Source organism: Pleurodeles waltl, chromosome 12 (assembly GCF_031143425.1).
Source record: "Pleurodeles waltl isolate 20211129_DDA chromosome 12, aPleWal1.hap1.20221129, whole genome shotgun sequence".
Classification (NCBI taxonomy): Eukaryota; Metazoa; Chordata; class Amphibia; order Caudata; family Salamandridae; genus Pleurodeles; species Pleurodeles waltl.
In genome coordinates, this window is record NC_090451.1 from 137907776 (window position 1) to 138051954 (window position 144179).

Sequence of the window (144179 nt, forward strand, 5' to 3'; positions counted from 1 at the left end):
ACAGCAAAAGTCCTCACTATACCTGGAGGGAGAAGCTTTGGTTGTTTTTTCCAACAAGAATGGAAAGTAGATGTCACCAATCAATGAGTTTGGAATAATACTCACTGAGGCTATGTGATCGAATGTGACTCCAAGAATTTACTCGAGAGTCATCCCTATGCCTTTGCCAGAAGCAAACACAAACAGGAGTTTATGAAACAGAGTACAACTGGTGCCAGTTTCCTCGGGAGAGAGGGTCATGGGTTTTATTCAATCCTTTTCTTGGTGGAAAGGAGGTCTGGGGCATTCAGACTAGTTCTGGGTCTAAAAGAATTCAACACTTGTGTCAGAACAATCCATTTCAAGATGGACGGCCTCCAAAGGATAATTATGATGGTTCTTCCAGTAGAGTACATGGTGGCAGTGGATTTACAAGATGGTTATCTACACAGTCCAGTTTTTCCTCATCATCAAAGATAGTTAGGATTTGCAGTAGAAGACCAGCGTTTCCAATTTGCAGTCCTTCATTTGGTCTAAAATGTGCTCCCTGAGTGTTCACAAATGTACTGGGTCATCCGTAGGGCTTCACATGGAGGGCATTATGGTGCATCTATATTTAGACAAATGGCTGACCAAAGCAAAATCATAAAAACAACTTATGATCAAAAGAGACGGTCTTAACAATCCTTCAAATGCATGTTTTTTGATAACTTGGGAGATATCACATATTCTCCTTTCCCAACACTTCGAGTTCATAGGAGAAAGTTGAACACTTATCGCAGTTGTGCATCTCTATCGAGCAGGAGAAAATGGTCAAGGATCTGCTCCATTTAATGAATCAGAAAAGACCAACAGCCAGAGTGGTTAAAAGGTCAGGGGACATGGCTGATGTGGTCTTCTTGGTCCGATGGGCAAGACTTCAATTAAATCTCTTTGTTACACAATTCCTAAAGAACTGGTCTCCAGCCAAAGATCTGGAGAAGAGAATTCATCCTTCTGTACAGATCACATCATCTATGAAATGGTGGATCCAGTCCATCTTTCTAAAGGCGTTCACCTGGAATCACTGAACTGGGTGATAATAACAACAAATGCCAGCAAGACTGGATTAGGAGCGTGAATAGACAATCGAGCAGTCCAGGAGAAATGGTCAGCTCTGGAGATGAGGTAATCATGAACTGGAGAGAAATGGAGGCAGTTTCTGGAGCTCGTCTCCACTTTGCTCCAATGATACAGAACAGCTCGCATCAGAAAAGACAATGTGTCCACAAGAGCCTACTTAAACAGAAAAGGGGGCACAAAATCATGATATCTGATGGAGAAGGAGACCGCCCTTTTCCATAGGGCAGAGTAACATCTACAGAGGCTTTCAGCTGTTCATATTCAGGCGGTTCAGAATCAGAGGGCAGACCATTTCAGCGAGATACCTCTAACACCCTAGGACTTTCATTTGAATCCTCAGGTCTTTGCAAGAAATGGGATACTCTAGTCAGTCCAATTTCCTTCTGGGTTTTTGTTCATGGGCCAAAGGGAAGGGATGTTGGAATGTAGATGCCTTTTGACCATTCCCCTTGACAGTGAAATGTTTGATAAGGGTAAAAACAGATAAAGCATCAATAATTTTGATTGCTCCAGCTTGCAGAAGTTCATCCTGTTTTCCTCTCATAGTGAGTATGAACAAGGATCAGGAGTGGGTTCTCTTTCCTCAGCTAATAGTATGAAAATCAAACAGTTAGGTTTGAGGAAGTTAGAAAGGTTAGGTGAGAAAATTCAAGTGCCAGGAAGAGGATGACTCTTAAATCTTAAAATATTATTGGTCATCATTCAGAAAGTGGTGTGAGTCTAAACAGCTGGATGCTTTGTCTTCTCCAAATATTTCCATCTTACATATTCTGAAAGACTGTTTTGACCTGTGTCTCAAAGTGTGCTACTGTAAGGTTGCAGTGGGCAGCCATTACGGCATTGAGAAGAAATTGGAAATTGGATGGGTGTTTCTGTATGTGAGGTGTTGGTGGATAGACTCTTTCAAGATGTTTGAATATTAGACCTAATATAAGTTATCCTTTACATTCATGGGATTTACTCTTCATGTTGGATGTTCTGAAAGGCACTCCTTTTGAACCTCTGAAATCTGTGGATCTAAAATTTCTGACTTGGAAAGTGTGTTTTCTTTTTGTGGTTGACACAGCAAGAACAATAGGGGAGGTGGGTTATTTTTCAGCAAAGCACCTTTATCATAGGGATTCCCCAGATAGTATTGTGCTGCCGTTAGGCCCAGCTTTTTCCCCAAAGGTTCCATGCTAAACAAATATACAACATGAGGTCATTCTTCCTGATTTATTTCCTAATCCATTTCTCAGGAGGACTTGAAATGTAATAAAACACATGTTCAGAGGGCCATGCATTTTTATTTGCAGAATGGGTTTTCTCAATTTTGATCTTTTGGAGGCTCTTTTTGTCATTTTTATGGGCGAGCACAAAGTGCTCCGTCCATTTTATAATCTCTCTTTGGGCTTGAAACCACGCCCATGCCACGCCAGTCACTTACATTGGTTCGTGGGCTTGCCTTTTAAAATCCGCTTGCTTTCATTTGTGAAAGGCATGATGCTTTTCTGGTGTTTAGCCCACCTACACAGCACCTGTAAAGTACCAAAAACATACGAGGCAAGATGTTTTCAGCCTGGAGTCCGGACTACTTTATCTGGTTATTTTCCACGCAGCGTGATCGCGCTGCATTTTACATAGCGCGATCGCGCTGCGTTTGTTTTTGCTTTACAACTTTAATAGCTCTAATTCGAACAAATGGGAGACCCGTTGCATTGAAAATGCTTGCTTGGTGCGGCAAACAGAGGTGGGCATCCATCCAGACAAACGTTAAGTAAGATCTATAATTTAATTAGCCTACTTGATGAGAGGGTTTCTTCTGCCAGAAAGGATTGAAGGCAGGTCCACAAGGAGTATGGCAGTTACACAGGCAGACTTTCAAGAAGCTTCTTTAAAAAAGCCTCTGCTTTAGTGAAACATGACCAGATGGATAATGTTTCTGCTCAACAGGATGTGTTTGGTGTAAAGATGATGTCTGCTGTGAAGTAATAGTGAGAATTACACAATAAACCAAGCGAATAAACTTTCTGTTAACAAATCTTGTGTTTGTCATAATAAAAAGCGAAGCAGGGAAGGGGAAGAAGAGGTAATGCATAGATTACTTACTGGCAATGTCATTACTCTGAGTCCAGAGTAACCTGTTCCGATCATTACATTCCTCCCTCCCTCCCTCCTCACTTTTATTGATTCACATGATTATGTGCTTATCTACATTAACTTGGTATATTATAGATTGTTCCTAGGTAAGCCAAAGCTGTGTGTAACACAGGAAGGAGAGGAATGTGATACGTTTATTTTTACAGGAATTTGGGCTTGGAGAAGTGTCTATGGAGGCATAAATGCCTCACCTCGTAATGGTCAGAACAGGGAATTCTGGACTCAGAGTAATGACATTAATGGTATGTCTTCTATGCACTTTTTTCAAAACACTAATATTTGTGCCACCCACATTTCCTTACAGGACCACATTTTATCCATGCGCATATTGAATGGCAACTCACTGTATGTTTGCACAAACACCAAAATCAAGGTCTGGACGTGTGCGCAATCATGTACCTCACCTTCAATATCCTCTGCTTTGTGTCTTGAATTTTGCAACAGTAACATAGGGAGAAGGGGCATTGGTATTCATCACTCTCGGGGGCTCTTGATTAGGCCAGTCTACAGCCATTTTACACACTGTCCACAAATCCTTCAGAACAACCACTTTAAACATCATGCCTAGATCCTCCTAGAAAACATTTGAGATAGTCACAGTTCTATCCACTTCGGTGTACCACTTCTCTCTCAATTTTGGAAGGCTGTTTGTGAAATGTAAGAGGTCTGCTTAAGTTCACAGGACATGCATGCATGTGCCTCATTGTATTTCCCTCAAAGGATACTCCCTTGCTCGTTCCCCATCAGTGTTATTGCCCTTCTTGCCATCTGATTCTGCTCTTTTCTGTCTTTCAACACTTTTTTTCCAACTCTCCCCATTCTCTGATACAGTATACCAATTACTAGACATCTGTTCTCAATCCTCACAACTTCATTACCTCAAAGACTCGTACTCGCCAAAGTTTGGAGAGTGATTGGGATTGCTGGTGTCAGGGCAACACTTTGGATTGCTGCGTTCTTGGTGGTACTAGTGATTGCTTACTTCAGGAGTGCTCTTTCCTCTGCAGAGGGACCGGTCCCTGTTACTACTTCTGGACAGCTCTCTTGGGATTGACCTATGGGTGGAATTAGATTGTAAAAAGGTGGTCTCAACCTTAACAAATCCCCAAAGAAATCATCACCACCACCATTCTCTGCCCTTGTGTCACTCTTCTGTTTTTCTTGGTAGGAGATTTCTTCTGTTCTTAGGTTTCACTTGTTGGAACAAGGTAAACTTGTAACACAATTAATCATATTTCCTCCCTTCTCATTATATTGAGCCTCTATCCGATTGCAAACTTTATTTTGTGTCTGAATCTTAAATCTCTCATTCTCTTTCACAATTGCTATCTGTTCCCAAATGCTCAAAGCCGTGAACTGTATGGATTTAGATTGGGGTTCAATTTCATACACTCTCTTTCTCAGAATCTCAAGTTCCTCTATATGGAAGGTGCCATGTAACGGAAACTGTAAATCACAGTCTGTTGGGTCCTAACCTAATGAACTTAACCGGGCAACTATTGTCTGCTTCAACTAAATTGAAAAGAAATCATACTTCATAGACACAGAGGGCGTCATTTTGATCTCAGCGGTCTTTTTTAAAGACCGCCGAGGGACCACTGTGCGGAAGACGCCAGTGGTGGCGGTTTTCCGCTCGGCCTATTATGACCGTTGGCAGCTCTCCGTCCTTTTACGGACGGAGAGCCGCCAACAGCCATACTGGCGGGAGGCGGGGAAGTGGAGGTTGTTCTGTTGGCGGTGTGGTGTTGGCGGAGCTGCCCCCATGGCTCCCGTCCCCTCCCGGAGGATCGTCGGACCAGGTAAGTCGATCGTCCGTGGGGGGGTGTTGTGTGGGTGCATGGGGGTGTGTGTGTATGTAGAGGGGGTGTGTGAGTGCGTGTATGCTAGAGGGGGTGTGTGAGTGCGTGTATGCTTGCGGGGGTGTTGTGTGTATGGGAATGAGTGCGTGTATGTCTGTGGGTATGTCTGTATGGATGTGTGCGTGTATGTTTGAATATGGGTGTGCGTGTCTGACTGTGTGTGTGGATGTAGGCATGTATGTCGGCGTGTGTGCGTGTAAGTATGTAGGTGGTGCCTGCGTGCGTGTCGTGTGGGTGAAGTGATGTTGGGGGTCGGGGTGTGGAGGGTGGCCCTGCCACCTTTGGGGTGTGGCAGGGGTGGTGGGGGGTAGGGGAGGGAGTCAGGGTGGGGGAGACCCCTATCAGTGCCAGGGAAGGAATTCCCTGGCACTGATAGTGCTTAGCACCATGGATTTCATGGCGGTTCAAACCGCTGGAAATCCACGGCGGTAAGCCGGGTCAAAATACCGCCGGCGGTATAGTGACGGCCGCCGGGCTGGAGACCCAGGTCTCCAGCCCGGCGGGCGGAACGGAGAACCGGTGGATGACCATGGCGGTAACCGCCATGGTCATAATTCCACAAAGTAAGACCGCCAGCCTGTTGAACATTAACAAGTCCACAAACTTAGATCACAGCTTTATATCACAACTGCATTAAGTACAGCAAGCATAAGCAAAATCACACAGCGCAAGCCCTCTGTCATATCTCAGATAGCGCTCTCAGACTTCAAAGAGAAACATCAACATGTCAATTCCCATGATCCCTAAAAGCCCACAAATTGAAACCACATAATACACAAATCTAAATTCATGCCACCAAACTCTCAAACTACAAGCTCCTACAGGCACAATATAGTTTACATTCTGTCACTCCCCTCACACACGTGTTCAATGCTTTTCCTGAGTGATCTTGGAAAACCACGGCAACAGCAAGAGCGAAGCTCCAGTGAGACCTGCTCATGCCACCACAGCGACCGCCAGCGATAACCAGCAATGCTAGTCCATGGTGACCCCAAATGTGAAGCTCCAGCAACAATGGTTCATGATGCCTGACCGGATCTTCAAGTGTTGACCATTCCACAACACCAGGCCTGCTGTTCGCGCCAAAGCAATGACCATCCTCAATACTCTCCCTGCAGCCTCTTCCACGGTGGGCAGCACTCTTCATGCTGGACTCAGAAAGGAACTGTTCAGTGGGACTAACCTGGACCTGTTTGCCTGCCCCGGCTCCATCATGGTCAGTCTGAACTTTCCCCTGGCCTAGAGTGCCCAGATGACCACAAGTGTCACTTTGTACTTTTAGGTACCATTGTTAACTAAAACATAATGGCATCTCTGGTTCTGGTTCTACGGATTAGAGTCATTTTTGTATCATATTATTTATTAAAATGTACCCTATTTTTCTAAATTGGTTTGGGACTCTTCTTGTGTTGTGTTTTTACTTTAATAATCTTTGTATGCTGCATACATATTTTTCACATTGCCTCTAAGCTTGACAGCTGTTGTGCCAAGCTACCAGTGGGTTCAGCACAGGTCAATTTAGCGACCTTTGTGGTTCACTCTGACAAGGATTGTGGTAGTGCCTGAGCAGGGCTTTCAAGCTCTCAACCAAAACCCCAATTTCATACAGTTTATTTTCTGAATTTATTTATACAGAAATCAATTGGAGTAATTAAAGTTAATTATTAAATCAGAGTGCAGTACTCAGGTAAGGTACAGAAATAACTAAAATAATTCAGTGAAGTTCAGGTCAGCAAAATACAAACTAAAATATGAAAGAAATTCAGCATGGATTCACCTCGAAGGGTCAATGGAGAAAGCCTCCACTACACATTCAAAAGAACAAGCATTATAATTCAAAACAACAGCTTTATCAACACTAAGAGGTGTCTGTTGGAGCATAGGTTGCAAGTGGGTTACATAACAGATTAGATTTTGGGAGAGACATTTATGTGTTTGACTTTAATACTTTTGACTAATAGAATAAGAAATTTCAAAAGAGAAATGTTTTAGCAAACAGCCATCCAAGCTAGACAGCAACAGGACAAGATAGTGGTACAATTGGGGAGTTTGCACACAATTATTTTGGAAACCCAGTGTCCCACAACCTGCCACTTTCCCTCCACTCAAGAGGAAGGCAAGGAAACAAATACAAAAGTGTGATGTCTCAGTCTGCCCTGTTCTGCCTAACCAGTGGCAGGGACCCTCCACACAGCCCACAATATTGGCACCTGACCCCCTTTCCCAGCGATTGCCCCAGTCCCTGACAGCAGCCACCCCCCTCAGTCTCCTCGCCACCCCGATTCCTAAATCTCCCACCCCCTGCATGTGACAACAAGTCTAGAGAGATCTATAGAGTCCTGGGTGAGATTAAGCAATCCTTAGGGGCTCTTTCTTACGGTACCCACTCAACTGCCAGCAGTCCTATCCCAGGCCATTACATCTGCTGTCTGGAAATCTGCTTAGCGTGCCAGGAAAGTTTCAGTCAAAATTGGCCAACATCTCAGGCCCTACCACAACATCTCAGCTACTGTCCCAGTTGGCCCCCCTCTAGCCCCGTGCTTATGGCCATAGCCGCAGAAAGGAAGACAGGGGCGACCAGTTACTAAAATAAGAATGTTGAGTCCGTGGAGGCTGTGGTGAGGAAAGAGGTGCCCAAGCCAGTGGACATAGCTAAAAAAGGTGATGGGGAAGACAAAAGGAGATTATTAGAAACAAAGTAGTTTAAATAAGACCGGAATTACAGGTGGGCCAAATAAACGTTTGGTTGGAGTCAGTCAACAATAAGACTCACTTGAGGCAGCCCTTTTGCCAGAGCCAAGAAAGGATCTTGTTGGGCTTTCAAAATGAAAGAGTGCACACACCCAGCCAGAACGGGCAAGTTCAAATATGTCTGTTCTTTCTGTGAAATTGCTTCACACCCAGAATTTAAATGCCTAAAGAATTCCAAATAGAATGGTAAGGATACCCAAGTCTTCCAGTTAGTCTCCCCTTACCTACACCAGTTTGGGTTGACATACTGTTTACCCTGGCTAAACCCCTACGCAGGATATTCTCTGGATTTAATCTTCACAATCAGCAAAGAATTGCACACAACACCGCTCACATGGACCAACCACCCGATAATACACTTCCAAATCACCACAAAAAAGACAAGACATCGTTCCTACCAGCATTAAGCTACCCAGCCAGAACCAGACTAAAGTAACAGAGAATGATAAAACACCCTCAAAACAAACCAACCCAGCACCACCAACAACCCAGATGAGGAAATCACGATCTCCAACCACTGGATGAAAAACTGTGCTGGTCAAAAATAACAGACAAAGAAGGACCAACAAGCTAGCTGGTATACAGACGACCTTTCAGAATCCAAACTTCACTGTAAACAGCTAGAAAGAAAATGGAAATCTAACCACGATGCCGATGCCATAACCATCTACTAGGCTTCACTCTGGCACTATCACCAACTACTCAAAAACACCAAAATAAGAGCACTAACCAAATGTTTAGAGGCAAACTCCAACAGCTGCAAGGACATCTGTTCTTTCATCAAAGAGTTTACCAACTCTGAAGCCAAGACCATCACAGGGACTCAGACAATATATCCAATGTCTTCCACAGCAAAATTGAAAAAATATGCAGCAACTTCAAACAGCAATCCAACCCCATTGATCTCATAGCCTACCTGAAAAACCACCAAGAGAAACATGTGACCATATTGAAAACATTCACCGAAGAAGACACCACATTAATCATGAAAACAGTCCACTCAGAAATCCCAGTGGACCCAAGCTCCACCACATCTACACGTGGGAGGACTGCCTATCAGCAATATTCTCAATCACATCATCAACATCTCCATCAAATCAGCCACCTTCCTGGAAGACTGGAAACATGCAGCAGTTAATGCCCTCCTCAAAAAACCTTTAGCTGACTCAAGAAAGCTGAGCAATTTTGGCCCATATCTCTGCTCTTGTACCCAGTGAAAGTGAACTCTATGACCTTCTTGACCACACACAATCAGGTTCTCTGAGCTACCACAGCACATAAACAGCACTTTTTGCGGCCACTGATATTAGCCGCACAATAGTGGATTGTGGAGAAACTGCTGCTCTCATCCTGCTCAACCTCTCTGCAGCCTTTGATACTGTTTCCCAACACACCCTCTTCAAAAGATTGCAGGACAAAGGCATCCAAGGACTGCACCCCAAATGGATATGCTCGTTTCTCACAAAAACAACACAGCAAGTCAGACTACTACCATACATGTTGGAACCCATGAATCTGATCTGTGGAGTCCCCCAGAGTTTATCACTCAGCCCAACCCTGTTAAACATTTACATGACACTGTCAGCCAACATCTTCAGATCTCATTCCATCTCCATCATATCCTACGTTGATGACACTCATCTCATCCCATCCCATCCCATCCGATCTCATCTCTGAGCGACAAGTTCACCAACACCAGAACCATCTTTTCCGACTGCATGCTGTCGGTAACAGACGGGATGAAAGCCAAATGCCTGAAACTCAACTCTGACAAGCCAGAGGGGGTGATCTTTGAAAAAAGAACTCTCCCTAGGATTCTTCCTGGTGGCCGTCAGAGCTCGGACCCACACCCTCACAAACTACCCACACAGGAAACCTAAAATCATTCTAGATGACAATTGCAGCATGACAGCACAGATCAACACAATCAGCTCCTCCTGCTTCCATATACTCTGCAAGATCTTGACTGGGCTACCTCATAACACCAGACATACAATCATGCAAGCTCTCATCACAAACAGATTAGACTACAGCAACGCTCAATAGTGGAATCTCTACCCATCTCCTCCACCAACTCTAGACCATCCAGATTACCGCAGCTACTCACCCTGGACATTCCATGGTCCACCCATATTGCACCACACCACACCACAGCGAGCTCCACTGGCTCCCCATATATAAATGATGCCAATTCAAACTCCTCATGCATGCATACAAGGCACTGCACATCATCAGACTGACATGCATTAACAACCACCTTATCTTCCACCAACTCACCAGACACTTGTGCTTAGCCTCACTGTCACACCATCCCCGCATCTTTATAAGCAGATTAGGAGGTCTAGATTTCTCCTACACCAAAGACATGGAACAACCTCTTGCTACATGTTAGAGCCTCCTCTTCACTTCTTGAATTCCACAAGATGAAGACCTCGCTCTTTGACTAATCCTTCATGGCAGACTATCAACTCCCTCAGTGCTATGCATACATGTCTGCTCCAATGCCTGGATACACTATCAGGTGATTAGTGGCGCTATACAAATTAACCTAACACAACAGTGGAGCAGATTTCACATCTTAGTTATTCCTTTAGTTTCTGGATCTCAGCTTCAGTGGTTGACTGCAATCCTACCTACAGGAATCAGATTTCTGTTCAGGCTCACAAAGATGTGGTAGCCAGGAAAATCCACAAGGAAACATCATTAGGTAGGATAGCAGGTCCATATGTGCACCCTCCATGGCATGACTGTGTTCCCCATTGGGCATGATACCTAAAAAAGAGCCTGGCCTGTTAAGGCTGATCCCTTATTTTGTCTGCCCTAAAAAGGGCGGTTGTCAGTGATACTATCGACCCTCGGCGTGTTCAGTCAAATAAGCTTTTGTTGACCAACCTACTAGCCAAGAACTTTATAAAACCTACATTCCATCTCCTCCCCGGAATGCATTATCATCTACCCGGATTTCAGTTTAAGTGGAAATTCTACTATGACATGTGCGTGCCAATGGGTTGTTTGATATCTTGCGCCTATTTTTAGCAGTTCAGCTCCCTTCTAGAGTGGACATCCAGTGAGCAAACTGGGTGTCAGGATTATGTTCATTACCTCGATGACTTCCAAATCATTAGGTTCTTTGTTGGGAACATTCATTGTACTTCTTCAGGATATGCTGGTCCCCTTTGATTCTGACAAAACAGTGGTGCCATCCACCTGCATTATCATCTTGAGCACTGAGACAGACTATGTGGTGGGTGAGTGTTGCCTTCCAGAGGAAAAGGTCAGGGCATTTGGCGAGTCAATTGACGCATTACTGTCTCACAAAAAGGTAACGCTGTACCAGCTTCAAATACTGGAAGGCCAGCTCAACTTTGCCCTTAGAACTAATTCCATGGCTCTTCCCTTCTCTAGATCCATAGCTAGATCAATTAATGGCTTAACTAAGAAACACCATCACACGCGGCTGTCTGCCAACTTTAAGAAGAACTTAAAGATCTGGCACAGTTTCCTAGATAAATTGTCTGGCAAGACACACCCATTTCCAATCAACCCCTGGGCTTTTACACATATGCAGCAGGGAGCATAGGCTTTGGGCTTATTCTAGGTGCCAAATCGTGACCGAACGCTAAGCCTCCTGTGTTGAAATCAGGACGGCGTAGTAAAAAACTTAGCTTTCCTGGAGTTATTTCAGGCTCCACCAATGAAGTTGCACTTCAGGGAGCAATTTCTCACCAATTATTTATTCACCATACAGAAAGTCTCCACAACAACGCATCTTGACTCTAAGGAGTCTTGATCATGGCATGGGAGTCCTCTCTCGCTTTCACCTTATGTACTCAGTAGCGTATTAGCCCATAATGAGGCACTGTGGGAGATTAGGTAGGTAAGTTTAACCCATATATGCAATGCTTTTTATTACAAAAAATTACAAATATTAAAGTGCTAGTTTTCATATTATTATTTATCCTACATTGTTCCATTGGTGTCTTTTATTAAGTTCAAACATTTGTTCTTCCTTTCATGGCACCTAGTGGCCTGTACGATCTTTTCACTTCTGCATCATATCTTATTTCCCCTCACTGTTTCATTCACGTATCTCAGTGGCCTACTACAGCAGTTATTTTCTTGTCATTTCTTATGTAGTGCTACCAGTGTTCCTAGTGGGATGGATCATTTTTAACCAGTTAGTGTTCCTTTGTCTTTCTCCTTTCATCATTTGTTTCCATCAGTTTTCCTCCTGCAAAGATTATAAAAGCACATGAAGTTCATCACCTGTGTTAAGCCCAAATGGTTCTCTTGTTCGAAGTATTATGATGTATTGTGATTCTAATCTCCGGAGCTAATGTTCTGTTTCCCCCTCTCTCATGTTTATTCACACGTGCCATGCCATAGTATTGCATGCTTGTCTAATTTTCATCTGGATGTTGTATGCAATGTTTTGCTACAGCATAGCATGCATCTTTGTTTTGTATTGCCCTTATATGTTCCAGTATTCATTTCTTTTGATTGCATATTGTACTTCCCACACACTTTTTTCCACATGTGCATTCTATGACGTACAACATATTTAGTTTCACATGTGATTCTCTGGTTTATTTTTGTTTGCCTGCCTATGTATTCTTCAAAGTGTGTTTTGTTTATTCCAGTGTTGCAAGCTTTACCTTTCTTACACTTGAAGAAACCTTCATTCTTGTGCAACCACATCTGTTTTGTAGGCATGGAGAGGTAACTTTTCACAAGCATACCTTTCAATGAGGGCACTTTTGTGTATGTTATGGAGGGGTTCGGACTAACTTTCTCCATAATGTCTTGATCCTTATATAACAGGTTCCAATATTTAGTGTGGATTTTGTGAATTGCAAATTTCTCCTTGCTATATTCCAATATTGCTCTTATTTGGGATTCTACCTCTTTCTTTGTCCTTCTTTTTTGTATTAAGAGCAAGTCTAATCTTACTGTTTAGCTCTTTTCATTCCTTGATTTATTTCCCTGTGTTTGTATCCTATTTGTAGGAACCTCTGTTTCATTTTGCATTATTGATGTAGCTTTCTTCATCATTTGAACAATTTCTCCATCATCTAAGAAACTCACCAAATGGTATATTTTTTATTAGATGTTTAGGATGGAAACTTTTTCCATGCAATATACGATCTGTTCCAGTTGCTTTCCGTAAGAGGGTAGTCTCCATTTTACCTCAAAGATTTGCTTGAATTAATTCTCAGTATCTGTCCATATTAAAAATAAATCATCAATAGATCTTAGCCATAGGACTACGTTCTCCATTTATACCTGGTTCCCCTCTCTCCAAGATATCTCTTTCCCACCATCCCATGATGAGATTCACTAGCTTGGAGAAAAGGAAATTCCCATGGCTATCCCATGTTTTTGTCTGTACATCTGATGGTTGAATTGAAATACATTATTCAACAACGACTTCTCAATCATTTGTAATAGCATCTCTGAATGCTCCAGTTCTTTGATATTATTTTGAACTAAAAAATATTTTAATCGCCTGTAGTCCTGTTGCATGCATTAAGGATGTATATAAAGAGACCATATCTACAGTTATCATCAAGTATCCATCTTGCCAATTCATGTCTGCTAATATTCTCACAAAGTCCCCTGCATCCTTTATAAATGAAGTCAAGGTGGGGACTGTGGGGGAGGGTCAGATAGTGATCCAAATACAGGGAGTGCAGAATTATTAGGCAAATGAGTATTTTGACCACATCATCCTCTTTATGCATGTTGTCTTACTCCAAGCTGTATAGGCTCGAAAGCCTACTACCAATTAAGCTTATTAGGTGATGTGCATCTCTGTAATGAGAAGGGGTGTGGTCTAATGACATCAACACCCTATATCAGGTGTGCATAATTATTAGGCAACTTCCTTTCCTTTGGCAAAATGGGTCAAAAGAAGGACTTGACAGGCTCAGAAAAGTCAAAAAGAGTGAGATATCTTGCAGAGGGATGCAGCACTCTTAAAATTGCAAAGCTTCTGAAGCGTGATCATCGAACAATCAAGCGTTTCATTCAAAATAGTCAACAGAGTCGCAAGAAGCGTGTGGAAAAACCAAGGCGCAAAATAACTGCCCATGAACTGAGAAAAGTCAAGCGTGCAGCTGCCACGATGCCACTTGCCACCAGTTTGGCCAGATTTCAGAGCTGCAACATCACTGGAGTGCCCAAAAGCACAAGGTGTGCAATACTCAGAGACATGGCCAAGGTAAGAAAGGCTGAAAGACGACCACCACTGAACAAGACACACAAGCTGAAACGTCAAGACTGGGCCAAGAAATATCTCAAGACTGATTTTTCTAAGGTTTTATGGACTGATGAAATGAGAGTGAGTCTTGATGGGCCAGATGGATGGGCCCGTGGCTGGATTGGTAAAGGGCAGAGAGCTCCAGTCCGACTCAGACGCCAGCAAGGTGGAGGTGGAGTACTGGTTTGGGCTGGTATCATCAAAGATGAGCTTGTGGGGCCTTTTCGGTTTGAGGATGGAGTCAAGCTCAACTCCCAGTCCTACTGCCAGTTCCTGGAAGACACCTTCTTCAAGCAGTGGTACAGGAAGAAGTCTGCATCCTTCAAGAAAAACATGATTTTCATGCAGGACAATGCTCCATCACACGCGTCCAAGTACTCCACAGCGTGGCTGGCAAGAAAGGGTATAAAAGAAGGAAATCTAATGACATGGCCTCCTTGTTCACCTGATCTGAACCCCATTGAGAACCTGTGGTCCATCATCAAATGTGAGATTTACAAGGAAGGAAAACAGTACACCTCTCTGAACAGTGTCTGGGAGGCTGTGGTTGCTGCTGCACGCAATGTTGATGGTGAACAGATCAAAACACTGACAGAATCCATGGATGGCAGGCTTTTGAGTGTCCTTGCAAAGAAAGGTGGCTATATTGGTCACTGATTTTTTGTTTGTTTTGTTTTTGAATGTCAGAAATGTATATTTGTGAATGTTGAGATGTTATATTGGTTTCACTGGTAATAATAAATAATTGAAATGGGTATATATTTTTTTTGAGTTGCCTAATAATTATGCACAGTAATAGTCACCTGCACACACAGATATCCCCCTAACATAGCTAAAACTAAAAACAAACTAAAAACTACTTCCAAAAATATTCAGCTTTGATATTATTGAGTTTTTTGGGTTCATTGAGAACATGGTTGTTGTTCAATAATAAAATTAATCCTCAAAAATACAACTTGCCTAATAATTCTGCACTCCCTGTATATAGATAAATTCTCATATAATAACTCACAACTAGATATTATGGGTCTCCCTCGTGGTTTCTTGAGACTTTTGTGTATCTTTGGTATATTGTTCGAATTGTAGGTGTTTCATTTTTCTGAAATTGAAATTCATCATCATCAAATAAACCTTCCATGAACCAGGTGTTCAATTTTTCATTCAGTTCCATAGTGAACTCATTTATATGATTCTCTTGTAATTTTTCATAGTTCATTATATCATTTAATTGTCAATATGCTTTGTCCATATAGCCCTTTTTATTTAAGCTCACTATGTTTCCCCCTTTGTCAGCTGGTTTTATTTCCACTTGATTGTTGTGCATCAATCCCCTTAGGGCTTTTCTTTCTTTAGCTGTCATATTTTCCTTCTGGTCTTAAGTTTTCGTTTTTTTCCAACGTTTCCTGATCTCGCATTACTAAATCATAGAATCTATCAATTTTATTTCCTAGGGCGAGGATTGGGCAGAATCTGGATTTGGGTTTTAAATTACTGCTTTTATGCATGTCCGTTCTTATATCTAGCTCTTTTAGAAATTGTGTTTCACTCATGCATTCATCTTCTAGATTGAGCATCACATCGTACATTGTTTTAAGATCGTTTTTTTGAGCTATTATTATGTCTGTGTGCTAGCTCTGTGTCTTTGAATTTCCCCTTTATTTTTTATTTCCTTCCTCACAAAGTATTTGCTTAAATTCACTTTGTGCACAAATTTATGTATGTCGATATTTGTTTGTGCAAGGTCAAAGTGTTTTTCTGGGCAGAAGCTCAATCCATTGTTTTGAATTTCCTTCTCTTCCTTACTTAGATTATATACTGATAGATTAACAACTAGAATTGTATTCATAGAATCTTCTTTTTTATTGTCATTATATTTTACTTGTTATTCCTAGGTGATATCTTTTTCTTCCTACTTCTTGCCTTTTGGTTTCCTGTTTTCTGCTTCTTGATTGTTCTGTTCTTGAGCCTCGTGCCCCTGCCCTCTCCCCTGTGGTGTTTTCTGCTCTATAAACATGATATGCCTTTGTTCTAAAAAAGTTGGTTTTATTGTACCGTGTGTTACACACTCTCCCCTTCACTAGTTTCAGTGTCTGATTCACTAAATGTGCCATTTGGGGATATTGCAAATTTCTTTTGTCCCTTATAATATTGTCTTTTTATGTCATCAAATCTTTTTGCAAAAGTTGGAATCCTTCTATTTGTATAAGCAAGTTCATCTCTGTGGAACTTTCTTTGTTTCTGTGACTCAATTTCTGTCGCATATTTATCAAAATTTTTCTCCATAATGTTCTGCAATCTTTTCTTTGAGTTATTCTCCATTGTTGTAGCAGTTTTTTCATTTGGCAAAAGGATTTCAGGAATACTAGAGCTATATTTTGGTCAGATAATAGGTCGGTGGTGGAATCTGTGAACATGCAAAGGGCAATTTGCAGGCTACTACTGAGGAACTTGGTTCTCCCCTGCTTGAAACTCAATGAGTTATAGCGAGACATGTCACCAGCGATCATTAACAATGCAGCTGATTCTTTGTCTCACTTCAAGTTGCAGGAATTTTTGAATTTTCTCCTGCATATAGCAGATAAGATGACAGAGTATATGGAGATCTGTGAAGGATTGGTTACCTGTCTTGTCTAATTTAGTGGAGGCTTCCTTGGTGTGGCGTACAAGGGTGGCCTCTAAGTGAGCTTTTCTTTCCTACAGAGTCTTAAGCAATCATCATATTGGTCCCTTGTTCTCAGTTACTTCCCTCTGGCTCTTCTTGGAGGAGTTGCATAGACAGAGTAGGCGAGTATCATATAAATGATATCTCTATGTTACAACCCAGATCAAATTTTGTGAACTTACCCAACCTGGAACGGAATGCTCTTAGAACACTAGCATCCAATACCACCATTGTGATCAAACCAGCGGATAAGGGTGGTGCAATAGTTATAATGAATACGGTAGACTATAGGCAAGAATGCCTGCGTCTTCTCGGGGACTCTTCCTATTACACTCGAATCACACGAGACCCGACGGAGAGACTACAGATTGAGATACGAGGGATGATAGAGGAGGCTTGCAGCAATTCTTGGATTACTAAAAAAAAAAGCAGAGTTCCTTGATACCAAAGATCCTCGTGTCCCTTATTTCTATTGCCTTCCTACGATCCACAAAGGGAGGACCTGTGTATCCACATTTACCCCTTTGTCCAATACTATAAAAAAGGTGGTTAATAGAAGGTGGAACATCTTGTGTAGTGGAGGAATAGAGATTTCTAGACCCCTCTTTGCTTTTAAAAGAACAACCAACATCAGAGATATGCTGGTCCACACCTGACCATGCCCTGGCGCCACTTCTGCCAGACAAAGGGCTCTATGGGACATTCCACCAGTTGCAGGCCATTTTCCATGTGGCAATTGCAATGTTTGTACACTTACGAAAAGCATTGACACTCTCGAACTTGACCCTATAGGCACTTGGCGTCTACTAAAACATACCAATTGCAACACACGCAATTGTGTCTATTTGATTACGTGCTCGTGTAATTGAGAATTAATGAACTTCGAAGTAATATTAGATGTGGCCGGACTACAACCAAACTCAGTATACATTACATTGAGGTAAACCACAGCCCAGACAACATGTGGTGGGTTATTTTGCAGACTTGCCCGATGTAAGGAAATGCCTCCTTGGCATGGTTACCCCCTGACTTTTTGCCTTTGCTGATCCTAAGTTTTGATTTGAAAGTGTGCTGAGGCCTGCTAACCAGGCCCCAGCACCAGTGTTCTTTCCCTAACCTGTACTTTTGTTTCCACAATTGGCACACCCTGGCATCCAGGTAAGTCCTTTGTAACTGGTACCCCTGGTACCAAGGGCCCTGATGCCAGGGAAGGTCTGTAAGGGCTGCAGCATGTCTTATGCCACCCTGGGGACCCCTCACTCAGCACAAACACACTGCTTGCCAGCTTGTGTGTGCTGGTGAGGACAAAACGACTAAGTCGACATGGCACTCCCCTCAGGGTGCCATGTCAACCTCACACTGCCTATGCAGTATAGATAGGTCAGCCCTCTAGCAGGCCTTACAGCCCTAAGGCAAGGTGCACTATACCATAGGTGAGGGCACCAGTGCATGAGCACTGTGCTCCTACAGTGTCTAAGCAAAACCTTAGACATTGTAAGTGCGGGGTAGCCATAAGAGTATATGGTCTGTGAGTCTGTCATGCACGAACTCCACAGCACCATAATGGCTACACTGAAAACTGGGAAGTTTGGTATCAAACTTCTCAGCACAATAAATGCACACTGATGCCAGTGTACATTTTATTTTAACATACACCCCAGAGGGCACCTTAGAGGTGCCCCCTGAAACCTTAACCGACTATCCATGTAGGCTGACTAGTTCTAGCAGCATGCCACACACCAGACATGTTGCTGGCCACATGGGGAGAGTGCCTTTGTCACTCTGTGGCTAGTAACAAAGCCTGTACTGGGTGGAGGTGCTTCACACCTCCCCCTGCAGGAACTGTAACACCTGGCAGTGAGCCTCAAAGGCTCACCCCCTTTGTTACAGCACCACAGGGCCCTCCAGCTAGTGGAGTTGCCCGCCCCCTCCGGCCACGGCCCCACTTTTGGCGGCAAGGCCGGAGGAGATAATGAGAAAAACAAGGAGGAGTCACTGGCCAGTCAGGACAGCCCCTAAGGTGTCCTGAGCTGAGGTGACTAACTTTTAGAAATCCTCCATGTTGCAGATGGAGGATTCTCCCAATAGGATTAGGGATGTGCCCCCCTCCCCTCAGGGAGGAGGCACAAAGAGGGTGTACCCACCCTCAGGGCTAGTAACCATTGGCTACCTACCCCACAGACTTAAACACGCCCTGAAATTTAGTATTTAGGGGTTCCCCAGAACCTAGGAACTCAGATTCCTGCAACCTAAGAAGAAGAGGACTGCTAAGCTGAAAAACCCTGCAGAGAAGACAGAGACACCAACTGCTTTGGCCCCAGCTCTACCGGCCTGTCTCCCCCCTTCTAAAGACACTGCTCCAGCGACGCTCTCCCCAGGGACCAGGGACCAGCGACCTCTGAATCCTCAGAGGACTGCCCTGCATCTAGAAGGACCAAGAACTCCCGAGGACAGCGGCCCTGTTCACTAAAGAAGCAACTTTGAAACAAAGAAGCAACTTTGAAACAACTTGCGTTTCCCGCCGGAAGCATGAGACTTGACACTCTGCACCAGACGCCCCCGGCTCGACTTGTGGAGAACAATCACTTCAGGGAGGACTCCCCGGCAACTGCGAGACCGTGAGTAGCCAGAGTTGCCCACCCTGAGCCCCCACAGCGACGCCTGCAGAGGGAATCCCGAGGCTCCCCCTGACCACGACACTTACTCTTACTCCCCTCAGGATCTGTTGAAAATTGCACTGTGTCTAGTTTTAAAATAGCTATATGTGATTTATGTGAAAACTGTATATGCTATTTTGCTAATTCAAAGTTCCTAAAGTACCTACCTGCAATACCTTTCCTTTGAAGTATTACATGTAAATCTTGAACCTGTGGTTCTTAAAATAAACTAAGAAAATATATTTTTCTATACAAAAACATATTGGCCTGGAATTGTCTTTGAGTGTGTGTTCCTCATTTATTGCTTGTGTATGTACAACAAATGCTTAACACTACTCCTTTGATGAGCCTACTGCTCGACCACACTACCACAAAATAGAACATTAGTATTATCTCTTTTTGGCACTATCATACCTCTAAGGGGAACCCTTGGACTCTGTGCATACTATTCCTTACTTTGAAATAGTGCATACAGAGCCAACTTCCTACATTGGTGGATCAGCGGTGGGGTACAAGATTTTGTATTTGCTGGACTACTCAGCCAATACCTGATCACACGACAAATTCCAAAAATTGTCATTAGAAACTGATTTTTGCAATTTGAATTTTTAAAAGTCCTGCTAGGGCCTTGTGTTAGTCCCTGTTAGCATTTCTTTTAGAGTTTAAAAGTTTTGTGAAAGTTTGAATTGAATTAAGTTCTAGAGATAGTTTTAGATTCTTAAAAAGTATTCCAACTTTTAGAAACATTGGTGGTCATTCTGACCTCGGCGGTAAAAGGCGCCTACCGCCGGTCAGAAATCCTCCATAATTCCGCCACGGTCGCGGTAACCCGCCACGGTCATTCTGACCCGCAGCAGCCAAACCTCTGAAAATCCGACAGCCACAACAGACCGCCAGACCAGCGGTCGGCGGAAAAGTGGAGGTGACAAAACCTCCACCGTCACGCCAACAGAAATACGCCCATGCCATTACGACCCACGAATCCACGCGGCGGTCTTTCAAACGCGGTTTTCCATTGGCGGTACACACCGCCGCGGTCAGAATACACACAAACGAACAAAACTTAGCCACATTGGCCGATTTGAATTCCACACACCTGATACACATACACACACCACTCCCACACACACAATACAATATAAAACACACACCCACATCACCCACAAACCCCTTCGACCAAAATCCAAAAAGAAGCACTGAGAGACACAGCAGCGATCACAGAACACCATCACACAGAGGCACACTACACCATCACCCACACAATATCCACACACAAAACAACACACACCACCACACTCAACACACTTAACTACACATACTCCACCCCACACATCATACACACCACTCCATGGCACCCCAAAGACACCCCCGCTTCTCAGACGAAGAACTCAGGGTCATGGTGGAGGAAATCGTTCGGGTAGAGCCCCAGCTCTTCGGCACACAGATCCAATACACCAGCATTGCCCGGAGGACGGAGCTATGGCAGAGGATTGTCGACAGGGTCAACGCTGTGGGACAGCACCCCAGAAATCGGGAAGACATCAGGAAGCGATGGAACGACCTACGGGGGAAGGTGCGTTCCATGGTATCCAGGCACAACATCGCCGTGCAGAAGACTGGCGGAGGACCCCCACCTCAACCCCCACAATTTACAACATGGGAGGAGGAAGTCTTGAACATCCTGCATCCTGACGGCCTCGCAGGAGTCGGCGGAGGAATGGATTCTGGTAAGTTGAAGCTTCAATACTGCTTCCCCCCCCACCTGCATGCCAAATCATACCCCAACCCTCACCCCCATCCTCGAACCCCACCCTCACCCCCACCCCCATCCTAAACCCCCACCCTCACCCCCACCACCATCCTCACCCCCACCACCATCCTCACCCCCACCCCCAGCACACCTATTCCCTGCCAATGTCTCACCATCACAACCCACACATCCCAAAACCTAGGCCTGCATGCGTCCACTAAGCATGGACACCCATCACCAAAGCATGCCCGATGCATATACACATCCCCCCCACAAGCCACCCTCACCAAAGCCCCCACACACGAATGCCAGCACTTGGGGACACGGAAACCCACAGATACACCCATATGGCACACATTGAAACTATAACCATACCTCTATACCCCTGCAGGACCCGACCGCCAACACACCGCCACGGAGGGCCCAGAATTCTCCACACCCCCTACCCAAGAGGCCGTCCGCGATGACAGCAGCTCTGTCGACCTGGACACTGATGACCAGCCCGGACCATCGGGGACCTCTGGACAGTCGGTTCCCCTCACACAGGCACAGGCCACTACAGACCCAAACCCCTCTGGGAACACCAGCACAGCTCCCACCCAGCGGGCCCATGCCTCTGTCTCCAGGGCGCGTCAATCTGCAGTGTGTCTACCACTACAGGGCACCCAGGATAACCCACCACCCCAACAACAACAGGGACCTGGGGGCAGTGGTAGTGGGCACACCGGCCAGGGGGCAGAGGCCCAGGGAAACAGGGCAACTCGGAGGGCAGCTGTGCAACAGGGGGGGGACGGGCCCAGGGAACCCACTCTCCACGAGGCCCTCACCACCATCATGGGAGCATACAACCGCTCCCAGGAGACGATGGCGACGGTACTGGCCCGGTTCCAGGAGATCCAGGTACTGCAGGAGGAACACTATCGGGGGTACAGGGAGGACATCAGAGCCCTCACCTCCACCCTGGTTACCATGGTAGGGCTGCTGCAGGAACTCATCAACACCAGGACGGACACTCAACAACAACAAAGGGCCCCTGCCACTAGCCTGGACCAAGAACAGCCAACCACCTCCGCCGGCGCTAGTGGACAGGAGGCCCCCGCACAACAGCAGCCCACCAGACCCCCACCTCCTGCAGGAGAAGAACCACCCCGCAAGAGGGCCCTGAGATCTCGCAAGAAGACAGAGTAGGATGTCAAGACCCCCGCCAGCAAAGGATACCACCTGATGTCATCCCACTGTCCCACATTGTCACCCTGTCCATCCTTGAACTGCCCATGCTCCATCTCTCCACAGGCCTATGGACAATGCACCTGTGTGACTGTTACTCTGGACTCTGCCACGGACATTCCTTCACCATAGCCCCCACCCACTTGAAACCACCCATCCCATTTTGAGCACTGAAATAAACACCTATTTTGCACAAAACTATCTGGAGTCTGGCTGTGAATTAAAAATATTGTAATTGACATGACAGTGCAAATATGTCCTTGTACATAGTGAAGTCAACAAACAGCTGCCACAAAGCTGTAGTCCATGGGGAAACGAAGCACAGGACTCGTAGTGGGGACCCCAGATCTGAAATAGGGAGGGAAAAGCCACAACTCAGTCATCATACACTGGGGCAAATAGACAGGCAGCAGAGATGCAGGAGAGTAGTTTACATTAACAAAATTATGTTTGAATTGTTACCTGTGTCCTATTGGAAGTACTGTGCAATGATTCTGTCCCTGTTGTCTGTTTCATCCCCGTCGTCTTCCTCCTCTTCACTCTCCACAGGTTCCACAGCTGCCACAACACCACCATCTGGACCATCCACCTGCAGGAAAGGCACCTGGCGGCGCAAAGCCAGGTTGTGAAGCATGCAGCAGGCCACGATGATGTGACACACCTTCTTAGGTGAGTACATTAGGGATCCACCTGTCATATGCAGGCACCGAAACCTGGCCTTTAGGAGGCCGAAGGTGCGTTCGATCACCCTCCTAGTACGCCCATGGGCCTCATTGTACCGTTCCTCTGCCCTGGTCCGGGGATTCCTTACTGGGGTCAGTAGCCACGACAGGTTGGGGTACCCAGAGTCCCCCAATAGCCATACACGGTGTCTCTCTAGCTGTTCCATCACGTAAGGGATGCTGCTATTCCTTAGGATGTAGGCGTCATGCACTGACCCAGGGAATTTGGCATTTACATGCGAGATGTACTGGTCAGCCAAACACACCACCTGGATGTTCATGGAATGGTAACTTTTTCTGTTCCTGTACACCTGCTCCCTGTCTCTTGGGGGAACCAAAGCCACATGGGTCCCATCAATGGCACCAATGACGTTGGGAATATGTCCAAGGGCATAGAAATCACCCTTCACTGCAGCCAATTCGCCCACCTCAGGGAAAAGGATGTAGCTCCTCATGTATTTCATCAGGGCCGACAACACTCTGGATAACACCTTCGAAAACATGGGCTGAGACATCCCAGAAGCAATTCCCACTGTTGTCTGAAATGACCCACTTGCAAAGAAGTGGAGTACTGACAGGACCTGCACCAGAGGGGGAATCCCTGTGGGTTGGCAGATGGGGGACATCAGGTCGGGCTCCAGCTGGGCACACAGTTCATGTATAGTGGCACGGTCAAGCCGGTAGGTCAGGATTATGTGGCGTGCTTCCATTGTCGACAGGTCCACCAGCGGCCTGTACACGGGAGGATTCATCCGTCTCCTCGCCAAACCCAGCCGACGGTGCCTAGGAAGGACAACATGGAGCACACAGTCAAGCAACCCACAGGTACGTACTCACAGCTTGCACAGTAAACGATTCTCTATGCAGTGAATGGCGTGACTGAGTGGCTATGCAAGGCCTAGGCCTGTGTGACGCAGTTGAAATTGAGCCATGTGGACCCTCGAAATGGCGGCTGCCTGACCTGTGAAGTGTGACAATGGGATGTGAGGTCAATGCGCTGGCGTGGCACACCGTGGCGGTAGGCGGTCGAAGACCGCGGCGCGAAGCCGCATTGGTTAACATTGAAGCCTATGGGTTTCAGGAGCCAATGGCGAAGGGCGCCGGCGGTACGCACCGCCGCGGTACGCACCGCCGCGGATGTGACCGCCATTTTCTATCTACTTATTCACTTGCGACTTGAACTTTCACAGGAGAGGACCTATACTGCAAGTGTTGCTGTGACCTCGGTCTGGAAGGGACAATGGCTGCTGCGCCTGGGGAAAGGGCCCCTGCCTTCACTGGAGAAGAGTTGGAGAAACTTGTGGATGGGGTCCTCCCCCAGTATGCGCTACTCTACGGTCCTCCAGACCAACAAGTGAGTTTAATTCAATATGGATTTGGGGCCTGGCGGGGATGGGGGGCATGTAGGGCCTGGCGGGGGGCCTGGCGGGGATGGGGGGCATGTTGGGCCTGGCGGGGGGCCTGGCGGGGATGGGGGGCATGTTGGGCCTGGCGGGGGGCCTGGCGGGGATGGGGGGCATGTTGGGCCTGGCGGGGGGCCTGGCGGGGGGCCTGGCGGGCATGTTGGGCCTGGCGGGGGGCCTGGCGGGCATGTTGGGCCTGGCGGGGGGCCTGGCGGGGATGGGGGGCATGTTGGGCCTGGCGGGGGGCATGGCGGGGGGCCTGGCGGGGGGCCTGGCGGGGATGGGGGGCGTTGGGCCACTGGCAACGATAATGCAGACAAACTTGAACGTGGTATTTCTCCCTCCCTGTACGTGTCACATAGGTCCGCGCCCATGAGAAGATCGGGATTTGGCGTGCCATCGCCAAGGAAGTCCGGACCCTGGGGGTCCACCATCGACGGGGCACCCACTGCCGCAAGAGGTGGGAGGACATCCGCCGCGGGACCAAGAAGACCGCCGAGTCTCTGCTGGGGATGGCCTCCCAACGTAGGCGGGTGCCTGCCGTCAACTGACCCCCCCCCTGATGTTCCGGATCCTGGCAGTGGCCTACCCTGATTTGGATGGGCGCGTGAGGGCAGCACAGCAGACACAAGGGGGTGAGTACAAGCATAATCTACTCTGTTGTCGCGCAGTGGCGGTGTCTGGGTGGGGGAGGAGGGCTGTGGGTCCCCCTAGGCCAGGGCGATATCTGTAGGCTGGGCACCCCCGTAAGCCCCTGTGTCCCCAGCCACCACCCTCAGTAGTGTGCCAGTACAGCCATCCCTGGGCCGTGTCATCCATGGGTGCAGTTGTCAACTCTAGGCGTGTAGGGCATGTTCCACGGAATGCGTAGGGGACCCCAAGTGCGCAACTTAGTGCAGGGGGCATCTGTGTCTGTCATGTCCGCTAACTGTACCGGTGATCCATGTACTCAAAATCTCTTTATTTCTCTCTCCCCCCCCCTTTTTTGTTTGTCTTTCTGTGCTTGTGTGCATCAGCATCATCAGGCGGAGGAGAAGTGGCATCGGGGCAGGAGGGAGCTGCATCTCACATGGCCCAGGAGGGCCATGCCACAGAGTCTGACTGGACCAGTGAGACGGAGGGCGAGGGGAGCTCCACAACGGGGACGACTGGACCCTGCAGCGACACGGACACGTCCTCGGAAGGGAGCTCCCTTGCGGGGGTGGCACCATCCGTGCCCCCCGCCATTACAGGTACAGCCGCCACCCAGCGCACCATCTCCGCCCTCCCAGCAGCCCCTCAGCGTTCGCCCCGTGCCCGCTCTGCCAGGAAGCCGGGCATCTCCTTCGCCCCAGGCACCTCAGGCCCTGCCCCTGTTACCCCCGCTGCCCTCAGTGAGGAGGTCATTGACCTCCTCCGAACGCTCATTGTTGGGCAGACTACCCTTTTGAACGCCATCCAGGGGGTGGAGAGGGAGGTTCATCGCAGCAATGCGTACCTGGAGGGCATTCATTCGGGTCAGGCTGCCCATCAGCGATCGTTCCAGGCTCTGGCCTCAGCACTGACGGCAGCCATTGTCCCTGTCTCCTGCCTCCCTCTACTAACTCCCTCCTCCCAGTCTCCTGTTCCTCTGCCTGTCCCACCCACACCATCAGACCAGCCTGCACACACCTCAACACCCAAGAGCAGCTCATCCAAACATAAGCACCACAGATCACGCAGACATTCACACAAGCAACATTCCGATGCAGACATGCCAACAGTCACTACCACCTCTGTGACCCCCACCTCCTCGTCTCCCTCCTCCCTCCCTGTGACGTCTACACTCACACCTTCATTCACCTCACCATCAGCCAGTGTTACCATCACCAGCACACCCTCCAGTACAGTCCGCACACGTGCAGTCACCACCCCCACTGCCATTTACACGTCCCCTGTGTCCTCTCCCACTGTGTCTGTCACCCCCTCTTCCACACCACACAAACGCAGCCACCCACCCACCCAACAGCCATCCACCTCACTACAGCCTCCCGCTCCTGCACCTGCACCCAAAGACAGCAAACTTGTCTCGCCTACAACCACATCCTCTCCCTCCACTCCCATACCCACTGTACCTACCACTATCCATTGTCCCAGGAAAATCTCTCTCTCTACTGCTACCTTCTTTCCTGACCCTGAGCCCCCCCCTCCTTCTCGTCGGGGTAAGAAGAGCACCTCAGCCACCACCAGCCCTGCAGCCCCCTTGACAAGGGTGCAGGGGTATTGGAGCCCACCAGCCCGCAGGTCTGGATCTTCGCCCAGCAGCAAGGGGACAGCCAGCCCACCCCCTGGGAAGAGGAGCAGAAGGCGGAAGGGGCGCCGCAGGAGCCCGGGTTCTATATCCCCCCAGGACACTATCCAGCCACCGTCAACAGCCACAGCTCCAAAGGGAGGAAAGGGCCACAGACTCCCGACTAAGGAGGGCAAGGGCAGCAAGGCGGAGAAGTCAGGCAGCAGGCCTGCTGCCCATGGAGGACCCGTCACAGCTGCCCAGGAGGAGCCCGCAACCCCCATAGCCGCTGCCCAGGGAGGAACCGGCACAGCTGCCCCGGGAGAGCCCACCACCCCCATAGCCGCTGCCCAGGGAGGACCCAGCCCAGCTGGCCAGGAGGGCCCCACCACCCACATCCCAGGTGGGCATTGAAGGAGCACCATCCCCGCTGCCCAGGAGGGCACCACCAGGCAATGAGCAGTTGGCCATAGAATGGCCGCCGTCTCCAGCACCGCTCCGCTGGGGACCGCCGTCTCAAGAACCGCTGAACTGGGCCCCGCCGTCTCCAGCACCGCTCCGCTGGGGACCGCCGTCTCAAGAACCGCTGAACTGGGCCCTTCCAGGCAAGAACCGCTGAACTGGGCCCTTCCAGGCAAGAACCACTGAACTGGGCCCTTCCAGGCAAGAACCGCTGAACTGGGCCCTTCCAGGCAAGAACCGCTGAACTGGGCCCTTCCAGGCAAGAACCGCTGAACTGGGCCCTTCCAGGCAAGAACCGCTGAACTGGGCCCCTCCGTCTCAAGAACCGCTGAACTGGGCCCCGCCGTCTCCAGCACCGCTCCGCTGGGGACCGCCGTCTCAAGAACCGCTGAACTGGGCCCTTCCAGGCAAGAACCGCTGAACTGGGCCCTTCCAGGCAAGAACCGCTGAACTGGGCCCTTCCAGGCAAGAACCGCTGAACTGGGCCCTTCCAGGCAAGAACCGCTGAACTGGGCCCTTCCAGGCAAGAACCGCTGAACTGGGCCCTTCCAGGCAAGAACCGCTGAACTGGGCCCTTCCAGGCAAGAACCGCTGAACTGGGCCCCTCCGTCTCCAGCACCGCTCCGCTGGGGACCGCCGTCTCAAGAACCGCTGAACTGGGCCCTTCCAGGCAAGAACCGCTGAACTGGGCCCTTCCAGGCAAGAACCGCTGAACTGGGCCCTTCCAGGCAAGAACCGCTGAACTGGGCCCTTCCAGGCAAGAACCGCTGAACTGGGCCCTTCCAGGCAAGAACCGCTGAACTGGGCCCTTCCAGGCAAGAACCGCTGAACTGGGCCCTTCCAGGCAAGAACCGCTGAACTGGGCCCTTCCAGGCAAGAACCGCTGGCCCTTTGGCAGACGTGGCAGGGCAGGATCTGTCTCGGGCAGGGCTGCAGGATGTCCTCTGGCCAACATGCCTCCTCCAGTGGCAGTGGAGTCTGTTATGGACTGTTTGGACTGTGGCTTTGCACTCCACAGGATGGCCCAGTGGGCAGGCCAACCACTGTATGGACTGTATGGACTGTGGCTTTGCACTCCCCAGGATGGCCCAGTGGGCAGGCCACCCACTGTATGGACTGTATGGACTGTGGCTTTGCTCTCCCCAGGATGGTGCAGTGGGCAGGCCACCCACTGTATGGACTGTATGGACTGTGGCTTTGCTCTCCCCAGGATGGCCCAGTGGGCAGGCCAACCACTGTATGGACTGTGGCTTTGCTCTCCCCAGGATGGCCCAGTGGGCAGGCCACCCACTGTATGGACTGTGGCTTTGCTCTCCCCAGGATGGCCCAGTGGGCAGGCCAACCACTGTATGGACTGTATGGACTGTGGCTTTGCTCTCCCCAGGATGGCCCAGTGGGCAGGCCACCCACTGTATGGACTGTGGCTTTGCTCTCCCCAGGATGGCCCAGTGGGCAGGCCACCCACTGTATGGACTGTATGGGCTGTGGCTTTGCTCTCCCCAGGATGGGCCAGTGTTCATGGAGTCCCCTCGTGGATCTGGCGTCGTGTACTCAAGTGGCTGAGGTGCCCCCCCTTCCCTTCCCCCTGAGGTGCCTGTCCTTTTTTCTTTCTGATGCCCCTGCAGTGTTCTCTCCGTGGAGTTCTTGTCGTGGGACTGGGCCTTGCCCCTTTGCTCAGGACCCCTGTGGTCCACGGACAGTGGTTGGACTACATATAGTAGATGTATATATTTTGTACATAGTTTATTTATTTATTTGGATTACTGCTGTCCATTTTTCAATATATCTGCCCGTATAAGATCTCTTCTTTTGGTCTTTGCATTATTTCGGAGGGGGGGGTTTGTGGGTTGTGACAGTGATCTGTGGGAATGCATTGATGTGTGTGTTGTAGTGGGTGTGGGTGGGTGTGTGCCGGTAATCTTTTCCCTCCCCTGTGTCGTAGGTGCAGTACTCACCGATGTCTTCCGCGCCGCCGGGCGTGCTCCTGGTACAGGAGCAGGTATAGGAGTGCGGGGATGACCTGTAACTCGGGTTCCATACTGCCGGAATCTCGCGTGGAGTATGTGGAGGTGAGCGTTTTCCCGTTCGTAGTCTGTTTCCGCCATGTTTTTATCGGCGGTGCTCCCGCCCCGGAAAAGGTGGCGGATTGGTGGGTCGTGATAGGGTGGGCGGTACATTGTCTGGCGCCTGGCTGTTGGCGGGGACCGCCGCGCTGTTTGTTTGTTCCGCCGTGGCGGGCGGAGTGTTAATGCGGCGGGCTGTGTTGGCGGTTCCCGCCAGGGTCAGAATTGCATATTTTGGACCGCCGGCCTGTTGGCGGGTTGGCCGCCGCTTTATCACCGACCGCCAGGGTCAGAATGAGGGCCATAATGTCTAATGCAGCAGAGACAGTGATGGAACTCGACCTCACACATTGCCTCCATCTTAGAATGAGGGAGTTAATGTCTCTCTGCAATTTAAAAAATATAAAAGCTGGTTTAAACCCTTCCAAAATACAGCTCCAGGGGCTGTTGGCAGAGTTTGCCAAAGCCAACCCCTCTGAGGATGACCTCCTAGAGGAAGACACTAGTTATGTGGAGGAAATCCCACCTCCAGTCCTAGTTAGGGAGAACAGAGCCCCTCAAGCCCTGTCTCCAACTGTGTTAGTCAGAGATGCTGTTTCCCTCACAGGAAGGTCCAGCACCTCAGTAATCACTGAGGATAGCCTCAGTGAAGATGACCTCCTGCTAGCAAGGATGGCCAAAAGATTGGCTTTAGAGAGACCGCTCCTAGCCATAGAAAGGGAAAGACAAGAGATGGGTTTTGGTCCCATCCATGGTGGCAGCAACATAAATAGGGTCAGAGATTCTCCTGACATGTTGAAAATCCCAAAAGGGATTGTAACTAAATATGAAGATGGTGATGACATCACCAAATGGTTCACAGCTTTTGAGAGGGCTTGTGCAACCAGAAAAGTAAACAGATCTCACTGGGGTGCTCTCCTTTGGGAAATGTTCACTGGAAAGTGTAGGGATAGACTCCTCACACTCTCTGGAAAAGATGCAGAATCCTATGACCTCATGAAGGCTACCCTGATTGAGGACTTTGGATTCTCCACTGAGGAGTATAGAATTAGGTTCAGGGGGGCTCAAAAATCCTCGAGACAGACCTGGGTTGATTTTGTTGACTACTCAGTGAAAACACTGGATGGTTGGATTCAAGGCAGTGGTGTAAATGATTATGATGAGCTGTACAATTTATTTGTGAAAGAACACCTATTAAGTAATTGTTCAAATGATAAACTGCATCAGCATCTGGTAGACCTAGGACCAATTTCTCCCCAAGAATTGGGAAAGAAGGCGGACCATTGGGTCAAGACTAGGGTGACCAAGACTTCCACAGGGGGTGACCAAAAGAAAGGGGGCACAAAGCCTCCCCAGGGGAAGAGTGTTGAGACATCCAAAGGGAAAAATAGTAAAGTCTTCTACAGCCCCCCAAAAACCTGCACAGGAGGGTGGGCCCAGAGCCTCTTCACAATCCAATTTTGGGTACAAGGGTAAAAACTTTGATCACAAAAAGGCCTGGTGTCGTAGCTGTTATCAGCCTGGACACCAAACTGGAGACAAGGCCTGTCCCAAGAAAAATTCCACTTCTAACTCTACTCCAGCTAACACTGGAATGGCTAGTCTCCAAGTGGGATCAGCAGTGTGCCCCGCGCAAATCACACTGAAGCTACATTAGTCTCTGAGGGTGGGGTGGATTTAGCCACACTGGCTGCCTGGCCCCCTAACATGCAACAATACAGGCAGCTGCTCTTAATTAATGGGACAAGTGTAGAAGGCCTGAGAGTTACAGGTGCCAGTGTCACCATGGTGACAGAGAAACTGGTTTCCCCTGGTCAATACCTGGCTGGACAAACTTATCCAGTCACCAACGCTGACAATCAGACTAAAGTACATCCCATGGCTATGGTAACTTTAGAGTGGGGAGGGGTCAATGGCCTGAAACAGGTGGTGGTCTCCTCAAATATCCATGTAGACTGTTTGCTTGGAAATGACCTGGAGTCCTCAGCATGGGCTGAGGTAGAACTGAAAACCCATGCAGCCATGCTGGGTATCCCTGAACTGGTGTGTGTCAAGACAAGGGCACAGTGCAAAGCTCAGGGTGAAAAAGTGGTGTTGGAGCCTGGAAAAAGGGCCCAACCCACCAAGAGAAAAGGAAAGACAACTGGGGAACCAGTTGCAACACAACAAGAAAAGGAGAACCTCTCTTCTCAGGAAGAAGTTCTGCCCTCTGAGGGAACTGAGCCTATGGAGTCAGGACCTTATCAGGTTGAGCTCCTAGGCCCAGGGGGACCCTCAAGGGAGCAGTTGTGTAAGGGGCAAGAAACCTGTCCCTCTCTTGAAGGCCTTAGGCAGCAAGCTGCTGAAGAGTCCAATGGAAAGAAAACAGGAACACATAGGGTCTATTGGGAAGATGGGCTCCTTTACACTGAGGCAAGAGATCCCAAACCTGGTGCCACTAGGAGAGTGGTAGTGCCTCAGGAGTTTAGGGAGTTCATACTGACCTTAGCCCATGATATTCCTCTTGCTGGGCATTTGGGACAGACTAAGACGTAAGAGAGACTAGTCAACCACTTCTATAGGCCCAACATGTCCCAGAAGGTCAAGGAGTTTTGTGTCTCCTGTGCCACCTGTCAAGCCAGTGGTAAGACAGGTGGGCACCCAAAGGCCCCCCTCATTCCACTTCCAGTGGTGGGTGTCCCCTTTGAAAGAGTGGGTGTGGACATAGTGGGTCCACTTGAACCTCCCACAGCCTCAGGGAACCTATACATACTAGTAGTAGTGGATCATGCTACTAGATACCCTGAAGCAATTCCCCTTAGGTCGACTACTGCCCCTGCAGTAGCCAAAGCACTCATTGGTATTTTTACCAGAGTGGGTTTTCCCAAGGAGGTGGTGTCTGACAGAGATACCAACTTTATGTCAGCATACCTGAAACACATGTGGAATGAGTGTGGGGTGACTTACAAATTCACCACACCATACCATCCACAAACCAATGGTCTTGTTGAGAGATTCAACAAAACATTGAAAGGCATGATCATGGGGCTCCCTGAAAAACTCAAAAGGAGATGGGATGTCCTCTTGCCATGTCTGCTTTTCGCTTACAGAGAGGTGCCTCAGAAGGGAGTAGGGTTTTCACCCTTTGAACTTCTCTTTGGCCACCCTGTAAGGGGACCACTAGCTCTTGTGAAAGAAGGCTGGGAGAGACCTCTTCATGAGCCTAAACAAGATATAGTGGACTATGTACTTGGCCTACGTTCAAGGATGGCAGAGTACATGGAAAAGGCAAGCAAAAACCTTGAGGCCAGCCAACAGCTCCAGAAGTTTTGGTATGACCAAAAGGCTGCAATGGTTGAATTTCAACCAGGGCAGAAAGTCTGGGTTTTGGAACCTGTGGCTCCCAGGGCACTTCAGGACAGATGGAGTGGCCCTTACCCAGTACTAGAAAAGAAGAGAGTCAGGTCACCTACCTGGTGGACCTAGGCACTAGCAGGACCCCCAAGAGGGTGATCCATGTGAACCACCTTAAGCTCTTCCATGACAGGGCTGATGAATCTGTTGATGGTAACAGATGAGGACCAGGAAGCTGAAAGTGAACCTCTCCCTGATCTCCTCTCCACAGACCCTAAAGATGGCTCAGTAGATGGAGTGATCTATTCAGACACCCTCTCTGGCCAACAGCAAGCTGACTGTAGGAAGGTCCTGCAACAGTTTGCTGAGCTCTTTTCCCTAACCCAGTGGTTCCCAAACTTTTTCGACCCGCGGCTCCCTTCACCTATATTTGCCATTGCCCGCGGCTCCCCATTATGTTACGTTTTTTTTTCTTTTTTTTTTTTTTTCGGGTGGGCGATGTAAGCCCAGCCTCGGGAGTACTTTAATTATATCAACGAGCATAACATGGATGTTTTGTATGTTTCCTCCTCCCTGCTAGACCACATCTCCTCCAATTCAACCTCTCATTCTTAAACGTCTAAAAAATGTAGCCACATCTCCCCCCTGTGTCACACTTGCTGTTCTCCATGCACGTATTTTCTTCTCTGTTTACAACGTCATTACATTGCCTTGACCACACACACATCTCACCCTCACCTTTGGTGCACACATTCTGCCTTCAATTTGGACACTTTCTCCTCTAAAACTACTTAACAGTACTTGATCATTCACCAGTGCTTAATTTGTGCTTGTTGTTTCCGGTGCTAAGCAAGGAAGAGAAAAACGAAATAGTGTCACAATGGGAGAAAACAGAAAGCTGCAAGAGTGAGCTGAAGGGGCAGGGAGTGGCTTTAAAATCATTGAAGAGGCCTGAGATGGCTTCAGTATTACACTGCCTCAGTATTCCATTTTCGCACATTTAATTGCAGCAGCCACATGTTTAAAAGGAGGACTTTGGGCACTGGCACGTTTTTATTTACAAATTAAGCACTGCCGTTCACACTCCCACTCTGCAGTTTCTTGAGAATTTAGGAGGCACTGCTGCCTTAAATTATTTCAAAGGCTTCAGCTTTTGATAACTGTGCTTTCCAAGTTCCACTTGGTCTGTACCTCCCATAGCCGTTTTTCTGGCATCCCAATGAAAATTGCCTTCCCCTGGCAGTAAGACTCAGTAAGTAATCTGATTTGGGCATGCAAGTGAGGGAGGACTATGGTCCTATAATTTATTTTTAACAATTTACTAGCATTTAGTAAAAACAAATGGGGAAAAAAGGAAAGGTGTGCTTAATAATAAGAAAAGGGTGGAAGGTTAATCTTTCACAAAGCAGAAATGCTGCAATTTTCCCCTGGACTTGTCATCAACAAGGAACTAATAATTCTAATAATGTCTTCTAACCTAAATAAACAAACTCAACTTCTGTGTGTGTGCTGAATCAAGCTGTTAGCAGTTTTCTCCTGTCTGGAAACTACACAGGGGCCTCGTGCTCACCCCTGGGAAGTATCCATCTGTTTTAAAAACAGAACATTAGTTATTAATAATACTATAATTACTATATCGGTGCTGCTTAGGAGAATTTCCTGCACATTCCTGTGATCTCCGGTCCTGCTGTGCCCTCTCTCTCACCCTAGATTAGAAATCCTAATAATAATAACTATAATTACCCGATTATTGTAAATTCAACAAGGAACACGTCCGATGTGCGCACTTCAAGAGGATCCCACGGGAGCAATAACATTCCAGTGCTCTCTTCTGAATTTCCGACCAATGACGAAGGCTTTTATTTAAGAACTAATCACATTTGGTGAAACCATGCTGCAGAGGGCAAGACCTTGACAGGTGGGGCTTATGTAACTCGCCCACATAAAATGCTAAAGAGTTACTCGGCCGCAAAATACTTTTAACTCGTCATAAACAGGTCATTTATAAACTGCACGCATAAATCTTTTTTAAAATGTTCATATCATGTTTCCAAAATGTGCGTGGAGCCCCTGGCAACTTTTAACGGCGCACCAGGGTGCCGCGGCGCACAGTTTGGGAACCACTGCCCTAACCCCTGGTCAGACACACCTGTGTACCCATGATGTGGACACAGGAGACAGCATGCCTGTCAAAAACAAAATATTCAGACAGTCTGATCAAGTTAAGGAAAGCATCAAGGTGGAAGTCCACAAGATGCTGGAATTGGGAGTCATTGAGCACTCTGACAGCCCCTGGGCTAGCCCAGTGGTCTTAGTCCCCAAACCTCACACCAAAGATGGAAAGAGAGATGAGGTTGTGTGTGGACTACAGAGGACTTAATTCTGTCACCAAGACAGATGCCCATCCCATTCCAAGGGCTGATGAACTGATTGACAAACTAGGTGCTGCCAGATTCTTAAGTAGCTTTGACTTAACAGCAGGGTACTAGCAAATCAAAATGGCACCAGGAGCAAAAGAAAAGACAGCATTCTCCACACCTGATGGGCATTATCAGTTTACTGTTATGCCCTTTGGTTTAAAGAATGCCCCTGCCACCTTCCAAAGGTTGGTGAATCAAGTCCTTGCTGGCTTGGAGTCCTTTAGTGCAGCTTATCTTGACGAGATTGTTGTCTTTAGCTCCAGCTGGCAGGATCACCTGGTCCACCTGAAGAAGGTTTTGAAGGCTCTGCAATCAGCAGGCCTCTCTATCAAGGCATCCAAATACCAGATAGGGCAGGGAACTGTGGTTTACTTGGGTCACCTTGTAGGTGGAGGCCAAGTTCAGCCACTCCAGCCTAAGATCCAGACTATTCTGGACTGGGCAGCTCCAAAAACCCAGACTCAAGTCAGGGCATTCCTTGGCTTGACTGGGTACTACAGGAGGTCTGTGAAGGGATATGGATCCATAGTGACAGCCCTCACAGAACTTACCTCCAAGAAAATGCCCAAGAAGGTAAACTGGACTGTAGAATGCCAACAGGCCTTTGACACCCTGAAACAAGCAATGTGCACAGCACCAATTCTAAAAGCTCCAGATTACTCCAAGCAGTTCATTGTGCAGACGGATGCCTCTGAACATGGGATATGGGCAGTTTTGTCCCAAACAAATGATGATGGCCTTGACCAGCCTGTTGCTTTCATTAGCAGGAGGTTACTCCCCAGGGAGCAGCGTTGGAGTTCCATTGAGAGGGAGGCCTTTGCTGTGGTTTGGTCCCTGAAGAAGCTGAGACCATACCTCTTTGGTACTCACTTTGTAGTTCAGACTGACCACAGACCTCTCAGATGGCTGATGCAAATTAAAGGTGAAAATCCAAAACTGTTGAGGTGGTCCATCTCCCTACAGGGAATGGACTTTATAGTGGAACACAGACCTGGGACTGCCCACGCCAATGCAGATGGCCTTTCCAGGTTCTTCCACTTAGAAAATGAAGACGCTCTTGGGAAAGGTTAGTCTCATCCTCTTTCGTTTGGGGGGGGGGGGGGGGTTGTGTAAGGAAATGCCTCCTTGGCATGGTTACCCCCTGACTTTTTGCCTTTGCCGATGCTAAGTTTTGATTTGAAAGTGTGCTGAGGCCTGCTAACCAGGCCCCAGCACCAGTGTTCTTTCCCTAACCTGTACTTTTGTTTCCACAATTGGCACACCCTGGCATCCAGGTAAGTCCCTTGTAACTGGTACCCCTGGTACCAAGGGCCCTGATGCCAGGGAAGGTCTCTTAGGGCTGCAGCATGTCTGATGCCACCCTGGGGACCCCTCACTCAGCACAGACACACTGCTTGCCAGCTTGTGTGTGCTGGTGAGGACAAAACGACTAAGTCGACATGGCACTCCCCTCAGGGTGCCATGTCAACCTCACACTGCCTATGCAGTATAGATAAGTCACCCCTCTAGCAGGCCTTACAGCCCTAAGGCAGGGTGAACTATACCATAAGTGAGGGCACAAGTGCATGAGCACTGTGCCCCTACAGTGTCTAAGCAAAACCTTAGACATTGTAAGTGCAGGGTAGCCATAAGAGTATATGGTCTGGGAGTCTGTCATGCACAAACTCCACAGCACCATAATGGCTACACTGAAAACTGTGAAGTTTGGTATCAAACTTCTCAGCACAATAAATGCACACTGATGCCAATGTACATTTTATTGTAACATACACCCCAGAGGGCACCTTAGAGGTGCCCCCTGAAACCTTAACCGACTATCCGTGTAGGCTGACTAGTTCTAGCAGCCTGCCACACACCAGACATGTTGCTGGCCACATGGGGAGAGTGCCTTTGTCACTCTGTGGCTAGTAACAAAGCCTGTACTGGGTGGAGGTGCTTCACACCTCCCCCTGCAGGAACTGTAACACCTGGCGGTGAGCCTCAAAGGCTCACCCCCTTTGTTACAGCACCACAGGGCCAGCTAGTGGAGTTGCCCGCCCCCTCCGGCCACGGCCCCACTTTTGGCGGCAAGACCGGAGGAGATAATGAGAAAAACAAGGAGTCGGCACTGGCCAGTCAGGACAACCCCTAAGGTGTCCTGAGCTGAGGTGACTAACTTTTAGAAATCCTCCATCTTGCAGATGGAGGATTCCCCCAATAGGATTAGGGATGTGCCCCCCTCCCCTCAGGGAGGAGGCACAAAGAGGGTGTACCCACCCTCAGGGCTATTAGCCATTGGCTACCAACCCCCCAGACCTAAACACGCCCTTAAATTTAGTATTTAGGGGCTCCCCAGAACCTAGGAACTCAGATTCCCGCAACCTAAGAAGAAGAGGACTGCTAAGCTGAAAAACCCTGCAGAGAAGACAGAGACACCAACTGCTTTGGCCCCAGCTCTACCGGCCTGTCTCCCACCTTCTAAAGACACTGCTCCAGCGACGCTCTCCCCAGGGACAAGCGACCTCTGAATCCTCAGAGGACTGCCCTGCATCTAGAAGGACCAAGAACTCCAGAGGACAGCGGCCCTGTTCACTAACTTTGAAACAAAGAAGCAAATTTGAAACAACTTTTGTTTCCCGCCGGAAGCGTGAGACTTGACACTCTGCACCAGACGCCCCCGGCTCGACTTGTGGAGAACAATCACTTCAGGGAGGACTCCCCGACGACTGCGAGACTGTGAGTAGCCAGAGTTGACCCCCCCCCTGAGCCCCCACAGCGACGCCTGCAGAGGGAATCCCGAGGCCCCCCTGACCGTGACTGCCTGCTTCCAAGATCCGACGCTGGGTAAAGACTCTGCACCCGCAGCCCCCCAGGGCCTGAAGGATCCGACCTCCAGTGCAGGAGCGACCCCCAGGTGGCCCTCTCCCTTGCCCAGGTGGTGGCTACCCTGAGGAGCCCCCCCCCCCTTGCCTGCATCGCTGAAGAGACCCCCTTGGTCTCCCATTGATTTCAATTACAAACCCGATGCTTGTTTGCACACTGCACCCGGCCACCCCCGGCTGCTGAGGGAGTACCTTCTGTGTGGACTTGTGTCCCCCCGGTGCCCTACAAAACCCCCCTGGTCTGCCCTCCAAAGACGCAGGTACTTACCTGCCGGCAGACTGGAACCGGGGCACCCCCTTCTCCATTGAAGCCTATGCGTTTTGGGCACCAATTTGACCTCTGCACCTGACCGGCCCTGAGCTGCTGGTGTGGTAACTTTGGGGTTGCTCTGAACCCCCAACGGTGGGCTAGCTTGGACTCAAACTTGAACCCGTAGGTGGTTTACTTACCTGCAAAAACTAACAAACTCTTACTCCCCCCAGGAACTGTTGAAAATTGCACTGTGTCTAGTTTTAAAATAGCTATATGTGATTTATGTGAAAACTGTATATGCTATGTTGCTAATTCAACGTTCCTATAGTACCTACCTGCAATACCTTTCCTTTGAAGTATCACATGTAAATCTTGAACCTGTGGTTCTTAAAATAAACTAAGAAAATATATTTTTCTATACAAAAAGCTATTGGCCTGGAATTGTCTTTGAGTGTGTGTTCCTCATTTATTGCCTGTGTATGTACAACAAATGCTTAACACTACTACTTTGATAAGCCTACTGCTCGACCACACTACCACAAAATAGAGCATTAGTATTATCTCTTTTTGCCACTATCTTACCTGTAAGGTGAACCTTTGGACTCTGTGCATACTATTCCTTACTTTGAAATAGTGCATACAGAGCCAACTTCCTACACCCGACTAAAGACTTGAGTGGCCTTTTTGAACTTGAACAGCGTTGGGTGTATAAACTGAACACTCATGTGAAGGGACTTAATGATGACATTCCGTGGATTAGTCTATCACAGAGATAGATTGATCCACGGTGGATTTCTTATATAGACTTCGGTTTTTCATCAATCCATTTCGATCTTATAGAGGGGTCCTTGTTGTTTTGCCCGGTGCCACCTTACATCAATGCTCTCCTGTTGAGGGCCATCATGTATATCATTATTGTGGTGGTCTCAACCAGTATACGCAGTATTAGACTGCATTTTTCCCTTCTTTTAGCACCAATAAGTGCTCTATGTCAGCCTTATAGTTTACTACAATTATATCATTCTTGGGACGGTTTGAGTATAATTTTGACTTAGAATGACTCTGTTTTTCCCCCCTGTGTCTATGATGACCGAGACAGTCCCATCTTTGCCTTTCGATTGCTTAGCTACGATCGTAAGGGTGAGTGAGGCAGAGTCCTCTTTTTGTTTCTATGATGCCTCTCAACGCGACCGAAGCGTTCCACGATTCAGCAACGTTGCCTAGCAACACTCGCTTTGGCCAGACGCACCCGCTTCCCCATTCTACCTGATGCGCGGCTAGGGGTAGGTGAACCTCCCAGGCACCAGAGCTACTCAAGTAAACTTAATCTATTCAGGCTGCCTATTTTTCACAATACTTACCTTGCTTGTCATTGGCACACACGGCCAATTTTTAGGCGGCTGCCTTCGGTTGTGTGGCATTTTCCTGATTCAATACCGTGAATCTTGTTACGGCTCCTTGGGTTGATTTTTCCTGATAATAATCTCTATTTTTTTCCCAATTGACCTGAACTTTTCAGTCTAACTGCAATGTCGTTTTTTCGATGCATTTATGGGTGAGAACATTAGTAACATTGTATTTTTTAGCAAACCATTAATGCCTGTTCTTATTTTGACTCGACTGGCTCATTGTTATTGTACCAGTGACCTGACATCTACTGCCCAATAAACTCAGGGTTTGTAAAGTTTTACATGAAATTGTGACAAGGGACCATATTTTCTAATAAGGGGGAAAGCTTCACTTTATTGTTGTGTGTGGACTCTATGACTGATTTTCCCTCAATAACAACCTTCCTATGTTTTATCTAATGACTAGATAAGTGTATGCTTGGCCAATGGGCCCTCGCTATCCGATGAAGCTCGTTCCCTTAATGAGGGGGTAAGCATTTTTATGAATTTTCATGCACCCGAGTGCCACCACCTGCACCATCACAGCGTGTCTCTCACCAAATAGGACACTTTCATTTGCAGTTCAATACCTATATGTTGTAATTTTATGATTGCCTTGTCACCTGTGGTTTTTTTTTATTTCAGGGCGACCGTTAGGAATAGGACTTTCTAATAACACACACTCAGTGTAAGTGACTGAAGAACTGACTATTGACAGTCTTATCCTATAGGAGTTATTTTTCAATTGTAGAGAAGGAGAAGTTGATTTTCACCTGGTCCTGAAGAAGCATCGTTGGATCCATCCGGACCACCAAAGACGCAAAACATGTTGACCCTTGTTTCAGGGTCGGCCTGGTATTTCCATACCGTCCCATCTCCATTATATGTGGTTGAGAGTGTTTTGACCATTATACTCATTTCACTCTCCTCATTAGTTTTAACCTTGGCCTTTACCCTCTTTGTTTGAATTAAATGGTCATCCCAAGTGTTTGGGTCCTGAGCCAATTTTAACCTGGACTACTCTCTTTCTTCCTTTCTGCCTTCCAAGCTCACTATTGGGGTCTTGGCATCATCGAGTAAAGATCTCTGGCAAAGATCCCCCCCCTCACGGGGGGTGCCCGTCAGACACTGCAGCGCCAGTCTGACGAGGAGCACTTCCGATGATGAAGCATGACACCCAGTTGGGTGTGTGAGGATTCTTGCTCCTAGAATTAGGACTCCTCCCTCATCTTGGAACAGTGTATTTTTGTGTATAGCATATTCTATAAGGGAGGCAATACACTGGACCATTATTCCTCCCTATCCCTGTCTTTTTTTGATCTCGGTTCTCTTCATGCGTCAAGTGCTAAATCTACTCTGAACTGTTGTAAAATATGTTTCTCCCATCTCTATTAACGTGCCTCTTTTCATTTTTTGAAGTAACTATGCCTTCCAAGAACATATGGGTACTTGGTCACTCCTTTGTGATGGGCAGCGCTTGAAACAGTTCTGTAATCTGAAACCACTGGCTTGAGGAACATCTTCAGACAGTACAGAGTGGGAGGTCCCCGGATCCTACAGCTAAGGAACATTGTGGAGGACTGGAAGAAGGTGAGGGAGCCAATTCTGAAGGCATTTGCTTGGTTGGGTTTGTCATTCCCCAATACTTTCATTTCATGGTCTCAAAGGATACCCATCACAGGTGGGGCTAGAGCACTAAGCCAAGCACCATCAATGTATCTGTACAGTGACCCAATACAGAAATGGTCAAACTATCTCCGGTACCTGGCTACTGGAGCAATAATTCTCATAAACCCATTAGGGTTGAGCAGATGTTCCACCATGACAGGGCAAACCTCTCTGACTTGGGGTCAAATCTCTTCATCAAGGAAATCTGGTAATTTACGCAGCCTCTGTTTTTTGATGGGAAGGTGAAGGAACTCATTGCTCTGGTCGCCCTCATGGCAGATTAACACCAAGCTAGACTAACTCCTCACAGAAATAGAAAATCTTTCTACACCAAATTACCTCCTAGGACAGCAACCTTTACATCTGTAAGTGACAACCACACCAGCTTATGGGCATAGTCTCCTGGTCGCCAAGCAGAGTTGGGGGCTTTAGCCACTGTTCTCATAGTCTTCCCAATCTGACATTTTGGTGTACCTGGGGAGCTGGACTATGCCGGGTGATTGAGAGTGCAAGGGGTTGGGTCCGCTCCACAGGGCTACAGGTGGTTTCACCTCTGTGGTACAGGCAAGCATACAGAAAGTTAGGCAATTCAGCCCTTATTGCTGAGACACCTGAGGAAATGGCTCATTTCAATCATTGCTGCTGTTTGTGCAATTAACACTTTCAGGAAAAATGGTGAAATTTCTTGTATTCCTGTTAATCCTTGAAATAATCAAAACTGTTTGCACGTCTGTTCAAAGTTTATGAACATCATGTTAGTGTGAACTGTGAAAAAACATGACCTTTTTATCCATGGCGACTGTAGTGTCTTGTATTCAAGAAGGTATGCAGTTCCTACACAAACTAGACAGGAGGAAAGAAAATGGGCAGGTCGGAGAAGGCTGATCAAGCAGAACGGGGGCTGGGGCGGCTGCTGGTTTGATCGTGAGCAAGAGGACAATAACTAGAAATCTGACTTCTGCCAGTTCCTGGTTGGGCTTGTTGTATAAAGGGGACCTATGGTTACATTTTTCTATGTTTTTAAGTACTGCCTACTCAAATGTGAGTATCTCATGTGGGGTAATCCATGCAGTAAGAGTGAATCAAGAGGTATTTTGTAGCCTCTTGTCTGAAAAGTCAGGGGTATGTTTGTCCTGAAAAAAAGGCCCAAAGCCTGATGTTTCTGAAAAGGTTGTGAAGTTCGCAGTTAAGACTAAACTTGTCCTTTCGGTGTGGGGGCAAAACCAAGACCCTTTTGGAGAACGTTACTCTCCTCTGTAGTAAGTAGTCTGGGGGATAAGTTGACAATTAGGGGGTTATTCTAACTTTGGAGGAGGTGTTAATCTGTCCCAAAAGTGACGGAAAAGTGACGGATTTACCACCAGCCGTATTACGAGTCCATTATATCCTATGGAACTCGTAATACGGCTGGTGGTATATCCGTCACTTTACCGTCACTTTTGGGACGGATTAACACTCCTCCAAAGTTAGAATAACCCCCTTAGTGTCTTTTTGTCTGGCTGGTTGAAAGGTTGAGGGAAGAGAGTATGTGGTCCTTAGGGAAACGTATGGAAGTGGGGGGCCACATTGGTTGTGGTCCCTGGCACAGGGCTATAGGGTGCACATATATAGATTGTGTGGGGGTTGTCAGCCCTCATTGCTCATTTGTAGATTAGGTATAATGATGGTCCGGATTAACGGTCAAGATCCTTTGTGACTGTTAAAGGCAAGAAACATGTTGACCTCCATCTTTACCATACTTTGAGCTGTAGAGGATCATTGTTTCCAAAACAGCCACTTTTTGTTTTTACTCCTGACAAGAGCACTTGCTTATTAAAAATACTTTAGGTTTCCTCTTAGTCATTTTTAAACTACTGATCTACACACACTGCACCTTCACACACATCTCATCTCGGCTTTTTAAAGATCTCCGGCAAAGAGCTCCCTCGAGGTGTCAGTTGGGCATTGCAGCAGCGTTGGCCCAACGAGAAGCTGCCCGATGATGAAGCATGACACCCACCTGAGTGTGTGAGGGCTTTTGCTTCTGATCAATCAGATCCCCCCCAATCTTCTTTATAAGCCTTCTCCGACCTGCCCATTTTCTTTCCTTCTGTCTAGTTTGTATAGAAACTGCAAACCATTTTGTATACATATACATGGGGAGCATGTATGCTGGACCTTAGACGAGCTCCTAGTCCCTCCTTGTTGGTTCTTGAGTTTAGTGTCTTGTCACTGATTCTGTTGTCTTGGAGTGGGGTGTGGTCCAACCCGTGGGTCTCCAGTCACTATGAACTGCATCAGAGATTTAAAAAGGATGACAAGTTTTCCATCTGACACTTCCAGCTTCAAAGTGTCTTGGAGAAAGGCAACATGTTAATGAGGCAGGTTTAGAGGTTGCAAAAAAATGGGCAGAAAGGTGATACCATAATGGCAGGCCCTGGCCACAGGTGTGGCTTGTATCCGGCCTGGGGAGGGGTACACCAACAGCATTTGCCATTCTGGTGTTTGTATTCAGAATCTGCATGCTTTTCTGGGGCATTCAGAAAGCCGCAGTTGGCACTCATTGGCCTGCCATTTGTCAGCGTTGGTTGACTGGGCAGAGGCACAGGAAGTGCCATTAAAGCCATTGGTTCCTTTCGCACACAAAATCACTTCTTGATTTGCTGTGCCATTGCCGATCGTCGATGCAACCTGCCACCCCAGACAAAAGCTTCTTATACCCTCCCTCCTGCCCTTGGTTTGAGGATTTGGGGGTTTCGGGGGAGAAGTTACATATGCTTGTTTATTGCTGATTGTTTTCTCTCTTTTTTCCACTGGGGTGTACACTTGTATTATCATGACTTGTTGTATTTTTTTTTTTATGAGAGACAAAGTCATGTTTGGCTACAAAGCTAGTAGACACCTTAGCATCGGGAACAAAAGGCAGGCAAATTCTGGATACATTTGGCTTTAAACCTTTGTTAAAGTTGGGGTAGTAGTACTACGGTCTGTAGGCAGGATTAGGGACTTGCATTACAGCAATTGTCATTGACCAACCGGGTACTCTGTTTCACTGCCTGGGGATTGTTGGGAGCTGGAGCTTGTGCCGGGGATCCAAGATATAGTGTAATTGACCAGGCCATCTCCCAAACAGTGCCATGGGGGATCCCTCTTTGGGTTGGCTCTGGCATGGAAATTTAAGGGGCTCACTTGACTTCCTGGCCTTGGGCCCTCTCCTTGTAAGGAAGCAGGTGAGCTCATCTTATAAAAATCCTATCTGAAGGGCTTGGTGGCTTGCACTCTGGTATCCAAGTCAATAAGCCGGTGCTTTAAGGGCCAGAGGGGTGGTAAAACATGACTACAACAATGTTGGTTAGGTAATTCCAATGTATAGCAGTTCTCCAGCTCTTTTCATCTGAAATGTAAAAATGGTGTACAATGTGTGATGGAAATCAAAATATTCTTAATGAAATTAGGTTTTGTGTAATGAATATGGCTTGAGAATAGTTCTCTCAAGAGATGATTGCCTCAGACCAGTTCTTTACCTTTTTCTGTAGTGGGTGGCCTGTAAATCAGGCTTGAGGTGTCTCACAAAACTCCAGCGGGCATCAGTGTTGTTCCTTACCGCTAGTTATCACTGCTTTTGGTGTTTGGAAGAGAATGTAGAGCATCACTTATTGTTAAATTGCACTGAGTTAGTCAGAGAGCAGCGATAACCCCCCCTTTTTCCCCTAGCGCCTTGAGACCCGCACGGGTGAGTAGCGCGCTTTATAAATGCTAATGATTTGATTTGATTTGATTTGATTTGAGAGAGCCATCCTGAGATTCATGGCTTGCAGGACAGGGTCAAATGTAGGAAACGAAAGGAAGACTGAGTGTTATCCACATAGATATGACAGGAGAAAGTAAATAAAGTGATGTCAACAATGTAAGTGGTGCTGAGAGAGAAACAGAATGGACCCAGGGCAGACATTGTGGCACAATAACAGGAAGAGGGGTCCAGGAAGACAGTAAGGGATTCCCTTGAGATGGAGAATAGTCAGTCAGATCGATCACATGCAGTCTAGGGCTGAGCCAATAAAGCCAAATATAGGAAGGGTTGACAGAAAAATGGAGTGAACACTGCCCAAAACATTGACCTTTCGTCAATGGTCAAAACTGAACCATAGGGACTGGTCGGACACCTTACATCTCTCCCACCCCACCTGTCATGGCTCTGAGCGTTGCTCAACAGAGACATTTAATAAGTGGATTTCCATCTCCCTAGATACCATACCGACCCAGACTGCTTTTAGAAGTACTGGTCATAAGAAGACACTATGGTTCACTCCTCAACTGCTTCAATTAAAAAAGAAGTATAAGCAGCTCGAAAGGAAGTGGAGGAGGAACTATGACGACACCTTCCAGCTAGAATATAGAAAGGCGATCAGATCTTTTCATGTGGAAATTAAACTGGCACAGGCAGCTTTCTATACCTCCAGAATTGAACAGTCTGCTAATGCTCCAAAAGAGATCTTTCTGATTTTTAAGGAAATGACCCTAGACCCTTACTTGGACAATCCATTGGAAGCCTCCACAGAACATAGTAATATTCTGGCATGTTTCTTTCAAAAGAAAATTCTTGATATTCACTCAACTTTTTCTTCTAACCCTTCTTGAGAGGCAGACTTGTGAGTACAGGACAACTTACAGTTTCCTAGAGCTATACTTTCAGTTTTTCAACCATTGACGGAAGACTTAGTAACAAATTATCTTTCCACAAAAAAATTCTGGATCTCCTTTAGATCCCGCTTCCCCTTATATTCTAGCCCTGGGCTCGGATATTATTGCACCTGTATTAACTGATATCCTAAACCTCTCTCTGACATTTTGCCTTATTCCCCAACACTGGAAACATGCGGTTGTCAAACCCTACTAAAAAAAAAAAAAAACACTCAATGCAACCCTTTTTAGTAATTACAGACCTATTGCTCTTCTCCCATAACATCTAAGATAATTGAAAAATATGTCAATAACCAACTGACAGGTTCTCTCGAAAGTCAACTTCTCCATCCCATGCAAATGGGATTCCAGACCACAACAGTACTGAATCTGCTCTTTTGGCCGTTACAGAAGACACTCGTCAACGTTTGTACTCAGGTGGATACGCAACCATCATCTTACTAGACCGAAACACTGCATTTGATATGGTGGACTATAATATATTACTTCAAAGAATATCACAAGCAGGAATTGAAGGGACCACTTTCATTTGGTTCTCTTCCTTTCTGAGAGACAGGGCCTTCCAAGTTCTCAACCGTTCTTTTTTCTCTAACACATTTTCCCTTACTTGTGGGGTTTCACAAGGCTCTTCATTGAGTCTAACTCTTTTTAACATTCATATGTCCCCTTTGGCCAACATCGCGGAATCTTACGGTCTTTCCTTGGTATCATAAGCTGACAACACTCAGTTGGTAGTCTCTCTTTCCACCAATGTCAACCCGGAACATGCTAATTTAGCCTCCTGTCTTTCAGATGTAGCTAGATGGACGGCCAACTCCAAACTCAAACTCAATTATGATAAATCAGAAGTAATGTTAGTTGGGAATTTCTCTCTCCTCAAGTCCTGGGCACTGGAGGGGTTCAAAGATCTCCCGCCTTTTAAAGAGAATATAAAGAGCTTAGGTTTCTGGTTAGACTCCCATCTTAGGATGGATTGCCACTCCAAATAGTTGGCCGTAATCGGTTTTGGCCTACTAAGAACTACCAGAAAGATTTTAAAAGTTCCTCCATTCTTGGCCAAAAGACTCATCATTCAGGCCCTTATATTGTCTTGTCTAGACTATGGAAATTCTCTTTTCCTAGGCTCTCCTGGCTACGTAAAGAAGAGATTGCAGGTTGTGCAGAATGTTGCTGCCTGTCTGCTTATGAATATTCCCAGACATCTTTCTGCTAAACCAGCACTGGCCTCGCTTTACTGGCTTCCTGTAGAGCAACTTATTAATTTTAAAGCCATGTGCATGGCACACAAAGCCCTTCATAATAGGCATAAAGGGTCCGGCATTTCTGAGGCAAATTATAACATTTTATACCCCCCCCCCTGAGGGCACTTTCCGCCTTGCTAATTAACACTCCTCATATTAAGAAAGCAATATGGGGAGGCAGTTACTTTGCTTTCAAAGTTGCCTACCTCTGGAACTCCGTCAAGAGCACCCGGAATCCTCCTTTAGCAGGAAATTGAAGACGTTACTATTCTCAGTGTAGACACTTCCTAGTTTAGTGGTTCTATTTTAGCACTGAGAAGCCTCCGGGAAGCCATGCGCTCTAGAAATGCAGTAAACTAAACTAATCTACAGTATTAAATGCGGTGGGGGAGCTGACAAGAATAAGGATAATTGTAGGTGACAGTTATGAATGTAGCACCATGAGAAAGAGACCGTGCAGTTATATATGTGAAGAGCTTGGACCCCTGACTGAAGGGTACTGATAAGATGATGAAAGAGATGCTGAGGGAACTCCATGAAAGTAATTTATGTGTTTTTTTTTAAGGAAGGGGTATTGTGAAACCAAGCAGAAAAATGATGGTGAAGATATCGGTAGAGGTATAAATACTGATGATGTAAAGCATTGTGGTTAGGACCCCAAGCCAAGGGATTCACTAAAGAATGAGTTCAAACAGGACAAAATGTAAGAGATATCATCTCTGCAAGATGAATGTTTGAGCCACAAATCGCATGTGCTTCATAATTATATTTCAATTGACACCAGGATAAGGTTATTTTATTGTCTCAAAGGTGCTGAACGACTTCTACCTTCGCAAGAACATTTGTACTCCAGTCTTCTTTACAAACCCATACATCTCAATGGCTTTTATGCAAAACCTTTGTTTATTTCTGCACAAAAGTAAGGACTTCTCTCCTCTGACCAGCTCTTCATCAAGCACCGTGGAATGGATGCAAGACAGGAAACATTTCCAAACATAACATTGCAGGATGCATAACAACCTATATCCAAGCCTGTTGCTCCTTAACTGTATCACCTGCATCTGCCAATATTTTAGCACTCTCTAAGGGGGCAAGTGCCACTTTGGTGGTGTACTCCATGCATGTGCTCATCATACACATCCATATATTATGGCTTACAGCTTTAAACAAGGGCTACGCCTCTCTCTCAGGTCTGAACTAGGGCATATTCTGGCACCTCCTTATGTGTCTCTGGCCCCATAAGGATACTAAACAGCACCAATATCCCATAAGAAATTCGACTTGCGTTCCTACACTACTATTTTCATTATACTGAACCCAGGTTGAGAGGGTCTGCATTATGGTAGCTCTAAAGACCAACAGTTGGATTTGTGGTTTGAGGACTGAGTAGTTACCTCACTTTCTATGTATTTCTCATGGACTAATTTCACATAAAATATTACTAAATAACCATGTTCGAATCAAATAATGGAGACTGACTTCCTTTTACCCCTCACAAGTTACACTAACTAGTCCTGTACTCATGTTGTGAGATTCATTAGTTGACTTTTTGGCATTCTGGAATGCAGAGTGATAAAAAGGACACTCTAATCAAGCTGATACATAGAAATTCACATGTTGTCAGCAACATCATTATAATTTTCTGCTTTTCTTTTAATTTGTTGGTTCCCAGTATGGAAGAACACTGTTTTATAGTCTTTAACCTGACAACATTTCCATACAAGTTATTGAGGCCCTCATCGCCAGATGCAACCCTCCTACAACATCCTCCTATAACTTCCTCCTTATTTACAAAGCACCACCTTGCAATGCAACATTCCAAGACATGTTACTAGACATGGTTACAACCCTTATAACACCACACTGCAACTTGTGCATCCTTGGTGACCTAAACATGGTTTCCCAAGATGAATATGACCCATCCAAGAACTATCACTGGCCTAGAGACACTGAACCTACATCAGATTATCTGCAAACCCGCTGGACACATCCTAGCCATTTTTGCAAACCCAGATCTAGTTACCTGTCAAACGATTACTCCAGTCACATGGTCAGACCACCATCTAGTAGCTTTCCAAAAAAAAAAAAAAAACTGTATTAAGCTGGCTCTCTATGTAGTGTACAAAAATAATGTGCACTGTGAAGCGAGTCTGAGCAACCCTACTTTGGTTTACAGAGGTAAAAAATAGACCACATAATAATCTAATTTTTGAGGTAGCTTGGTCGAGCAGTTAGACCAACCTTGGAGATGTGCTAAGCATTTGTTGCCCTCACAGTATCAATAAATTTGGACACACACTCAAAAGAATACCTCGAGACCGATTTACAAAAAACGCATCACATTTTTATAAAATATTTAGGACCAAGATCATCAAAATCGGGTAAATGCATATAAAAATCAGGCAATGTGGTTACCAATGTTCCCTTCTTTTTTTAGTTTGAGGTCATTGAGGAGTCCTGTGGGCCAGCCGGGGAAGTTTGGGTGGTTCCTGGTTCAAGCGGGAGCAGCTGCTGAAAGTCTTGGAGCTGGTGCAGGACAGGCACGGGGACCACTTGGAGATGCACTACACAGGCAGACTTCAAGGCGAGTCCGGTAGGTCCCCTTGGAGTGTAGACATCGCAAGGGGTGGGGGACCATTAGAGTGCAGCTGGTTCTCCGATGCATGGACCAGTGAAGCCGGGTGCAAAGCAGATAGGTCAATCCAAGAACTATGTGCAAAGCAGATTTTGGAACAAGGGGGCAGGTCACTTGGAAGGTGGATTAAAGATCAATATGGCCACTCTGTGGGGTGGTTCTTGTGTGTCCTTAAGTCCCTCAACAGGTTCTTGCTTCTGCTCCTTGGAGAGTCCAAAGTGGACTTTTCTTCTAGGCGTCCGGAGTTGGGGGTCAAGTGGCTATTGCATGGTTCAGCCACTGGAGCTCCCAGTGCCACCAAACTTGGCACACTTGCAGGGCTTGCCCTCTGCTCTGTCTGGTGAAATTTGGTGTGGCTGCTATGTCCAGTTGCTTGGTTAGTGGCTGTCAGTGAACTGGACTTCCCTGGTTTCTTCTTCTTGGTTGCAGGGGGTGATGTCTTCACTCTGGAGGGAGGTTCTTGGCAGATTTGAGAAGTTTTGAGGTCCTCTGGAGTTTTGTGGAGACCGTCCGATGTCCAGTCAACCCCTGAGCGGCGATTGAGTCCTGGGTGCAGCAGGCAGGGTTTGGCACCTTTTTCTTGGAGTAGCAGGACTTCAGTTCTCTAGCTTTGGGTCTTCTTTGTTGCTGGCCTTTTTGTTTCCATCGAATCTTACCTGCAGCTCTAGGGATACCCACTAAATACTGCATTTAGGGGGGTTTAGGGGAATACCCTGTAGGGGCAAATGGGCCATGTTCCTTAGGATGGCTATACCCAAAATTTAACCACTTCCTGTGGGCAGAGGTCACATCCTTATCCCGGATTGGCTACTTTCCTACCATGCAAGATGGAGGAAAATGAAATTGAGATGCCACCTTACCTGCAACACCTTGGGGGTGGTGCAGATTGGGGTTGGCCACTCCTCCTGATGTTCGTGCATTTTCTCACCTTTGCTCCTGCCAAAAGTGGGAGTTTGCAATGGGGGTGGCCATCTACTGCTAGCAGCAAGGCTGGCTATCAAGTTTCAAGGAGCGCATCATTTTTATAGGGACACCGCATGGTTTGATTATGATCAGGACTTCCAGTGGGCAAAAGTGGAGGATCCAGATATAGGCTGGGACAAGACCGAAGTCAATGTGTGGCTTGAGAGCATGAATTACAAAATACCTGTAAAGCAGCCTTTTCGTCAGCAACACACAGGTACAAGCATAGTTTCTCTTTTTGTGAGCACCCATCTCACCCAGAGTTTAAATGCAATAAAAAGTCCAAAAAGAAAGTCAAGGACGGTAATAAGCCCTCAAACTAAACACGTGTTGCCCACCCCAATACAGATTTCAAGATTAATCCAGTGGTTGCATTCATATACCAACAAAGACACGGCAGAGTTACTGTATATGGGTTTCTCTTCTGGTTTTAGGATCACTGTCCTCAGTGTAACCCCCATTCCACATTGCAGTAATCTGTTGTCAACCTGCATGCATCAGGAGGTAGTAGCTAGGAAGATTGAGAAGGAGAGGTCTTTAGGCAGAATAGCCGGCCCCTCTCCCACACCTCCTTTGGCGAAATTGGTTTGTTCACCACTTGAAGTGGTTCCTAAAAACGAACCTGGACAATTTAGGCTGATTCATAATCGTTCTGTTCCGAAGGGTTCCTCAGTGAAGAAAGAGATCGATCCTCAGATATGTTTGGTCTGTTACGCATCAGTAGAACAGACACTTTTGAGGCTGCGTAATTTGGGCGGGGGGCCATACTAGCGAAGGATGATGACATAGAATATGCTTTTCGGTTACTCCCAGTGCACCCTGAAGATTCCCACCTGTTGGGCTTCCAATTTGCAGGCTCCTGTTCTTATGATAAAAGCATGCCAATGGGGTGTTGTGTGTCCTGCATGTACTTTGAACAGTTTAGCTCTATGTTACAATGGATATTCACCATGCAAACAGGCCATAAGGAAGTGATCCACTACCTTGAGGATTTCTTAGTGTTGCCCCCCCCCCCCCTCGGATTCAGAGAGGTATTTGTGGCCTTGAGAGTGATGATTGCTATGTTTGAGGAATTGGGGTTCCCAAGCCCCTGGGAAAACTGTGGGCCCTTAATGTGCCTAACATTCCTTAGCATCAAAATAGATACAGTTGCTGGTGAGTGCCACCTCCCTTCGGATAAGCTATTGGCATTTAGGCAGTCAACTTGACACAGTATTAGTGCATAAGAAAGTCACTTTGTATCAGCTTCAGGTTCTGGTGGGTCAGCTAAACATTGTACTAAGGATTATCCGCATGGCTTGCCCATTTTCTCAGTGCATAGCTAGGGTGATGATAGGCCTTGAAGAAAAGCATCATCACACCTGGTTCTCTTTTGAAGTTAAGGAGAACCTACAGATTTGGTCCTCCTTCCTGCAACATTTTAATGGTACTGCCATATAGCCTTCTTGCCCTGTATCCAGTCCTACTTTAGGTCTTTTTACTGATGCTGCAGTCAGCGCATGGTTTGGAGCTATATTAGGCTCTGAATGGTGCAGAGGGGATTGGCCAGCTGCTTGGCATGACAGCGGCATCACAAAGAACGTTGCTTTCTTAGAATTGTTCCCCATTGTGGTTTCAGTGACTGTATGGGTGATGCTGTTCAAGGACAAATCTGTAAACTTCTGGTCTGACAATATGGTAGTAGTTGATGCCATCAACAGCAGGGAGCCTCAAGAAGGATTTTTTTTTTTTGAGCACTGAAACATTTGGTCCTGTTGGGTTTAAAGCTTAACATTACATTTCGTGTCAGACATGTTCCTGGTGTTCATAATAATGCTGCTAATGTCTTATCTCGCTCCATGATACAGGAGTTGCACCCTCAGGCAGCAGAGAAGATGACAGAGTTCCCAGAATATCTGTGGAGGATTGGAGTCCCACCCTCCAGGACTTAGTGGCGGCATCACTAGCAAGGCACACACTGGGGTCTTATGAGAAGTCATTTACTCAATATAGATCATTCCTGCACACACGCCAAGTCTCAGACATATTTGCGACGAAGGCCATTTGCCTGTTTTTGGGTAATCTTAAAGACCAGGGCAAGCCAATATCCTGAGCGAGGGCTCATCTTGCGGCCATACAATTTTTGGGAACATTACGTGGCAAAGAGGGCCAAATCAATTCCTTCATTAAGAGAGCTGTGGCTTTCTGGACACTTCTTGAGGGCAATAAGAAGATCAGCAGTGGCAGCGTTTACTGTAGCCTTTTATAGCACCTTTTGCGTAGGTGAATTAGTAGGATCATCTAATAGAAATTTAATGGGGGGACTTCAGTGGGCAGATGTCTGGTTGAGGCCTGACTGGTTAATGAGTTCATTAAGAAGGTCCAAAACTCATCAAGAAGGGAAAGGGGCAGCATAAATCAAGCTTAGGGCAGCTGCGTCTTCCCTCCATGCCGTGGACTGCTTGGGGTCTTACTTAACGGTCCAGCCAGCTACTGGTGCTGGAGCATTGTTCCAGCATGCAAGCGGGGATTGCTTGTCATGTTACCAGTTCTCAGCAGTTCTGTCCACAACTATGGGGCAGCTGGAGTAGACCCTGCTGGTTATTCTTCACTTTCTTTTCGAATAGGGGCACCCACGGTAGCGGAAGGCGCAAACATGTCACCTGAAGAAGTGAAAACAATAGGCCGGTATTCATCAATGTCTTACAAGCGGTACGTTCGTCCTGATTTGCAATGACTGAGTTTAAATTGTTGACAGAGTACTCACGCTGGTGTTTTTTTGTTTTTTTTTTGTAGTATGCCATCACGTTTAGTATGGGTTCTTAGGCACTCCTTTGTCCGGCAGGCAGCCTACAGGGTGCAACAGCTCCATAACCCTAAGTCGGCACCCCTACGTGATGTGGCCTTCCGGTGGTGTGGGATCGGTGGCCTGCGTGTCACACAACTACAGCAGCTGCTCAAGATGGAAAAAGGTTGCAAGGGATTCCAGTTCCAGATATCATCATTATACATATAGGAGGTAATAACTTGGTGTACATGGGACACAAGCCCTCAGGGAGGCATTTTTAAAGGAAATCACCCAACTTTCAAAGGACTTCTGAGAGGCAGACATCGCATGGTCTCACACGGTACCACGTTGCTACTGGGGAAATTACATAGGGTCTAGGGCAATTAATGTGTTGGTGCGACGTTTGAAATCTAAACTGCATAGGCTGTGCTCTGGACCGGGTCTACACAGCGGTTATGGGGCAAGAAGGACATGTTTCACAAACATGGGCTGCATCTATCAGATGCTGGGACAGACCATTTTATTGCAGATATTTGGTCTTTTGCACAGTGTTTGTTTAGGGGTGGCGAAGGACCTCTTTGTGGCTGGATCGGAGATACAAAATTCTCCCCAAGCAACAGAGAGGTCCCCAAAACAGGGTCCCCTGGACAACACCAAGGGTATGGTCCACGTACTGCTCAGTATGATTTATTGCCTGACTGAAATTTTTCTATCCGATTCATCAGATTTATTTGTATACCCTTTGCTCTGATTTGTTTTAATTGTTATGAATTTCAAAACAAATTATATTGAATTATTACATTTCGAATCTGTCCAGTGTTTTAGAGTTCTATACTCAATTCTGTAATAAACTCTGTCACTCTATATCCCAGTCTGTATTTTTTTTTTTTTTTGATGAGCCCCAATTGGGGTGGTGAGGCGCTTAGGAGCTAGGGCCTCCATGGCCTGGACGCCATTCTGGCATTTTGCCAACAGCTTGCTTTCCGCCTTCTCCCAAAATGAGGGGGCAGAAAAGAGTCGCACAAGAGGCTTGTCACTTTCGCCCGCCGCTGCTGCAGCACCCACAAAGGGGTATTTAGGTGCCCCTAGCACAGGCCTTGGCCTTTTTCGGTGAGCAGTCAGAGGTTATCGTCGTCTCCCACCCATCCAACCCTAGGATATGAAATAGCGGGATCTGAGATACCAAATTCACCCCTAAGCAATAGAGAGGTCCCCAAAGCAGGGTCCCCCGGACAACACCAATGGTAGGATCCTGCAGTCCTGAACTAACCAAAGGATGTACACACCAGCTTGGGGCTAGGATGCCCAGATCTCTGGGATGCAAAAGGATGATGGATAAAGTGCTGAAACATTTCTACCACTCCCCCTCCGTAACAGATCTGGGTTTAATCCATCTTTCTTTTGATCGCCATGCCACCCCAGTTTGGACCCACCCATTTGCAAATCAGTCTTGACCCTGTTACCCATGGGGACAGTCCAGCCCGAACTGTCAGGCCAGGTCCTCCCTGGACTGGAAACAAGCATTCTGGGACCCGTTTCAGGGTATCATCCTTCATCAGCCAGGCTAGCTTGAATCCAGTGGCAGATCTCTGGGATGGGCACGGGGCTCCTGCTCCTGGCCATCTCGTTGCAGCTTGGTGTTTGGGGCGAGTGGAACCCTGACCTTGAGGACAAGGGACAGTGAGATGTTGGGGACCGCTCCCCCAAAGATACAGGTGAGGAAGGGTTGCACCTGTGTGGTCCAAAGGAGTTCAGGAAGGTGGGAGGTTCTTGGTGTTGTGGGCAGTAACTATCCATGTATTGCTGACTATGATTTATTGCCTGACTGAAATTTTTCTCTGTCTGATTCATCAGATTTATTTGTGTATGCTTTGCTCTGATTTGTTTTGTTTGTTATGAATTTTTAAAAAAAATGATATTGACATATTACATTTTGAATCTGACCATTGTTTTGGAATTCTATCCTCAATTGTTTAATAAACTCTTCCACTCTAAATCCCAGTCTGCATTTGTCGTTTTTTCGTTGGGCTGGTGTTGGGGCTAAGGCCAACTGTGGGCATCCAGGTCCTAATGACTTTCAACATGAATATAATAGCCGAATTTTGATGTTGTGTTAATGAAGTGTAATAAAATACGGCCTGAGAAGGTAGACCTTCTCTAAAGCAAGAATGGTGGCTGTTATTACATCATTTGGTGGGGTACTGCTTTGTTTTGGTCTTAGGGAGGGCAATCTTAGCCTTCTTTCCCAGCCAACAGGTCTCACGACGGTCCCTCACCTGTCAATAATGAACTACTAATGGTTTGGTGTTTTATTAATCCACAAGTCGAAAATATATCAGATGCACTAATACCAAATCTACCAATAACTTGTGATTTTTTTTTTGTAATGGGTGTATTGAAGAAATTGTAAAAGAACTTGCCACAGTGTAAATGTAAAACAAAAATTGTATATAAACGTATACTAAGTGCAATGTTTTACAGCTTAACATTTTACAGATTAAGATTTCAAAAAATGTATGCAATAGAAATTTTTCAAAAATTATTGACTCACAACAAAAGGAAAGAAACAACTTTACCTAAGAAATTATTTACTTTCAAACTACTTATTATGCATCTTCTTTATTACCTACCACTACCTATCACATTCACTATATTAAGCACATCACACTCCATTCTAATCTACCACAATCCCCAACACTCCATTCTACCCCAATCTAACCCATTCAAAAATATCCAAACATACCGCACTCCCACCTACACCAATCTACTCCAATACACCTCACTCCTATCTGCAACAATCCACCCAAATCATCTAACAAAACCACACAAAAATACCCCACCCCACTTCAGTCTACCACACTAGTTACCACAATCCATCCACTCCAATATACCCCAATTGCACTACAATCTACAACACCTCACTACAGTGTACCCCAATCCGGTCCAAACTACCCACACCACTACAATTTAACCCACTCTTATACAATCAAACATGCCCAATCTTCTCAAATTAATCTACACCACTACAAAGTACCCGACTCCAACCTGCCTCACTCTACCCAAATATACCCCACTACGATCTACCCCATTACACCAAAGTCCACGCTAAAGATATCTAACCCCTTCCCACACCACACTAACAGAATTTATTAAGCACATCTATTAAATAACACCAACCTCCTTAACAAAATGCAAAGTTAACTATAGCATACTGCAATTTAAACACTTTACATTATTCAGATTACAACTTCCCTTCAAATTGACTACTAAAAAAATCATAACATCCCTCACGCATCAATTAATCAACAAAACTATAAAGGCTAATTTATTGGAATACACACAAAAAATCCATACTTACTATACACCCACAATACTGTACGAGTACTATACAAAAAAAAAAAACTCCACCAGTTCTAGTAGGCTACCTGAACCACTGCATCTCCTTCCACACCTCCGCCAGATCACTCTGCTCCACCCACATGACCCTGGCCACTGTCCCTCGAATACCCAAAACCACTGCTAGGGAACTATCTTTTACCTACACTGCAACAAAGAACTGGAACAACCTCCCCCTGCACCTCAGACAAGGCCCATCGCTCACCATCTTCAGGAAGAACCTTAGGGAAAAGCGCCCCCCCAATATGGGGGGAGTGCGGCTCCTTAGGAATCGGGGCCGCCGTGGGCCGGACCCTCCGCACTAGTTGTGCGTCGGGCTGGCCAGGTACTTCCGCCCTCACACCTTGCGAGGTGTGGGGGCGGAAGTAACTTTACTAGGAGAACTTTGTGGCTACAACCGCCAATCCGGTCTCAGCCGCCACGCGCCAGTGGGGGGCTACTTAAGCGCCCCCCCAGAAAGGATCGGCCTTGTTGTGGCACGACAGAGGAAGACCGGATGGCTCGGCGTTGTCGGAGTAGATAGGTCTGTCTCCGGCCCTTTGGATTGATCTTGCTCCTTCGGACCAGGTCAGCAGAAAAAGGAGAGATTGGGCGGCGCCCCAGCGGAGCTTGAAGAGCGTTGGTGGCTGAGCACCCAGTCGGAGTGTTGGAGGCCTGGTCACATCCCCGGGCTATTCAGGTTTTTTGGGGGCCCGCCCAGGTGGCCGGTTCGGCAGGCGTGGGATAGCACGCTTAGGCGGCTGCTTTATTTAGGGAAACGAATGTTCCTCACGGCCAGCGCCCCCCCTTGTTTGAGTTGCGATCCTCCTTAAATCAACTCCTGCCCCTCACCGATTAATTTTTTAAGTAGTTAAGGGGCATTTGTGCTACAATTTCAGCCCCCGCCCTACCATTCACGCTATGGTTCCTACTTGCGTTCTTCCACCCTCGTTTTTTTAAATAATTCTGGGCCGCAGAACCAGCTTAACGCTAAATATAAATATTTGAGGGGCATTTCCGACCCGATACGTGCGACATTCATGTTCGGTCTCCTTTTTAGTGCAACAGGCAGGCCCTTGCACACGTAGGCGGCTGGGTCATTGGCAGGCGTCCCTTTGCACACTTAGGCGGCTGGGTCATCAGCATGTTTTGTTAGACAGCGCATTTTACCCACAGGCCAAGTGCCCCACCTTTTTCAAATAGTAAAGCACTCTAGCACTAGCAGCGCGCAGAACTAAGATTCGCCACGTGGTACAGGCAAGGTGAATGGCATGGTAATGATATTTGCTATTGCAGTTAAGCAGTTTACAGTGTGTTACATGTGTTAGCGTGTTGTTGTACTTTACTGTTTTAACGGCATTCAGTGGTTCCTGGGCTTTTTCCAGTGGCATATTGCTGAAAATAATTGTTTGAAGCTGTTACAGTGCCCCCTAGGCTTTTCAAAATTGCAAAGTTAATGACAATTTGATCTTAATGCCTATTTAAAACTGTTACAGTGCGCCTTGGGCTTCCTACAGCTGCACTGTTAATAGCTTGGTATGGTTATCGATTAATTGAGTGTCACAGTAGTCACAAAGCCTTTTACAGTTTCAGTTTTTTTTTTTTTTTTATAAAGCTGGTTGGTCAAGTATCATTGAATCATGGTGTCCAACCGTTTAAGGGCCGGTAAGAGGAAGGAGAGGGACCCTGAATTGTCTCAGCTTCTAAAGCTGGTGTTGGCAAAGCTGGGTAATTGGGATTCAGACAGCGTGGACGCAACATCTGAGATTGAGGATAATGTTGCAGGAACTAGCCGCCCACGGCGGTCAAACGTAGCTCCCCGTGCAGTGTTTCCCCCATGAAGTGTAGAAATAAAAGGCAGGTTGCAGACACAAAGCAACCATTGTCTCCCTCGGCAGCTATTACACCCCCGAGCAATCCCCTGGCACTTTATTAACATCCGTGAGCGCTACGTCTGAGCCTCCCTCTGGAAGAATACTGTACCTGCTCCTGTCCTAGGGGTGGCAGCCATGTTAGCAGACATCTGAAAGTCATTGGCAACTTTAGTGGTGCCTTCTGCGGTGCAAGTAATCCAAACATCACCCCAGGCCCAGGCTGCAGTGCCAGCAACACCTTCCCCAGTTGTGCAAACGCAGGCCTGCCCTACTCTGCAGGTAACCACGCAGGACCCGACCACGCAGGCCTTGCTGGTGGTGTCTCAGTTATTAGCTCGCATTAATACCTCAACAACTCCCCCCCCCCCCCCAATAACTCCTTGGACCACGAATGATTCTCTGCAAACCTCAGTGTCAGAGCTTCAACGCCAGGTGGAGGCTTTGGCAGCGGTGCCTAGTGTTCCCACATTACAGGCGGCAGCTGTGGTACCAGGTGTCACGCCGGCACTGGGTGCTCTGCCTTCTGCTATTCCCTTGGAAAAGAGTAAGGCGGCTGAAATGAGCGACGATTCATCTAAAGGTAGTACATATGCGGAAGGGGGGGGGGCTAGACACACTATTGTCAAGATCAGGTAAGCTCGCTGCTCATGTTGGTGCAGGGGTTAAAGAAAATATTTGGAAGGGGGAATTTGTGGACATTTTTACTCTTATCAGGGCAAAAAGAAGGGAAGTGGAAACCAAAGATAAGGAGGTGAAGGTATTGTCATCTGGTGACAAGAAACCCAAGGTGGAAGAAAGTATTACTAATTGGTTGTTTGGTTTCAATGTCTTTATGTCTGTCATGCTTAAAAAGAAAACAGAGTTGGGTATGTCCATGATTTGTTATGCAAATAAAATATTAAGAGCACACCACATGTACGGAGGGAACTCCTGGTTGGAGTATGACAAGGATTTCAGGTGGGCAAAGGTGGAGGACCCAACAATTGGGTGGGATCAGACTGAAGTAAACGTTTGGTTGGAGTGTGTGAATAAAATAGTAAATTACCCGGGAAGCAGCTCTTTCGTTGACAATACCCCAGCGATAAAAAAGGGTCATGTTGGGTGTTTAATAGAAAAATATGCTCGCATAGTTCCCAAAAAGGACACAGGCCAGTTCAGGTGAATTCATAATCTGCCTGCTCCTATGGGTTCATCTGAGAATGAGGCTATCAACCCTCAAATCTGCTCAGTCCGCTATGCAATTGTTGACCAGGCCCTGGCGGAGTTGAGGGCGTTAGGGCACGGTGCTTTGTTAGCAAAAACAAAAATTGAATCGGCTTTCAGGCTTCTACCAGCCCACCCTGATGACTACCATTTACTAGGATTCCAATTTAAAGGGGATTGTTTCTACGATAAATGCATGCCCGTGGGTTGTAGTGTGTCCTGCAGTTATTTTGAACAGGTCAGCACCGCACTGCAGTGGATCTTTACCAGACGAACCGGTCACAAAGATGTGATACATTACTAGGATGATTTTTTGGTACTGGGCTCCCCGCGGTCGGCGAGGTGCTTGTGGGCCCTTCCGGCCTTGACTGCTATGTTCAGGGAGTTTGGGGTCCCACTGGCCTCGGACAAGACAGAAGGCCCTTCTTCTTGCATTACCTTCCTAGGGATTGAGACCGATTTGGTGGCTGGGGAGTGTCACCTGCCTGCAGACGAGTTACGGGTATTTAAAGAGTCCATTAGAGTTTTGTTGTTACAGAGAAAAGTTACCTTGCACCAGTTACAGGTCCTGGTGGGACAGCTGAATTTTGCTCTGAGGATTATTCCCATGGCTCTCCCCTTTTTCCAGGTCCATTGCTAGGTCTATGGCTGGTTTCACCGAGAAACACCATCACACTAGCCTGTCACTGGAAGTGAGGGATGACTTAAGGGTATGGGATGTATTTTTACGGGACTTCAATGGGTCAGTAATTTGGCCTCACCCTCCAGTTCCTAACCCCACTCTGGGGTTATTCACGGATGAAGCAGGCAGCGTAGGCTTTGGTTTTCTGCAAAGGCTATCTGTGCATTTTTACAGCATTTGAGAGAGGGGGGTAGACCGGTTTCTTGCGCTAAAGCTAAACTGGCCGCCATTTGTTTTTTTGCGAGACTCCAGAATCAAGAGTCCCAGTTAAACACCTTGCTTATTAAGCGGGTGGTGGCTGGGTGGGCTAGAGTAGAAGGTCCTAAGTGAGACCCTAGGCACCCCATAATGGCATCCTTACTGGATAAGCTATTGAACAGAATCCCCTCTGTGTGTTCCTTGCCATTTGAGGCAGCATTATTCGCAGCAGCTTTTTCTGTGGCCTTTTATGGCACATTTTACATTAGTGAATTATTAGGCGCTTCCAGTGGTGACCACTTAGGCGGACTCCAGCAGGCTGATGTGCAACCCAGTCCAGAGTTTGTAACAATACAGCTGCATAAGTCCAAAACCGATCAGCTCAGTAAGGGTGCACGCATTATACTCAGCGCGGCTCACGGGTCTCCTTTATGCCCAGTGGGTCACTTAAAAACGTACTTGTCGGTCCGCCCGTCCACAGGGTCACCCGTGCTTTTTCTACATGCAAATGGGGGAATACCTATCGCACTATCAATTCTCCGAGGTATTAAAAGTTACACTGAGGGCAGCAGGGGTTGAGCTGCTGGGATATTCGCCCCATTCATTCAGGATTGGTGCGGCTACGTTATCGGCCGGCGCAGGATTGTCAGTAGCGGATGTGAAATCCATCAGGAGATGGTCATCTAATTGTTATAAGCGTTACATTAGACCTGAATTGGTATGATCATTGCTCCTTCGCTACATCCGCAAAATTAAGTGTTGATTTCTCAATCAATTTTCTTTCATTACAGTTCAATGGCGCCACATGTGGTTTGGGTCTTAGAGAATTAGTTTGTTCGGCGAGCGGCCTACAGGTTGCATCAGCTCCATAAGCCTAATCCGGCAGCAAGCCAAGATGTGGCCTTTCGATGGTGTGGGGTTCGCAGAATGGGAATCACACAGCTTCAACAACTCGTCGCTAGAAGGCTAGAAGATACGAGGGACTTCAATTCCCAGATGTCATTATTATTCACCTTGGAGGCAATTACTTGGTGAGCATGGGCCGCATGGCACTCAGGTAAGCAATCTTTCTGGAAATCACCAAACTGTCTAAACAATTCCCGAACGCGGCCATCACTTGGTCACATATGGTGCCTCACCGCAAGTGGGGCACAGGCATTAAATCAAGGACAATCAATGTGTCAGTTCGGAGGATCAACGCAGAGATGGCCAAGCTATGCCTGGGTCCTGGACGCTTATGGAACATTCCGCATAAACTTTTGAAGGGCCCTGATATGTTCCACAGGGATATGGTGCACTTGTCAGATGCGGGTACAGATAAATTTATGTCTGATATGTGGTTCTTCTCTTGCAGTTTGCGGGTGGGGAGGGCGCAGGACCTTTGGGGCCCTGGTCGCCCTCGTGGCGGGAGAAGAAGTACTAAAGTAACCAGAAGCAACAGAGGGGTCCCCAAGGCTGGGGCCCCGGGATAACACCAGAGATAGGATCCTGAAGTCCTGAACCTACCTGCGGATGTACACACCAGATTAGGTGGTAGGGAGCCCAGATCGCTGGGGTGGCCATTGGGCTCCCACTCCTGGTCGCCCCGTAACACCCCTTGGCAGATTGGTGTTTGGAGAGGGGATGGAACCCTGAGCGTGTGGGCAAGGAAAAGTGAAGTCATGGGAGCCGCCCCCCCTAGGGATACAGGTGAGGTACAGTTCACCTGTGTGGTCCAAGGGAGGTTCAGGATAGGAAAGGATCCTGTCGCAATGATTTATTGTTACAGATTGAAATTTACGAATATAGTTATGTTATTGTAAATATGTTTTCAAGTTTCTTGAAGTGATTTATGGCTAAACGTGTGTTATGGAATTAACAAGTAAAAAGTTCAAATAAAACTTCTTCCAACAAAATAAATGTGTCGGTCTGCATATGGCCGGTGTTGAGGTGAGGGCCTGCTGGTGGTCTCCGAGTTCTAAGACGTGGCTCTTCGGATGAGGCCCGTCTCCTCCCCTCAGCGCCTTGAGACCCTCACAGGTGAATAGCCATGCTTTACAAATACTGATGTGTAACTTACTGACTAGTAAAGGTATGAGCTATTGGCTTTGCCAATGCTTACTGAATGTTAAATTAATTTAGAAAAATTATGTATAACTTCACAATAAGATTTGTGTGGATGGTGACATGAATAATGCTCTGTCTCATTCAAATAAGGTTCGGATAATGTCCGGATTCCTTTAAATAATTCTGGTTGTTTTCGTGACATTTCAGAGAAAGATTGCAAATCACCTTTTGAGACATTGTTTTGCAATTTTGGCAGTTTTAGAAAATTCTGTTCCCCTATAGAAATGTGCACTTTTGCGAATAATTCTGTGCACTCTCGGGACAGTTCTGAGAAATCTTCAAAACAGATATCTTGTCTTTTGGACTATTTTGAACACAGAGATCAGGCTGTAATGGCAAAGTCTGAGCCCGGAGCCCGTGCTAGGTGGAAAGAGTGCCTGTACTTGTGCGGAGGAGGACGCCTGGTGGGTTGTATGAAGAGGTGTCAGATGGGCTGAGGGAGGTGGGGTGGGTCCTGTCACACCTAGGGTGTTAGCCTGACCTCTGCTGCCCCGGGAGCTGGGCGGCCTCTCGTGGGATAGTGGCCCATTTGCTTCCTCGGGGGGTATTTAAAGCAGGATGGGGAGGGCAGCAGCAGAGAGTCACCCCACTCAGAAAGACGTGGCCATGGTGAATATGCAGCCCCAGGAGCAGAGACGAGCTAAAAAGGTATTTAACGAACCAGTACTGTCCGGGCATTTATGGGTGCGGCTCTGCACATCTGGGGGCTGGGTGATGTGCAGTGTAGCGCTTTCTAGATTTGTCTTTCACTCTCAGCGCTGACTCCAGTCTTAGGAGAGAGCAGTGTGATCGCAGCCTCAGAGTAGACGGGTTCCTTTAATACCAGAATTGCTCTTTTTCGACTTTTAAATACATTGTGTTGTGGTTAGAATGCAGAATGTTATAGGCATTGTAAAGACCTGCATGGTAGTGATGTTTGACATCACCCCATCCTGACGGGTTTGGGTAGTCGTGGGCACGCCAGTTAGGCTGTGGCTACCTCGCCATCCCCATCTCACGCAGCTCTTTACTCGGATCTTTTCTGGAGACCTCGCCGCGTCTTGTCTCAGGGACCACCTTAAAGGATCGCGTGCTCGGAACAGGCATCACCGGAAGGAGGGGTCGTTACGCGCGTGTGAGGACGAGCTAGTTTTACACCAGAGTATCCATGGGACAAGGCGAGTGTAGACTGCGTCCTCCCACTCTTTTCTGAGGGTAGACGCCTTCCACCCTGTTGAGAAGCTCTCCACTTTTGTGACAAGAGTGCACAAAAATGTTCCTTTATTTGTGCACGATTTAGACGGCAGAAAAGGGCGCTGAGATGGAGGAGGGTATTGTGCCCAGTGCTTAATTTGTGCTTGCTGTTTCCGGTGCTGAGCGCCGGCATTTATATTTGAGGGCTGGCGCTTATTCTTTTGCCTCAGGCATTTACTGTGAGCAAAAGACACACATGGATAGACTGAGGAAGGGAAAAACGAAAAAGCGTGACAAAGGGAGAAAGTAGAAAGCTGCAAGAGTGCACTGAAGGGGCAGGGAGTGGCTGATGTGGATTGAAGAGGCCCGAGACGGCTTCAGGATTACTCTGCCTCAGTATTGGCACATTTAATTGCATCAGCCTGGTTAAGAGAGGGCTTTGAGCACCGGCACCTTTTTATTTACAAATTAAGCACTGATGGTGCCCTTCTGAGTTTTGGTGGGGTGAGTGCCCTGCCCTTATCAGTACCAGCTTCCCCATAGCCAAACTGACTGATCCTAGGCAAATATTTTATTTCACCATGCTTTCTTTATCTTCGGTGTCTCAAATCAGAGCACCTTCAAATCCATGAGTTTAGGTTGTACCCGGTACAAACTCCTCCCGTGTGTGTTTCTAAGTTCATGTTTAAAAATTGCCACTTTTTATACATCTCAATGCAGTGATATTATCTGACGCACAAAGGTGAAACGATTAGGTAAATTAAATAAATATGTTTTTTTTCATTGTAAAGAGGCATCATATTTTTACGCGATGTGTGTTGCATGATTTAAATGACGTTTTCATTGCTCTGCTTGCGCATAAGCGTTTACAGCCCAGCCAGACTCCTGGCTAGGGTCTGGTTTTGCTCTCTCCGGCCTATATTTATGCCTATTCATTAGTGGCAGTATGAAAATTCTGTCAACCCAGGCCCAGGGCTTGGAGTAAGGTGCATTCTACAGAGAGGCGTTGCCAACCCCTGCTTTTAGCTGCTACTGCACGGGTGGGGTTCCTCATGGTCCTCCTATGTCTACAACCTGGCGGATAAAAGTTCATAATTAAAGTTATACGGAAAAAAGAATGATGGGTTGATAGAAAAAGGAAAGATGGATGAATGAGTGGGTGAGGTGATGGTGAATGAGTGGATGGTGGGGGAAAGGATCACAGAGTAACCAGAAATCTGGGAGGATGGATGAGAGTAACTGGGAATCTGAGAAGATCGGTGGATGGACAAGAGGGTTAATGAACGGATGAAAGGAGTTATTGATGATGGGTGGATGGAAGCACAGATGATTGATGTGCGCACAGAGGATGGAATGGCCAATGCATGGGTAATGTGAAAGACTGAATAATGAGAGACAATGTAAGTGTGAAATGGATTTGAGCAGTTGGATGGAAAAGTGGAAGGATGAATGGGTAGATGCTTGGATAGAAAAGACAGCATCCACTTGTTAAATCTCAATGTGCGCCAGTGCTCTCATGATAGGCCTACTGAGCATGTGTAAAGTCTTAAGATCTGTTGTCATGTGCCATTATGTCACTTTCATACTAACTTGATGAGCCCCCCGACTTATTTTTTTAGGGCTTGTGCCTTGAGCGTATGTGTAATTGATCAGTTTAGAAGGTATGTCTGTGTAGTGATCAGTACAACGCGTGTTCATACCCTGAAAAGAATGGATCGTGGGTCCACACATGGATCACAGTCATTGTATTATTATATCACGTGTCCATGTACTGATCAGTGTGCACCCAGTGCCTTTATTGTGCAAAGTGTCTAGTATGTCTCTGCGTATATGTGCGTTGTGCCACTGTTGATCACTGTGCCCAATGTGTGTCTCTATTGATCAGTCCTATGTGATAGCTTTTTTTAGGACTAGACCTCTTTATTTAACTATAATTATATATACAACACATGCTTATCAAGGCTTTCAGTTAGCACTCTTCAGCCATTGGGCAGTCATTATGCAATATGTGAATAATGCGATTATGTGAATATGTCATTCAAATTTTTTCTGCCCACAACCACATAAAGCACGGGCAGTGGATCACCGCTCCTAATTTGTTAGCCTAGCTCATTTTGAGGGAGGGCATTCTATCCTTTCACAGAGAACATCTACATAAAGTAGTTCCTTTAAGTGCCAGGGATTATTATGGCAATGTGTGCTATATATGAGACATAACATATTTTTCCTTTTAACCACTGTATTTATATTTTTCTAGATTGATAGAGGCTTCTTAATTGCGCAACAACAAAGTTTTTAAGTTAACATGACAAAACCAAACAAGCGCTGACTAAGCCAAAAAGCTGACGGCCAGAGCAGTTGGCTTTGCCAATGCTTGTTTACATAGCACTTGCCTTTTGTATATACTATAAATAATATGTGCATAATTATTCCACTACAGTACTTAATTTACCATCCTAAGAAGAACAAAAAACTGAGTTGAGCCTGCTTAGATTGTTACATATAGCAGCAGCAAGCGCTTAACTGACCGCCATTTTTCTCACTGCATTAATACTTCAAGACTTGCTTGGGCCTTTATTAATCTGTGTGCCTCTTGGGCCTTTATTAATCTGTGTGCCTCTTGGGCCTTTATTAATCTGTGTGCCTCTTGGGCCTTTATTTACCAAGGGTGCCCCTGAGCGTGCTTGTATCAATCAGCATGCACATAGTTGTGTTCATTAATATGCCCTGTGTGTGCCTGTATTGATTAAATAATTCTCAGGTATAACTGAATTAACCTTTTTTCTTGTATTTATATGTAATGGTCAATATGCACCGTGTCTGTCTGTAAGGACGCCTAGCTATCTTGCGTATTTACCTCACAATAAGTCCTTATTGATGGCCATCATTCATACTCTAAAAATTATGCATATATATTTTTTATATTAATTTGTTCATAATTAATTAATCTTTAAAATATACAAGCACGGTAGTCAGGACCCCTGGAAAAAAGCAATTCTGCGGCCGTGGCTTTTTTGCGTAGTTATGCGTTTGTCACAATTTCCACATAATTTATAATCTGCATATTTTAACAAAAAAGATGTTTCTAGCTCAAACGGATCTAAGGTTACTAAAAATGATGGGACGTGTCCGTGCTCAGTGGAAGGACATTAGGAAAAGGTTAATCATCTTGCAGTTGCTTATCTCTGCATTTGGGTGTTAAACTGGTCCTAATGAAGTGAACTCTTTCCCCAGATAGTATTACCAAGTGTAAAATTTACAAAATAATGAAACACTATCAAAACATGTGCCACATATTGTTGCATAATTTTTCTTTTTCTTTCCACAATTTAATGAATTCTGCCACATAATTTGGTGTGCCCCTGTCACATAATTCTGTACTGAATGGTATGCTCTGAGCCCACTTGTCCGACAGTTTCACTGAAGACATCTGAGCATCAATAGGAACATACTATTTATTGTTTGTAAAGAGAGATTTACTTCCAGAAGGAATGCAGTTTATACCAGTTCAAATGGAAGGACAGACACTTCAAAATTAATATAGATACGTGCTTTAGATATGAGGAATGTAAATAGGAAACAAAAACCTGATTGTTAACTAGCAAACTGACGCTCATCCATTTAAACAGTAGCCACCTTCAGTGCAAGAGCTGGAAGGCCCATTGTGTTTTAATTGTTTTTTTAATGTATCCTTGAAGTGTTTTGTTTTTTCTTACTTTTTTGGAAACATCCATGCCACCTTTAGATTGAGCTATATTTTCTTTTTCTCATACTTACTTTTAATATACAGGGAGTGCAGAATTATTAGGCAAATGAGTATTTTGACCACATCATCCTCTTTATGCATGTTGTCTTACTCCAAGCTGTATAGGCTCGAAAGCCTACTACCAATTAAGCATATTAGGTGATGTGCATCTCTGTAATGAGAAGGGGTGTGGTCTAATGACATCAACACCCTATATCAGGTGTGCATAATTATTAGGCAACTTTCTTTCCTTTGGCAAAATGGGTCAAAAGAAGGACTTGACAGGCTCCGAAAAGTCAAAAATAGTGAGATATCTTGCAGAGGGATGCAGCACTCTTAAAATTGCAAAGCTTCTGAAGCGTGATCATCGAACAATCAAGCGTTTCATTCAAAATAGTCAACAGTGTCGCAAGAAGCGTGTGGAAAAACCAAGGCGCAAAATAACTGCCCATGAACTGAGAAAAGTCAAGCGTGCAGCTGCCACGATGCCACTTGCCACCAGTTTGGCCATATTTCAGAGCTGCAACATCACTGGAGTGCCCAAAAGCACAAGGTGTGCAATACTCAGAGACATGGCCAAGGTAAGAAAGGCTGAAAGACGACCACCACTGAACAAGACACACAAGCTGAAACGTCAAGACTGGGCCAAGAAATATCTCAAGACTGATTTTTCTAAGGTTTTATGGACTGATGAAATGAGAGTGAGTCTTGATGGGCCAGATGGATGGGCCCGTGGCTGGATTGGTAAAGGGAAGAGGGCTCCAGTCCCACTCAGACGCCAGCAAGGTGGAGGTGGAGTACTGGTTTGGGCTGGTATCATCAAAGATGAGCTTGTGGGGCCTTTTCGGGTTGAGGATGGAGTCAAGCTCAACTCCCAGTCCTACTGCCAGTTCCTGGAAGACACCTTCTTCAAGCAGTGGTACAGGAAGAAGTCTGCATCCTTCAAGAAAAACATGATTTTCATGCAGGACAATGCTCCATCACACGCGTCCAAGTACTCCACAGCATGGCTGGCAAGAAAGGGTATAAAAGAAGGAAATCTAATGACATGGCCTCCTTGTTCACCTGATCTGAACCCCATTGAGAACCTGTGGTCCATCATCAAATGTGAGATTTACAAGGAGGGAAAACAGTACACCTCTCTGAACAGTGTCTGGGAGGCTGTGGTTGCTGCTGCACGCAATGTTGATGGTGAACAGATCAAAACACTGACAGAATCCATGGATGGCAGGCTTTTGAGTGTCCTTGCAAAGAAAGGTGGCTATATTGGTCACTGATTTGTTTTTGAATGTCAGAAATGTATATTTGTGAATGTTGAGATGTTATATTGGTTTCACTGGTAATAATAAATAATTGAAATGGGTATATATTTTTTTTTGTTAAGTTGCCTAATAATTATGCACAGTAATAGTCACCTGCACACACAGATATCCCCCTAACATAGCTAAAACTAAAAACAAACTAAAAACTACTTCCAAAAATATTCAGCTTTGATATTAATGAGTTTTTTGGGTTCATTGAGAACATGGTTGTTGTTCAATAATAAAATTAATCCTCAAAAATACAACTTGCCTAATAATTCTGCACTCCCTGTATATTGGACTTACTAGCAATAAATAAATAACCCATAAATTAAGTCTTTCCAAGGTTGGACCTATTGGCTTTGTCAATGGCTGCTACTGTTTAATTTGTGCCGGTGGCAGGCACCAAAACTCGCTTTTTGGGACCAGGACTTATTTTTCATCATCAGACTTTGAGCAAAAGAGAGAATACAAAGAAAGGTGTAAAACATGGGAAGAGAAAGAGGAGATAGTGACAAATGTTGAAAGGAGGGCTCAAAAAGAAACCACAAAAGTGAGAAAAAGAAACAGGAAGTATAGGGAGGTGGAAGAAAGTGGTAGCTGCAATTAAAACTAGGCAGTCTTGCTATTCTGCGACTTTGGAGTTTAGTCACATCAGGAGAGCTCCTAAGATACTTTGCGGCCTGCACTTTTCTTTTTTTAAAACACTGTGTACGGTATCAGTGGACAAACACTTCCACTTAAATTGAAAGCCACTTACTGAACTCAGTTAAAATGCTGCTGCTGTACTGTTTTGTGTCAGGGAACTTTGCTTACATCTGGGAGGTACATGTGAAGGGCAACCATTGCCAGCACACTCCTGTACTGAAAACAGACGTGAGATAACCCTCGTACTTTAGAGAGATGTAGAATTTCAACAGAAATATGCGACTAATATATGCATACTTCTCAGGAGGTGGGCAGCCAACAAATTAACAGGTAGGCTCAAGTCAGAGCCAACCAAGGGCCAGGTCTGGCTGTAAGACCCGGTGCACATGCCAAGCCTTAAACATATTTGGCTTGTAAGTAATGCGATAAAGATCATGTATATGATAAGATGTCTTCAATATTCAAAACATTTCATTTCAGCTCATGAGATTTTATCACTGCAATGAAAATTATTTATTGAAAGTGTGAGTTTCTAAAAATGAATTGAGAAACATGTTTAGAATGACTCATCTAAAAATTTTCTACAGTTTACGTTTGTGTGCTTTCAATTCTTAGGTTCTGAAAACTGTGGAGTTTTGCTGGTAATGTTTATGCATATGTTTGCAGAGCTATGGCTGCTGTGATGGACTGTGATCAGCTTCCATAAATGAGGTCACAGTATTGTACTCTCGCCCGGATGAGATTTGCACCCTCTCTCCTCCTTGCTACGATTTTACATTTCCTGGTGAACTACTGTAATGTTCCACACTGTAACGTAACGTGGGATTGAATAAAAAGTACTTCTACTACATACTGGAATATCTAGTCTAAAATGGTTACAGCTCCTTCTAGAAACGGTGAGAACCTCTTTTGGAAATTTTAAGTATGTCTCCTAAAATTATAAGTACATAATCTATACATTTAAAGTACCTCTTTAACCAACTGTAAATACAACTTCTATGGGAGCTCTCCCACAGACTGAGGGCCTCATTAAGATCTTGGCAGATGGAATACTCTGTGACAAATGCGACGGATATCCTTTCCACCACATTACAAGTTCCATTATAGCCTATGGAACTTGTAGTACGGCGGGCCGGATACCCGTCACGTTTGGGATGGAGTATCCCATCCGCCAAGATAATAATGAAACCCTATGTATTTCTTATACACACGCTGAGTACATCTTCCACCCAATTGATCTCAACATTCTGTGTCTTGCATGTTTCACAAGGGCCTTTTCCAACATTTGGATGACATTTCTCTTAGACTTCAGCTTTGTTCTGTCCATCGTGGTCTGGAACGGTTGCAGAAGGTACGATCCGTTTGGATATTAAATTGAGTACAACATTATAATGTGCATTTTTCAAAGCCTCTTCTGTTGTTCTTTAGGAGAAAAACATGGGCTCAAGGCAATGCTTGCTCGCAGTATTTTAGTTCTGCACACAGGCTGCCAAAGTTGGTGCAACATTGTTGCCATAATCAGCTGAATACTGTGTTGCCACAAATCACCCGGAGAGTTCCTCAGATTGTTACAAATTATCTTAAGTGCCCTGAGGCTAGGTGAAGAAAATGCCTTAGCAAAACAAGGTTTTGTGCGTTTTCTGCTTTGCCTACACAATGACTCGGATACATTTGATAGAATGATTCAAAATCAGTTCACTCTCTTTCCTCCAAAATCTTCATAAATAGGGCAAAATCAGCTTTCCCCATTTTTTGACCACAATAACAGAACAATAATTCATAAGTTCTAGATGGTGCACACGATGTTTTAATGGCTTTTAAGCACTTTTTATCTCTGTTTGCCCCAGGGGAAAATCTGTAATATTCTGTAAGCAGGACAGGCAATAAGGAGGATCCTGACCAAGCAGCTATTATTGATCCAGATCCAGGCTAGACCCAGTGACACATTCTGAATTTGAAGAGACTGGATCACATTCAGCATCGCCTCCATGTTGTTTGTTTTCGATTCAGAGTGGTTACCTGCAAAAGATGAGGTGACCTCGACTCAAAGGCCTCACTTAAAGGGCCACCAGTCTTGCTTTTAATATTGGAGTCTCATCCTAGCTGGGAGGTATCTGGACCCTGACAGCTACATGACAATAAGGTGTGCTTAAGAGAACTATGATTTGAAGACATATTTTCGACTTTGTTCAACTTTTCTATGTAAGAGTGGTGCAACACTGTAGAAATATCAGATCTGTCTGAGTAATTACACAAAAAATGTAATTAGAACTTGCCAGTTTATTTTCTTTTTTACAGCTTTACTCATTCTAATGGAGGGTGTCAGTACTTCACATCACATACATCACACATGTTTATTATTATAAACTGTATTTACCTAGTGCAGGGAGACTCAAAGTACGCCCGGGGGCTGCATACGGCCCTCCTGACCTTTAATTGCGGCCCCCTCGTGAAAAGAAGCACTGGGCTACTGTTCACTTGATAAAGCAGAAAGATTCAGAAAGCTGTGAAATGGGCATACTTTATTTACACATTAACTAAGTGACCTAGACAACTTATCTTTAGGAACACATTTAGTTTTAAAGATATCTTGCACTAGACATGTAGGACATGATAAACTGTCAGCAAACTTCAAAAAAGTGTGTAAATGCATGAGCATTTTACCTTACTTTGCACCCCCCCATGCCCACCTTTCATCACCCCCCTACTCTCGGCCTACTGGCATCACTGCGGCCCTCAGGCATGCCACAGGCAGTGTTTTGTGGCCCCCGGTGAAATGTTTGCGAGTACCCATGACAAGGCGTTGAAGCACTTTGCATCAAGTAGAACACTACTCCGGAACCGAAGATAAGATCAATAGTAGATTAGTAATATGTTTTTCCCTTGTGGATTAGCTGTGGTAAGTTTGTTTAATTTGTGCTCTTCAGGTCTCATGCATTTAGTAGTGTTTTGAGTAGGGATAGAATAAAGGAAGTGATTAGAAAAGTAAAGTTCAGAGTTGTTATTGGGCGTAGTGGACATACCCACCCGCTGGGTGAATTGGGTAAAAATTAGGGAGACATTTGAAAAAGATGTTTGGGAGTTCATAGTAGTCAGAAAGATTTCAGCTATATCAGAGAAGACTGAAGGGATTTTTGTTGTTATTTTTTTTACAACAAGTCACAACTATGTGGTTGCTGTAAGCAATGACAAAAACACGGAACTGAGCCTTGCTGTCTATTGAAACACACTGTAAATGCACCTTTGGACTGCAGAAGTTTTTTGTTTTTATTAGTCGGGGAAGCCTCTGTAAATACAACATCAAGTTTGCTGAGGAGTAGCTGGTATATTGTATTGTATTGTATTGTATTGCAATATTAATATAGCGTTTACTACCCCAACGTTAAGAACTGAAGCACTTGCCTACAAGGGCAGCTCACAATGCCTATTGATGTGTGTGGTTGGAAGTGTGTTGTCTTTGGTTTGATCCTGTGTGCAAAGTCTTTCCTGGTTATGAGTAAGGGCCACCGAGGTGTAGTTATCGTGTTATGGGACGCAGCCCTAGGTAGTGTGATGGATGAAGAAGAGTGAGAGATAGCAGCGTAGTTTATGATTTTCAGTGCCCCTGTAGCTTTGAAAACATCTGCAGGTCCCTTTATGATATTTCTAATATTCACTGTCCACTTAGCTGTCTTCTTCATTCTGAGACATTTTGCTTAAAATATTTTGTTTAAGTTTCATAGTACTGGGCAGGCACAGATTAATAGGGAAGTGGCAGACAGATGTGCTGGGATGGACCTTTTTAATATCCTACCATATCTGGTTTCATTGTGAGATGTCAGAAGCCGTCTTAATATGTAGCTAAGCCCTGCAGGGGTGGATTAAATCAAAATCCTCTGAACTTTTTAGTTATTCCACGCCTGTTCAGTTTGTGATGGGTGGTTTATTTGCTGTTTAATGGTACTGTGCTGGGTGAAGGATATGCCCCTTAGCAGGTTTATTGTATGTGGGTGTAAATGTTAAGCAGTAAAAGGAATTATTTGGCAGCCTGTATGACCTACAATCGGCTGCTCACCCACTGAGTGTTATGATATTACTATCAGTATGGGTTATATATAGTATTTTTTCTTGTAATTACATTTATATTGCGCTTACTACCCTGGATGAGGTGTTCTGCTTTACACCAGGCAGCACGCTGCTCCGGAACCCAGGGCTTCTAGTTTTTTTGTTGGTTATTTGGGTTTAGTGATTGGTCTGGTGGTTTTAAGGAAGCCATGCCGAACATTTGCTACTGTTCCTGTGTGGTAGATTAAATAAAAAGTAGTTAGCGGTGATCTTCCCTGCTGGTTGGGTTATGTGAATTTGGTTGGCGATGTTAATAGATGAGCTACAGGAGATTAGGTATAGTTAGGGTGCAGGATATGGCTTTTAACAGGAGAGGTTGTAAACTTCGAAATGTGATAAAGCAAAAAAAAACATAGATGACAGAGTAGGTTGTGCTCAGAGAAAGGAGGCATACAGAGGATGGAAAGACAGAAGAAATTCATTCAATAGAATAAGGAGAACTGACAAATGGAAGCATTAAATCAAAGTAAAGTAGTTTTCATGCAGGGATTTTAGGATTAATGTGGAGGCTTACAAAAATGTAGAAAGAAAACATTATTTGCATGTGTTGCAATATCACTGCAGGCCATGAGATGACGTGTGCACACACCTTTTCACCGAAAGGGTTAAATACATAAAAAAAATAAAAATGTTTCATTTTCTCATTAAATTCGAAATAAGGACACAGCAAAACAGGAGAGTTGTATGTTAAGTTATGTATACGCTTCTCCTTTTCCTCTGATCAGAGTGGGATGAAGGAGAACAGCCTGTTTTAGTGGGTTTGTGTAAAGTAATGCCTGTAGTGGCAGGTGGCAGAAGGGCTTAGCATTGCTACCCCTAGCCCACTGAAGATATGAGGACCATTGAAAATTAAAACAATGAAATGAGAGAAACACAATAAATGACAATGGCACTCTTTGTGGGTAAAATAGGCCACAAGCTTATTGATCATGCAGGTTGGGTTAGCCTACGGGCGATCCAGGTGTCAATGGCAAGTTCTTTTAACAGCTGATTCCCATCCTGAGAAATCTAGAGCTGTTTTCTTAAATTCTTTACAGCTTGTTTATTTAAAATGGGTTGCCACCATACTCTTTACCTTTTGTGTCATGCTCCTGACATGTCAGAGCAGGTCTCCAGCCATTCTCCACAGTTGCTCAGGATTTCAACTATCCCTTCAGGGATTAAGGAATGCCATTGTGTCATCCAAAGCCCTGCCGTAAAGATTTCCAGTGACCCAAGGAACTGCTATTTGGCCCCAGAATCCACTAGCTGAAGGCCTTTTTGTTTGTTTAAAGATTTAGGATCATCCAGCAACTCAGTGAAGCCTCGAGGATGGCACTAGGTCTCGGCAGAGTTCCACTACTCCATAGCTCTACGTGGAGTTCCACAAGCAGCGCAGTGCATTTGGTCACGCTGTTTGCACAGATTTTTAGCACCAGGTGTTTGTCCTGCACTGAACCATCAGCGCGAACGGCGCCATGCACCGCTTCTTTTCTGCCACTTGAGTGGCACCTTCCTTAAAGCGAACTGAAGGTTTCTCAACGTAAGCAGTAGCGACCACCCTCAAGCGCCCATGTTGAGAAATCCCAACCGAGTAAGATTTTCCTCACTCGTGCTCGCCAACGTAACTTTGGCAAGCACGAATGAGGGGAAAAAAAAACCTCTGCTCCGCAGAATTTCTCAGAACTCGTGCTCTAAGCGGACCGTGGAGTGGGAAAAACTCTGCAAACTCTACGAGCAGTGCGGAACATAGTTCACTGCCCACCCCTAGATGGCACTTCGCAATACCGGAGGCAGCCCCCCACCTGTGCTCACATTATCATTAAGTACAACTGGCTCTTTCCAGGACATCCCTAATGTTTAGCAGTAAAATGTTTGTGCCCACATCAGACAAGCGTACCCCCATCTGGTGCAAAATTACCACTCAAATGCCTACTTAGCAGGCTAAGTCTGTTGAAACCCAATCCCTGCTGCATTGTAAATTTCTGTAGGGACAGATTAATTCTCCACCTGAACATTTAAGTAGCCACAGGTGATCTAGCTCCCTGCCACACCATACATGGGAGGATTTCTGCCCAAACTATCTGGATGTTTTCCATTAGGGTGCCCATATTGGTAAGACTTTGTCACATTGCCTGCAAATGGGGCCCCTCCCACAGGAGGTCAAATCATTTCGACCCAGATGGATCAGAATGTCTGGCTTAATCCCTCCTTTACACAGAAGCTGGTGAAATTTAGGTTCCAGCATGGCCCATCTCATTCCTGGGCTACCCATCCTGGACAACTGAACTTTACTGAAACCGTGGTTGCAACTGCTCTATGTAGCCAGGTATTACTCTCTGGCCACAAAGGAGTGACCCTGCACCCACACTATTTTAAATCTTAAATAAAACAAGAAGGTACATAATACCACATACTTTATTAACATCTGATTACACTCAATTTGTCATATTTCACTACTGTTAGGTAGTTATATGTTAGGTAGGCATAAACAATGTTTGGCATAATGAGCAAAATATTTTCTATTTAGGTAGGCATAAACAATGTTTGGCATAATGAGCAAAATATTTTCTATTTAGGTAGGCATAAACAATGTTTGGCATAATGAGCAAAATATTTTCTACATAGCAATACCTCCCAGTTACCCATACTCTTGCTCACTTCTTTAGGCATAGCAAACATTCACAACAAATGCAAACTGTTCGCTGAATGGTATTTTATAGGTCCTACTGCTATCCGCATATACCTAAAAGTAACAATCTACTCTGAGAGTGAGGACGTTGCAATGACAACCCTCTCTTGCCTCAGTGCTGACATAAAAATTGTATCTGTCGGACTGCCACCTTTCAATTTGCTTAACCTACCCTGGTGGCAAACCCTCCCTGCAAGCACTGGTGGCAGCCCCAATTATAAAGGAATGTGTTGACTATCTCTGTCCTTGGTATCCCGCCTCTGAGAGCGCCCACCTCAGGACGCTTCTGTATTGAAACTGGGTGAGAGGCTGGCCATTCTGGTGAAGCAGTAAGTATCCCATTGTTTGGGACGGCACGCCATATACATCCCAAGCAGCACTACCAGGCAACACTTAGGGTCACCCAACCTGGACAAACGGACTATTGCTCCTTCTCCCCTTTGGTCTCTTTTTGAATACTTCACTGTCAATTCAGCCGTATCCTGACCCATCTAGAGGTTGCCAAACCTTAGTGCCTTATATGGGGGGCCATTCTTTGCTTTTGCCACTAGCCAGAAGTCCTTAAGGACTCAAAAAAGGCTAGCACAAATGTGGTGGAGAATAGTAGCTTCTCATACAGATGACCGGGAGTGTACCTACGTACCCCTTTAGCATGTCCAAATCAATAGGCATCCTCTGGTCTGGTGCCTTCATCTCTTGCTTCGCCCATCCCTTAGGTGCTTCCCTTACTGGGAAACCCGCAGTTGGATCTTCCTCCCTTTTCATCTTCATAAAATGAGCAATTGGCGCCAGGTGTATTGAAACCCATGCATGTGATTTCCCACTGTCTTTAGTCCAAAATACAAATTGTTGTACTCTTCCAACAGGGCTCTGACCCTCCCCAGCTCCCAGGGAATGGGTCACTAACGTAAATGTGTTGTAATATGCACAGAACCTGGCTCAGGTTCCAGGGGCCAATGAAAATTCTCCAAAGGCCACTATTGTTTGTTCCACTGTACCAGGTGCCACCATTATGCATCGAAAGGTGTCATCTCTTCTATCGCCTCAGGGTAAAATACCTGGAATTTCGCCCACTGAAAATAAGAGCGAGCGTCAGTGGCAAAATTCTTCACCCCTTGGACATGGGGCTCTCAAAATTCCACACTGCTCAAAAGATAACTTTTCATCAACAGCCCCCACCAAGACCAGGCAACTACCGGACTGGCAATTAATGTCCTGCATCACAGCCATTGTTTCTGACCAGAATGTGAACCTTCTATTAGCTAGCACTTCTGGTCAGACATGGAGTAACAAAAAATTGGGAACATTTCCAGAATATTTTTTTGTAAGTTCATGCTTCCTTCAAGAGTTAGGCCATTTTGCTTCACACCACTCTCGGCCCAGAATGGCAGCAAAACCCTCTCTGACTGATGCATCGATGAAGAGCTGGAGCTGCTGCTATTGAACTTCTTCACAAAGGGCAGCCACATGCGCAGGTCACTTTTTACTCCCCTACTGAGGTGCACTGAGTGAAAGGCTTTTGTTACCTTTAATGTTGCCCTAGCTGCCTGACAAAGATTCTACAAGCTGGTATAATACGAGCCACAAAGTTTAGCCTGCCCAGAAGGCTCTGAATGGTGGCTAATGTTGCTTTGTTCTTGATTAGAAGATGCAGAATGTCAGATTTTAGAGCATCCATCTTATCTTCTGGCAGTCTGTAAACCCCTTCTGTGGAATCAATTCCAATGCCCAAGAATTTCAAACACTCAGTTGGTCCCCCAGTCTTCTGTGGCACTAAGGGCACCCCTAATGACAAAGGTGCTGGAACGCATGGACGGCTTTGCAGCACTTACTGGATCCTGCCCTACCAATGAAGAGTAAGTCATCAAGGTAGTGCAATGAAATCCCTGTTAGTTGGCTCTGCCTCAATGGCTACTCCAGGAAACACGCCAAGGTTACAAACAGGTAACATGAAACCGCACAGCCCACGGGCATGTATTTATCACAGAAAACTGGCCACCCCATTGCATCCCTAGGAGTTGAAAACTATCATCATGGACTGGGAAGAGGCAGAAAGCAGACTCAATATCAGCCTTTGCCATAGACCACCCTAGCCCGCTACTCGAACAAGATCAACTGCTTCGTCGGAAGAGGCATATCAAACCAAGCATGCTCCTTCATCCAGGTAGTCATTTCACCTCTTCGGGTAAGAGGAATGGTGAATACTTGCCTTGCTCTTTCTTAGGCACAATTCCCAGAGGAGATGCAGTGAAATGTGTAAGGGGCAACAGGGTGAAATGCCCAGCCACCCTTCCCAAATGGCACTCCTTCTCCAACTTCTCCCAGACCAAATCCGGTGCCTCAATGGCTGAGCATACATTTTTGGCCCTCCTTGTAATTGTGGGTCCAGAAACTGGAATTCTAAGCCACTCGCTAAAACCTTAGGAAAAAAGGTTCAGAAACTGCGGTTTTGGGGTAGTCTTAAAGAATATTGGCCAAGGTACTAAAGGATATGGGAGATAGTGCTAACAGAGTGTGTTAGGGTTGCTTTGCACTATTGTTGTCATCTCTTGGTTTATCTGTCTTACTTCCCTTGCAGCAATTCGTTGCTGGGTGCCATCCAGCACACTTGGAGCAGATGTGAGTAAATTTGCAAGTGGTGCATGCCCACTATTGTATAGCCTACATGAGTGGTTGGTCCTATGCTAAAAACCACTCTCCCCATCTGTGGCCCCTTGCCTCGAAATGAATGCCTAACCTGCTGTTTTAAATAGTATGGCTTTGTCTATAACAAAAGGGGCATCCCTATTTGTCGGTCTTTTGCCATTACCTATGTACTGCACCCAGAGATCGATTTTGCGACAGTTCTACAACATCTCCCGTGGCTGCTCCATCTTCTGTCTGAACTCCCTGTCATTTCTCAGCCAACCTGTGCCCCCATTATGCTTATATTCCTAGTAAATTACCCAGTTATATTTGCAGAGGGCTGGTCTCTGCTCAGGGAACGTCTGCATGATTACTTTGGATAAAATGGCAAATGTCTCTAACCAGTTGTCTTTTGTCTCCTCTGGTTTAACCTTCCCCTTAAGTTTATCCACATCTTTACTGGACACCGTCATGTCTGCACCCTCCTTGGTGAATGTAACCAATGAGAAAATGTCTATAAGCTCCCTGTTCCATGTTCTCTCCCTAACTTCTAAGGGAACACTCCATGCCAGGGATCAACAAGGGAGGATTCACCAAAGTGCACCTGTTGCTCCCACATGTGGCAATGTCTGCAGCACCAGTGTATGTGGCCTGGGCTGAGAAAGAGGAAGACTCACTCAGCACATCCGGAAGAGGGCTGCTGTCCTGCACCCACACATGATTCACACCTGCTTTCTTGTTGCTGGAACCCTGGTCCTCCATGCCTAACTCAACCCACACCTTTGCTTGACCATGAAGCTAGGCATCTCTCCCATCATCTTATCCAGTCGTTCTTGCAGCACCCAAACCTCTTTGTTCTGTTCTCCTTTGGAAAGTTGAAGGACTTTCGGTTAATTCCTAATGTTTCTTCAATTTACCCTCAGTGGGGGCTCTTGGTAGTCTGTTTTATTTGGCAGGTTGATCAACACTCTCCTGGTTTTGGACACCAAGGCCAGAATCAGATGTTTGCATCCCATGAGTGCCTGTCACTGTAAGGGCCGCCAGCTGCTGCTGCCCCTCCTGCACCGGTAATATCTTCCTTGCGTATTTCACACTTTTTGTCTGTCCCATGGCCATGAATTTAGCCCAAATGTCATCTTTACTGTGGTTAGCCTCAGGGTAAAAACAAAGATGAGGAACTGTGGTCTTCCATCATACCAAGTGTGCATGGGAGTGAGTGATATAAATCTGCATTTGATAGAGTAGCTTTACCACTGAGCACAATGATCACCACCAAAGAGGCCCAACACTGCAATATGACCCTTCATAAGATTCCTTGGCTTTACTCCTCCCCCGATACCCAGGGCAATAAAATAGAGGGGTGACCAGCTCTCTCCACCTACGGCGGCCCCATATGCTCAGTTACCATCTTAGCAGGGGACCAACGCTAGGATTCTGTCCCCTCTATGTTGCCTTGGGTGCGACATTGCCAGCTGCAGTCTTCATTCCGAGCTCCCACAACATGGGCACAATGAAGTATAAAACCCCTGCAACTGCCTATCATTGAGCCTTCCTTTAGAAGTAATCTGATACATAAAAGGAAAGGCCCTATCTAAAAAAGAAAACCTAAAAAAAAAAAACCTCCTCACCCGAGCAATAGAATCTACAGTGTCACCTCTCACACTTCTCCACGAAACCTGCAGTGCTCAGGAAAAGTATTTAGCAGCATCTTCTTAACAAGGCCCTCATTGAATTTTAGGTAAGCCAGTCTTCAGTCTTTGCAGGCAAGCCGTAGGAATGCCGACAATACTATTTGTCTGGGAACGTCTGCATTTCAATGCATGTTCTTCTTGCGCTAGCATGCATGTGAGTAGCTACTAAGAAACTTACTAATATTAACATATTGTGCAGAGATAAAGTCTTCTGTACTAATAAGACTTAATTATTACCAGGGACTGACTGGGGAACCAAAAGCAGTCCTGGCAAAAGTGATCAAGCCACACGCTTATTTTCTTTCCTTGCTGTCTCTTTTTCCATTCTTCCATTCCCTCTCTCTCCTGCCCAGCTCTGCTCTCTCTTATCCCACTTTGATTGCTTTCTCTTTATCTCCCTCCCTCAAGAAGCCTCACTGTGCCTGCTGCAATTAACCCCAGGGAGTTTGAAAAGTGACAGATAAAATCAGCAGCTCTGTCCTTTAATAAATGGCCTCCAATGGCTCCAGCCCACCAAGGAAGTGTGAATAAAAGGCCAGTCCGGCCTGGAATACCCAAAGGAACCCTTCTTAACAAATTAAGACTAACACAATGTTTATTTTTTAAAAAAAAGGTTCTATACCCTTGCCTTTTAGGTTTTGCATGCTGTTTCTTGATTTGTGAAGTGTGACACTCCTCAAGGAGTAATTTCCTGGGAACAAAAAGGCCTACTTCAAGAAGTAAAAGGTACCATTTCAAAACAGTAGTGCACAGCCAATACCTTGAAAAAGACTGCAGTCAAAAAAGAATTGTGCACACTGTTCTCAGCCCATAAAATGGACCTAAAATAGTCATTCCTATACTAAAAGTGTGTGTATGTGTGCTTTGCGTATATAAACCACCATGCGGGTACAGGACCAAACTATGTGGTGTTGGTAAATCCTGGCAAAGTCAGTCAAACTTCTCTGTGATGACCACAGTGGTACGACAACCTTTCTTCACAGTACTTTCAAATACATGTATAATAAAACAACAAGCACTGACAAAGCCAAAAGGTATCACTTGCACAAGAACTACTGACTTTGTTAATGTCTTTCAGACATGTTTTACAGCAGTAAGGCTGCTGGGCAGCATGGCTAAACGTTAGGAAAAAGTGCTATGACATGGCTAGCACTGGGGATGGCGCAAAGCAACAACGGAGCAAGCAGGGATGGATGGGGCAGGAGGAATGGGGCAAAGTAACAATATGGGAGGGGATGGGTGGAAGGGGGATGGGGCAAAGCAACAACGTGAGAAGGACTGGGCAAAGCAATAACAAGAGGGGGAGGGATGGGGCAAAGCCACAGTAGGGCAAACAAAGACCAGGGATTTGGAAGGAAGGATGGGGCAAAACAATGACATGGCAAACAACACGGGGAAGAGAACGTAGCGAGGCAGTTATGGGGTCAACAACAATGTCTGGTGCGGGAGGGATGGGAAAAGCAATGACCATGGGACAGGCAACAACGAAGAGCGAGACGGGGAGGGAAGAAAGCCCGCAAACACATGTACTTTTATGGGGACCTCCAACTATAAGAAAAACATTTGGTTATAAAAAGAAAATAATATAGCTCCCAAAGAGCGAGCAGTGGAAAGGTACTGGGCAAGTAGTACTTGGGCCATGCTCCAGGGCAGGCACAAAGAGGATATGAAGCTGGCAGACGCTGACCAAATAGAAGTGAGGAAATGAGAGTGAAGATTATGCCAACCAATGGTTCAGCAAAGTGCAGGGCCTAAGCCCCCTGTAAGTAAACAAAACTTGTTGCAAGCAACAGTACATATTCAGTCTCAGGCAAGAGCTAAAAAGCATGGTTATATTTACTTTAGTCCTTTATATAACGTTTCCCAGTATCACAGTGCACGTCGAGATAGGGTAGTAAATATACACTCCATTATGGTCAACGGATAGTGCTTGTGTGTGTCTATTAATGTATAACATCCAGTGCTTGATTTGTGCTTGTTGTTTCTGGTGCAGAGCACCGGTACTTATTTTTGAGGGCTGGTGCTTCTATTTCTGCCTCAAACATTTATTGCGAGCAGAAGACACATATGGGAAAGATGGAGTTAGAGGAAAAACTAAAAAGCATCACAATGGGAGAAAGCCGCAGGAGTGAGCTGAAGGGGTAGGGAGTGGCTGTAAATGGATTGAAGAGGCCCGAGATGGCTTCAGAATTACGCTGCCTCATTATTCCGTGTTTGCACATTTAATTGCAGCAGCCGCATGTTTAAGAGGAGGGCTTTGGGCATCGGCACATTTTTATTTACAAATTAACTACTGATAATATCCACTATGAATAATGGCCTGGTCCTCATAGTGTTGGTAATCACTGACAGACAAGCTCTAGAAGTACGAGGACCACAATGCCATGCATGTATGTGTTGCCCACACACCAACAGGTAAAAGTTATTTTAAAGGACATCTAGTTTCCCCAATAATTCCAATGGACCCAGTGACAGGCGTCACCTCAGAATCAGGATTACAAAATCTGCGGTAACTGTAGGATTGTGGTGTATCACCCAGCGACACCATCTCTAAAGGCATGCAGAGTGTCTGTGTAAAGTAACAGAAAAAAACTGAAGAAGGATTACTGGGGGAATCGGGACCAAAATTAAAATTTTTCCCCCAATCCCCAATTTCTAAACTGACTCCAGGGCCGCACTTGTAATCCTATTTACTTTGCTCCACGTCCCCTGAGTTAATGATGACCCTGTTTTCAGTAATTCCAAAAGCCAGAGTTACCAGGGGAGAGAATGGAACCTTATAATAAGACCCTTAGGGGAGACCGCTCACAAGATTTAAACTAACAAACTAAGATAATGTTAATAATAATTAAATAGTTGGTAAAATATAATACAGAGTGTAAATGCCTTCATGGTCACAAGAGTCAGTGGTAAATACAAAAGAAAATCAGTGGCATGTCAAAATAAAAATCAGATTTCACTTTCAGCTAGAAAGTTTAGGCTATTTGACACATCTGCATCCAATTTTATAGCTACAAATTTGTGATATTTGGTGGTCAAAAAACATTTAAATTTGCCAGCTATAGTTACTAATATCAGAGGAATCATAATTAACCTACAAGCAATCTAAAATGGAAATAAGCATTTATTTGGGTTGCTTTAGCTTAGAGATGGTTCCGATAAGTCTAACTGCCCAATTTTTTTTTTTTTTTAAGTTTTATATCATACTCCTTTTCAAAACAGCACCAATGTTAATAGCAAATATAATATTTTATTATCCTGCTTCATATTTGCTTCCCTTAAAATATCTGCATGAAACTTGACATACCAAGAGTAGGCTAAACATGTGAACTTTCTGACCCATTTAAGAAGACCCGCAAAACTGCATTAAATTATAAGCAACTCACTCTTTTGATTGGAAAAGGCATGCTTAAAATGGCATCCTACATGTGCCCTAATTCTGTGTGTATATGTATTTTCTGATAACATAAGGTATATTTTATGCTTTTTATAACTGCCCTTTTTCTTTTCTCCAGACATGATGCCCTTCACTCCGATATATGATAAATTTCGACAAGGCAAAATTAATGAATTGTTAAAATCTACATGTTTACATAACAGGAAAAATAAATGTTAAATTACCCCCACGCCTGGTCCTCCTCCTAACCGTGTTCCACGTCCTACAGGAATTACTAACACGTTCTTTGTTACACAATTTGTATTGAATATTGTGTAAGAACCCCTTCCACCTCCTTCCACTTCCTGTTTTGTTTACTTTCCTCCAGACAAGAATCGCTTTGTGCTTGTTAAGGTAAATGTTACTTGTTTATTTTTATTTTTTTATTTTCTTACCATGGTCTGCTTAAGCACTCGCGAAGTTAAAAGAGCGCCAGTGTGTGTATTTTGGTACTCTGCGCATGTGCTCAGCTGGCACGGGGAGAAAATGCAAGCACACAGGGTTGTGGAACTTTGCCAAGGAGCTCTGCCCAGCGCTGCAGCTGTGTTGTTTGTACACACACTAGGCGGGAGGCGCACACATTAATTTATTACATGGTATTCTCATTGTAATGAGATTCTCTGTTACTAGCCAACGTATTAAAGAGGAGGGAGGAGAGTGATTCTTGCAAAGGGGAAATATTTACAAGGGACGATATATCTGAAAGTCCTCAAACATACCAGGGACATGTTGGGTTCCGGGTTAAGAAACCATAAATAAATTTAATTTTTTCCTTAATATCATATGCCTCCTTCAGGTGGCGTGCCACTACATGATATTACTAGCAACATGCTGCTAAAGGAATAAAAAGAGACTGACAAATCAGGAGTTAGGAAATTCCTTGACAAGAGATTTATGTTGGAAGAGTATGAGGAAATGTATCAGCAAATCCCTAAAACAAATACTGTTCTGGCAAGCATGCCATCCTCCTGGTCACTGGCATCAAAATGAGCATTTCTTTCAGATGCTACAGATATGAAAGTCAATGGAGCCATTAAGAGGTCACATGCAGCTATAAACATTTCCTTGCAGGTATCCACTTATGCAGCATACCCCACACAAATGCTTCTCAATGCCTTTCAAATGGATAATGGAGGAGCACAGAACTGCCTAGACAGCACAATTACTAGGGAAGAGATCGAAATGGCTGTTATGCACTTGGCAGATGGTAAAGCAGCAGGGCCAGAGGCTATTCCAATCGAGTTTTAGAAACTTTTAAAGAATATTCTGACTCCCCTATTTGCTGAGCTAGTAAACTTGCCGGCTTTCTTAACATCACATTCTGCCTTCTTTGGGAGAAACATATATTCCTATTTTTGTTAAGAAGAATAAAGATCCTTTAATTTAAGGTCCATACTGCCCTATTTCTCTGATAAATTGTGACTCTAAAGTCTATCCGCGGACCCTCGTGAATCATCTAGATGCTGTTATCACTGATCTGACAAACGCAGTGCAGCATGGGTTTGTTTCCTCTGGGGATACCACCTCCAATGTCAATCTTGCCACCACCATTTTGGATGTGGCAAGGGAGTCAAATGGATCTGCCGGAATGATCCTGTTGGAGTCTAAAAAGTATATGACAGGGTCTCCTAGCGGTACCTGTGCACAGTCATGTCACAAATGGGACTAAGATCTGGTTTTATTACCAGGATTAAGTCATAATATTTTTCTCTGACTGTTAGGGTTTCATATGTTGGGGTGCTCTGACTCCATCCCAATAGGCCGGGGAACCAGGTAAGGTTGTCCTCTTTCTCTTCTTCTATTTGCTTTGCAGTTGGACCCCTGTATTTGCATATTAAAGATGGCCACCTTTATTCCATCGAGACTACACAATTTGTGAGATTAAAGTTCTGGCCTATGCCGATGATGTTGCCATACTTACATCTTCCCCAATAAAGGCGTTGCCAGCAATTGAAAATGCTGCCATGGCTTTTGGGCAAGTATGAGGCAATACATTGAATATAAAAAAAACAGAGGTTATCATCAGCAAGGAATCTAAAAAAGAAGACCCTCACTTTGTAACATCGGCTAGGTATTTGGGGATTCAAATATCATTCGAAATGGGAAATATATCTCTGAACTAAAAGACATTAAATGCAGAATCCCTCTCTCTGTTCAGGAAGTGGGGCAGTCTTCATCTATACTTATGTAAAAGCTTTTTTAATAAGTAGAAAGTAGTTGGCAAAAACGTATTTGGGATTATAAAAATCCTTGCAGTAGCATCAAACACCTCCAACTGTCCTGTAGACAGGGTGGGTTTGTGCTCCCATTACTGTGGAATTATTTTCGAGCTGCATTCATGTTCCAGCTCTCTGTAGTAGTAGTGCTCAATGTATGGGATTTGGCTGGATTATTTCCTGAATACTGGACCTTTTCTACAACAAATAAACTGCAACAAGGGATTGTTATTTTCAAGATTTGTGTAGTGACCACCGGTTTCCCAAAACGGGGGCATTTTGCTATCTACAATTAAGAAAATGTGTGCAGCAGCTTTTGGGTAGGAATATTAATATGATCTGTGATGAACTTCTGGAGAGTTTTATATAGATTAGGAAGCATGATTACATGCATACATTTTATAAAATCTTGAGGCATTAGGGGTGTATGAGTAATACATTTCAGGTACCTGCTGCTGACTGCTCTCGATGCTTATGGTGCAATGTCTCTGTGTCTGAGATACGGTAAACCAATATGTTGGCTCAGAGCACTCGTAACGTCTCTTCACTCAAGGCACACTTACAATTTTAAATAATACACATTACACACCACCTAAACTGTATAAGTGGGGTCTGAGGAAAACATCAGCCTATTTTAGGTATGATGTACACAAAACTGTACAGTGCACATTTTTGTAATCTGTGGCCATATTTTCCAGGGTTGGCATCAAGTGTTTGCATTGATAAATCATCTTTGTCAAACTAATATTATCCCTGATTCAAAAAATGTGTTGTTTTGACACTCTCCGTATGTCCTGGTAGGGGCTGCTGGTTTCTTCTTTTTTTGCGGTGACATAGAACATCCAATCATCTTAAAAGGCTTAAACTTGTAAGGCCTATGCCTAACATGGGAGAAATATTTATTCTTCAACTTCAAAGTCAGAGTTAGATTCTGTTTCAAGAGACCTTATAGGATTCTGACTTTTTAAGAGAGGATTTTTCCAAAGCTTTGTAAAGTTCTACCTTAATGGCCCAGTGGGCAGCCATAAACACCTGCAGAGGAGCAAATGGTGATTTCTCTAATTTAGTGCCTCCGGTAAAGAAACGGATGAGGTTCTTTTGACTTATAAAACCAAAAGTTTCCAAACCTGTTCCTTCCTGGGATCTTTCTTTAGTGCTGCAGGGTTACAAAAAGATCTCTGTTTGAACCTCTTGCTCATGCCAACATTTCATTGATTTCTGCAAAATTTGCTTTTTTTACTTGCAATAACTTCCACAAGGCACCTGAGAGAGCTGGCATATCTTCTCATTGCTTATCCGTATTTTAAATTCCTTTCAGACAAGGTGGTCCTTTGGTCAAATCCGAAGTTTAAGACAAAAGCGCAATCTCACTTTCAATCTTCTCAGGAGATTATCCTTCCAATCTTTCAAGATTCGGATAACCTTCCTTCCTCTCTAGATGTCAAGAGGGCTTTAATAATTTATTTAGAAATAAAGAACTTTAAGAAGTCCGAAGCCCTCTTCACCTCTTATGGTTCTGCCAAGTAGGGAAAGAAAGCAACAATGACAACTATTAGTAGGAGAGTGGAACAATCAATTTCCCAGGCTTTTGTCTCTGTGAGTGAAGTATAACCAGATAATAAGGAAAAAGCAAGATCAACTAGAGCCAGGGCTACCTCCTGGGTGGACATACAAGAGGTTTCCTTGAAGGAAACGTGCAGGGTCGCCACATGGGCTATTCCAAATACTTTCCTCAAGCAATACAAATTGTGTGAGTGTGTGAGTGTGTGAGTGTGTGAGTGTGTGAGTGTGTGAGAGAGTGAGAGAGAGAGAGAGAGAGAGAGAGAGAGAGAGAGAGAGAGAGAGAATGTGGCCATTTTGGTGTTTCTGTGCTGAAATCAGCAAATGGTGTAAGTTATTGATTCTCATTGATTTTGTGACCACCATAAAATTGTGTCCGTCTCTTTCTTTGCTTTGGTACATCCTCAAGTATTATCACTGTGATGAAGGCCACTAGACATGGGGGTAATGAACTCTGACTTACCAGTAATGTTTATTACCCTCCTCGTCACAGTAGATCCCTTCCACCTATCTGGTTGCTGTGACACAATTTTAAACTCTTGGTTACCAACAGGAAGTGGAGGAGATGTGACTGGTACTTATATGCCACCCAATAGAAACTGGTTTAACAAAACAGCATATTAGTAGTTCCTGTAGGAGGCAGAATTGTCTCAGATGTAAGCACCGTGAGAAGGATCACCCTAAGAATAATGAGGTTAACAAGTAAGAGTTCATTTTCAAAAAACAATCACATTTCTCAAATAAAAGCCTTGTTTCAGTGACAGCTATTGGTAAGTCTTGAATTTGCAAACATGCAACCTCTTAAAAATTCAACCTTTGAAATCTGCAATTCACATTTTTGTACCATAAATAACTTGCAAATGCTTTACAGATCTGCATTGAAAGGGTCTATTCTGAGTAACGTTTTAGTTTCAAGCAAAGTTTGGTGCAATTCCTTCAACTTTTTGTTCTGTACCAGAGAGAAAAAAATGTTAGGGAAGCTAAAATGGGAAACAACGTTTTGACACACCTTTGAATTTTGACATGCATTAAACCTGGCTAACAGAAACCTAAGTTCAGATTTCTCAAACTTTGCCCTTTTATTACAAAGGCCTTAGTGCCAAAGTTTAATGAAAAGTGAAACTTAAACATTATTACATAGTTCCTGGCTATACTAATCCAGCTTCACACAGCGAGGGAAAGCACTAATGTTTGCTGAAGCCACACCATACTTCGACAATAACCAGTGTGCAATGGGCACAGATTTTGGACTTTTGTCATGCCCTACACTCAACACACCTATCAAAAGTTGTGCCCTATGCCCTGCTCACTGTATTTGGATGCAGAGTCTGACCATAATACAGTACCAGCTTTTGCAATCTGAGTATCCCAAGTACTTGTGAGGGTTACAATCAATGAAGGTGGAGTGGGAGCTACAGTACATAGGACTGTAGCGCAGGTCCAGGATTCAGCCAGGCCCTGCATTCATAATTCTGAGCCCTAGTGGTAACAACTTTAAGCCAGTTCCTGTCAGATCTGGATAAAGGGCCTGCCCTACATTTCAAGTTCATGTGCCTTGGCCCCAATCCACCATCACTCATGTAATTGAAGTAGTTTGTGCTGTTGTCTTTAACATTGTGTATTAGGTCATGGGGAATGCATTCAGAAAAGGTAGTCATGTTCTTTGAATTTTCAATTATTTTATAACAACCTTTTTTCTCTCTTTGGACTATATAGATTCAAAACTTTCTTTTAGCGGAGATTCATTAAATGTTTTTTCATTTAGTGGTGATATTTGTTAACTCCTTAAAAACCCACAGCATGGCTACATACTAGGGTGTAGGGTGAGGGATTTGACCCAGCTTTTGGCACTAGGAATACTCTATGCTTGGCCTTTGACTATATATTGTGTTGCCTAGGTGAATTGCCCTAGCCTTTGGTCATGGTTGCACCTAGCCACCATGCCCCATAACACATTGTGTATGAATATCTGGGCACACTGCATGCCTCTAAGTCACAACCTGCTCCCAACAGCAAGCTTCATGAAAATAACATTGCCTCTAAGCTGTTTACAACCTTAAACTATGCACAGAGAGGTTGAAGTATGGGGTCATACTGCTATGATATGCCCTTAGAGCACATTTCATCACTTAGTATTTATTTTTTTATTTGATTTAAAAAAATCTGTTGATCTGCAAAAAGATTAAAATTCAAGATTCAGATCATATCAATGCAGGACTAAAGTGGTTCCTTAGGAGTTCAGGTTTCAAACTAGAGTTTCGGTCACTCAAAACCTATTTTTGGGGCTTATGAACGCTCATTTTGTCAACTTCCTACATACACACGTGTAGTGTGATAGACCTATTTCCCAGTAATCTTATATCCCTTCCAAACTTGCTACTTTCATGTTTGGATCCACAAATATCCATCTCCGATGTCAAGGGAAGGTGATCTCAGGGAGGGGCTCCATGTTCCCTAATACACTTATTTTTGTTTTCAGTGTCCAAATTTGTAAATCCCTTGTATACCACTGTGGCGGTTGCAACATATTATTTCAGTCATGACCAGTCAATCATTTCATTTAGATCTGTAAATCCAGTCAGGATCCACAAATATAAAAAAGACACTGTGGAAAAATGGAAAAATTTTCTTCTAACCAATCAAAATTGAATATTACATTCATTGAGTCTCTTCTTTGTATTTTTATTTTTGTATCTTTGTATCTTTGCAGATTTATTTTCAGGTTAATCATAGAATTAGCCCTTCAGAGCCCAGCACCGTTTCTAACACAAGTATCTTAAGAACTGCTGAGTGGATTTATACAAATCAACAAACTGCCTATTCCGAATTAAATTCTACCTTCATGGCAAGGCAGATGTTATGCAATTCAGCAGGAATTATCTTTGTGATAGAGAACTTGTGAGAGATTAAATGTGAATGAGTAAAGGGCTTTCACCCACAATGGTATCATTGCGCTGAACATGGGTGATTTATGGGAGAAACATGTTGGGTGCATGAGCAGGCGGAAGGCTGTACCTTGCTAGTCTAGGTGGATGGGTGACCTTGTGCAGTAGGCTGTGTGGACCTGAGGACTGGATGGAGTACCTGGCCAAAGGAGGAAAGCTGTGCACAGGAGAACAGTAGGTACCCAAGTCAGGTAATGAGCATGTCGTACTCTCACATGCTTTGCCTGCTGGTAGCTGTACACAGCCTAACAGACATCAGTTAAAGGGATACTATAATTGCAGGACAAAACCTAAAAACAATTGGAATTCACCAGTTATCATGAGCACCACAACTGTTACTCTGCCCAGTGGACTGCTCATTACCTGTCATCACATGGAACATGCTGGTGGTGGCCAAATACCATGTCAACTGGTGTACAGGCGTCGAGTTAGGCTCTGTACCCATAGTGCGCTAGCTACAGCCAAAGTTTTTCTAGACCTCAACAACCTTTCACACTCAGTGTGAGGTCATGAGCAATGCATTTGTGGGAGATATGGTTTTGATCATCACCACATCACATCAATTTCTATATTATCCATCCTAGACCCCATGGGAAAATTATTTTGAAAATATAATTAGAGTACCTTAAAACCTTGAAGAATGGATACAAAAAAATTAAACTTCCCCAGCCAAGGATTACCTTTCATACAGAGATCCTTGCCTGTCTGGTGGGGATTTCTTGTCAAAAGTACATCCACCAGTGCAGCAGATACACTTTTGGCAGAGTAGCAGGTCTAATGGGCTACTATGTTGGTGAAGACCCCTCTGCCATTCAATTTTGCCTTTTTAAAACACCTAAATGGGGGCCTGGTTCAAGTATAAAATGATAATATCACTAAGGCACAGGGAGTTTATTTTTTGCAGTATTTCTTTGTTATTTTAACCAGGACACATCTGTTTCATTCAAGTATTATTTACAATTATGATGATCTCTCACCAAAATCTACTAAACAATATTGATGTACATTAATCCCATTTATAGCCCCTTGTGCATTTGAGTCTATGTTATGTCTCATAACCTAACCCACCTCACAACTCTCTGCGAAGAGTTTGAGAAGACATTATTTAGGAGAAAAACATAGCACTTCAATGTTTTCCTGTCTTTCCCTGCTGAAAGTTGGGCAACTATTTGTATTCCGGGGATCGGCAGAGCTTGTAGGTGAAACCCACACTTGCGGTTTCAAAACAAATCTTAGTGGATTTCTGAGCCTGATGCTTCCCTGATGGGGCCCACCAGCAATGTTTGGAGGGTTTCTGACTTCCCTAATAGGAAATTCGAATTAATCTTTTCGCAAGTATTTTTTCATAAGGATTAGGTACGTACTAAGGTCCTGAAGAATCGCATGAGATCATTTTTGACTTAAAAATAGCGAGAAACATGTTGACCCTTTGATAGAGTGACACAAGAAATCTGTGTTCTCTTCCTTTGTACCTTTCTCACGACGAGATTTAGTAAATTGTATGTATTTTTTGTTTAGGGAGTGTAGACATTAATTTACCACATCCCTATGCTTCGTTTTTAATCATGACAGGGGTATGAATATCAGAAAAATAATGAATTTTTACCTCTAGTCATTTTTTACTTTTCCTACACCAATCCTTTTCACGTCTTGACCGGCTTTACACCAATTTTTCAAAAGATCTCCGGCAATGAGCCCCCTGTGGGGCCCGTCAGGCATTGCAGTGCCGGCCTGACGAGGAGCATGGCCCTATGATGAAGCATGTCACCGGAAGGTGAGTGAGGGCTCTTGCTTCAAGCATATTGCTTGCCCGTTTGTTTGGGAAACCTCTGGTCTAGATAACCCCCGCGCTTTTGCCGTTTTGGAACTGTGTGTATATATGTTTTGGATCAACTATTTGTTTTCACTGCCCAGCAGTGACAATAAATATCAGGTGAACAACCCAAAAAAGGGAGGGCCACGTGGTGCACAAAAGGTGGATGCTCTTTGGTGGACAGGCCAACATTTTTGACTGACCATAGGTGTTTCCACTGCCAGATAAACATTTGTCGAACCATTAAAATAAATGGGGAACAGCAGTATGGTGACTTTAATAGCTGCTGATGTACAGCAGTTCTCTAACCTCCTCAAGCTCTAAGGGTTTACAAACCGAGAATCTACAATTTGATAACTGGATGGCTTAAGTCTCTGTGGCAGAAAGAGCACAAAAACAAAGGGTATTCCATTTATATGTCATGTATATTGATTTTGTAATCAACAAGGTGCACTGTGGGTCCCTATGGGTTTATTCAGCAATAGTGGGCCTGCTTCAACCAATTTAAGTCTTAGTGAGGATTTTTATACAGGCATGCAGTCCGTGCAAATGTCACTCATCGCAGTAACTTGTCAAGGACGATTTTGACAATAGGTTAAACTGTATTGTTGGCCCCACTGACAGACAGATTTACTGTGTATTTTATACTTAGCCCATTTGCAGTGAATTCTAAGTACACCAAATTCTATTTCAGAAATATGGCCTAAGAGGCGAGCAAGCAATCAGGTTTTGAATAATCTTTAATCTTCTAAGTAACACCTTAGTTAGACCACGGCAAAGTATATTACAATAGTGAAAGCACAAGATTATAAGCGCTTGAACGTTTTGAGAAAGCTTTCGGAGGGACTAAAAGAGTTTCCTGAAACATCTAAGGAGATCAAAACAACAAGCAGCCACCTTGTAAATCTGCTGGCTAAACCTTAATGTATCATGCAGCTGTATTCCAAGATTTTTAACAATCTTGTTGGCCAATGACAGAGGACCAAGTGAATACGGCCACCCAGGTGGACCCCAAGGATTAGACTGGTTTCCAACTATTAGGGCTAATTTTTGCTATGATTAAGTTTAAGGCATTTAGGGCCTCATGATGACATTGGCGGCAAATGCTGCCTACCGCCACGGCGATGGCCGCCAACATAACGTCTCCGTCGCTACCGACCGTCCCTCGAATTATGACCATAGCTGGAATTTCGCCAGAAAGGGAGGGGGATGGAGAAGACCCCTATCAGTGCCAGGGAAGGAATTCCCTGGCCCTGATAGTGTCTACTGCTATGGTTTCTGTGGCGGTACAGAAACCACAGAAACCATGGCGGTGGACGGGGTCAAAATGCCATGGGTGGCCTAGTGACAGCCACCGGGCTGGGGACTGTGGTCTCCATCCCGGTGGTCGTTGCCACCTTGTCAGTCGGTGTGTTAACTTGGCGGTTTGGCTTTGGCCAAACAGCCAATGTCATAATAGTTGAGGTATGTACCGCCAGCCTGTTGGCGGTACTACCTCCACTATTGCACTGACCGCCGGGGTCATAATGACCTCCTTAGAGCCCATATGAGTGACAGCTGTCAGACAAGATTTGAGCTGAGAAAGATTGTTACCTGACTCTGGGAATAATGAGATGCCAATGTGGGATTTGTCAGCATAAAATAGATTGGAAAACCCAAATGCTTCAATGATGTGTGCAAGGAGGAGAACATAGATTAAAGCGGGTGAGGGCTCATTTAGGAGCCTAGGAATGTCAAAACCTATCAACATTGTAGCGGAAGCATAGGGATTGGAGGCAACCTGAAAGGATCACCTCTCAAGAAAAGAGGCAAACCACTGAAGGGCCATGTCTGCAATACTACATTCCAGAGGAGTACTGAACGGACATCTGTATTGAAAGTGTCACTTAGATAAAGAAGAATAAGCCTCTGCCCATCTCGCTCCTATTCAGAGTCTGTCTCAGTTCTTCTTTAACTGCCAGGAGAGCCAACTTTAGTTGTGACTGGGGCAGAAGCCGGACAGAGTGATGTAGGATATTGTGAAGTTTGAAGGACTCGGAAAGCTGTTTATTCATGTTTTTCTAAAATTTTAGCTGGCAAAGACAGGAGACAGATTGTCCAGTAGTTCTTCAGCTTCAAGACATCGAGATAGGGTGGTCTTTTCTTAAACAAAAGATATGACCATAGCATTTTTGCACATCAGTCAGACAGCATTATGTATTATATGATATAATGTGATATTTGCAGCACTTATATAGCGCTTTCTACCCTATGTGGAGCGCTGAAGCACCCGCCTACATTGGTAGCATGCTACACCAATTGTGGTGTTTGTGGTTGGAAGTGTGTTGTCTTTGTTTGGTACTGTGCAGGAAGTGTTTCCATGTTGTGTGGGATGACCACTGGGGTGCTGTTGTCATGTTATGGGACGCAGAGCTTAGCAACTTGATTTATTTATATTATTTATAAAGTTCTATATAGCACAAACATGACCCATGAGGGTATCAAAGCACTTTACAGATGATCAGGAATGAGAAACGAGAGATGGATGAGGAAGTGAGACAGGCACACAGTTTATGGGTTTCAGTACGTTTTCAGCGGTAAACAGCTCTGCATGAGCCTTTCTGGTATTTCTTATGTTCACAATCCACTTAACTGGTTACCTCACTGGGTTGTCCATTCTGAGACATCTGGTTTAAAGTTTAAGGTCCTGAGGAGGAATAGGGTAAAGGAGAAATGGTGGTGAGATCTGTTGGGATGAAGTTTGTTTAACGCATTCCGTATCCGATTGTCATTGTGAAATCTCAAAAAGTGTTCATAGTATATTCCTTGTTTGGACCTGCAGAGGTGTACTATATTAAAATACTCAATTGGCCAGTGGCATGTGGCAGACCTTAATCATTCCACACCTCTCCAGATAGTTTTGGGTCGTTTTTTTGCTGTGGACTGATACAGTACTGGGCAGTGGACAAGACCCATATCAGTTTTGTCTTATGTAAGTTTAAGAATAGACTGCCCAACTACTGGTTATTATGGTATCAATTTTAGTGTTGTGTTTGTATTGTAATTGCATTTAAATAGCATTTACTTTCCTTGACAAGGTGCTGTAGCTCTTTACGGCAGGCAGCACGCTGCTTAGGGTCCCAGAGATAGTAGTTTTTTTTTTGTTATTGTTGGAAATTGGGCTTAGTCTTGCACTCTTAAATAAACCAGTGAATGCATGTGCTCCAATTGTAAATGGTAGATCAAACAAATAAGGAGTTTGGTTTGATCATTAGTGGGAGATAGGGCTATGTGAAATCATGTGTTGGTACAATTAATAGATGAAGTACAGGAGATTAAATATTGTTAGGTTACAAAAGGTATCCCTTTTAAGGCACAGGTTGTGATGTTTGAAATGAGGTGTGGCCAATTTATTATGCTGCAAATCATGGACAGAGTAGGCTCTGCTCCGACAGGGGGATAAAAAGGAAGTAGAGAAATATTCGAAAGTAAAGGAGAGTCAACAATCAGAAGTCCAAAGTCAAAGTCATCTTTCATGAGGGTTTTTAGGACTACTGTGGAGATTATTTGAGGCTGCATGCAAACTGTAGATCACGTAGTCCTTGAGAACTCCAGCAGGTGAGCATACACTGCAGTCACCCATGGGTAAATAAACCTAAAATAAATATGGTTTCATTGTCCTATAATAAATTCAAAAAGGAAAGAAACTGCAAAACAGGAATGTATTTTAAATGTTTGTGCCAGAGATACTACTCCCTTTCCTTATTATAATCAGGGTGGGATGAAGGACATCTTTGCCAGAATATCATCTGACAAAAGCCGTAGTGTTTGACAAGATTTATTGCTTATTGCTGCAGACTATCCAGTGGCGGCTGGTGTTCAAGGGTTAAGGGGCTGTGCCCCTAGCCTTTTGTGGCCTCTAGTGAAGCATATATTTAATTATGTAATGAAAGTAAAACATTTTCTGCACAACATTTTCCAAGTGAAAGTTGTGCACTTTGAAAAGCCCCACTGTGCTTGCGTCAGTATGCGGCTGAAAGCTGCACAGTAGGGCTGACCGGGCTTACCCACGCAAAGCCCTTACGTTTTCCCAGAACGCAGTGACATCCCTGGCTTATCTCCTCCTCCACCAGAAGCCCTGATTGTAAACAGCCTGGAGCGTTTTTTGTTCAGCCCGGGTTTCTGAAAACTTCATGTCACTCCGATATTATTCTCCACCCTTTCCTATTTACTCACATGGTGGGGTGTGATCAAAAGGGTCTACGTACCAGAGGTCACATTTTATTAAAAGAATGTGGCATTGCACAAAGAAAATCCCTAGTCTGTGGCAGAGAAATGGAACAAATACAATAAATAACTCCTTCCAGGGCTCTCTGGGAGACAGGAGTGTGACCTGAAGACCTCAAGTCATAAATATGCCAAAGACAACCCTGCACACAAGTAAGTTGGAGCTCTCTCTTTTTTACGGACAATAAGAACAAAGGGCCAGATGTAGGAAACACATTGCAACTCGCAAACGGCAAAATTTGCCGTTTGCGACTCGCAAATGCGTGTTACCTATGCAGAAATGCATTTTGCGAGTCATGACCGACTCGCAAAATGCATTTCCGAATCGCAAATAGGAAGGGGTGTTCCCTTCCTATTTGCAATTCGCAGTGGTATGCAATACCATGTGCGACCGCATATGCGGTCGCAAATGGTGTTGCAGTTACCATCCACTTGAAGTGGATGGTAACCCACTCGCAAATTGGAAGGGGTCCCCATGGGACCCCTTCCCCTTTGTGAATGGACCACAAATTATTTTTTCAGGGCAGGTAGTGGTCCAAGGGACCACTACCTGCCTTGAAAAAATACCGAAACTAAAAGGTTTCGGATTTTTTTTTTTTTAAGTGTAGCTCGTTTTCCTTTAAGGAAAACGGGCTACACTTAAAAAAAAAAAAAAAATTGCTTTATTTATAAGCAGTCACGAACATGGAGGTCTGCTGACTACAGCAGGCCTCCATGTTTGCAAGCGCCCATAGTCGCTATGGGGCCGCAATTTGCGACCCACCTCATTAATATTAATGAGGTGGGTCTTTGCGACCCCATAGCGACTCGCAGACGGTGTCTGAGACACTGTTCTGCATACCAATTTGCGAGTTGCAAATTGGATTTTTGCTACATCTGGCCCAAAATCTGTTCTCTCAGCTCTCCTCTCCTCTCCTCTCCTTTCACTGCCTCTGTAGGTGATTTCATCTCTCAAAGGCAGTAATGGTTCCAGTAATTTATCATGGCTAGTTATTGTTTTATTTCTTCTGCAGACTAATGATGTGGTATGTCATATTAAACATGTAATCTGCAGCTCAAATAAATGTGTACCTTTTATCACTAAAACTGCTGGATACTGGATGGGTGAGGCAATGTGTGCTTGTTTGAATGTGTTTGCAGGGCTTGACAGAGTGGCTGAGAAAATGTGGGTGTCTGTGTGTAAGAGTTGTGTGAATAGCAGTGGATGACAATGTGGATGAGTAAATGGGTAGGTGAATGGAAATATGTGGGTAGTGAGGCTCTCTCACGGGGTGCAATTCCGTCTTGTATTTGTGCCCCACCACTGCTTTCAGTCACCAGCCACCACTGAGACTATCTTAAAAAATAGCAAAGCTCTTTAGCCCAAAAACCTGAAGGATTGTTAGATTTGCTTTGGCAAGGCCACTCGGATAAGGATCTCCTAGAGTTTAACTTAATTTATCAAAGAGGCTATCTTTAACCCCACCAGGTCCGAGCACAATACTTTGAGCACACACTTGCCAAAGGTGGTCCGAGGTACCACTGATTTTCTTTAGAAACTCATAGCCAGATTACAGCTTTGTCGACATCCTATTGTTTCTGCCAGTTCACTGTACCCAGTGCACCGAACCCAAAAATTCTTTACACCCCAGTTACTAATTGTACTAAAGGCACCCCCCCCCCTGAAAACATTTGCATAATTCAATCACACTGCAAATCTGCAATATTTCACCACATGAATAAACGTTGTTGACAAACAATTTGAATAGCATCCAAACTTGTATTTTAAGATGAGGAAAACAAGTTTAAAAGTAGCTGATGTATTACCCATTATCCCTGCTTGAAAATCACATGTTAAGTATGGAGGGCTTTCAATGTTTCAACTCTTGTAGAACAGGCTTCCCTCTTTTAGTCACGGGCATAGTGAGTATATCACCTTCTTAATCCCACAATGTTAACTGAATTGCAAAGTACTTCTTTGTTTCACTTCTAACATAATTCTACCACTGAAATCTCCAGTAATAATTCACATATCCTCACAAAACGAACTTGTTCCTTGTCTCCAAGTTGTTAAGAGCTACTAGATTATAAAATCTTTACCAAAGAGATGAAGGTAGATATCAGTTATTATTAACAAAGTACTAGCTAAGTCATTCTGCTGCTGTGCAATGTTAACTGTGGGACTATGGTTGTAAACCAAACCACTATCATCTATTATTGGCCATTTCATGACCAATATTGAGCTAAGGAAAGTCAGAAGTCCACCCTTTCTTTGTTTCCATTTTGTGTTAATGCTCCCATACCTGAAACAGTCATTGCCAGCAAATGGTATTTCATGACAGATTTCCTGACAGAAAATGTTAGGTTTATATAGACTATCTATCCAGTTGTCATTCACTACATGCATATAAAGCCCTGGTACATTCAATGAGAATGATATGGGGGCCATTTAGAATTTGATGAGTGCCTCCCCAAACTTAAGGAGCTATGGCCCACATAGAGGTTGTGGAACTGCAGGGTTTCTGGCGACACAGTCTTAGTCACTGGTGCCTTAGTGGCCCATCTGCTTCTAGACCGTCAGGTCATGGTGACTGCTGCTGAGGACTATTTAGGGCAGGGCGTGCAGCACTGAATATCCTTTGCCCTGGACAGTCGTACAAGGACATGGCATCCATCACTACATTTCTCCTGCCCTGGACTGCCGTGTGAGGCATTACAGTCCTGGGCAGGAAAACCACTCAATGGCCACCATGAGCAGGGAGAGAACTCACTGTTCATCTCCATGAGGAGGTCATGGATATTCGTATGAAGAATTTGACATGACAGCGTCATGGTATTTGGAGTGCTGGCTGTAAACCTGGTGAGTAATAATCAGCACCATACTCTACAAGGTCTTCAACAGATTGGGGATATTTTTCACCTCGCACTTAAGGATTGATGGTGCAGGATGAAGCAACTATTTCAACTAAGAATTTTAAGTGGATAAACCACCCCTTGATTCAGGTGAAGCAGAAGCTGGAGGTGAACAGTTAGCTTATGAGATGTTATTAGGAGAAATGAGAAATTAGTTTCAAGTGATCAGTCAGAAGGTGTAGGAAAACACGGTCATTCTCGCCAACGGAACGTCCCTCCAATAAGGAAAATGTTAAGGAAATATATTTAGCATGCACACGAACTATAACATTTATTTTTAGTCAGATAACATTTAGAAGAAAGGAAAATTATAAATTCAAACTGTTGCAAAGCATTAGGGAAAACATATTTATGCTAAGGTGCAACAAAATGACACTTTTACAACAATCAATAGTTTATATTAGTAAGATAGGATAGAAACTGGGGCAGATCACGTTTGTTCCACTTCATAACTTTCTTAGCCACAATTCATCCTTCTGCACACCCATTAACCAGTTTTAAATGCTTCTAATACCTGCAAACTCAGGGTGAGGACATGCATGCCAGGACACTGGGGTGCCATCTGGGCATACAACACTTCAAGATGGGGGTGGGGCATACAATAGCAAAGTCAGCTCTGGGAATACAAGAGGAAGAGCCAACCAAGAGGAAGAGGAAGAGCCGAGGAAGAGCCAAACAAGAGGAAGAGGAAGAGCCAAACAAGAGGCAAATTAAATAAGAGGGACACAGACTCCGGAAGTTACAGACTCAGCATCCTTCAAGCAGAGGGATATTCTTTGAATACACATGTAAACACACTGCATGCGTGGGACACACATATATACATTGGAAAAGGCATTAAAAAAAGAAAGAAAAAAGGAAAAAAAAATATTCAGTGGCTGGCCAACATAATTTCACATCATATCAGAACATACTCCACAGAATATAATACCATGCCATATCGCAGCAGTGTACCATATCAGCACATCACTGAAACAAAGACAATTCATAGTGCACACTCCCCTCACTGTAACATATTACATTGTACCACTCAATACATCATATTATAACTCACACCATACATCCCATGCTATAATTACAACACAGCACGCTGTTACATCAAATCACACTATTCTGCAACATACACCACCACACCGCACCAAAATAACATCATATCACTCATCTAAAATAACCAAATACATTCAACAAAGAAACCTCCGCTCAAGATTGGCACCCCGCCTTAGAATACCACCATACAAGAAAAAGACAATAGGTGGTACATCCTTCTCTGTTCAAGCAGCCAAACTATGGAATTCATTATCCCTAAATATAAGATCCACAGATAACTATCTTGTCTTCAGAAGACTACTCAAGAGTTCACTCTTTCGTTCATAACCAACATATTCAAACAGTAATGGACTGTGTATGCCTGTGTTGATAAATATTTTTAATCTGAATATGTGTATACTCTAGATATGTATAGTTCTTTATGAAAAATGTATCACTACTATGTCATAACAATAAATTACATATACTCTTTAAACCTGTGTAACAAACGTATATTCACTCACGATTAACTATGTACACCTAATCACAAACAGAAACATATCAAACATGTGCATACCTTACTTCACCATACTACATCAACTATATATATACACACCACACTGCATAACAATGTGCCACATAACAGATAGTCACACCTTGCCACCACACAATATATCTCAACATACAACAACAACCTACACATCCTTCAGGGTAACTCACCATAATATCAAAACACCACAGTATTATTTTTAGGTGGAAATTTATTTTTTAAATATAAAATGCAGAAAAAATGTTTCATTTAATTAAATATATTTCTATTAATTTCAAAATTAAGTTAATAGTGCTGTATCTTTTTTATTTTGCTCTGCACCTACAATAAACATATTAAGTGAATTAAGTTATGTTATGTTATAAAAAATAAATAAAAAAAAATAACAAGTGAATTAACATTAAATATAAAATATTTTTAATATTCTTTATTTAAATACATGTTTTTATTTTTCCCAATACTTTCCCATAGAGAGACTTCTGTCGAAGCAGAGGTCTCTGTATGGTAAAATATAGGAAAAACCTATTTATTTATTTATTTATTTATTCAGTTTAGCTTTAGTACTAATTTAAATTAAAAAACATTTTTTGAAATTTAAAATAAAAAATAAAGTCCCACAATGAGAAAATCGATTTTTATTATGTATTAATACAACATATAGAAATAATAACATTTAGTTAACTTTTAACTAAAATGGGTTATTACATCATTTATGACTGAATAATAAATATGTACTATTGTTTTGTAACCTTAAAGTATATTTATTTACATATTTTAGCTTTTAAATATTTAAATGTACCATTATTTACTATAGAGTTTTTGTTTAAATTCCCCGCCTCCATTATGTTCTAGAGGGAGTTGCACTACCAGTGGTTGGGCATGTGTGGTGCTGGACTTACAGTTGCTTGTTTTTAGTAGTAACTTGCAATTGTATTTGATGAATAAGCAAAAATAATTAAACTTACTCAACAGTGTAAGTCACTTAAAAGTGTAAGTTACTCAAGTGTAAGTTACCTTTGTGAGTCAGGCCATCTGTGTGAACAAAGACAAATGAAAAACTAACACAAGTATAAACAGAGGAAACTCGTGGAACACAGGCAAAAGAAAAAAAGGCCAGGGGAGAGCTTGGAGTAAAATAAAGGAAGACACTTTCAACCACAATCCTTGTTAGAACAGCAGTGCTCTGCCAACACAACCTCATATTGTCAGGCTACAAAGCCCAAACACTGCAAGTTCAGTGAAACATCAACTATCAAATGCTCCCCATCAACTGTCAACAACGCACCAAATAAATATAAAATAAGCTACTGATCTGTTTAATCTTCTGCGTATGCATGTCAATCTGTTTTGCATTCACTGAATACATTTGTGTAAATCTAGGTTTACCGGAGACAAATAGTTAACCATCATAACGGTCAGACTACGACCGTAGGAGTCTTAATATTAGTGCACTTAATCCTCCTAGAGACCTGTGTATGATCCAATGAATTACTTAAAAACAATCTTTACAATGCATTCACTCACACTCTATGACCATCACCGTACTGCCAATAATCACACTTACACATGTTGGTGGGTAGGTTGTAAGATCCAACCCCCTTCAGATACATCTGTTGGGAAAGCCTACACGCTGGCAGACAACAGGTTCTTGACAATGACTAAAGGCTCACTGACACTCTCCCCAGGTGAAATAAGAACAACCTCTGGGGTCGCAATAGCACTAGACTGGAAACCTTTAACAGCCCTAGTTAAATGTTCATACTTGCCAAACAATGCAGGATGCTGGTTCCAGAATGGATTAGGTGGCTTTCATGGATGGGCCTCAACAAAGTAGCCCCTAGCCTGAAGAGTGTGGTATTCGTCTACTACAAAAGTGATCACTGGGAGCTCCTTGTTGGTCACAGTCACAGTACGGAAGGTCCACAAAACATTATTTCAGAGATACGTGAAACGGAACAGTGAGTAATCTAAAAGCTGCAAAACAAAATGAAATCGGTGTGTATAGGTCAATACTGCCTTGTACTTTACTAAATGCAAATCTAGGTTCCTAGATTAAGGGCATGCTCTGTGATAATGCTCTGTACCAAGGGCAGGGAAGCAGACTGTTGTGACATGGTTGTTTGGAGTCATACTATTACTTGTGCACTCCTTTAATAAACCATCTCTTTGCCAGGTCCTGAAGCCAGCTTTGGAGAAGCGCAGGCGTGATCGGATCAATGAGAGTTTAGAGAAGCTGAGGATTCTGCTACTGGAGAGCACCAGAAACCGGGTGAGTGCTCACATACCAGTGGTCAAAGTGTGTGCAGCAGACGTGTGTTGCATTCCACAAGCCTTAAATTCACTGCATTCTTTGGTTGTTGAAGTTCTCTTAGGACAACATAAGTGAAATGTGACCAGAGACCTTCATATGTTCAAGTAAACCACATTTTATTTAGGTGCCTACTGTAATTGTGAACCTCAGTCTCACGGACTTTAAAAAGGTACAATAATTCCTAGTGTGTATTGGGTTCTCAAATGAATGCCCAGGACTGCAGCATAACACCCTTACTGATTTGGAGTCTTCTGGTGACTTTAAATTGCAGCAAACATAATGGGCATACTATACAATAACACACTCAGATATTCAACTATTTCACATTTCCAGTTTGTGAAATCCTGATTCCTGATTTCAGGTTTCGCCTAAGGTACAGCATGCACATTTGTTGCAATGCATTTTATTTTCCTACAAGGAGGGCATTCATTGGTTATCACTGGTGGGCTTCACGGTCACTCATTTGCATGCTTTTCATAAATTGACGTGCGGGCCATTCAATTCACTTCTTGTGGTTGTCCCCCTGCTGGAGCATAGCCCAAGTACTTGTGTTTTCCACAGCTCCCATAATTGGATGCTCCGTTTTTTGCCTATGCACACAATTTGAGTGCATGTCTTTTCCAGCTGTCTCGCTCATGCACTAGTCCTCCATGTTTCTTCACCCCTGCTCCACTTTCACGTTGCTTTGTCCATCCTGTTTTCAAACTGCTTTCAAGAAACCATGCTGCAACCTTGCTTCACGAGCTCCCAAACCAGTTCCTTTATGTTATAACAGACTGAACAGCTTCATTTTCTTGGTATGTTCCGTGGATGGCGGAAACAACCTTGCCTTTAAATGTTACATTGTTTTTCCATACAATACCAACAAGCCACAACAGCACTTTCGTGTTTCATTCACAAGGAAGGAAGGGGTGTGGCCCAATGGAAAGAGTGATTACCTTGTAACTGGGAAACCAGGCTTGAGAATGAGCGTCAGGTCAGCATTCTGTGATTCTGGGCAAACCACTTAATCTTAACTGAAAACAACATTAATCTCACTTTTGTAATGCAATGTGTTACTCAGGAAAAGCACTCAATGCCCCTGGGCCGAGCTTGCGCTATATAAAACAGCAAAAAATGAAAAAAATCTACATACAGCAAAACTTTGTCTTTCTCACTTCAAACCTACAACAAATGTAATTGTGCTGCCTCATTTAATCTTATCCAGCAAGAAAACATATTTTCTGTTAATTGATATTTAATGCATCTTTCCTTAAGGCTATTTATTATGACATGGAAGACCCACTGCATCCTTTGCCTGAGATTATAATTTTTTTTATTTTTAAAATGTTTTTGCTGAGTGGTGGTTTTCACAGTGCAGCCTTGCTCCTGAAGCCAAAATTCATAAAGGAAACACTTTGAAGCATTGGCTCACAGCTCTCTAGGGCTACATGCAAGTCATGCTTCCATCTCACACATTAGTGCAAAGGTTTCAGTCCTAACCATAAAGGCACAGGCGATTCTTCTTTTATTTCACATAGCTGAATAGCAGTGAAGCTCCCACCTTGCTTGTTAACAGGTAATATCCACCACTTGCAAACAAAAAGGCTACAAATGAAATTGGAAAAACACCAGAAATGACAAATGTCGGCACTGTATACAGAAACATTTGTCTCTTTGCCAGGCATCAAAGTGTCAAACTCCAAATCTCAGAGCTGTAAAATGTAAATTCTACGGCATGCACAAATCACCACCACAGTCACACACTAAATTACAACAATTTGTTCACACAAACATGTAATGCAATTAATTATTCATACTATGCTACAGGGGGGTATAAATTATTTTGTGTTTTAATGGATGCTAGAGTAAATAATGGCATTTTGAAATCTCTAATTACCTTAAATGTTTCAAGCACATTTCAACTTATCAATGTAATACTTAAATTTCTTAACTGTATCGGTGGGACTATACTGCATACAAATAGGTTACAATAGGTAGAGCATAAACAGAGAAAATTGTTCAACTAACCCATCAGTCAAACTCCTTACGTCAGGCTTCTCCAACCAGTAGCATGTGAGCTACTGGTAGGTCTCCAGCTACCCGTAAGTAGCTGTCCTATGTGCAGTCCAGCCTACTAAATAAGAAACGTTTGCTTAAATCAATTATTTTGTGTCTACCAAAATTGAAAAGAGGATATTTCAGGCATGTGGCTATTTTCTTAACTCATAAGCTGTTAGGCAAAAAATGGTTGAATTTCCAAAATAAATATTAATGTGCTGCTGACCAATAACTCATTTGGCCTCGGGAGACGAATTACTAACATTGTTACCTTGGAGCCAGGAGCACTGCAGCTATGGCTGTTATGTATTACCCATGACAAGGCATCCCATACTGCTTGATGGATGGACATGTTTACTGCTGGTAAACATGCACAGTGTGGTCACTAATGTAATTTGGTTTGATGTGTTCACTATGCTAAATATTGGTAGCTGTGGATGATTTCCACTGAACATGAATTGCTCTTAAAGATTGGAGACCCCTGCCTTATCTTAGTCTTATTCTTTTATATTGCACCACACCCAGCTGTACACTGCTACTGAGCCTCTTGCTGCTCTGCTTGTGCACTCATGACCAGCTTTCTAAACAAGCCTTTTCTCACAAAGCAAAATTAAAACATTCAAAGATGACCTTACGTATATGATGCACTGGTAGCCATTTTTTTTTTTTTTTTTTTTTTTTTTTTTTTTTTAAATGCCAAGCAAATGCTCACTGCCAAAACCAAAAATTCAGGTTCCATATTTACAAGTGAAGACCTGTTGACTTTGCCAAAGTTTGTTGCAGATAGTTACATTTGCAGAGTTTACCAGTTAAAGATTGCGTTCAGTCATGTACTTTATGAGATTATTTCTCTCTATATGCAAACCCAGATGAAATGGAAAATGTATTCAGACCTTTTCCCTGCAAATTCACCTTTTGTAGAGTTGTGCTATGCACAATGGGTAAGATATACTTATTGGAAAAATGACTTGTTTCAGAATTCATGATTTATCTCACATATATAGCAGAAGACATAAAAATGTGTAACTTTGCAAAACTGCAAATTGTTTTCATAGAATTTTGCTAGACAGAGAAAATCTTTGTACATGTCAAATAAAATGTTGGTACTTATCAAGAATTCATTTGATTGTTAATCAGATTACATAGCATACCCATTTGTGCATCGTTGGCGTCACCTTGGTCAGATGAGTAGAGGGTCATCACAGATTACAGTTGCACTTATGAACAGAAAGTGCATAAATTATAGCACACACATTTGTTTGAGGTTCAATCTAATAAATTGAAAAGTTACCACCAAGTATACCAAAAGTAAACACACAATAACAACAAATTACATCACCTAAGTTTCCACCTGAAATCACTAAAGAAACAAAATGTTTTCAATTTATTAGATTGAACCTCAAACAAATTACATCAGAGCTACACAACAATCTTCAAAGAATATAAAAAAAGATGTTTACAAAGGTGATACTCTCTAATAATTGTAACCAATGCCAAAATGAAAGCTGATGAAACTCGGAGATCATAATTGCAAACCAAAACAAACAAGCCACCAAACACACGTTTCACCTTTGTCTCACAATTTTCAAAACAAAGGGCCTCATTGTGAGTTCGGGAGACTGGATGACCCGTCTGCCAAACTTCTGATGGAGAGGTTGCTGCCTTACTGGCTACCTCCCCGCCGGACCCAGTACAACTTTCCCACAGGGCTGATGGGTGGAAACCAAGGTTTACGCTTGTCAGCCCAGCGGGAAAGTGGCAGTAGCACTGTCACCGGCTCATAATCGACGGCGGCAATGCTGCCACCTGCAGGGGGCACGAACACCCTCTGACAATGAGCTTTACGAGGGTCCTGGGCAGGGGGACCCCTGTTCCGCCCATGCCAAGTCCAGGGGTCCTTCTGTGGCCCCTGCACCTGTTCTCGGCCTGACTTTTTATGGCGGTGAAACTGGTTCTACAGTTCTACAGGCTTTCCGCCCTGTTATTTCAGCTAGGAGTTGCATGTTCACATTGAAGGCGAGGAAGTGCCATCACTCAGCACTTCCATACTTAGTCACTTGTTAAAGCCTTCCACATCAGAGTGTGTGTAACCAACCAAGCTTAAACCACTCGGTTTTATTGTTACACGCTCTTTCAACAAGCTCACTACACTAGATAAAAACTGCACTTCGATTACAGGTAATTGTTTGCTGACCAGCCTCCTTTTAATGTTCCTTGTGAGCATTTTCACTCTTCCCAATTTATTTGTTTACATTACAATTGTAAATCACTAATGTTCTGACTTTCCCCTGGCTCTAGTGGCGTTTGGAGCACAACTTTTTTTTTCTTTCTTTCTTTTTTTTTTTTTTTTAATCAGGCAAACCCACAACCAACCACATTGGTTCTCCTCCACTATTCTTCTTAGTCTGTATAGGGTTTCTTGATCAGGGAGATCAATTGTGCATTGTCACACACAACACTCATCCCTTATTGTGTCTTGTTTCCTTTCCTCTGTTTAACAGAACTCAAATGGGCATAAAGTTTCTGTTTAATTTTACAATAATATTACACAACTTTTCCCTAATGAAGGGTACATGTATCCAAAATGCATTAGGAGTCTGTACCATGTGAACATAAATGATTTATAAGGATATATGAATGCATTTGAAAAGCAAAATTAACTTCCAAAGGGATGTTGAATGTTATGTGAAAATAACAGACCATTCAACATGCACATTTTTACTTATCAAGGATTCATTTGAATATTGTGAATCAGCTTACACTATACACCCACAGCTGTGCATCATTGGAGTCCCCTTGAGATTCAATGTGAGACTAGAGGCTCACATTAAATCTTCTCATTCACAAATGTGGGGTTTGAGGCAAATTTGTGTGTACGCTCTAACAGGATGCTATCTGCAATAGTAGTAGATTGTAGATATTCACATATCTCTTGCTGGTAGTTTTTTTTAATCCTTGAAATGGTCTCACATTTCCTTGTGTCAATTGTATTCGAATTTTGATAGGAATTTATGAGACGAGTCCATCTATTGAGAAAATATTTTCTCAAAGAAAAAAAAAAAAAACTCCAACAGCATACATTTTATTTGGCAGTATTCCTAAAAAACTATGGCCCTCATTACGAGGCTGGCAGTCATCAGACAGCCAGCCTCACTGTGGCCATCTTACCGTCACAAACCCGGCGGTAAAGACAAGCGCATTACAAGTTGTGAGGTTTGGCAGAAGCCAAACTGGCACAACACCATCTGGCCCGCTGGTGCGGCCACACCGATCCCGCCGGCGGTGAGCACCTCCAGCCCGTCAGCAGGCCTCAGCCTGACGGTTGGATTACAAAGCTGCAGACCACCAGGCTTTCGGTGGTGGTTACTCCCCCCACAAAAACCCTGCTGGTAACGCACCCGGCGAAAGGAATCCTGACAGTAATACAGCAGGCAGAGTCTTGCTGGCATGGCGGTGCTCGGATGCACCCGCCTCTTCAACTCCGTCGTCGGACTTCTGCCCAAAAATGGGAGTAAGTCCTCCAACAACTCCTAATAGGGCGGTCAGCAGACACACGTCTCCACACCTCCATACACCCACCCCACCTATCCACACACTCACAAACAACCCCCCCACCAGTCCACACACTTACAAACACCCCCTAACCGCACACATCTATCCAAACACCCCCACCTGCTCTCACACTGACATACACACACCCTCTCACACATACACCCCCCCTCTGCAATCATTCACACCCCCACCCTTCCTCATCCGCACACTTGCACACATGCCCAAAATCCCTCACAGAGTTGCATACAGATACCCTTCTCTTCCACAAATCGGACTTCTGTCCATAAAGGCGCAAGTCCTACAACAACTCTTAATATGGCGGTCAGCAGACCGCCAGCACTGGCGGTCTGTTGTCTGCAGTCATAATGAGGGCCTATGTCTGTTGTAGTTCTCTTGGAGTTTTTTGGTGTTTCTGTAAAAATAGAAACTTGCTCCAAACGTAGGAGGGAATATTTTGTCTACATTTTTGAGAGTTAGGCCAAGAATTCTGAATTTGAATGCATGTTATTAACATCTTCATACATCGGTATAGAACATCAATTACCACAAAACAACTTGTTTTATATTAAAACCATAACTAATTTAAATAAAAAAAGATATTTCAAATACTATAAAAGTGCCACTTTTATGGCTATATAAATAGCACAGTTAGGAGGATCACAGTACAACACATGACATGGCCTTTACCACAATTAAACTAATTTTCTCCACTGCTGTATCACCATCTTCACCACCAATAGTTCATACCAGTGGTAGGCATTAGAATGTGCAATAAAGAAAACCTAATATTACCATTGCAACAATGCCCATTATTTCAAGGCCCGATTACATGTTTCTGTTGCAAACCCCATGGTGTCATTCGTCATCAGGACATGTTTATGTGGTTTAATCAACACCTTTATTAAAAATATAGGCCTTTGTGAGCTTAACTGAAGATTTTACTAAACCTTTGGAAATGTATACATTTTGTTCTTAATTTTTGTACTATTTTACTGCTTTAAGAACGGGCCTAGCTAGCATAGATTGTGTGATGATCTGAGTCTTAAGGTATTTTCATGGTTTTTCAATTAAATTAACTCAGTCAACTTGCAGGGCTGTCCTATTATATGTTGGGAAGTGCTGTCACATCCCCTTTCATGTTACTTGTTCAACTATAAAGTAATTTTAATTTGAAGCAATGGTTCATTTGGAATCTAATTTAAACTGAGTTAATGTCATTGGTAGAACTACTAGAATCCAAATGTCCGTAAGTATTAAGTTGCAGAAAGAGTATATGCAGGATGCAAATCAGCATTAAAATGTACTTGAGTAATTGTTATGCAGATAACAACAAACTGGTGTTCGGTACTTGAGGAGAATGTACAGTGCTAAGTGAAAACATATCTGTAGGTCTTAAAATACATTAAGCCGGGGATAAAGATGGTAATCAAATTTACAATAATCACAACATTCTGAAATTAATTTCTAAATTATTTTCAATGGTACAAATGTAAATGTTGACATTTTAAATTTATTTTTGGTAAATTGAGATTTTCCTAGCCTTGGTGTCAGAAAGGCTAGATTTTATTAAAGACAAGGAGGCTCATATTATGCTTTTCTTTTCATGCTTTATTTCAACAGCAGCCAAGAACTACAAATCCCAGAATCCCTGGGAAAAAAACTACTAAACTGCATCACAATGGGGTCCTCCAATCACACGAGGAGCCCTATAATAACTATCTTGACTGAGAGCAACAAGCCCTCTTTTCTTGCGAAAGTCAGTCAATATAACGATGCGAAAATAAGAACAGTAGACCATAAAGAGTCAAAAATGCGGAAAGTATGTCCAAAGCGAAAGTCCTGAGGGAAGGATGACCTTGTGTAGATCCTGGTGGTTGAAGAGGAAATCCAGAAGGGCCAGCTGGAGAAAGCTGGTCAGACAGTAGCGTTGCTGTTGGTTGCGTTTGAGGCAACTAGAATAAAAGAACAGGGAGGGTTAGAAGAGGCGGGATAATACTCGCCTCCTTGTCTTTAATAAAATCTAGCCTTTCTGACACCAAGGCTAGGAAAATCTCAATTTTATTACAAGACAGGAGGCTCATATTATGCTTGTTCAAAGCAATGAAACAACATTTTGCATAGGATGATCAACTGGTTTACAATAGAACGTTCTAAATGTATTGACGTTAGACCAGTCTGCAGATCTAAGGATATCCTGTAAACTGGCCCCGGTAAAAAAGGCCTTAGAAGCCGTAGCTCCTCTAACAGAATGGGCACCATAAATGTCAATAGGGACGCCAGCCAAATTCATCAGCCACCTGAGCCAGCGGGCTAAAGTGGGAGAAGAGACAGGTTTATGGGGTTTTTGATAAGAAATCAGTAGTTGAGAAGAAGAGGATGTCCTGAGATCTGCAGTTCGTGAAACGTACGTTTTTAAGCAATTAGCCACACACAACTTAGGTTGGGAGGGAAAAAAAGGGATAAAGGACAGAAGATAAATTAGTCTTGGTACGTCTAGCCACATTGAAACACACACCGAAGGCAGAAAAATGAAAGGAGGAAACATCCAAAGCTTTAACATCCGAAACTCGTTTGATAGAGACCAAACAGAGGAGCATAGTAATTTTTGCAGATAAGTATTTTAACGAAAGTTCTGAATTATCGGGCCAAGAAAGAAGAAGATGAAGGACGGAATTTACATCCCACATAGAGTTATATTTGGGGTTTGGAAAAACGTATTCCTTTTAATAGGTGGCAAACTAAGGGATGCGCTCCCACCGGTCTACCGTCCACTCTGATGTGTTCTGAAGAAATTGCTGACCTATATGTATTGACGGTACGATATGCCTTGCCCTGAGAGGCTAAGGAAGCTAGGAAATTTACAATTAAGGTAACGTCAGCTGAAACGGGATTGGAATCCCTGTCCACACACCAGCTGCACCATACTGCCCAGGCTGCTCGATAAGCCTTCGAGGTGCCCGGAGCCCAGGATTGTTGAATGAATTGGACAGCCTGTTGCGAAATTCCTGGGGTTCTCCAGGAAGCCCCGAAACTCTCCAAGCTATGAGGGATAGGGAACCCTGTATTATGAGGTTGTGAGGATGTCCCTGGGGATCCAGGAGAAGGTCTGGGAAAGGGAGGATGAGAACTGGAAGATCTGACGAGAGTTCCAAAAGGGTCGGAAACCATGGTTGGGCTTGCCAAAATGGGGTAATTAATACTAGGGAGGAACCCTGACGGCGGACATGTGCTAGGACCCGAGCAATAAAAAGGAAGGGTGGAAAGGCGTACAGGAGAGAAGGAGGCCACGGTTGGAGAAAAGCGTCGGTAGCTAATGCTAAGGGATCTGGTCTCCAACTGAAGAATTTGGGAAGCTGGGAGTTGAGTCTTGAGGCAAAGAGGTCTATGAACATGGTGCCGAATATAGAAGAAAGACGCTTGAAAATAGAAGGGTGAAGTCGCCAATCGCTTGAATCATGGGAATGCCTTGAGAACCAATCGGCCACCACATTGAGATTGCCTGGGAGATATTCTGCCCTTACTGAAATATTTTTGTGTAGACAAAACTCCCACAGACTCTTGGCCAACAGAGCTAACGGTTTGGAGCGAGTCCCGCCCAGACGGTTTATGTAAGTTACTGCCGATAGATTGTCCATTCTGAGAAGAATGGAACATTTTACTTTGTCTTTGGTAAAGGATTGGATGGCAAAGGAACCTGCAAGCATCTCTAAACAGTTTATGTGCATTGACGACTCCTGAAGAGACCATGGTCCGCCAGTCGAGTGTGGACCACATCTTGCGCCCCATCCTGTCAGACTTGCATCTGACTCTAAGACAAGATCTGGGGCGGCAGAGAAAATCGTTCTCCCGTTCCAGGCGTCTAAATGACTCATCCACCATGTGAGTTCTTCCCTGGAGTCCGCATCGAGAACCACCTGATCCGAATATGACAGACCCTGTTGAAGGTGTCGAATTTTTAGCCTTTGAAGAGCTCTGTAATGAAGAGGGCCTGGAAATATGGCCTGGATGGAAGAGAAAAGGAGGCCTACAAGACGAGCCAGAGCCCTTAGGGAAGTACAAGGTAGCGACAGAGCATGACAAATTTCTTTCTTTATCAAAGAAACCTTGTCCTGGGGAAGTTGGAGAATTGACTCGACGGTGTTTACGAGGAATCCCAAGAACTCGAGAGTTTGAGAAGGAACAAGGGATGACTTTTGGAAGTTTATAAGGAATCCCAATTGCGAGAGGAGATCCAGACAAATTTTTAGATGGGATGTTAGGGAAGACTGGTCTTGGGCCATCAATAGGAAATCGTCGAGGTAGACAATAAGGCGTATCCCTTGAGCCCTGAGAGAGGCTACCACAGGTTTGAGTATCTTGGTGAAGCACCAAGGGGCAGAAGACAGACCGAAAGGAAGAGTTTTGAAACGGAAGAAAGAATGCTCCCACCGGAATTGGAGAAATTTCCTGAATGAAGGATGCACCGGTACCGAGAGGTAGGCGTCCTGGAGATCTATGCGAACTAGCCAGTCGTTGTGAAGAAGAATATCTCTTAGATGGAGAATAGTTTCCATCTTGAAGTGATGATACACCACAAAGTTGTTGAATTCTTTCAAATTTATGACCGGGCGGTGTTTTTTGTTTTTCTTTTGAACTAAAAAGATATTGCTGAGAAACCCCGAAGCGTCGAAGGGCACTTCTTCGATCGCTTGCTTTGATAGTAATTCCTGTATCTCTACTTGAATAAGGCGAGATTGATCTTGAGAAAAACGAAGAGGATGAGGAAGGCAGGTTTGAGAGGGAGTGTGGTAAAGTTCTATGCAATAGCCTTGGACGGCTTGGATTACCCAAGAATCTGAAGTTATTGACAACCAAGCGTTTAAACACAAAGCTAGTCTGCCTCCTACTGGAGGAAGGCCAGAACTGAAAGTTCTTCCCTGCAAGTTGTTCTCCTTTGGCTCTATAACCCCTGTTGCGGCCACCGCGGAATCTGCGGGGGTAGAATTGGGGTTTGTATCCTTGATACACTTCAAGCTGGTTAGACTGGGTGTAGGAGCCTCTGTTGAGGGATTGACCTCTTGCAGAGAAGCGGCCGGCAAAACGGCTCCTTCCTTTGCCGGCCCTTCCAAAAACCCGATTGGAAAAAATTCTCTTCATAGAATAATGTGCTTTGTCCAGAGAATTAAAAGTAGCAACGTACTTGCCCAATTCCTTAATGAAAGGGTCTCCAAAGAGAAGACCATCAGCATTGAGGCCTTCCTCCTTAGAAGCAAGAGTGCTGAGTTTTGGATCAATCCTGAGGAGGAGGCTTTTCCGACGTTCCTGGGAAATGTAGGAGTTGGCATTGCCCAACATACAAATTGCCCGTTGAGCCCAATTGGAGAGGGTATCAGGATCCACATGAGAGCCCTCCAACTTGGCGTCCTCGGCAAGGTGAAATATTCTGGTGAGGGGACCCACCAAATCTAGGAGCCTATCCTGGCAATTTGACCAGGCGCGGTCAACTCCCTTTTTGGGGTCCTTGCCAAATTTCGTGAAAAAAAAAAAAGGAGCATATTGGGATCAATGGCAGGGGTGTCAGTGACTTTACAGGGAAGGGAAGGTCTGGGACATTCGGACTTTAATTTATTTCTGGATGATTTATCCAGGGGGTGTCGGAGATAAAAGGAGACGTAATCGGAAACGTGATCAGAAGGGAACCATTCAGAGGAGTTGGGATGATGGATGGTATTAGGGTCGAACAGAGGTTCGCCAACCGTGTCCACCAGGTCCTCGGGCCCAAAGTGAGGGGAGTACTCATGAGGAGAAATTTTTCGCCTTTTCTCCGGAGGCCCATCAAAATAATCGTCATCTATATTGTCTTGTAAGACATCATCATCCCCATCACTGTCCGTGTCCCGTAAATGAAGGATATTAAGTGGGGAAGAGGGGAGACCCGAAGATTTCGCCTCTCGGGTTGGAGGCCCAAATTTTTGAGAAACGCCTTTAGAACTGTCCTGAGAATAGGACACACGTTTCTTTCCTCTCAAAAGAGGATTTCCTCTGGGTGCGTGAAGCATTTTTGAAATAGAGACCTCTAAGTTTTTGGAAACGTCCAACATAGACACCGAGACAGCGTGTTGGACTGAATCCTTAATAAAGGATTTTAAATTGTCCTTAATGGACTGGGTTTGATCCTCCTCTGACATGTTGGGAAGAAAAAGAATTTAAATTTAATAAAATGGGGGAAAAAAAAAGGGGGTAAAAATCGTGTTAAAACTAAAGAAATACCTGGGAAGGGTTAACTGGACAAAGGGGATTGACCGGGAATATGAGGAAATGTATCACTAACCTCAGAGAAAAAAACACGTTTTAAAATAGCAACAGCGTGTGAGGGCCGAACGAAAAATCAATAATGAGCAGGCAGTCAAGCGTGTTGAAACTAAACACACTGTAGCCGCTCCGTGAGGTGAAAGGAATTAAATTAAACGCTCGTAAAACTCAACCGAGCGTGAAGGAAGCTCTCTTCAAGTTTCAGTTGCGGCGAGGCAGGAATGACGAGAATGCCGTTCTTTCAGGCGCGGCTGTCAGAACGTTTACCGAACGTTCTGACAGACGGCCTGTCAGCGCGGAAATGCGCACAGGAGCGCGCTAAAGTTAAACCACAAAGGAAAACAATACAAAACAAATGCCAACAGGAATGGATAACCAATAAGGATAATATATAGATAAATACACCAAATACACTACGAAACCATATACAGAATACATAAAAAAGGCGAGCAGTGTACTTATCTTGACTGCGAGCAGCAAGAAAAGAGGGCTTGTTGCTCTCAGTCAAGATAGTTATTATAGGGCTCCTCGTGTGATTGGAGGACCCCATTGTGATGCAGTTTAGTAGTTTTTTTCCCAGGGATTCTGGGATTTGTAGTTCTTGGCTGCTGTTGAAATAAAGCATGAAAAGAAAAGCATAATATGAGCCTCCTGTCTTGTAATAAAATCAACAAGCCGTCATCAGGACAGGGAAATTGCAGGTACAAAAATATGTATTTTCATTAAATATCACTAGAGTTAGAGGTCGTTTACATTAAACAATTTTAATATCCCCCAAAAGGAGGAAATATAAAATCTTTGGTATGCAAGAATCATTTGACAGTATCCATCGAGCTAATAGCCATAGGGGGTGTTTCTGGACTCAGGGTTACCAACATAATCTGTATTGGACCTCTTCCATTCACATTCTTTAAATCTATTATTAAGTGACAAATAACAACAATTTGCTTCAAGGAAAATCAGAAGGACTTTGATAAGAAACTTACAAAATAAACTTCAAGCATGCCTGTCTTTACACTTCCTTCCTGTCATACTAAAATCAGCTGCTTTGCTTCAAACTTACTTTTATGCCAACATCATGTTTCTCTCACAAGTAGTAACTTCAGTAATTTGGCAGGAGTGTAGGCTATGTCTTTGTAAAGCAATTCCCCTCCATATATCTTATACACATGCCTAGTTTTGCTCCACCTGTGAATGAAATGGCTACGACCCTTATCTGTACTAGTTAATATCCTCCGCTGTCGACAAGTCACCAGCTGCTATTTACAGAGGGACATCCATGGGTGGTAGAGTGATTTATTACATTGATTGAAACAGCCTTGGCCTTTTAAAAAAACAACAATGTTCGCTGAGGAATAGTATTTAATACTATCTTGTACGGGCTCTCCCTACGACTAACCAGCTTTTAGCTTCTTTCAATGCAAGGCGTTTATTGTATGCCTCCAATTATGTTAGCTACTAAAACAGATCGACGTGAGAATATTGTAATGCATGTTTTAATGTTTCATTTTGGATGTTTTATGATTAACCACTTATAATAATACTGTTGATGTGTTTTAATTAACTGTACAATAAGCAACTACCTATATATTTTACTTGAGGACCAAAGGTCCTCACAAACGTTGTATACAAATGGTTGAGCACTAAATTAATCAATCAAAAGAAACTCCAGAAGTAGGAAAATCCATGCTACCGGTCTAATCAGTAAAACCACCTGCAAGTGTACTTGGAGACAATAGAAACAATGCTTCTATTACTGCCCAAAGCTAGGAAACAAGGGCTGCTCTATAGGTCCTTTTGGCAATTAATTAAATTATATATGTTAAGACAGGAGCTATTCCCAAAATATTTATTACTATAGCCTTATAGCCAGCTGCATTGGTATATATTGGTTATTAAAGGCCTTGAACCCTAGTTAAAGGCCCAAGCCACAGGGGAGGGCGAGAGCCTTTAACAACAGGTTTTAACAACAGGTATCGCCCAAGGCAGAAGTGCTATAAAGCTATTAGAATATTCTACCCACTAAATGTATAATATTCTACATTAAAAAGGGAGAAACAGAAAGACAAACGTTGGAATGTTAGAGCAGAAGGTTTATACCAGCCATTATAAGCCTGGAGTCACTCTATTGTCTTCAATGGAGCTTTCAAGATTCCAGTGTTCTAATGACTGCATACAGCTTAAACTGTTTCTACAAACCAATATGTATGTACATTTTAATCATTGTGAATCCAGTTAGAAGTTACTTTGTTTTATAGTTCATTATTTCACTCAGGTCTAGTATACTGGGTTACCCTCTTTATTTATACACACCTTTAAGGTAATGGCACATTTCCAGAAAGTGTCAGAAAGATGAAAGTATTACATTAATCTGTAAAATGAAGGGAAGGTCAAAAAATGTAAACATTTCCCATTACTCAATTTTAATTTTGTTTTCCCAGAAATTCCTAAACCCGAAGATAGAAAAAGTAGAGATTTTGGAGACAGCAGTCCAGTATTTGAAGAAGAGAACACAGATGATGAAAGATGGTACAACTTTATTGGATTTTATTGATGTATTCACCATAAATGATTTTTACTGTAATGTGCTACCTTGGTTTCCACTAATCTTTGTATTAACTCTGTTTTAGGGACTTTGTCAGGCAGACACTACCTTTCGGGTTACAAGGATTGTGAACAACGCCTGGCAAATTTCATTGATAAAGTTCACCCGTCAGACAAGAATCATTTTCTCACTGATCTGCAGATGTGTGTCCAATCAAACTACTGGAGAGCATCAGATCTTGGTTTGCTGGCAACAAGCCAAGAAAATTACCATATGTGGTCACCCCATGACCCTGCAGGAGCTTTCTATAGTCAACCATTCCAACAGCGTGCGCAGGACGATATTTCAGAACTACACCTTGTGGCAGGATCTTCTGTGTCTCCAAACAGCACTTTTGAGCACCCACAGCCATGTTCTATATGTTTGCGCCACAATGACCAACTTCCCATGTTCTCTGGCCCCAGGTCATGTCCAGCAAACTGCACAGAACGAGGTCCTCTTCAAGAACAGTCGGCAAGGCAGAAAGATAACCCCTTACCACAAACAATTTGGAGACCCTGGCCCTAAGCCAAATCTGTAAAAGACAGTTTATTTATATGTACAGTATCTGTACACGTTTTCTTTGGATTTATTTGTTTGTACATATAATATATGTATTTCCTTAAATGAGCACTAATTCCACAACCATATTTTCCTTCATTGTGCTGGAGTTAAAACCGAATTTTACACTCTTCCATTTAATTTACAATTTAGTGTATTTACATATTCATATATAAATATATAGTTGTCACATCTGTTTTAATGATGTCAAAATAAAAAGAGGGACAAAACCAAGTTCTTGACATTTTTCTATGAATACCTACCATGATCTGGGGATAGTTGGGGCCATTTTCTAAAGAGTGCACTAAAAAGTATGTATGCCAGTAGAACTAGTTAAACAAATATATTTGAGAACAGAATTCTTTCAAAGTTTCATTCTTCAATAACCAATGAAACTGTGCAGACACCACTGGATTACACAGTGGGGTTGCTAGGTTTAATTGAAAGCCACCTAATGCATGATCATGTTTATATTTTCATAGAGTATACAGCCTTTTTAGTACAGAGTGACTCTCAGTCCCCAGTAGGCATCCTAAGCACACTTTAAAATTTGCTACAACCTTCTTTACACACACATTTTAGTAACTTTTGAGTAGTTTGAGCTGGAAACGTTTTTTGCTAAAATCTGCAGGTTAAGGAGATGATGTATTATGTGGCAAATCTATAATTATGTGAGAAAATCCACAGCTGTGAAATCACATAATTCCAACGGCTTGGACTAGGAGATGAACCTTAAGAAGAAGGTGGTCCGATTCAATGGTAAAGCACATGACTACCATTAGTGTATGATCTGGGTGGTGACCTTTTTTTGAGCCATGCTTATGAGTAACCTTTCTGTGTCTTATCCTTGACACTTTATTGCCCCCAATTCTTCCATCCTAAATGTTCCTAGACAGGTATTACACATGTTTCTAAGAATGCAACCCCACTCCACTGCCACATACAACTAAACATCCCACATAACAGCTCCTGAAAATGTCTGTGCTCCTAAGCACTTTCAAAGACTTCAGTGCAGAGCCAGTGTGCTTCTCCTCCCAGCTTCTAACATCACAGTCTGAGCCAGTCAGCAGCTTTTCAAATGTGACAGATGCTGACTTCATAGCCCAAGAACACCTATAGATATACTACCAGAGAAATGGACATTTAAAAAGACCAGCTGGTATTTGAGTGCAGCAAGGACGCAAACCACTTCAGGGTAGTCCATGTCACTGCTCCAGGTTTGAACATATGACTAATCATATTTCTGTGGTTGACTATGTTGAATACATCAGTATTATTACTGCTACAGCAACACACATTCCTCCTGATAACAGAGGGTGGAGAGGTGATATACAGGAAGAGTGCTACTGGAATTATGCAATTTGGAGGTCGCTGCGTGTTCCATGATTATGAGGTTGCTGAATTTACCACATAATCAGCTGTTTAATCTGCCAATTGTAATAAAAAAATTGTTGATAGCAAAAACGTATCAAAAGTTACTACAAATGTGGTGACGTGTTCCCACACAGTCAAAAGCCCTTCTCAAAGATTGACTTATCTTTCAGTTGTTTACTGCAATATTTGCTTGTTAATTTGGTACTAATGAGGTGAAATCCTTGCCTGGACAGTGTACCACAAAAATGTGTCACATTATGCTGCATAACTTGCCTTTTCTTGCTGTACATTTTAGTCAACCCTGCCATATAATTGGGTCCCCCAGCCACACACTGTCAGTGGCCCAATCTATAGGCTTAATTTTGGACCCTGGATCCTAAAGACCACTTTTAAAATCCTGGTTTAAATATTTAAATTATTTTCCTTTTCTCCACCAAACACCCTCTCTATCTTCCCCTCGCATGTTTTTATCTAACAAATACAAAATGTAGGTGCCAATTGGCTATCCACTCATGTGGCACCACAGTATTTCCTGGCTTTTTAGGCTGCATGCTGAGATTTTAGGTCAATACATATATGAGCTGTTGGATGCAAAGCCAGAGCTGGCTGTGGATGTCACACGTGGCATGGAACCAGAAGCAAATGGCGTTATGTTCCCCTACTCACCTAAGAGCCTCCTGGTAACCTAGAGAACTTCAGCATGAGGGGAGAACTGCAAATCAGTGACATGGCAGAAAACAATAGTAAACGTAAAATAGTAAGCACAAGACTAGAAGAATGGATTTGAATATTACATGTACAAAGATCAAATTTTTTATTTATTTGCCACAAAAGTGAATATTTCTCTTTAGCTCTGATGCCATCAGTGCGGTGCAGTCTGAGATCACATTGCTTGTTTTGCTTTTCCTGAACGAAAAAGTACTACTGTGTTTGACTTTGATTCCACTCAAAAGAATGACAAGCTCTTAGTTTGAATGCCAAGATGACCACAAAGCCAGACTTGGTTCAACCAGAAAAACCACAGCCGTGGACACAATTGACACCAGAGCTCCTCAAAAACCTCACTACTACTTTTCTAATTATATAGGTTTAACTTAACCATTTTGTTGATATGGGTGCACTCATTGAAGCCTCATGCAAAGATGAGAAGGAAAGCATCCCCATTCCCAGCATGCTTTGCAGAGTTGGAAATAATAGATCAGGAAATGAAATACAGACCCACCCCATTCCACTTCCCCCCACCGCCCCATGAGAGCATGGGAACAACATGAACAGTGTAAGGCACATCTTGGTGCTGCTCTCTGGAATCTTTCCTTGGCCGCTTAGATTGAGGTCCACGGTATCCACAACAAAGACCTAGATTCCACTGTGCCAGTTATGTCTAAAATCTGCCATGAGTTTGATAGGGCTGAGAATGCATTAAATGAGTGATCATAAAGATCCTGGACATAAGGTTTAAAGACTCCTCAAAGCACTCCTTGCTAGTCAGATTTTTGCCACTGTGAAGATTACAGAGAACTGAAGGCAACATTTTTGTGAGTGAAATGTGACGTCCCACGGTTAGAAATTGGGTTTCTGAATGGCAGAGGTAGGCACCCTATCTAAGCAGGAACCGCAATCCTAGTCAGGGTAAGTCAGATACACACTAAAGGTTAACCTGTGCTCACCCTCTGGGGTACCCAAGACCAGTTAAGCTTTTTAGAAGGGCAGAAACATGTTGGCCTAGGTGATGGTGTGGGCCATCTTTCTCACATACCATCCTAATCGCACCCATGTTCAACTTGAATAAATGTGGTACCCTTAATCTAACCTGGAGCCCGCCATTGTCAAACCGAATATATCTAAGAGCTTGCTTGAGTCCTCCCTGTTGGCACTGTCCTACCAGGGTGGGAAAAGGATGCTGATGATGCAGCATGACACGATTAGTATGTGAGGCTTCCTCTTCCAGAAAAAAAGAATTCTCCTTCGTGTGACCGGACAGACCAATAGCTCACCCAAATAGTTTCCTTGTACATACCTCTAAGTAGAGGGCATGATAGGAATTCCTTTCTTCTTTTATTGAGCCACTGCACCGTGTTGTGATTACCGTATGAGCCAATGTTACAATGTTTTAAAGGAGAGAGGTCAAGCCGTTTAGGACTGGTTAGCCGCAGTAAAATGCACAGAGTCCTAAAGCCAGAAAAAATGAGGTCAGAAAAAGAGGAGGAGGAAGGCAAAAGGTTTGGAATGACCCTTCCAAGAGGGCCATTTTCCAACACCCACAATACCAAGATTCAAGCAATCATGAATTAGCGGACCTCTAACACTCGGAACAATGAGTGTGCATTCTTGGACCTCAATGGATACTATCTGAACTCTGACAACCACTACATATCCAAAGTAATAACGACCTAAGGGAGTGACTTCTTAGAAGCAATTAAAAAAATATCAAATGGGCCAAGAGGCTTCACCATGAATTTAAAATGCCAAGAAGGAATTTATTTGGCCTGACTTTGAAGACCCTCTGTTGGCAAATGCCTGTTGTGTCTAGGCCGCTCTGCCATAGTATATGAACCCCACCATCTGCCTCTAGCTTGAGACCTATAAGAAACATTGTGGAGTCTGTGACACTACCAGTGTTCCTCCACCCAGATCATCCTTGAGCTTTCAGGATCCAGAGATTGAAGATCAAGCCGAGTGGGATCCTTGACGAATACTGCCTATTTATTCTAATTATCACACCACTACACACTTTCTGCACAGTTTTGGTTACTAATTTTATATACATCCATAACAAGATCCAGAGATTGAAGATCAAGCAGTGAGGTCAAATCAGTAACTTGATCCTAGGATAAGAGTTTGTCCTGACCCCTACAGTGGGCTGGTGATTTTGAAAGACTAAGCCTGTGTTGCTAAAATGAACAGAGCTAGGGGTATCACCCTGCCAGGTTCATGGGAGTCCCTAGGGTTTAACGGAAAGACAGCCTAAACCCCCATACCAACTTGCACAGGAATTGCTTGACAACAACCAACTTTTCTGAGAAATAGGCTTGTAAAATTTGGTAGGCTAAAATCCTAGTATGACACTGGAATCTGACCTACTTGACTTGGAGTAGTAAATTTCAAAATATCAGTGAAACCATGGAAATCAAACTGTGAATAGTAGAAAATCGAGAAAATGTTTTTATTTACAAATTTTATTTCCTCAGACACTTTGGTATAAGTTTTTTTTTGTCATAATAAACCAGCAATAATTAAAGATTTTGAAAGGACAAAATTATGAATATTCCATTCAAGGTACCTCAGGTGCAGCTCCACAGAAGTTAATGATTCAGCATACTGGACACCTGGAGGTATCTATGCTGTTCAGCCTAAATCAAATGATGGTGGTTCATTATTTTTCTATGATCAGTGCTTTAAGCAGGTCCATGAAATGTGGACTAGCACCCGAATGACAGACCAGCTATCACAAAATGAGGATCCAGCTCAAAAGCTATTTTCAACTGTAGCATTTTAATAGTTTGAGGAGTAAACATCTGACTATTACTGTTCTAGCTGCTACTGCTATGTTAGAATGCTTATTACAGATACATTACTTTTCAGGAGTATCCATGACTGAATGTTCATCTCTCAAAGTCGGTCTCAGCTTTAACCACCTCATAATCTGCCATGTGCCAGGCCTTTCCTTCTCTAATAAAGTGTCCAGGAGATTGAGGGAGGCTTTGGGAGCCTACCTTTCTGATGTAAACTTGGTTTAAGCATCCAAGCACAAGCTGCCTAACTGATAGATGGTCTCTAGAACTGAAAGCAACTGGAAAAAGGACTGACGTGAACAAGCCACATTCTACCACTGAAGGGTCTGGTGGCTTACCTAGGACTAATGCATCCATTACAGGAATATATGCAGGACCTGTTGGTCACAGGTTTGAATACAGCAGGTCCACTCAGCCTTTCATTCCTTAAAGGTCAATAAAAATGGAGTACCCCTGAATTGGATAGCACATGTTAGATTCCTAATGGACCCACCCAGATTTTCATCTATCCAAGGTCAACACAATGAGTACCACTGAGTTGAACAACAATATCTGTGATGTATCTGTGATATATAGGCCAAATAACTCTTGGAATAAATCAAAGTTATTGCTAGTGGAGGATGGAAATGGTGCAGATTAGAATGAGGACAGTGAGGCCCTCTCATAAAAACTACATGTAGATACGAGGAAGGCTAGCTGAAAGGCATGCAAGACACTCCTAGTCTGATAACTAAAGAGCAGGCAGAGTGCAAGGTAGAACTGATATAATTCCTAGGCCAGCTGTCGCAGACCGCATAATTGACATTAATGTGTGCCTAACAATGAAACTGCGGATAGTCTTCCTGTAGATAATAGAAGTTACATTACATAGGAAAAGCTGCAGGATTGCAGCAGGACAGAGGTAGACAATGAAGTTATTGTAGCATCACAGAAACCATGGTCAAGTCTATTTGATCTTTTTCTAAAGCAGTGTACAAATGGTTTGAGAGTTTGAATGAACTGTTGTGGTCTTAATGAGTTCTCACACAGAAGCTCACACTCTTTCTAGGATATGTGAACTGGTGGACTGATTAGGAGCTTCAAATTCTAACACATTTAGGCAGTGCAACTGGAGGATTGTCTTTACCCAGGCTGCCAAGGAGAAAGTGAATTCTCTGCACTCACGGGCCCAAATATGTTAGGAATCAAGCCCAGAGCCAGAAGAATGCTTACGCCTCTTTAATCAGTATTGCCTTTTGCAACATCAGCAAAAAAGTAAGGTGCTTTTTGCATATGCCATGCAGCATTGGATACAAACAAAAACAAGCATTTGCAATGCAATAGGTCTCGCATTTGTGATCATTAGAGCTATTGGTCTTGTTTATGTTATTGTATTAGAATACAAATGGTATTGTGATTATAGAACGGTCTCTGTTAGTGATGTTTGTGAGACACAGTACTTGTGTCTAAAAGACACCGCGTGTGTATGGGAGAAAGGATGTGTGTATGAGCGTGAGACCATGTACAGTATGTGTGAGAAAACTATGTGTATGTGTTATAAAAAGAGATAGTTGAGATAAAAAAAATAGGGACAGTGTCTGTGTGAGTGAAATAGTGCAGTGTATTAGGGAGGGGAGTGAGAGAGACAGAAAGAGAGAGAGTGCTGTGTAAATGAGACTGATTGAGAGAGACAGAAAGAAAGAGAAATAGAGTGTGCATGTGTTATAAAGAAAGAGAAAAAAACATAAGAGTTGAACAAAGGATGTGTCTATGTGTGTCACAGCATGCAACAACACGAAAAATTTGCATAATATTACTGTAAGGTAATTATTCATTAAAGCAGTGTAAACACGATCTGAAAGCTAATGAGTTCACTGCTAGATGTAATAATGTTTTGAAAATTACTAAGCAAAGGTGTGCAAACAGGACATCGTTAATAATGAGCGCACTGCTATATGTAATCATATTAAGAAAATTTACGTAGCGAAATAGCTGTGCAAAGGTGAGATAAAATGAGAAGTGTTGACATACATGGCGAAAACACCGAATAAAATCTTTGTAAATGTTTTTGTAAGTATTGTCTGTGAGACAAAGTTTGTGTGTAAAAATGTGTGCTTGTATATGGAACAAAACATGTGTGTATGTGCATGTGAGCTTGTATGTGTGAGAGAGCCTGTGTGTATTTGTAAAAGTAAGAGGGAGGAGAAGTTGATAAATAGAGACAGTGTGTGTGTGTGTGAGATCAGTAGTACTGTGTGTGAGGGAGGGAGAGCGAGAGAGAAAGAAAGAGAGAGAGTGCTGTGTGAATAACAGAGATACAGAGAGATAAATAGAAAGAAAAACAAAGAGTATATGTGTTATAGAATGAGGAAAACTTTATGTGTTAGAGCGAGAATGTGTATATGTTTTTGAGAGCTTATATGTGTGAGAGAGCATGTATGTGTTATAATGATTAATGTAACAGTACGAAAACTGTGCTTGATATTGCTGTAATGTAATTAATATTTGAGTGAGTAAACATAAGATAAAAGGCAATGCACGCACTTGTACCTTTAAACACGTCTAAAACATTTCTAAGCTAAATATCGGTGCAAACACGAGATAAAGACAAAGTGCACACTGCGGCGTTGATATAAAACGGTCAAACCTTACAATGAAATCTATGTGCATGTCTTTGTAAGTGATGTGTGTGAAACAGAGTAAGTGTGTGTAAGAGAGCGCGTTTGTGTGGGAGAAAGGATGTGTGCAAGTGTGTGAAAGGTAGTATGTCTTAAAAAGTGTGTATGTGCGTGAAAGGTTGTGTGATTAAAAGAGAGAGGGAGGCTGAAGTAAGAAAAAAAGTAAATGTGTGTGGCAAAGAAATAGCGGTGTGTATGAGTGCGGTGTGCGAGAAAAGTAGAGAATGCTGTATAAATGTGAGAGCTGAAAAGAGACAGTGAGAAAGTCAGACAGAGTATGTGAGTAAAAGAGAGCGAAAGTCCGTTTGTGTGGAAAACAGAAAAGTGCCTGTTTGTGAAAGTGTCTATGTTTGAGAGAGCGTATGTGGGTTATGCGGACCAATGTGACAGGACGGATACTTTGAATGAGATCGTGGAAAGCTAATTAATAACTGAAACTTGTCAACCTCAGGATAAAAGCTAATGTGCGCTCTGCTTTTTGTAATAATGGTTAAAAAATGACTAACTAAAGCTGTGCATACCGTAGATCAAAAACAATGTGCACATTTAAATTGAAAAATAGGCATTTCTTACATTTTTAAAACTAAAACTGTTCAAAGACGAAGTAAAACACAACGCACACACTGGTTTTGTTATGAATGTATATAAAATTAGTAACCAAAACTGTGCAGAAAGTGTGTAGTGGTGTGATAATTAGAATAAATAGGCAGTATTCGTCAAGGATCCCACTCGGCTTCAGTGAAGAATGAATTAGCATACCTGTAAACCTCACCATCAACATCCACATATGGTGTTTAGGTTGATGATAACGATCTTTAAAGCTATGCTAATTGTCTACTGGACCCTGCCTGGCAACTGCAGACTGTGACTAAATTGCTTTTGTTCCTGGGAAAAAGGTAGCGGCAAATGCCTTTAAGGATCACATCCTTTAACTGTTTTTTTGTAATAATGAAGTTTAACAAAACTGTGCAATAGAAGCCTGTACTAGTAAGGTTTAAAATTAGGTAAGTGTATAATTAAAACTGTGCTGGAAGAGTTGAGATCTGTGAATTAACAACACGGAAACTCTGAATAATATGGCTGCAATGTAATTGTTAACCGAAACTGTTCAAATACAACATGAAAGGCAAAGCGCGCGCAGCGGTATTGTCCTAAAATGGTAAAAACGTAAAAAATAAAAAGGAATATGAAGGTCTCTGTGAGTGCTGTGTGTGTGACACTGAATACGTGTGTGTAACAGAAAACGCGTGTGTATGTAATAAAGGATGTATATATGTGTGTGAGAGCTTGTATGGTTAAGACTGCGTGTGTGTGTGAAAGAAAAACGAAACAAGCACTTTTAGAAAATTACAAACCGAAGTAACATTGAAAACACGAGATACATTTGTGCAAACATTACATAAAAAGCAACGCGCGCACTGCTATATTTAAGCACGTTTAAAAAATAACCAAAACAGAGCAAACACACATTAAAAGCAACGTGCGCAAAGCACACAAAAAACCGTGAAACCGGCGCAAAACATACTGATCGCTACAGTGCAACTACAAAGAGTAAAAAAAATAGTTCCACTAACTTATTATTAAGGAAACCTGTGTAAGAAGATTGTACTTGGTCGCTGCGCTTTGGGAGGGATAAACACGAAAGGAGGCATGACAAATGCATGCCACAAACCAATAACAAACAAAGAACCAGTACGTGTGTGTAAAATAAATCAAGTGTGAATCAGAGAAAGAATGTATGTATGTGCGTGAATTCTAATATGTATGCTACAGTGTGTGTGTATCTTTTCAAGAATGACAAAGGAAATCGCGCTGTCTAGGTTCGACCGAAAAAACAGTTAAGTAGGAAAGAAACAGTGCTGTTTGTAAATAAGGGATGCCAAAAGAGGTATAAAAAGAGAGAGTGCTATGTAAATAAGAGAGCTAGATGAGAGAGAACAAGCAAAAATTCCAAAATGTATGATTGACAGAAAGTGTTAAAAAGTTATGTGTTGGAGATCGAAGGTGTGTATTTTTGTGAGACCATATATGTTTATTAGAGCGCGTGTATTATTAATAGCAAGCTAACTGTCTAAACGCATGCTAAATATCTATGTACAGTAATTATGCCTTAAAAATGTAAAATACCAAAATGTAAACGATCGTACAGTCTGCTATATGTAAACCTGTAAGAAAATATTTCAAAAATAAACGTGCAACCAGGAGATAAATCAAAGCGGCCGCAGCAGGATTGTAGTAACATCCTACAAACTTCCCCAATGTAATGTTTGTAAATCTATCATTGTGCATACACAACGAGAATTCCACGCTCACAGTGCTCTATTCATGAAAAAGTCTGAAATTAATAACTGAAAGTTAGCCAAGAGTCGGAAGTAGTGCGAATGTGTGTAAAAACAAAGCAGGACCCAAATAAGATACCACTCCTCTTCGAAGCAAAAAAATTAACATACTTGTAATGTCAACATCCAGCTAACAGTCTAAATGCATGCTAAATATCTATGTACAGTAATTATGCCTTAGAAATGTAAAATTCCAAATTTTAAACCATCGTACAGTCTGCTATATGTAAACCCGTACGAAAATATTTCCAAAATAAACGTGCAACCACGAGATAAATCAAAGCGCCCGCAGCAGGATTGTATTAACATACTACAAACTTCCCCAATTTAATGTTTGTAAATCTATCATTGTGCATACACAACGAGAATTCCACGCTCACAGTGCTCTATTCACGAAAAAGTCAAAATTTACTAACCGAAAGTGAGCCAAAAGTCGGAAGTAGTGCGAATGTGTGAAAAAACAAAGCAGGACCCACATAAGATAGCACTCCTCTTCGAAGCAAACAGAATTAGCATACTTGTAATGTCAACATCCTGCCCCACACATGCTGGATACATTCCTGATAACGATCTTTATAGCTATGCTAAATCTCTCCATTTGGAAGGTGCACGAAATCTTCAGCAACACATAAACAAACTACAGACCTCTGTCTGCCCACTAAAGAAGCTTTGTTTGTTTTGTGGCTAAATAGCTTTTCTTCCTTGCAACAAAGTTGTGGCAGATGCCTTTAAGAATACGAAAGAAAAAAGTCATTACTGGCCTTTAACTTGATGCTACTAAATAACATTTTAGAAACAGGCACAGCTAAATGTTAACCGCTTTTATTTGTAGCTGTGCCGACGTAAAATATAAGTGGACATTAGCACTTGTAAGCTTTTAAATGCCAAAACATCGCAAAATACTAAGAAGGCACAACTAAGCCGGTACTGCCCATCTTGTAAAATGTGTCAATGTATAATTAAAAGTAAGTTAACACTGCAATAATTTGTCAATTTAAAGAATGAAAAATCAGCCATAAATAGCTTTGAAGTAAGTACTAACACAATAGGTACATATTCAACGTAAAGACAAGCAAGCGCAGAAGATGAAGGTTATAAACTCGAATAAAGTAAATGAAACTGAATGTAACTGTGCTTAATATACCGGCGAAATATTCAAAATAAACCCAATAAATCAAGTGAACATTCGTCTATATTTAATTGCGTTTCAAATTAGAGTAACTAAATAAATTAACCAAAACACCACATGCAAGCTATTATGCGCCCTGCTGTATTGAAGTACGTTTTTCACTGTAGCAAACAAACTAACAAAAGCCTCAAAATATGCACCCAAAACAACACTGAAATGTTGATAAATACATTCGTTCTCAATGTATCGGTGAATGCTGTGCTCCCACAGAGTACGTGTGGGTAAAAGAGAGGACTTCTATGTGTAGCGTATTTGGCTAACAAAGTGTATGTGACCCAAAGCATGAATATGTTAGGATGTGAAATAAAAATGCACTGGAAAGTAATTATGCATGTAAGTTTGCTTAATGTCGCCGCAATGGGATGAAATGTGTAAAATGTGCAAACAGTACCTAACAATTAGGCACGTTTACATATAACAAAAAGATACAAACACCCGAACGGCTATCTTTCAACACATTAAATTAAGCATGTATAAAAATAATCAACAGAATCAAACACCCGCACTGCTATCTTTCAACACGTTAAATTAAGCACGAACCACAAGAATCGAAAACACACGCAGTGCTGGCTTTACACACGTTAATAAAAAAAAAACGCAAACACTGCTTAAACAAACTAATCGCTACAATGCCAGGACACAAAGTAAGAAAAAAAAGTGCCACACACATATAACAAACGAACCGGTGTAATAACATCGTACTTGGTCGCTGCGCTTTGGGAGGGATAATCCAAAAGAAGGCATGCCAAATGCATGCCAGAAACCAATAGTGACAACAGAATTAGATTACAAAAAGCACACAGCCAATAAAAAGCCAGTAGGTGGGCATTGAGCCCACAGAGCAATTACAACAGTCCGAGAGACAGCGCATGCGCGCTGCCTAGGCTCGACCTAAAAAGGCATGATGGCGAAGCCGCTGCTGCATCATTCTGAAGGCGCATGTGTATGGAAGACTGCAGCCAGGTTTGTTTTTTCATTTATTTATAGATCAAAGGTGGTGGACTTGACTCAAATCAGTGAATAAAAAAGGTATTTTATTTCTGCTAAAGCACTTTTCTGACAGAAGAAGCCGATTGTCAGGAACTAGCAGTCATCTAGCCCTCCAGAAAAATTTAAAGAAAAAAATGAAAACATTTAAATTTCTACAAGTAATGAGGCAGTAAAGCAGAAGGGAGTGTAAGAAGCAAGAGGGAGCAGGCAGAAGGCACGGTTGAAACAGCGGTGCATGAGTGCGTTTTTAGAATTCAAAGTGGACCAGCAACAGAGGTCAGCTGCTGGGCCCTCCAAAAAAGAGTAAAATAAATAAAAGAAAAACATTTATTTAGGGTAGAGAGGGGTTGTGGAGCAAGTGAGCTGTGTGCTAGCAGCACGTGAAGGGGACACAACTGACTATGATATTTGAGGAGGGTAAGCACTAGAGAGCGAGAGCAAGAAATATACATGCACTTCCATAAAGTGATACATTAAAAAGATAGAAATGAGCAGTGGAAAGATAAAATGCAGCCAAGCAAAATGATGGTAAAAACCCTAGAGGAACTAACACAAGAAGAGGAAGGTAAGTCATCGAATAAGAATCAAGCAAATTAGAGTAACAATAAAGCCAACCAATCCTAAGCAATGGCTGGGCTCCAAGCCTACTGTAGGCTTTTCGTATAGTCTACAAAGGTTTTCACCTAGAGGTAAAAGCTGTCTAGTAGGTGAGCTCCAGAAAGGCTGGTTAATGGAGTTGAAGTTGAAATGAATATTACTATGCCACCCAATTGGTAGACATAATGATCTTTAACCGGATTGGCAAAGATCATCTACTTCTTCTAAGAAGAGTACGGGAGGCCCTTTCGAGAGCCAGGCTTGCATCCAAGGCCAAGTGCCAGATCTGGACAAACTGTACTATGTATCTTGGGCATAAGGTAGGCAATGAGAAGACTCCACTGCTAGAAGCAAGGTCCATGACTTGATGGGTTCAGAGGTTACCATAACACAGATTTAGTTGTGCAGACTGTTGCCTTAAAAAAAAAAAAAATCTAGTTGGTGAGTCAGCAGTTAAGCCCTGTTTACTCCATGTAATCTGAGGATGGACGATAGCAAGATACAATGTGAAAAAGAAAGAGACACTTCCTGACTCAGTGGCATATTATGCTGAAGCGTTCCTATATTCCTCACAATAACCCACTGCGCCCGGATTGGATGAAGGCAGTGTCTCCTGGGCAAGAGGATTCATGGATCAAATGTCTAAATCAAATACATAATTTTACCAGTTGGTGCTCTCAGCATTCCCCAAACCTGTTTCCAGCACGGAAAGGCCTGAATTGGTTGCACTTGAAAATGATTGAGTGCCATCCTGAAGATTAGTGTGACCTCATAGCTGTCTCAGGCTTGGAATAAGTCTTTCTGCTCTAAGACTTACAAAGAAGCTCTGGGCATCAGCCAGAGAAAGGAATTTCCTGTTCTTCATGACCCTCTGGACTGGTTGAGATTCTAAAGGTAAGAACTAGGCAGCGACCAAGCAAGGACTGCAGAGAGGGACACAGCGGCTGAATAAGTGACGTGAGCTGCCCAATAACACAAAAGACCTCTTTATGGTCCCATTTAGAACTGGTCAATCAATTCCTCTTGCTCTGCCACTCCCTTTCCTGTCCAGAAAGAACCCTTTACCTTTCATTTCATGCTTGGGACGACTCAAGGCTTCACAAGGCTAAAGAAGTTTCAGGAAACACACTGGGCAACCTCAAAGTCCCCTGAGCAGCAAAAGGTACAATTCCTTCAGTGCAGACTGCTTGCAAGGATTCTGCAACCACTGTCCCATCCCTCCATATTTACCTGTATCCAGGTTACCTCAGGGTTAAGCCTGAGGTAGGAACTTGTCCATCTTTCCTCAGCTTGAGGATCCCTTCCTTCAGACAGCAACCTTGCAATTGAAGAATCAAAAGTTTTGACTGCACTCTGTCAGTTCTCAGATAGGACCTCTTGTAGAATTAACCTCCTTTATCCCAACTTGCACTGCTTATGAAGTAGCTCAGACCCTCACCAGGATCTGACCTCACTGTCATTTGGATAGGTTGTTAGTATTGCCTTTCATGGGCGAAAATGTACATAGGGCTGGTGACCAATAGCATAGCAGTAGTTAATTCAGGAAAATCATCACAGAAAAGGACTGATAGACAGTACCAATTAGATTTGCCTATTAGAACGTACCCATTAGATGGGACTGACTGAAGGTACCCATTAATTGACGGGAAATTCCTGAGTGAGCATTTGCACTATATATGATGGTGTCACATTGTGAGGACCTAATCCAGACTTCCTTGAGTATTTCTTGACTGATCAATCTCATTACTTCCTTAAAGTCAATTTCCAAAAACAGGGTCCTTTGCAATTAGTCCTGGGATGACAGGGACAACCAACAATAGTGGCTCTAGCTTTGCCAGCCTTCACAACCAACCCAAAGAACGGTTCCAACAAGCAGTCGAAGCCACAGACAAAATGCCATTTATTTGACAACTGGATTGTACAGGAAACCCTCAAAGCTACTTTGCTAGAGATGCCAGAAAGGGATAATTTTGCATCAAAATTGGAAGGCTAAAGATAATCAATAAGATTTTTTCTTCAGAGTTTTGTCCATATCATGAGAATTACTAGTCCGCTAAAAGAACAAGGTATTTAATTTTGGCTTCCCCACTCAAATTCTCTAATTTCCATGTGTTTTCCAGCTGTCTCACTAGCATGCTTCTCTTAACCTCCCCACGCTACTCTCGCTCACCAGTGTGATTCTCCAACCTGCTCACCTTGATTTGCTCACTCACGTGCACCTCTCATCCACATATTGCTTTCTTGCTTGTGTGCTTTGTCCCACCAGCTCCACATTACTCTTCCTCTCACCCGTTTGAGCTCTCTCATCCAGCCTCCTTTTGCTCTCTCTACCCTGATTGACCTCTCCTCCTGCCATACAACACATTGTGTTGCTTACACATACCCAGGCCTCACATATTGCTTCCACCACCTTTTTTGAAAATAAAAAGGCTTTTGCATCTTTTCATTTACCGATCCAACTCAGATTAGTAAATAGGAAGAAAAAAACACCCATGTCATTTTGTAGGCATGTGCATGCATAGTGCGGGTGCCTACAAAATGATGCAGGCGAAAGTGTCAGAGCCTCTATTTTTATTCTTTAGCCATACTGCAGAGCATCAAGGATGTTCTACGTCTTCACTAAAACCTGAGGCAAAAACAATACGTCACAAAGGATCGACCTGTTGGCTTGGACAATGCTTGATCGGTTAGCTATTATGGGCCAAGTTTTGCCATTTGTACCCAGTAAGTATGCAGCATTGCACTTTACAACCAGGACACCATGTTTGCAGCCGTTGGATATTATATGACAACCTGATGCATTCAAGGAGAGGTCGTCTTCATTTATTTTAAACACAAATTGATCTAACGCACCAGATGGATATAATTGCAACAGAATAGCTCATGGCTGTGAACATTTAAGGAAATGAGGGACAACCCCAGTACCAAGTCCCATGGGTTGCATTCTCATCTGCCCTATCACCACTGCTACCTAATCAGCCCTACTAACTGCCACGCTTCAAGTGTTGGATTAATGCATTTAGATAATGTCACCGAATACCTGCATTACTTGATGATTCTTATGTAAAAGTATGGCAGATTATGTGCTCAAATTAGAAAGCAAAAACCTGACCCTCTGTGTCCAGTTCTACTACTTGTAGGTGGACATGCAGGTGTTCCACAGACACTCCAACCTTGGAGGTTCTGTCAGCGACCCACTCCTAAAGCATATTAATAGCGTTCTTATTTAAATCTTTTATATTGAAACAAAAAACAATACTTGTCTTCCAATGTAAAGTGATTCTGAATTAGCCACCACCTTAATAGAAATAAACAGGTCAAACCATCAATGCAATGCCTACAGGTGGGGTCAATCGAAAATTATGCAAGAATAAATGTAAGCGTAGTATACCAACATTGGTATCAACTGGCATGACTCAGAACACCCCAACCTCCCACCCCCTCCAAGAAATATCACCCAACAATCCCGACAATTAAGAAAGGAGGAAATTAGCATTTAGCAAGCAAAAGTTTGAGACCCCGATTCTACGAGCCATAATGCAAAAAAAAAAAAAAAAAAAAAAAATTCCTATTAGCTGGCTGCCCCACTGGCCGTCAATCAAACAGATCCAGTGCTTTCCATCTGGGAGGAATCATAGCACCCAGGAGGCCCTCTATAGCAGATTCCACTTGGCAGCAAAGCACAAGGGTCTGCCATTCATACCGTTCGTTAATTGTTCCTTGGTCAAAATAAATTGTCAACCTATGTACCACCAGGAGAGTGGGGAAGTATCCTTCTTCCAATGAAAAGCTATTTTAAGTTTAGCTGCTCTTGGGCCCTGCAAAACCATATGCCAATCACTTTTAGACATCATTTTCAATTCAGTTGATAACCGCATGATAAGTTGTAAATGACGAAAAATCTCCAAGGTAGTTTGGTGAGTATTTATTGAAGCTACAACTTAAACCGCCAACGTTCAGGGACAGCGACAAACTCCCAACTGTTAAAACACTTGAAGCTCAAGTGTATGAAATACTATGACTCCATAAGTGGCATTTGGCTCCAAGGGACAGGTCCAAGCCACAACACAGCAGCACGTCTAGCGCTGAAAGGTACTGCATACCCTAAAATCTCCTTTAACAAAGTTTCCACCCCTCCCAAACAGGGCAATCCAAAGGGCCCTTCGACTCAGCTCATCGCCTCTAGTTCTGCAACCCCTCCTGCAACTGGAACCCACGATTGGAAACATTTAATGCATGCAGAGGGGAGTATATTGCCAGCAAAAGCACGTTTTATAATGAAACTCTCCACTCAAAACAGACAAGGAAGACAAGTGTATGCCCTGCTTAACCATTCCCAGTGTTTTTGTGATATCCATTTGTCCAACATCTCTTATTATGTTGCCAGGTCTAAGGGGCTTCGTGCTGCAGCAAAATCTGGTATAAATTTGATAGAATATCGCCAGGGTCCTTCTTTAGATAAAAGATTCAAAGTTGGCTTATCACGTCTGGTGTCTAGGCAAATTGCAGGGTTGTTAACCCAGTGTCAGAGTATTGTAGTCTGTTTCTCTAAGAAAAGGCCAAAATATGATTTACATTGCAAAAAAGGTTTTGGGCACATCACTTGATTTTTGCTTATCAGTGCTTAATTTTGAGATTTAAATTAAAGATGCATGAAGTGGAATCAGCACTATGCAGACTGGCATTCGGCACTCCCTACATTCAATAGCACTGGCAACTGGTTTCTGACTGGTCTGTTGAGCCCTAATAAGGGTGAAACTGGTTTTGGGCGGCTTATGTTCCTGTTCAGGGTGGATCTGGCCTGACAGTTCGGGCTTGACTGTTCCTATTGGAGCAGGGTCAAGACTGGTTTGATTATGGCTGAGCCCAAACTGAGGCGGCATGTTTTGCAAAATAATGATGGACTTGGATACAGCTCCAAGTAACTACCAGTGGCTGACATTAAATCAAAAATTCAATCTATCACTTTTTTGCATACTTCTTTACGATACCCCAAGTGGAAGGGGTATGCCCAGACGTGGGTTCCATGCACTGTGCAACTGGAACTAAGCTATACCAGACTAATGCCTCTAATAAGGGCAAAATCAATCTTGGGATGCTTGTCTTCTAGTTTGGGAAGGACCTGCATGGCAGTTCCGGCTGGACTGCTCCTATTGGAGCAGGGTCAAGACTGATTAGCATATGACTGGATCCAAACTAAGGTGGCATGGCTTGCAAAATAATAATGGACTGGGATGTGGCCTCAAGCAATTACCACTAGCTGAGCTCAATTTAAGGTATTCCATCCATCACATTTTTTGTATTCTTCAGGCTGCGGGCTTATGAGCAAAACTTTGGGCCCCAACAGCTTTTTCTTTTAATTTGCTTTATTTATTTTACAAATCAAGCATCCTGGTGTCCTACCTACTTATGGCATTTCAGAGAGCTCATCACCTGACTAAGAGGAAACAAAGCACAGAAAAAGAGCATGGTGGTCGTTGTATCATCCCAACTACATGATGCTCAACTCACTGTGCCACCCACCAAAGAAGTTGCCAGCAAGAGAGGAATATTTTAAGTTTCAGTCATGTCTTTGAAGGAGGAGTGTTTGACCAACAGGGTCCTCATCTCTAACTGAGTCTTTGATAGAACAAAGTGCACAATGAGTGTCATCCATGAGGGAAAGATTAGTTGCTTTCTGTACAGGAGGAGCCGTGGACAGCACTATATCCAAGTGTGAATGTTGTAGATTGACATACAGTTGTTTAAATGGTCTGGTACTCATGGGTACGGAGTGCAGCACTTCTTTCCACTGTGCCCCCACCAAAGAGTACCAGAACTTCTCCATTACCAAGGAGAGTACAAGTACCCACCGCTCCAGGCCAGCATTTCAGGTCACCAACAGTCATGTGAGCATGCATCACATTTCTACACTGCAGCACATGCTCACATGATGGCAATTTTACACAGCTAGCAACGCACCACAGCAGAGCAATGTGGGAAGTCACCTGCCAGGTAGCTGAGCGGCAGGAAGGAAGGGAGGAAGGAAAGAAGGGAAGAAGGGAAGCCCTTCAAAAAGTGCAATCTGTTCTGTCTTTCCCTTTCTCCTTTGCCAGCACAGCAGTGTAGGAAAGTGCCCCTTTATGTGTGGTCACCCCACACATTTTGCCCCTAGTGCTGATATGTATAACTGTTACTGCACTGGAAGCCTGCTAACCAGGCAGCAGTGCCTGTGCCCTCTCCCTAAATCGTTATGTTGACATAGTGAATGCCTGATTGGAAAGACGTTACCCCCTTATAAGGCCCTAGTAAATGGTACCCAGGGCATAGGTGATAAAGGGGTCCCTAGGGCTGCAGTACGAGTTTGTGCCACCCTAGATGCCCCTTCCAAATTGCTGGTGGCAGGCCTTCCATTGAAGACTGCCAGAGCGGTGCAAACTGTTTGAGTTAGACTGTGCCCTCATCAACAGTGGCACAGTCCAATGCACTGCTGTAGTATTATATATATATATATATATATATAGTGTGTCAGACACCCCTGAGGGAGGCCTCTGCACCCCAGTAGGCAGGGTGCATTATATTTAAGGTTCAGCCAAATAAGCACAAGCTTCTATGTCTTGATAGTGCCCTTTCCATTAAGGTACACTATAATTGCAGGCCAGTCCATAGGATAACATTGGACTAAAGCTTCAGGCAGACCAAGGCTGCTAGCTCCATTATGGCACCACCTAGATATGTTAACTTTGGTGGTTTAGTGTCTAACAAGTTTCTTTCTCTCTCCCAACACGAATCCAGTGTCTAGGGGTGGCTGGCATGCACCCAGGTCCCACACTAAAGGTCGTCCACATGTTTGCCACCCTTCTTTGTGCTCTGGCTGAGAAGTCCATGCTTTGTTGCTTGCTTGTTACCACGAAGACAGGTTTCTGACCTCCTGCCAGGCAGCCTGGGTGCTCTCATATGTCAGGAACAAAGGCTGAAGCAGGAAGGGGGTCACACCTCCTGCCCCCCAGCCTAGCTAGTGGATAGAGCCATTAAGGTGGTGAGCTTGAAAGGCTTCACCACCCCTGATAGCCATATGTGCTGTCCCTGAGCAGAGGAAACGGCCCTCCCTCTGCCCAGTGGCACATTTGCTGGTATGCAGGCTGGACAATTAGGTATGCAGGACTGTGCACACCCCTAACAGGCTGACCACACCTCTAGGGTAAGGAGCCCGGTCTGTGCACTTACTTTTGATTCCTGCCATCTTACTAGTGGCAGAATAGAGGCTTCTGGGTAGCTGAAGGTGACCAGTCCCACCAGATGTGGTCACCTCACGGGATAGCTGCCCATTGGCCACTAGTCTCCACAACCCTCACTCCCCTACAACCAGAATTTAAGTGACACCAGAACCTCAGATCTGATCGACCAGCTTCGAAGAAGGACCAGGTGGAACTCTGCATCACAAACAGGGCTCTGCCCACTGCAACAAAGCAAAACAGGGACAATCTGTCCCGGAGACAACAGTCTGGGAACTGCATGATCAACCCTCATCCAAAAGCTGAAACTAGTCACCCTCGACCAGAGGGACCCCTTTGGAAGCCAGAAGCACCTTCAGCCTCCCTTGGACTATTGCCTGTAGTCCCTTGCAAACTGCAGATACAAACACCTGCAGATTCTAAATCTTCACCAGCCATCGGGCTCATCGTGGGATCATCACGGTGTTCCAGTGTTTTTTGGGAGATGTAGTCCAGCCTGCCTCCAAGTCTCAGACCGCTACACTGTTCCCTCGGACCCCGGGAAGTTCCTAAAAGATTTCTACACCCTTACCATAGCCAAGGCTCGTTGGTTGCTAGTCCAATAATTAACCCCTTTACTCGATGCTGCAGATGCAGAGTCACAGTGTACAACCAGCATCTGACATCTGCAACCCAGTCCCAGCTCAGATTTTAAAAACTCTGTCACTGACCTCATGTAAGTGGTAAAATAGGCACCAGTTCAAATCTCGTTCAGCATCATGGACAGCCACGATAACTCTGCATCCAGACCCCATGGACCAGGTAAAAGTGAACTGGTTGCTGTGGTCTAGCCCCAGAACCCACACAACCTTAGCCCTGCATTTGTTCCCTGCAGCACAAACTCCAAGTGGTCGTTTGCCAACAGTGACTTCAACATGAGTCCGGTTGAGCACCACGGAAAGCCAGGACAACTCTACAACAGGACACTATGGGCCAGGTAAAACTGCAATGACTATCATGATCTGGTCCTAGGGACTGCAAAACCTTAACCCCAAAAGGGTTCCATGCAACGTGCATTCTACATGCATTTTTGCAACCAGTGATATTTCTCCTATAGACTTCAATGCAACGTTTAAATGCCACTTCTGCTGTGATTTAATATTGCTTCTAAAATCTATAACTCTGGTTATACTTATCCAATTCTCTTTGTCTTGCTGTCTACATTTATAAAAATATCAGCTCAAAATGTTTATAAATTGGTGTTGGATTTGTTTCGAGTCATGTCAATTACTTACTGTCCATGTTTCTACTGTGGAATGCTTAACACATGTTCCTCTAAGTGTAACTTGACTGCTCTTTGCCACACTACCAAGACTGAGCTAAAGATTTACTAGTGTGAATCCAAGGACCATCTCTGGGGAATTGTGAGAATATTGCATGGTGAGAACTAACCCCACACCACATAATACTCCACTTTCCAACTAGCAAGATAGAATACAAACAGCCATAGAATTCCACTGACAAAGAGACAGAGAAGAGCACATGCAAGAAGCGGGTTTGTCACTAGCGCAGTCAGAACCAGCAATCAACCTTCTTCAACTCCAACACCTAAATAAGTGCTCTGCGCACCACCCCAACCTACCCGTGTCTAAAAATATGAATATGCCCATGTGTAATGCGGGGCAGCTGCAGCACTCCACCCTACCTTCCATCTCTCAAAAAGGGCTCACCCAATCCTGGGTTCCAGGGGTGCCAAAGAATAAATCCTTTCACTCTGCTCTAGTTGCAGCAGCTAGTGCCATGCTTGGATGGGTGCAAGTCCGGTGGTGCCTCTGTTCCTGCAGCCGACTCTGTGCAGCAGCTGCCTCTCCTGGTGTAATGGAAATGGTGCTCATGTAAAGCACTCCAAAACGTCAGGGCGAGTTCACAGTATAGAAAACTGCATAACAAAAAAATACCACAAAACACCCACTCAACACCTCTATTTACTTTTTATTGATGCTGTACTATACTGATTATTTAACACGCAGTTGAATGCCAAATTGTTTTAACAGAGCTCAGCCAAGGCAGATGACAGACTCACTGGTTCATTGTAGTGTAGCTACAGCTCCCAGAGTTGATGAACATGTTATAGAAGCATTTGACCAGGGCTTTGAAGCACATACACCGGAAAAGTTTTAAGGCATGGGCAATGTGGGTTCTGGCCCAGGGCCTCAGCCTTTCAGGGCCCCCCCCTGATGGAGCTAGCTCTCTTCTGTAGAGAGCTTTGCCCTGATGAACTTGAATAATTCTTTAATCCGACTGTTTGAAATACTGCTTTCCTTTAATTTATTTTAAATGTAGGTGATGTGTGAGAGTCTATTACATACATTTTGCAGAGAATTTGTGTTTATGTTTCATGAAACATCCATTAAAAAAGCCTTTTAGATCAAAACAGGACCTCACATATGACACGTGGGAGAGATTATTTTCAGTAATATTAGTGAGCTACTGCTGTGTTGCGATACTGAAAACACGTCACTATCCCTTAATATTAGAATTTGGACCAGTGCCTCTGTGCACTGTCAGTGACCTAGCAAAAGGGGGCATGAAAGAGCTAAAACTGGATCAATAAAATTTAAACATGTTCCAAACAGGGGCCCCAAAATACACTTGGCACAGGGACCAAAAATCCTCAAGATGTCCCTGTCCTATACACACACACATCATGTGTAATGCACGCAGCCTTCTGGCCTCAGCTTGTAAAATGAATGTCATAACTCCCTAGAACTAGGTAGGTGGTGTTGCTTCCCTGTGGTGAGTTGTTCGGCAAAGGGTACAGAGGGTAGACTATCAGAGGCACCAGAGGGTGCAGAGGTGCAGGACACTGAGGGTACATAGGTGGATTTACCATAGGGTACAGATGCAGGACACTGAGGGTACATAGGTGGATTTACCATAGGGTACAGATGCAGTGCACTGAGGGTGCAGAGATACCAGACGGTAGAGATGCAATGCCTTGAGGGTGAGGAGGCAGAAATGTTACAGGGTAGAGATGCAGTGCAGTGAAGGTAATGAGTCAGAGGGCAGAGATGCAGTGCAGTGAGGGTTCAGAGAAGAGATATCAGACAGTGCCAAAGGGTACACAAGAAGACATCAATAGTGGCACCAGATGGTGCTGGGGGAAAATAATCCAAAACCACTGGAGGGTACAGAGTCAGGGACTGAAGAGGGTTGAGGTACAAAGAAAGCACTGAGAAAGTGGCACCTGTGAATAGATGGGTAGGTTACCCAGGGGGCATAGAGGCACAGCACAAGAGCTTACAGAAGAGTATCAGGGTACACAGATCTGTGAGTAGATCAGAGGTACTCTCTACTCGATCCTTATTCTTGCACTTTTTGTCAGGTCCATCTCCTAATACTCTCCTACCTTTCCAATAGTATTTATCCATCACATTTTCTCAGGTGCTCTCTGCTCTACCCTTCTCTTGTCCATCACCAAAGGGAATGCACCATTTTTAGGTTCTCTGCCATACTAAGATATTGGGCACCTCATGCAGGCAACAATCCCTGTCCTGTATGATCCACTTCCACCATAGATACCTTCAACTCCTTTAACAATCCTTTCACTCCCCTCAAGAACTCTCTCCAAGTTTAATGTCTCCACTCATTTACACTTCTCAATCACCCGAGTCTCAAACTCTCATGTGCCAGCCATCCTTCATAAGTACCTTCTTTAAGGCTTGGGCATAGAAAACTCCCAAATGTGAACAGTCCAAAATTGATGACAATAACTTAACTACAGAATTGATGATTTGGACACAGTGTTAAACCTCAATTTCATAAGGCAAAGTGTCCCCAAGGTAAAGGTACCTCCACACGCATCATAAATACAAAATCCATTAAAGGCCCAATAATAATTACATTCTAGATCAGCAGAATAAGGTTTTAAGATTTATTTAAAAAATGCAAACAATATGATGGAGTCAGCCTTAAAGACTATCAGTAAATAGAGCATTACAGGATAGTGTAAAGTCAGAATTACTCTGAGACCCAAGTGAGCAGCAAACGTAACAGAGAAACGCACGTTATCTGCAGTAGAAATAGAAAATCTTTTGACTAACCCCTAAAATCATATGTTTATATAGGAAATATCATCACAAAACGGAATAGAAAGTGCAGATTCATTATGGTGTGAGCAAAACTATCATCTCAGCAAATCAGAGCAGTTTTATTAAATGTCACATTGCCATAGTGCTTAAACACTATCCCACTATATTGAGTGTAGCCACTCTAGCCAATGTCACGCGGCGACAGCATGACAAACTATTTACATGAACAACAGCAAACTATTAAGAACTAATAGGGCACAATGAACTAGCAGAAGGTCTTTGAGAAAGATACAGTAGTGTGATCATGCTGGAAAGATTTTTCATTGAGAACAGCAGGAACAAATGTCAATGGAAATAAACAAATATGACTCTGCTGGACTGTGCTGCTGAAAGAACAGATTTTGAATAAGACCTAAACTGAGGCCTAGTTAACAAGAGCTAGGAAAATCCACTTCTACAAGTCTTAAGGCATTTGCTTTAAATGCAGTGGCACTATATCAGTGTGTACATGTATATTTGAGAGAAAGTCCAGATTCTGCTCGTTGTTAATAATGTGCAAAAATATAAAACGCACAAAAATCATAAAGGTACACTTTGTTCCTCTTCAGCGAACCTTCTATGACCTGTGCCTCTGTGTATACATCCCTGTCCAGCAGTGAGTCTCCAGACAGATAATTTGCAGCCTCTCCAGCCTCCAATCACAATTTTGGAGTGGAAGATGGCACAGAATTTGGTAGCTCACATACTTCAATAGTTGTTCATTGCAGGTCTGTGTGACACACCTAGCCTTGGCGGTAGTGCACAGAGACCCATCATTACTGCACACACATGAAAAGAATAGAGTGCATTGGCACCAGTCATGTTCCCATCAACTGAACAAGACATGTGGAAAACATTTTAAGAACTGTTTAGTAATTGTCTACAAGGACAAATGTGACTTAAAATCTGTTAATTGACCCACGTCTCCATTTAATGCAGGAGGATGCACTTGGCACTTAATCCATCATCTGTTGCAGATTTTAACAAAAAATACTTTCTACCTCAAACAGCTCAAAAGTTTCCAATAACATGTCTACACAGGTTGTCGCACAGTGGCAGGGCATTGGAAAGTTTAGCTCGGGGGTCGACAATCTTTTCTGCATCTTTGGCCCCAACAAGACAGTATGGGACGACTCCGGGTGGCCCACCGCCCTAGGACCACCCCCAACACCTTCCACCCACGCAACCTCAGCATCATCTTAGACTCATCTCTCTCCATGGCCCAGCAAATCAACACCATATCATCC

At 43.9% G+C, this 144179-nt stretch overlaps 1 protein-coding gene across 1 annotated transcript; it reads left to right on the forward strand.

The window, feature by feature from the left end:
- Nucleotides 1-63354: 63354 nt before the first annotated feature.
- LOC138268190 (transcription factor HES-7.1-like) lies at nt 63355-119149 on the forward strand. The gene is made up of 4 exons (XM_069217612.1): nt 63355-63598; nt 103786-103881; nt 118248-118335; nt 118437-119149. The coding sequence occupies exons 1-4, from the start codon at nt 63509-63511 to the stop codon at nt 118916-118918; spliced, it is 756 nt and encodes a 251-aa protein (XP_069073713.1). The 5' UTR covers nt 63355-63508; the 3' UTR covers nt 118919-119149.
- The last annotated feature ends 25030 nt before the right edge of the window (nt 119150-144179 follow it).

Coding starts and splice junctions, on each gene's coding strand:
- LOC138268190 (XM_069217612.1), top strand. CDS start 63,509: ATGGGGAGGGCAGCAGCAGAGAGTCACCCCACTCAGAAAGACGTGGCC. Junction 103,882..118,247: donor TGGAGAGCACCAGAAACCGG/GTGAGTGCTCAC, acceptor TTGTTTTCCCAG/AAATTCCTAAACCCGAAGAT. Junction 118,336..118,436: donor AACACAGATGATGAAAGATG/GTACAACTTTAT, acceptor ACTCTGTTTTAG/GGACTTTGTCAGGCAGACAC.